General features: G+C 42.3%; 6 protein-coding genes and 3 long non-coding RNA genes across 20 annotated transcripts in view; 4 read left to right on the forward strand and 5 right to left on the reverse strand.

Moving 5' to 3' along the window:
* Nucleotides 1-34,926: 34,926 nt before the first annotated feature.
* Nucleotides 34,927-53,108, reverse strand: CMC2 (C-X9-C motif containing 2). Of its 9 annotated transcripts, none has more exons than XM_040633630.1 (6): nucleotides 52,954-53,108; nucleotides 50,295-50,336; nucleotides 47,918-47,955; nucleotides 46,163-46,275; nucleotides 41,841-41,912; nucleotides 34,927-36,398 (listed from the first exon to the last, which is right to left on the reverse strand). In XM_040633630.1, the coding sequence occupies exons 4-6, from the start codon at nucleotides 46,241-46,243 to the stop codon at nucleotides 36,312-36,314; spliced, it is 240 nt and encodes a 79-aa protein (XP_040489564.1). In that variant the 5' UTR covers nucleotides 46,244-46,275; nucleotides 47,918-47,955; nucleotides 50,295-50,336; nucleotides 52,954-53,108; the 3' UTR covers nucleotides 34,927-36,311. The 9 variants fall into 9 exon arrangements, with proteins under 9 accessions (XP_040489564.1, XP_040489568.1, XP_040489569.1 ...); XM_040633634.1 differs by lacking the exon at nucleotides 52,954-53,108 and adding an exon at nucleotides 52,719-52,831; XM_040633635.1 differs by lacking the exon at nucleotides 52,954-53,108 and adding an exon at nucleotides 52,487-52,698.
* A 195-nt stretch (nucleotides 53,109-53,303) lies between these two features.
* On the forward strand, nucleotides 53,304-75,692 carry CENPN (centromere protein N). The gene is made up of 11 exons (XM_008689732.2): nucleotides 53,304-53,593; nucleotides 57,367-57,547; nucleotides 58,713-58,758; nucleotides 61,151-61,210; nucleotides 61,628-61,704; nucleotides 68,344-68,520; nucleotides 68,864-68,965; nucleotides 70,227-70,290; nucleotides 71,834-71,946; nucleotides 74,685-74,811; nucleotides 75,042-75,692. Exons 2-11 carry the CDS (start codon nucleotides 57,377-57,379, stop codon nucleotides 75,122-75,124), a joined length of 1,020 nt encoding a protein of 339 aa, XP_008687954.1. The 5' UTR covers nucleotides 53,304-53,593; nucleotides 57,367-57,376; the 3' UTR covers nucleotides 75,125-75,692.
* A 3,386-nt stretch (nucleotides 75,693-79,078) lies between these two features.
* ATMIN (ATM interactor) lies at nucleotides 79,079-92,279 on the forward strand. The gene is made up of 4 exons (XM_040633638.1): nucleotides 79,079-79,408; nucleotides 88,488-88,613; nucleotides 89,396-89,595; nucleotides 90,259-92,279. Exons 1-4 carry the CDS (start codon nucleotides 79,079-79,081, stop codon nucleotides 92,069-92,071), a joined length of 2,469 nt encoding a protein of 822 aa, XP_040489572.1. The 3' UTR covers nucleotides 92,072-92,279.
* A 2,479-nt stretch (nucleotides 92,280-94,758) lies between these two features.
* CUNH16orf46 (chromosome unknown C16orf46 homolog) lies at nucleotides 94,759-106,043 on the reverse strand. Of its 2 annotated transcripts, none has more exons than XR_568351.2 (2): nucleotides 105,800-105,929; nucleotides 94,759-95,856 (listed from the first exon to the last, which is right to left on the reverse strand). XR_568351.2 is itself a non-coding variant. In XM_008689736.2 (2 exons), the coding sequence occupies exons 1-2, from the start codon at nucleotides 106,007-106,009 to the stop codon at nucleotides 100,934-100,936; spliced, it is 1,206 nt and encodes a 401-aa protein (XP_008687958.1). In that variant the 5' UTR covers nucleotides 106,010-106,043; the 3' UTR covers nucleotides 99,674-100,933. The 2 variants fall into 2 exon arrangements, 1 of the variants encoding a protein (XP_008687958.1); XM_008689736.2 differs by lacking the exon at nucleotides 94,759-95,856 and adding an exon at nucleotides 99,674-101,929 and having other exon boundaries at nucleotides 105,800-106,043.
* LOC103662081 lies at nucleotides 102,355-107,508 on the forward strand. Of its 2 annotated transcripts, none has more exons than XR_568348.2 (3): nucleotides 102,355-102,512; nucleotides 103,737-103,890; nucleotides 106,946-107,508. It is a non-coding gene; the product is annotated as an uncharacterized LOC103662081 (long non-coding RNA). The 2 variants fall into 2 exon arrangements; XR_005835642.1 differs by lacking the exon at nucleotides 102,355-102,512 and adding an exon at nucleotides 102,612-102,711.
* LOC121103442 lies at nucleotides 107,222-111,926 on the reverse strand. 2 transcript variants are annotated; one of them, XR_005835643.1, is made up of 3 exons: nucleotides 111,762-111,926; nucleotides 107,494-109,024; nucleotides 107,222-107,356 (listed from the first exon to the last, which is right to left on the reverse strand). It is a non-coding gene; the product is annotated as an uncharacterized LOC121103442 (long non-coding RNA). The 2 variants fall into 2 exon arrangements; XR_005835644.1 differs by lacking the exon at nucleotides 111,762-111,926 and adding an exon at nucleotides 110,862-111,693.
* A 94-nt stretch (nucleotides 111,927-112,020) lies between these two features.
* The window catches only part of LOC121103441, a 57,172-nt gene continuing 26,680 nt past the window's right edge, over nucleotides 112,021-142,512 (forward strand). Inside the window, exons 1-2 of the long non-coding RNA XR_005835640.1 lie at nucleotides 112,021-112,184; nucleotides 129,798-130,070. This is a non-coding gene — a long non-coding RNA (uncharacterized LOC121103441). The remainder of the gene's footprint in view (nucleotides 112,185-129,797; nucleotides 130,071-142,512) is intronic.
* GCSH (glycine cleavage system protein H) lies at nucleotides 117,166-130,421 on the reverse strand. Its single transcript, XM_040633645.1, has 5 exons — nucleotides 130,153-130,421; nucleotides 126,415-126,494; nucleotides 125,136-125,199; nucleotides 119,097-119,228; nucleotides 117,166-117,297 (listed from the first exon to the last, which is right to left on the reverse strand). Exons 1-5 carry the CDS (start codon nucleotides 130,298-130,300, stop codon nucleotides 117,200-117,202), a joined length of 522 nt encoding a protein of 173 aa, XP_040489579.1. The 5' UTR covers nucleotides 130,301-130,421; the 3' UTR covers nucleotides 117,166-117,199.
* The window catches only part of PKD1L2 (polycystin 1 like 2), an 88,895-nt gene continuing 80,794 nt past the window's right edge, over nucleotides 134,412-142,512 (reverse strand). Inside the window, exons 39-43 of the mRNA XM_008689744.2 lie at nucleotides 141,966-142,126; nucleotides 138,217-138,427; nucleotides 136,608-136,709; nucleotides 135,922-136,053; nucleotides 134,412-134,775 (exon numbers count right to left, since the gene is read on the reverse strand). Coding sequence (XP_008687966.1) covers nucleotides 134,665-134,775; nucleotides 135,922-136,053; nucleotides 136,608-136,709; nucleotides 138,217-138,427; nucleotides 141,966-142,126 — 717 coding nt within the window. The 3' untranslated portion in view covers nucleotides 134,412-134,664. The remainder of the gene's footprint in view (nucleotides 134,776-135,921; nucleotides 136,054-136,607; nucleotides 136,710-138,216; nucleotides 138,428-141,965; nucleotides 142,127-142,512) is intronic.

Consider the following 142,512-nt stretch of genomic DNA (forward strand, 5'->3'; position numbering starts at 1 on the left):
TCCTGTCCGAGAAATCCCTGGCACCCAGGTGACTGACCTGGGGAAGAACGGTTTCCTCCAGCCAAGGGTCCCCTACCCGCAGGTGGGGTGGGCGGGGCCTCACGGTGAAGGACCCGATAGAATACACAGAACACAGTGCAGTCACCCAGATGGCCTTGCATGGCGCACACGCCAGGGAGTCCTTTCCCTGCTTGCACTCTTGAGCCCATTCAGCTCATTCGTCCAAGGACATGTCCACCTTAATTTTGTTTTTGTAACAATCATGTGTCAAAATTAATTCCCTTTTCCATGATACGTAGCATTTCATCCCTTTAGTGTTTTTGTTTCCTTTTAAATATGGTTTGCTATTTTGCCTATTTTAGCATTTTAAAGACTTTTTAAAAAAGCCATTTCATCCATACACATCTATCTTAATTGGCTGAAAATCCTTGAAATGCTGAAATGTAGCTACATGAGAAAAATGCATCCAGAGTAAAGGGCTGCTGCTGACCTTCGAGGAGCAGCACCCAGGGTTCAGTGCCTCCTCTTTTGATGCAAAATTCAAAATCCAGAACGCAAAATTCATTCTTTGGGGAAATAAAATGGAAGAATCATATTTTCTTATATTACTAGAAAAGAAATACATGTTGACTGTAGAAATTTTAGAAAATGTATAGCCAAAAGGAGGAGGCAGAGAATGGAAAGATAGGGAAGGAATTAGAAATAACCACTATTGTTACTCACGAAGTCATAATTTCTCATTAATACATCCTGGTAACCTATTAGGTCTTTTTTTAAGATTTGTTTATTTTGAAGAGAGAGAAGAGAGCATGGAGGGGAGGGGCAGAGGGAGAGAGAGTCTCAAGCAGACTCTGCACTGAGCGCAGAACCTGACGCAGGGTTTCATCTCACGACCCCGAGATCATGACCTGAGCTGAAACCAAGAGTTGGATGCCCAACTGACTGTGCCACCCTGGCACCCCACCTATTAGATCTTAATATGCTCATTTTGTGCCAAGCCAATCTCTCTCTTGTTTTTGTTCATTCATTCATTGTACAAACATTTATTAAGCACCTACTATGCTCCAGCCTCTGTCGGAGGCAGCAGATCTACAATGATCAACAAGCAACTATGACACAGCCTGACACCTGCCATGGCAGGGGAAATAAAGGGCACTAGAGGGACGCATGGGTAGGCCCCACTAGAGGGACGCACGGGAAGGTCCCCAGCTCTCCCAGGTTGGGGTGCCAGGGAGAGATGTCTAACTTGGCTTAATGGATGGGTAGGAATTAGCCAGGCGGCAGGAATAAGATGTTGGGGGCCAGGTTGGAGGGGAAGTACAGAGAGTGGTCCACATGTTGCAGGAACTGAGACAGGTTTGTATGGCCAGAGCCTGGATTACAAGGAAGGGCATAAAGCCGGGCTACCTCACAATGGTGAGATCATGAAGGATCTTTATCCTAGGAGAAGGCAGAACATCTAGGCCTGTGGTGTGCTCAAATTTGAGGAGAGCTGATAATGAAGGCAGGGAGACTGGTTAGGAGGTTCTTCTCTGAGTAGCCCTGGCTGGAGATGTTAGAGGATGGTGGAGAGGGGAAGGACTACACAGACTAGGGAGACATTTAGCAAGTAGAATCATCAGGACTTGGTGGGTGACTGGATATGGGGGTGAAGGGAAGATGGAAGTCGAAAGTGACTCATGGGTATCCACATTAACAAGTGCATATATTCACAGTATTGTAGCTAAGAGAAGTCACCAGGGGATGGGATGTGTTCACCTTCTGACATATGGAGCTCCAGGTTTCCATGGGATATCCAGCTGGAGCCACACAGTCAGGAGGTGACTGTGGTTTGTGTTTCTGTCATTTGCGGCTGGTTTTCAGGTTCCCTGCACAGCATCTGTCTCTATCAAACTCCTCCACATTGGTAATTAGCAGTGTCTCTACTCAGACACAGGGTTTTGGACTCTGTAACCCTAATAGCTACAAAAAGAAAAAGTCAAACAACTTGTTTTGTTGAGAGAGTATCAACACTGAAAACAAACACACAAACAAACAGAAAGTAAGTAGTAGATTCACACAGGGGTTCGGGTTTGTAGGTTCTCCACCCACAGCACCTGCCAACCCCAGGACATGCCCTGATCCTTATCAAAGGGACCCAAGTCACCAGGACTGCATTCCACGGGGGCTCAATATCACTCTGCTGAGTTAGTGTCACTCGGGTTAGGCTGAAAATAACAATCCACAACCCCTATATTCCACAGCCGCTGAAGACCCATCTCCTGGTGGTGGCTACAAGGTATCTTAGAAGGAAGAAGGGAAGACTAATGATGTGAAAGAGGCTGTCAGGGCTCAAGAAACAGGCTCAGAAAATGTGACAGTATTTTACTCAAATAATAGCCCAGTGTTGGCACCTTCTTGTGCCAAGGAGCTATCTTAGTCCACTCCTCTGAATCTCCCCTCCCCCTGTCCCCTTGAAACTGGCAGAGATCCCCCATCAGGCTGAGCCCTGCCTTTCTAGCCTTGACTGTTAAAGTGAACCACAGGCAGACCATAGACTACTGAGTTAGCTCCTCATGGAGAATCTGGACATTTCTGAGCCCCCAGAGCACAGATTTGGGTTCACTTTCCATCCAGATCTTCAGTCTCAGAGGCTATAGCCAAAAGCCTTTATGTAGCTCCTTTGGCCCCATCTCAAGGTCTGCCTTCCTAACTCATATCCGACTGCACCAGCCGGGGAACACAGGCAGCTTCCTGAATGGATTTATGTGATGCATGCCTTTGTAGCTTCAGGAAATGGACCAAAAAGTTCTCAGTCTGTTAGTTCATCCATTCATCCATCCATCCTTTTAAAAGAAACATTTAGCAAGCACTATGTTCTGAGGATAGAAGAGCAACAAAAAGAGACATGGCCTTGCTCTCATGGAGGTTATAGTCCAGTGGTGGCAACAGGCATTAATCCCAGGGCTCAGAAAGGCTGTCCCTATGTAGCAAGGTCTCCTGCCAAGGGGAAACAGGAGGGTGCTTCATGAATCTCTGGTCATGATGCGAAATCTGGAAAAAAACCAGATTCTTTGTCACATGGACCCCTTCCCGTAGGGTACAAGAATCCTCATGCTAATCAGGTCCCATAAGCTTTCTACTTTTCCCATGTATCTCCAAGGAAGCTACACAAGCTCAAATTCCTAATAATGGCCCAGGTAAGGAACTGGAGACGATCTATCAGCTGCTCTAAGAAGTTGCTAAGGAGAGGGGCACCTGGATGGCTCAGTGAGTCAAGCATCCGCCTCCACTCAGGTCATGATCTCAGAGTCTGGGATGGAGCCCCGCATGGGCTCCCTGCTCAGCGGGGAGTCTGCTTCTCCCTTTCCCTCTATCCCTCCCCACCCCTGCTTGTGCTCACTCTCTCTCTCTCTCAAATGAATAAAATCTAAAAAAAAGAAGCAGCAGCAGCAGCCAAGGAGAATGATTACTTGAGTGTTCAACTGATATAAAAACACAAACCATTTCCTTGAATTTAAAGTAATGTTTACTCTCAGCATGTTTAAGTATCCCAACCAGGTGAGATGCCACCCCACTTCCTCACACTCCTCAGTGCTGCTACTTCCCTGCTGTGCCAGGCATCTACCCTTGCCTCCAGGAGAACACGTTTCATTTTTGGCATTTTCATGTCTGCCACTAACGATTAAAATTCCACTGAAATCAAAAGCTCACAGCAAGGGAGCCTCAGGATGGTGCCACTTTATCCAAGATGAATTTGCCCACGGTAGGAGAAGAGGCATCCACAAATGTGGGCCACTCTGTGAAAGGACAGTGGACAAATGTATGGATTATGCTTCCTAGAATTCTCCTGTTTGCAGAAGAAATTGCTGAAGCACAATCTCAACAGAAGTGATGGCAAAGGGAAAGACTGGCTGACAGATAAGTATTTAAAAGTAAAAAATTTTAGAAAGGGAGATGTCGCAAAACTAAAAACAGAAGGGGAGATGAGCAAGCTGCTCCAGCCACAGAATGGAGTAGGGCTCAGCAAGGAGAAACACAGCCCATTCACGGGAGAGCAGCCAGACTCAAAATGCTGCAGAGTGCATGTTTCCATTTATATGACGTTCTGGAAAAGGCATAACTGTGGGGCGGAAAACAGATCAGTGGTCACCAGGGTCTGGGGAGAGGGGAGAGGTTCGCTACAAAGGGGCAAAAGGGGATTTGGGGGGTTACGGAAATCATCTACACTGTTGTGGTTGTGATACAACGATGTGCATTTACCAAAACACTTTCTAAAAAGGATGGATTTTTCACTATATGCAAATTGTGCCTTAAGTTTTAAAAATTTAAGTGTGAAAAAAAAACAGGAAAATATTTAGAATAACATGTCAAACCCTGAGGTAATTCAGATTTATATGGACACCTCAAGACCCAATAATAGATAGGTAAAGAATATAAACAGGTAATTTGTATGGGCCAGTACAAATCATAAGGAAGCATGCAGAAAAAATATCCGTGCTGTTAAATTTTAATGCAGGCTAAAGCAACCTTGACATATCATTTTAAACATACCCAATTTGGCAAAATTTCACAAAATAAACAATATGTAACATGGGCCAAGTTGGAGCAAAACTAGAACCTCATTCATTACAGGTGCCATTATAAATCAAGATGGCCTCTCTGGAAAGCAGCATTATAAAACATTCCCAATAATTTCATTCCTGGAAACTTAAACTAAAGAAATAATTCAACAAAAGCAAAAAGCTACAGGTCACAAAAATGTTGATTACTTTCTCAGCTATTACAGGAAAATAACAACTAGAAACTAAATGTCCAACAGTAGACTGTTGTGTTGTATATTATGACACAGGCACTAAAAATGACATCTAGAACATTGAGGAGAATTAAAAAATGCTAATGATGGAGTCTTGGATAAAGAAAAATGTACAAAATTGTATGTGTAATGGTTTTTCACCATAAGCAAGTTCTAAATTTTATTCCCTGTAAGCAAAACCATCCCATATATTTCAAGACAGCAGGAGCCAGGATTATCTGGAAAATAAGGACCAGGATTTTGTCAAATTCCATTTCTGTTCTGCTTCTCCCTTACCATTTTTGGAAAATCACACCTTCTAAGCCTTGGTTCCTTCATTTGTAAGTTGAAGTAAATAATGAGTGTTGAGTTAAAAAAAAAAAAAAGGAAAGGAAAATACTTTCTAAGGTATAATGTACCATATAAACAAGATGTTGCAAAAGTATCAGGAAATAGCAAAAACTTAAGGCAACGGTTCAACAGGAAGTTTGAAGACTAATAAATAGAATGGCTGATGACATAAAGTTTTAAACAACTCCAGGGGGTTTTGTTGTTGTTGTTGTTTTGTTTTGTTTTTGGTGCATGTGTCTCTTTATGAGATGGTTCTACAATGAACATTGCCAGGAGATGTTTTAAAATTGAAAGAATGTGTTTAAAAATTAAGCTACTTTTTAATAATTTGAAAAAAGTTTAAATTTTCCTTTTTTCTATTCATTCATTCATTCATTCATTCATTCATTCTTCTCTCCTCCTTTTCCTTCTTCTTTTTTGTAGTTCTTACATGATATGAAAATGTTCTCAACTCAGTTCAGCGGTTTGGATCAATGTGATGTGGGAATGTACAGTATTTGTGATTTGGCAGCAACACTGAAAAAAGTATAATTACTACAGTGTCTTAAACATAAATGAATTTTGAATGAATGATCAATTGAATGAGTATCGACAAGGGCCAGGGAGGATTTCTTTTTTTAAATCAAAGTGTGAGCCTATGGGCAATTGGTGGTCATGTGCAGAACACAACTTCAGAAATTCCAGGTTAAGAGGTTTAATATGGTGATTGAAATTCCATCTCAAAATTCCCCATTCCCAAAACCTAACACAATGAGCAAAACAGCTAAAGTATAAAACCAGAGTCAATAGCAACCGAAGACCAAAAGGGTAAACTCATGAAAAATCAACCAAAGAAAGGAACAAAAATTTTTGGAGCAAAACAGAAAGTACAACATGGCTCGGCTTTCAAACCACCCTCATCCCCCAGAAGTTGTCCCTTTAAATCAACAAAATCCAGAGAAGTTTTACTTAATCTCCCGACCCTTACCCTTTTCTCTTCTGATATAGAAATAGGGGAAAGGGCTTCTGGGAAGAAATAGGGAGAGTGCAGGAACAACAGAGAAAAAAGAACACCTAGAAAAGCTCCAAACCCATACACTGAAGTGGAAAACAAAACACCAGGCCATCCCAACCCCTAGGGAGATGAGTATACACCCCCCAATTGAGTGGAGTGAACCTTGATCCAGGATATTGGGTATGATTTAAAAGAGAGAATAGAGCTCAGCCAATTGTAACAGAAAGTATTTTTGCCCTTGTAGGCTGAAGCAATCTAGCCCTTTTCCCTAGATCTCTCTCCCTCCCTCCAACATTCCCCCAGGTCACAGATAAGTGGATGGAACACAAAATACCTAGCCCTTGAAATATAGCTTGGTGAAGAAACAATTTGGTTTCAGGTAGGGTAGGAAGACAAGAAGTCATCCACAGTATATAATTGCAAATAGAATGTCTGGTCAGAGCTGCCCAAGCATAAGTAAGATGAAAAGAAATGTCACAGAAACTATGCAGATTTACTGAAGGAAAAAAAAGAAGAAGAAAGGAAGAAAGGAGGGAGGGAGGAAGGAACATGCAAATATAAAACAAAGAACTCAAGCAAGAAGAAAACATGACTCAAAAGAGAGGAGGAAATCCCTTATTGCTACTTCATACCAGCAACAAATAAGAACATAAATCTCAATAAAGCAAGAGCTCCAAACAAGAGAATAAAAACAATAGAATGAGATTTTCTGAATGGAGACTGAAGAACTAAGGAAACAAATTGAGAACCAAAACAACAATGTTATGGGACAATAAATAATTTAGGGCAGCAAAGAAAGAATTGATCTTAGGTGGAAAACTGAATTGATGAAATAAAACTCTTGCATTACAATTAAAATGACAAACATCTTAAAACTATTCAAAAGAAGCTAACAGATATGGAAGACAAAAATTATCCAACATACGAATATTTGATTCCTTAAACTGCTAATCCAACAAAGATTTAAGAAGATGTGCTTACAGACATAATAACAAAAAAAATTGTCCTGATATAGAAAGAATAATGACTTTTCGGCTCTAAAAGGGCATAATTCATTGTGGGAAAATTTTATTGAGAATGCTCAATACCGAATATATCCCGGTTAAGCTAGAATTATACAGAATCAAAAAAAAGTCCTCCCATACCCAGGAACAAAAATAAAATTACCTACAAGGAAGAAAAAAACTAGCTATCCTCAGACAGTCCCACAGCAGCACTCAATGACAGAAGACAATAGAATAATGTCTACAAGGTTCTAAATGGAAGAAAGTGTATCTTGAGAATGTTATACCCAGTCCAGGATGCAGCTCAAGTGATGCAGGACCTATAAATCATTCTGGAAACAATGACTTCTATTGAAGTCCAGACAACTGAGAGATGACCTTAAATAAATAATTCAGGGATGCAAAAGATGTGTGAAGAGGGCCCATGATGAGCACTGCATCTATTTCAATATAGAACCAAGAGTAAAGAACTTTGGGAAATACCTTTAAATAACTGAATGTGAATGTTATAAACCTGAAAAATTAAAAATATTGTAACTTTTAAAAATCAAGAAACAAAAGAAGTGATAGGAAACTCATACACGTTAATGCTCTCATCTTTCTTAGCAAGAGTAATTATACTTGCTAAAAACTGAAACATGCAGCTTTTTAAAATCTTCAACCACTTGATTAAAAAAAAAGAATATAAATTAATAAATAGGGGCACCTGGGTGGCTCAGTTGGTTAAGAGTAGGACTCTTGATTTCAACTCTGATCATGATCTTGGGGTGTTGTGATCAAGCCCCATGTCTGGCTCCACTGAGTGAAGAGCCTGCTTAGTATTCTCTCTCTCCCTCCCCGTTCCATGTGCTCTCTCTAAATAAGTAAAATAAAATAAAATAATAAATAAAAGTACATAAAATCTCCAACCACTCAATTCTCATTCTCTCCCCGTCTCACCTCTATCCCTCCCTCACCTCCATTCATACCTCTTAAAGGAATTCTTTATCATATCTGTTGTAGTAAAGACACGTCAAAAAAAAAAAAAATTCAACAATTCTTTCCCTCTCACTATAATTTATTTTCTAGTATTGAATTCAAATAAAAGTATTAAATTGAGACGCGCCTGGGTGGCACAGTCCTTAAGCATCTACCTTTGGCTCAGGGTGTGATCCTAGTGTTCTGGGATCGAGTCCCACATCAGGCTCCTCCGCTGGGAGCCTGCCTCTTCCTCTCCCACTCCCCCTGCTTGTGTTCCCTCTCTAGCTGGCTGTCTCTCTCTGTCAAATAAATAAATAAAATCTTTTAAAAAAAAGTATTAAACTGAATGCTTTTAATAGAAATAGCATCTCCCTTCTACAAAATATTTACATCTATACTCTAACCATACACATACACACATACATAAAAAATGTGCCTGTATCCATGAAAATACATCTAGAGCAGTTGTTCACCTGGTGTCAGCGCCGGGATTTTTCCTTTGCCCCTGTGTTTTAACTTCTGTGCATCTTATGATCTGTTTGGAACAAGCATGTTATCTGTTTAAGAAGACTCTAGATGGGTTGTATTAAGCAGGGACAGCAGAAGTGAACGTGCCAAGGTGGTGCAGGACAGAGGGAGGGGCAGGGTGTCAGGTGGACAGGGTTGAGGGGCCCGGAAAGAGGAGGGGCAGGATGCTGAGCCGCAGGAAGGGAAGCACGCTGGGAGAGGAGCAGCGCGCTCAGGGAGGAGGAGGAGTGCAGCGCGGGAGGCGCCAGAGCCGGCAGGAAGCACCGCCTGGCCCCAAGCTGACCTACTTTCCTCCGGCCCATCTCTGCGGCCAGAGCTCCTGCGGAGACAGTCCAGAGCCTCAGAAACACGCAAAGGCTCAGGAGGAGGCCAACCTGCACCCGCCGCTGCCTCCTCCTCCGCGCCCACAGCTGTCAGGTTCACCCCCGCCGGCGTCCCCGGGAAGGGGGGCATCCCCGCACAGACACTGCGGCCAGGCTTCCTAGAAGAGATCAGCCGGTTTGTCTTTTAAACCCGAGTCGCTCCGTGGGATCTGTGGACAGAGAGCAGGCGCCCTTCTCCCTGGGAGAGGACCCTCGCCTCTCTGACTGATGTCGCCCCCACTCCAGGCCGCCGGGAGGCCCACGTGGTGCCACGCATACGGTTCCTCCTGCTCAAGCTGTCCTCCCAGTACCTGCCCAGAACTTGTAGAATGACAGGCTCAGGATGTCAGCTCAGCTCTGCCACTTTCACCCGGTGTCTTTGGGCAAGTCACTTGATGCCTCCAACTCTCACCTTTCTTGTTTTTAAGATGCAGAAAATGCCATTTACATCCCAGGGCTGGTGAGGAGTAAATAAATAACGAAGGTCACGATGCCTGGACTGACCACGGACACATGCCAAGTGTTCAATATAAAATGTTAGTTTATCTACTCATTAGGAAGCTGCTATGTAGGGGACACGACTGATGGCCTCAGGTGCTGGCCAACTGGTCCACCTGGTCAGGAGTGATTTATGTCATTAGAGTTACTTATACCCTGAGACAGTAAGTAACCAAGTGCGTGAGGAAATGTGTCCTTTCTTAAATATTTCCTATGAAATACTTTGGCCCTGTGCCCACTACCTACAGAACTATGTTTTGGATCATTGGTATAAAAAATAATAAACACTTAAAAAGCAATCGCTATGAGGCAGATGGAGGGTGTGAGAGCTTTAGGTGAAATAACTCCCTTAGACTTTCAGCAGCAACCACCAGGAGAAAACAGGCTGAAATAAGCGGTGGAGTTATAAATGAACATTTGTCATTTTGGGGGTCATCTGGCATCCATTCCCGCCTTTTTATGGTTAATATCATCTTGATTTCTTCTGGGGAAATTACCTCACCTGCACTGTGCCATCTTGAGTAGCTGAAAATCAAAGTGTCCTGCCCTCCTCACACCAAGGAGTAAGCCTGGGACCCAACTTGGCCAACTGGACTCTCCTTCCCCCCAGGACTTCCATGGAAAGATACAGAGACGGAAGAAAACGTTAATAAAAACAGTAAAATTATAACAACAGTGGGGCATTTTCTTTCTGCTGGTGATGCCCTATCCAGATTATCAGTGCTCCCATCACCACCACCACCCACAGTCCACAAGCTTCATGTCTGCCCATCCAGAGCTCTAGATGCAGGAACCCAGCTAACACCCAGAGAGCTGCAACCTGATGTCCCAAGGGCACTAAGGTGTTCAAGAGTGAACTCATCGTCTCCCCTTCACCCCTCAACCTGCTCCTCTCCCATGTTCCCTGTCTCAGCGCAGACCACCACCATCCTTCTAGTTTCCCAATGGAGAGGCCTGGGAATTATCCTAGACCCTTCCTGTCTCATCCCCCATTCATCTGGTCTCCACGTCTGTCAACTCTACCTCCTAAAAGCTTGGAAACCCATTCTTCCTTCATCTGCCTCAGTTCAGGCCTCCATCCTTTGTCTCTTGGAAGATAGCAATAGCTTCTCCAGGAAGATGCCTCCTAAGTCTGGGCCTTCCTCCTCCAACTCATCTTTCACACTGCAGTCAGGGTGATCTTTCTGAAATCTTCCACATGGTTGTATCAGGAGTTTGAAGCTCTTTGACACTCTGCCCTTTGCTCCTCAGTAGAGCCCAGGCTCCTTACCATGGTAAACAAGGTCTTGTATCCTTTGCCACACTGTCCCATTTATTCTCATCTCTCAACACTCCTACCCAAGCACCTTCCTCCACCCACGTGAAGGTTTTCACTGATTCCAGGACATTCTTTGCTTTTTTGCATTTACACTGTTCCCCAGTTCCACTCCTGCCACACGTTTCACTGCATTGCATTTATCCAAGTCCTATCTCAGTCTGGCCCCTCCAACGACCACATCATCTCAAATAGAGTAGGATGAATGAATGAATACATTCTGGTTGGGGGTGGGGAAAGGAGATAGTCTTGCATTTGCTTTCTTCCCCAGGCAGATTGTGGGAAGCTGGTTTACATTTCTGAGAGTGACTAAGACGTAAGTCTGAAACTGCTGGCAGCCCATGCTGCCACTACATGGAAAACACTGCCTGGGAAGGGAGCTGAGACAAAGGGAGACAGTTTGCCCGTGAGACCACATTCCCCTGGTGACACTGAAGCCCCTAGATGCAGCCGTGCCTGAAGTCAGACATGACTCTTGGAACAGCTGTGTAAGCCATTCCCTCTTTCTGCCTAAGCCATTTTAAATGTGGATTTTCCATCAATCACAAGCAGAATAGTCCTAATATCCCTAAAGAACACTGAAATAAGAACACCCCTTGAAAGAAAAACTTTAAAATCCACAAAATAGAAGTACAGGAAGAGAATGAAGAGACAGAATGGACCTGTAGCTGGCAAGACTTGACTGCAACCTAGTTGAACAAAGACTTATTGAGGGCAGATGTTGTGCCTAGACTCTAAGTTACCTGACATTGACAATGTCTCTCAGAGGAGAGCTGGTTAGACATGTATGCCTGGACAGAGGAGGGTTGAGGAGAAAGAGTCGGCAGTGCCCCATCCAAGCGCCATACAGCTTAACAGGTACCAGCGCTCCCTTGGCAAGATTCCCCAACTAGTACAGGGGCTCTGCACCTGGGGGTTCAATGGCTGGGCTTCCTGGAGTTCTGTGAACCTGTTGAAATTGTATGTACAAGTGTACATCTTTCAGAGAAGAATGTCCATAGTTTCAATCGGATTCTCATGAGGAATTATTATTCTCATCACACCAACTAGGTTACGAATTACTAATGTAGTAAGTGAAAGTATTTCAGGCATTCTAAAAGAGAAACTCTTCTTAAAACCACCAAACTCTTTTGTATATTCCAGTCTCATTCTCAGGACACTCTCCGATAATCTGCTATCCCATGTAGTTTCCCTCCAGGATGGGGGGCCCTTGGCTCCACTTGAGAGCTGTGTTTCTCACTGCAAAGTAAGAAATGGGGACATTGGGAAAGGGGAGCTGCATTATCTGAGGGCGCTCAGGAGCAAGTACAGCAAAACTTGGGGAGTAATAACTAGTAGCTGTTGAACTGATGTTCCAGGTACTTTCCTATACATTATCTCACTTAATCATAACAAACGTGAGGCAGAAATTATTATCCCCATTTTTATATGAGATCAAGGTTTATAGAGGTAAAGAAATTTCCACAGGGTCACACAGCTGCCTGACTTCCAAGACCATGTGTTTTCCATGCTGCCAACAACAACCACAAACCACACCCAAGCACTGGTGATCACACACTGGTCTTTGTGGTAACTTTACTTGCGGTGCTACTGTCTTGATTCGCCCACACACACACTCATGACATGCTTCTGGCAGTGAACACCTGCCTTTGCCCCAAGCCACAGGGAATGTGAACTGAGGCACAGAGCTACCTGGGACATTTTCTGGACAGAGAGGCTGATTTAGGGATGGAAACATGACCCGAGTCCGTGCCATCTTCCCGGACTGCGTAAATGGAGACAGCATGGAAGGCCCTTTGCCTCTTGGGTTCTGGAGAAAACTAATCTTCAAGAGAAGAGAATAAAGTCAGTCAGAAACCAGAAGAGATGAGAGGTAGCTGCAGGAGCTCCAGCAGCTAGAGACTCAGTTACAGTTCTAGAAGTTCTTCGCATTCCGTGAATTTCTCTCTTAACAGCCTGGATAGAGTCAGTAAACAGAAGTACAGTAACAACAAACTTCATAGCTATATTTCATTGCATTTATTCTTCACATCAAAACTCTAAAGTAGGTTCTATTCTTTTTACCAAAATAAGCCAAATAAAGGAACAAAGTTGTTAAGCAGATTGGCCAAGGTCACACAGAGGTGGGTGGCAGAGCAGAACAGAGAAGGCAGGGCTCCAACTCAACCACCATGTTGTATCGCTTTTCATCAACACGAAAGTACATGCCAGCATTTGACTCCCACCAGTGAAAGCAGAGTGATGTCATGCCTTAGTCTGGGGAGGGAGCTGGAAGTAGTTAGATGCTTCCAATGAAGAACATTTGCCCTAGGAGATGGACACTTTCTAGCTTACCTAGAGAACCAGTATATTAGTCAGTATTTTGCTGCAGCAAAAGACTCCAAAAATCTCAGTGGCTTCCAACAACCAGGTTTATTTCTTGCACTCTGGTTTGCAGTCAGCTGCATCTCTGCCCCACTCTACTTCACAGCTCTTCTCACTCCAGGGCTCAGGCTGAAGGAGCAGCCACCATCTGGGACATGCTGATCATACCACAGAAGGCAGGAAGGCAAGAGGCCAAGCCAGACTATGCAATATCTTTAAAAGCTTCTGCTCCAACATGGCATAAACGCACGTCCCCTCACATCACACTGGCCAAAGCAAGCCACATGGCCAACCCTGACAATATCTTCCACCTACTGGAATAACTTCTGGAAGAAATATATTCCATTCATTGGAATCACTCCTGGAAGTCATGCGGCAAAGGGTGTGGATATAGAAAACCCTCACAGAGAGGAAGAAGATGGTTGCAAACAATAACATAATCAATTACACCAAGAAACAAGCATGGGCTAGAACAACAGAACATATGACAAATCCACCTTTCGTCAGAGGGAGCCCTCCAGCAGGGCTGCTGGGAAGAGGACACAAAGCGATGAGAATTGTGAACTGAACAAGGACAGAGTCCCAGCTGCAGTCAGGCCAGGCTTCAGTGGCAAAAACAGAAAGTCCTGTGAGCTAAAGCTTTCAACATCTGGAGCCCAAAGACAGAACTCACAAAAGACCAGAGAACAGTGGCCCAACAGAATGCCTGATGAGTGTGTCATAAGAATAATCATTGTCTCAGGGCCTTGGGTTTTGAGTAATTTTCCCGTCTGTTTTCTATTATAGTCATTGTGCTGCTTTCTTAATTATAAAAATAAGCATTTTTTTTTTAAGACATGAGCCCTTCCTAAACCCTAAAAGAGTATGGACAGCAGAGACAACTGCTTTCCAATGCCAAACCTCACGGTGTGGAGGAATGTTCATATGTCGGGTGATGCACCAAGGGTGTGTAATTTCAATCCTCTGGGGCAAATGGTCCTGCCACCTACTGTAATGACTGACAGATGGAAAGGTAGTGGTCAAGAAAAGTTTTTCCTTGGGGTGTGTGTGTGTGTGTGTGTGTGTGTGTGTGTGTGTGTGTATCCCCAACCCAGATGTTCCAGGAATTTTCTGCTCAGATCCCATTTGAGGTTGAAGAAAGAGAAAGGCCACCATGAGTTCAGTATGAGTTGGAAATCCTGGGTTCCCTTCTGGCCCAAGAAAGGAGATTAGGTCACATGGGCTTAAAAATGTCTTAGCTCGCACTAAGTGTGTGAGACAGTCAGCCCTGGGGTTTTATGGAAGTTAACGATGAGTTTGAGCTGATTTGAGCCCAATTTGGTGCAATGTGCACAAAGACTTCAGCGGTGGGCTTCTGAGTTACACAGACTTTTGCCCTGTTGCATGACAGCTCTGTGGCTGTCGGCAATTCATTTAATTTCTCTATGCCTCAGTTTTCCTCCTTGAAAAATGGGACAATAATAGCATTTACCTCATTGGGATGTGTTTTGGGGATTAAATACACACATCTAAAACTCCTAGCGTTGTACTGACAGATAGTAGGCAAATAACAGATTTCAGTTAGAAATAACTAATGTAATAGGGACAAAAATGATAGACGTATATGTATTTGCAGCTTTTCTCCTCCTATTAAAGAAAAGCTGATGCTGCCTGGTCACCATTTCCTCCTTCTGTCCCTTCTCCCAGCTCCCCTCCACTTCAGGTCTTATTGGGGAAATCCAGCTAATTAATGGGAGAAGAATGAAAAATGTGGGGATAGGGATTTGCAGTGGAAAAGGCTAAATAGAACAAAAACAAAAACAAGCAGACAATAAATGAGAGAGAAGTAGAAGAAAAGGCGAGACGTGGGCCTGAACAGTGAGGGTATCTGTGAAAGTTTTGAAGAGAGGAAAATAAGACACAGGACAACTTTGGAGCTGTTTGGATAGCATGAGAGAGCGGGTAACTGAGATGCACCAAGGAGAGGGGATGGAGTAGCTCTCTATTACTGCATAAATTTTCCCAAAATTTAGCAGCTCACTGCAATACAGATGTATTATCTCATGGTTTCTGTGGGTCAAGAACTGGGGAGACTAGAGTTATTCCGGCTCAAGGCCTCTCATGAGGGTGCAGTTACCGCATCAGGCAGGGCTGAAGTCACCTCAAGACAAGACGACTAAAAGCCCCCCTCACACGGCCGTGGGCTGGAGGTCTCAGCTCCTTACCAGAAGGGCCCCCCAGAGGGCTGCTTGGGTGTCTTTGCAACATGGCAGCCGGCTTCCCCAGGGCAAGTGAGCCAGCTGAGGGAACAGGAGGGAGCTGACCTAGCCCCGGAAATCCTCCACTGTCACTTCCACTATATTCTGTCCAGTAAGAATGAGCCACCGAGTCCTGCTCATTCTCAATGGGAAAGGAACTGGCCTCCATCTTTTCAAAGGAGGAATGTAGAAGAATTTGTGGAAGTATTTAGGGGTGTATTGCTGCGGATTGCGATTTTGATTCCCTTGAATATTATTGGGGGATGAAGTTTGGAATATTTTTTGCCTTGATCATGAAATTTTTTGTTGTTGCTTTAACATGACATGGTCCCTGGATTGGTCTTTACATTTCAGTATCATTTGCCTTGTGCCTGAATGGTATCTGGTAGCATTTCTTATAGTGCAGGTCTCCTGCAGGTGACTTCTCTCAGCCTCCTTCTGGTTCTGGGGCTCTAAGGACATATATAAAAGACTATTGGTTGTTGTCCCACAAGTCCCTGAGGTTCAGCTCACTCTTCGACATCATTTCACTCTCTGTTCTTCAGATTGGACCATTATTACTCATCTGCCTTCCAGTTCCTGGATCTTGCCTTCTGTAATCTCAAATCTGCCACTAAGTACCTTCAGGTATTATTCATTTCAGTCCTACTTTCACTGCTAGAACTTCCATTTGTTTTTCTTCGTGGTCTTCAACTCTTTGCTTAGATTGCCTGTTCGCTCCTTTAGTTCTTGGAATGCATTTATAATAGTGGCCCTAGAGTTTTCCTTTTCTAGGCCCAACATCTGGACCATCGTGGGTTTAGTCTTTATTGCCTGCTTTTTTTCCTGACTAAACATTACATTTTTCTGTTTGCTTGTACACTAGTGTCTCTTGACTGAATACTGTGTGTCGTGATTAATCTGTGCATAGGGTACACAAGACTGTCTACGAATCTGGATTTTGTCTTCTCCTCAAAGGCACTGCTTCCACAGATCACTTTGTGGCGGATCATCTTGAACTAGTGTAGGTTTAGTTTTAGGAGCTGTTAGTGCAGATCTGTGGAAAGCCCAGTGTTTCCCAAGCTCCTCCAACTTGGTAGGACTCAACCATGAGACTGGAAAACTCTACCTCTACTGCAAATCTTTTTTTTTTTTTTTTTAGAATTTCGATTTATTTGAGAGAGAACGAGAGAGAGAGCGAGCAAGAGCATGCGCACAAGAGCACGGGGGTGGGGGTGGTCCAGAGGTACAGGGAGAAGCAGGCTCTCTGCTGAGCAGGGAGCCCGATGTGGGGCTCAATCCCAGGACCCTGAGATCATGACCTGAGCCAAAGACAGACGCTTAACCGACTGAGCCGCCCAGACGCCCCTCTGCTGCAAATCTTATCATGACTTTGTTTTGGGAACCTGTTTGTTTTGTTAGGGAAGGTACAAATTAGGTTTTACCCAAGGGCAGGGTTCTCAACTGTGGTGATTCTGCCTCAAGATGACAGCTGACAATGGCTGGAGACATTTTTTGCCTGTCACAAGTCAGTGGTGTGGCACTACTGGTATCTAGTAGATGGAGGCCAGGATGCTAGCTATCCCACAAGGCACAGGACAGTCTCCCCACCCCACCCCCCCAACAAAGAACTCTGTTATCCAAAATGGCAATAGAACCAAGGTTGAGAAACTCTGCTCTGGGACAGTCCTTCCTCCCAAGGCACAGCCCTCCTAGCATCTCAGCCACACGCCACTAATGAGCCATTAACAAACCATTAACCAGCTCTCTCCACTCTGGCAGGGCTGAAAATGCAATGAGCCTCAGACCAGCACGGCTGGTCCTCTAGTACCTACACTCTGCTCTTTGACCTGGAGCAGCTGCTCTCTCTCAGAATGTCTGGTAGTCTTGTTTGCACATGTGTCTCTCAGCCACATACTCAGAGGGGACCACCACACACAGCTCCCCCCGCCCCATGAATTCTAGCTTCTTCAGTTGCCCTGAACTCTGATCTATGCCTCCTGCAGTCAGCGGGACCATTGTGTTCTCCTCAAATGCCAGTTCCAGATGCCACGGTTACAACACTATCCCCAAGCAGGGAGCCGAACGATTACAGGACTCGATTCAAGTTTCCCACGTCTCAGGGATCAGTCTTGCTACACTACTGTGGTTCACTGGCTGACCAAAGTTGACCCACATGGCTTGTCAGGACTACTTGTTTGTGGTGAGAGGGCTAATCTGTACTGTTACTCCATCGTGGCTAGAAACTGAAGTCCAGTGTATTTATCTTGGCCTTTCCATTTCTAATCGAAACCTTACAGGAATTGGTGAATCTGAAGAATTGTGGTAACACACCCACTCTAGGTGGTCCCAACCAGTCACTCACTGAAGACATTTCTAGTTCAGATTCTCATTCAACAGACATGAATCAAGCCCCCTCGTGGACGAGGCTCACTGGATTTATCTGCATAACAACCCTGAGAGGTGTGCATGACCATCCCCATTTTTTATGACATAAACTTGTGTCAGGAAGTGCAATTTTCCTGGGGCGCCTGGGTAGCGCAGTCGTTAAGCGTCTGCCTTCGGCTCAGGGTGTGATCCTGGAGTTCCGGGATTGAGCCCCACATCGGGCTCCTCGGCTGGGAGCCTGCTTCTTCCTCTCCCACTCCCCCTGCTTGTGTTCCCTCTCTCGCTGGCTGTCTCTATCTCTGTCACATAAATAAATAAAATCTTTAAAAAAAAAAAAAAAGGAAGTGCAATTTTCCTAAAATGTAGGGGAGATAAGACAGATTCGGGGATCATATGGAAACACATCAAAAACATGACTGGGTCTCTCCCATTCCAAGTCCAGTGTCCTTTCTTTCCCTTCCAGCGTCTGCAGCTGTCTTCCTGGATCTATCTACCACCTCTCCAAGGAGATTAAATGGCCTCATAACGTGACTGTTTTTTCCCTTCTTACACCCATCTGCTCTCTGCTAATTTCATTCATACTTCCCTTTTCTGGCAAACCCGTATCTGGTGCTGGGCCTCTTTGTCCACATTTGTCCTGGGACATATCTGAGGCCTAACACTCCCTCTCTCCCAGGGATCCAGGAACTTACACTGTCAAGAAAGTGTTTCCAACACTTGTATCACACAACTTTATTTCCTGTTAAAATCTTTTTAGGACTTTTTTTAGTTTTAAGTAATCTCTACACCCAACGTGGGGCTTGAACTCACAACCCCAAGATCAAGAGTCACATGCTTTACCAACTGAGCCAGCCAGGCATGCCTCCTCTCTTAAAATCTTTTTAAAAAATCTCTCAAGTGTTAATTAGGCAGTTATTCAACTTGGGAAAGAGAAGACTGAATGCTTTCTGCAGAACACCAGTGAATACTGATCTATTTATTCCTATTTTTATGAATCAGGAACCACTTTTTAGGTTGAAAACAGAACCACATTATCTGTTTGCACTACAGAACCACAACAAAGAGCAACTACATTACAGTGGGTTGAATGGAAAAATCAAAAATATGTATCTATATGTCTATGTTTTAACCCCCAAAACCTGTGAATGTGACTTAATTTGGGAAATTGGTCTTTGCAGATATAATTAAGGATCTTGAGATGAGATCATTCTGGGCACCCAGGTGGTCCCAAATCCAATGACAAGTGTCCTGATAGGATGCTGAAGAGGAGAGACACAGAAACACAAGGAGGAGACCACATGAAGAAAGAGGTTGAGATTGGAACATTGCCAATGGCCACAAGAAGATAGAAGAGTCAAGGAAGAGAATCCCCTCTGGAGCCTTCGCAGGAAGCGTGGCCCTGCTGACACCCTGATTTCACACCTTCGGAGAATAAATTTTTGTTGTTTTAAGACACCTAGTTTGTAGTAAATTGTTCCAGTGGACACAGGAAACTAATACACATGTTCACAGAAAAAGCCAATTTGACACACTAACCACACTGAACTTTTCAAGATCTCGTCCATTAATATTTGGTTTCCTTCTAGTAGGGCTCCATGCTTCTCTTTTTGGTGGATTTCTTCGATGGCTAACTGTTACTAGTACTGATAGCCAACCATCAGAGTAGACTACAAATGTTTAAGTCAAAATAGGAGAAAAACTTAAAATTGAGAATTTAAGAAACAATTTTCCTGCTGATTAGTGATTCTTGTGTGTTTCCATAGCAACTGAAGTGATGCAGTCAGAATACTTTCAGCTACAAGATGATGGAAAACCCAAACCAAAGTGGCTTAAACCTCAACACTTACTGGCCCACATTCTGGAAGAGCAAAGGTGGGATGGACTTCAAGGCCAGGGTGATAAAGTTGACGGATTTATCATCTCTCCATTCTGCCATTTACAGAAGTTGGTTACTTCTCAAGGCTCTTCCCCTCACTGTGGGTGGAAGGCTGTTCTAAGCAAGTAGGGCTCCATGCTTCTCTTTTAGGTCCAGGAAGAGACTCAGAGAATGAGAGACAGAGACAGAGAGAGATGCTTTCTATAGCTCCCTCCTTAGAGAAGGTACTTTCCAGAAGACTTCAGCAAACCTCTCCAAGTTAATTGGCCAAAATTGGACCACATGCCCTTTTCTTTGAACCAGTTGCTGATAAGAATGATGGGTTATCCTCAAACTAATGAAGCCCTGCACCCTAACCTTGAGGTGGGTCAGGTTCCCCATGGCCTCCCCAGAATGCATTAAATGGGGAGTAGATATTTAAACAAAATGGAGGTCTGTGAGGAAGGACAGGGAACACTGATGGGTAGGTATTGTATATAAAAGACGATGCAACAATACCAATGTGCACACCATCCCATCCACCATAAAAGATAAAATACACCCATCGCTGAAGATTTCTGCATTCCTCTGCACCATTACATCCCTTCTTCCTCCTTAGAGTTAACTGCTGTTATAAATTTAGGGCTTATCATTCCCATGGATTTCATTCTGTTTTTATGTTTGTATGCCTAACAATATGTTTCATCCTTTCGTATGTTTTTAAACTTAATATAAATGGGATGTGTACATACTATTCTGCAACTTGCTTTTACTGTTCATCATCGGATTTGTGAGACACGCCTACAGGAATATGTGAAGTTCCGGTTCTCACATTTTCATGGATGCATTCCAGTGAATGGATTAATTCTCCTGTCCGTGAACATTTAGGTTGATGCTTTTTTCTTTAACTACTACGAAGAAAGCTGCTGTGAACATTCTTAGTACATGACTCTGTATTCCTAGGAGAGTTTCTCTTGGGTATATAATAGAAGTAGCATCACTAAGTTATAAGGTGTGTCTATCTTTAACTTTCACTGTTCTCAATATAGGCTGTACCAAATTATATCCCACCAGCTAGGTATGAGGGTTTTACCCCTCCACACCCTTGCCAATACATGCTGAGCCCTACTTTAAAATTTGTTTGTCTTGCAAATCTTCCTTAAATGGTCATTCTTGCTAGTCTCCAAACTCCACACTGTGCTTACTCCATTCACTCCCAGATCCCAGACAATGCTTAGCACTTGGTAGGTTTCATGACAAGTAGATGGGGCAGATGCCTAGCTTTTTTAGGGCACGTTCCCAGCCTCATTCTTCTTCTCTGCATAAACCCTTTGCTGTACTGCTAACAATAAGAAGGGAGGGAGGGTAGAATCTAGTTACTGGGAAAATCTTGCTATTAGGACTCAGCACACTCATGGGATCTGGAGTGTGGAGAAAAGATGTCTCTACCTCTGCCCTCAAATTGCCTATCAGTCAGGAGTCCTCCTCTCTTCTCTCCTTCTCCCATGGTGCTCTGGGTACCTAAGCCCACACTAAGCCTCCTGGCCAGGGTCTTACTCAGGCTCTGGCTCAGGCGTTCAGGTCTATCCTGTCTACCCTTTCATGGAGATGGGGGTTGGGAAGTGGATGGGTGAGCAGGGAGAAAGGGATGAAAAAAAGAGAAGAAAAGCCGCCTTCCTGGTTCCACCTTGGTGGGGAGCATATCAACACACAAATTTCCGAGTTCATAAATGGATTTGGTTTTCCCTCTGCTTTTTCAAATACTTCCTTCTACTGTCCTAATTTAGTATGGGCCAAATTCCTAGAAAAGCACAAGTGTGCACCACACCCAAGACAGTGGGGACTGCATCCAAACTTTTTGTTTGTTCCAAATCCAGCTTCCCTGCAGTGGTTCTCAACCAGGGGCAGCAGCGCCCTCTGGAGGCATGTGGAAATGTGCGGCGGCATTTTCTGCTATCTCTCTGCTTGGGAATTTAGTGGGTCAGGGCCAAGGATGCCCACAATGAACAGGTCAGAGCTACACAGTAAGGAACTCTGACCTAAAACGCCAGTACTGCCCCCATTGAAAATGCTGTGCGCTCTGGGAAGCTGAAAGCGAGGCGTGTCATGTTCACAAGTGTGTCCCCAGGGGAGCCTGGCACATAGTAAAATCTCCATAAATACATGAAAGAATGGGTGAATGCAGTCTTATACGGACCCAGCTCACAGAAATCAAGTGCCTGCTCCAAGCATACACCGAAAACAAGAGCGTTAACTCATCAGTCAGAAACAGACTAGGAATCCAAAGGGAAAATATCCTCTCTGCCAGGAAGTAAGTGAAACAGTGGGGAAAAGATTTTGTTCTCTATCCCTGGAAAGCTACGCAAGCCTATCTCTTCTCCCACATAGAAATATGAGGAAGTCGAAAAGATACACAGTAAAAAAAAGAAAAGAAAAAGCATAAATGCTCTGACATTACAAAGCAGCCAAAACCTTACATACATCTATTTCCTTCCTGCCCCAGTCCCCTCACCACCGTACGGCAGTGACCATGAATGAACATCATGCAGCAAAATTTGCCAGAGCAGTTACACGGGCTTTCGGGAGAAAGTGAAGGGAGTTCCCAAGCCCGTCTTACTCAAAGAGGGAAGAGCAAGGGACTAAGCGCTGGGCTCTAGATCAGAAGGCAAGGCGTTCAAACTTCAGCTGTGATGTCCAGGAGCTGAGAGACTTTAAGTTGTCAAACTTCTCCAAGCCTGTTTCCTCATCTGTAACGATACTTACCCTATTGGGTATCATGAGGGTTCAATGAGTCAGTAAGGCACCAAGCACAGGGCCTGGCACTTAATAAATTATTATTATTATTACTGTTGTTGTTGTTGTTATTTGAAAAGTAACCCCAAATAGCCAGTAACAAAAAGCCACTGACTGCCTTGCAGAACAAAATAGACACTCGGGGGGCACCTGGGTGGCACAGCGGTTAAGCGTCTGCCTTCGGCTCAGGGCGTGATCCCGGCGTTACGGGATCGAGCCCCACATCAGGCTCCTCCGCTAGGAGCCTGCTTCTTCCTCTCCCACTCCCCCTGCTTGTGTTCCCTCTCTCGCTGGCTGTCTCTATCTCTGTTGAATAAATAAATAAATAAAATCTTTAAAAAAAAACAAAACAAAACAAAAAAAACAAAATAGACACTCGGCCATTTAACCCAAGGACATGAGCAGACCAACAGTACACCCAGTTCTTAAAAGACACAGGTGAAGTAATTTTATTCTGCCTCCAAGTCATTTTGTTCCCTGGTTGAACAACAGTGTTTGTGACTCACATTAAATTATAATTGTGTTTCTATATCCCTCTGGTGATACATATTTCACTTTTAGGCCTATTTGCAAAAAATGAAGGTCTTCCAGCCAGCTTATTCCTCATTCAAACCTCACAAATTCATTTTTCTTCCCCCATCTTCCACCTTCCCCCTTCCCCAGGCCATGGTTGGCATTTTGCTGTATGAAGAAGTAGATCTGTGCTTTATTCCAATAACTTTGAACATTGATAATAATGAAAACACTTGGCATGTTTTCTGTTGAAATGTGAAAGCTTCAGAGTAATATTTACAAAGCCTACTTCCCCAACCATTGCTCTCAGATTTGATTAAGTAACACTAAAACATGACATTCCAAACCAGAGTAACAAGCTGTTCTTGGGCTGTGTCAGGGCCAATCCTTTATATTTTCGAATTTATGAGTATGCTACTAGAGAAACATCACTTACCCAGCTGATCCAACAAATGCTCTCTCCTCTTGTTCGCATGCAATAGGTTTGGATCTTCCTGACTCAAATCCCAGTCAAAGCCCCCTTCCACACGTTTTGGAGACTGGGGGTGCTGTGGGGAATATCTCAATAGTGGCACTGTACGGGTTCAGGCACATTCATAAGTTAACTGATCTTTTAGTGAAGATGCTCTGGCATAAACATATCAAGGTAGGAGGAGGGAAGGCTTTCTTTCTTTTTTCTTTTTAAATCAAACTCAAGTCCCTATTCAGAAAGCTGAGAAAAAATGCTCCCTGGGAGAGCATGTGGGCAGGCAGCAACTTTCACACATCCAATTACACAGATTTAAAGCAAATCCACTATCATTAAATATTACTATGTATAGGAGGCTGAATAATGGCCCCCAAAGAGATCAGGTCCCAATACGTGGGACCCATAAATGTTACATTATTTGGAAAAGGGGTCTTTGCAGAAGTAATTAAATTGAGGGTCTCAAGACAGGGAAATTTTCCTGGATTCTCCGGTGGGCCCTAAATGCCATCACAAGGGTCCCTTATAAGAAGGAGGCAGAGGGAGATCAAACAGAAGAGGCCATGTGGCCACAGAGGCAGAGGTTGGAGGGGTGTAGCCACCAGCCAAAGAATGCCAGCAGCCACCAGAAGCTCAAAGACGTGAGGAATGGATTTTTCCCTGGAGCTTCGGGTGGGAATATAGTCCTGCCAGCACCATGACTTCAGCCCAATGAAACCCAATCTTGGAATCCCGGCCTTTAAAACTGAGAGAATGAATTTTTGTTGTTTTAAGGCACTGTGTCTATGGCATTTTGTTACAGTGGCCACAGGATCCTAACGTACTATAAAAATAAAAGGCAAATCATAACACAGTCAAAATTTAAGACTGGGAAAAATTTAGTCCAATCCTCCCTCTGTTCCCATTTTTACAGACCAGGAAACTAAATCAGAGAAGAGGCCAAGTGCCACAGTAAATCCACACACAGTGGGAGGCAGAGCTACGAGCTGGTCTTGAGTCTCACAGCTCTTTTTAAAGAAGTGAAGTCAAGCCTCTGGCCTGCTTGGGTGCCCTTCTAACCTTCTCAGAATGTTTCCAGCACTGTCCAATATTGTCCAATATGGTAGCCACTAGCCGCCTGTGGCTATCTAAATTTAAATTCATTAAAATTAAATAAAATTTAAAACTCAGTCCCTCAGCTACGCAAGCCACATTTCAAGAGCCCTACACTCACAGATGTTCAGTGGCTACTGAATTATGCAGCACAGGTAAACATTTCCATCATTACAGGAAGTTCTACCGGACAGTGCTAGACCAGACACATGGAACACTCAGCCATCTTCTCACCAAACTTAAAAACTCCATGTCTGTTTGATCGTATTGTATTTCCAACACCTAGTACACTGGCTGGCCTTCCTTAGGAATCCTATAAGGACTTATATGAAGGAGCAGAGTGACACCGGGGATTGTGACCCCCCTGCCACCTTCTCCTTGCTGAGTAGGACTTTCCTGTTGGCTTGGAGGGATACTGCAATATGGGCCAAGGAAGCATACCCCATGCAGCTTCCTGTTTAGGCCCAGGAGCAGCACAGGGAGGCCAAGAATAAGACAAGGGGTCTAGACTATTTCGGACCCTCCCTAGACCCAGCTAAGGTCCCAGAAGAGTCTAGAGAGCATTCAGGGGCTGCTCCTAACTTGTTCTGATGCCTCTTGGGATGCCAAAAGGAGTCTGACACACCCTCTCAAGAAAATATGTGTGGCCCTTCAGAGTTCAAAAGCAATGCCATGGTCTCCTTTGATCCACACACTGGTGAAGCAGAGACCTCCATTTTATGACTGAGAAAACTCAGATTCAAAGAAGTAAAGAGATATGACTTGCCAAAGATAAGATCTTGGCTTGCAGAGAAGCCAAGATTCTAGTGAAAAATTCTGACTCTAAAAACTTGCCGTTCACACCACCACCTTTTTCCTTATTCCCTAAAGACACAGAGATATGTCCTAGGCCTTCTTGAGAACAAAGGCTGAGTCTTGCTCACTGGTGCAGCCCAGGTGATATCTAGCAGTGCCTTCCTTGATCAAATAATGCTTAAGCTTGGTTTTCACATCTGTCTTCCCCAAGGAGAAGTTAAGAAGACAAATCAAGTCCAAAGGGAAATGAGACAAATACTTTGAAATGCACTTCTGAGTAGTCAACTCCAGAAACTGAGGAATGTTGCACAAATTCACTTCAGAGAAGTGAGTTCCTTATACTGACACAGAAAGCTACGTGCCACAATTGAGAAAGGGTTTTTAGGGCAGATAGCAGGCATTTGTGTCCATATGGCCATGTTCGGGAGTTTTTTTCCAACATACACGCACACATGCTAAGATTCTGTGGACACTCACAGTATTCCAAGAACACAATTTAGACCTCACCACTCCTGAAATGCGATCATTCAATCCTCACAACTCTATGCAGCAGGTACTATAATTAGTCCCATTTCACAGCTGAAGGAACCAAGGTTCAGAGAGTTTAGGTAAATTTGTCTTCCATTACTACAGCTCATCGGCGACAGAGTTGGGATCTGAATACAGGTCTGCCTGATTCTAAACTCCTTCCCGCGGCAGTACTCTGGCTCTCAACAAAGTCCAAATAGACATTTTGGATTTATTGGAATTTGTCACAGAAAATAAGGACTGGGGAGAAAAAAAAGCCTTTGAAATAGTTATAAGTAGGGTTGTATAAGGATTGATATACATACACGCCTCATATTTTGAACATATTCCTAATGCCACTCCTAGGGTTTCCATTGTCAACATCTGTTGGTATTTTTTCCCCCAGGCTGCCCTCTGTCTTTAGCAGAAAAACCCAGAACCCATCAGAATCAATAAAAACAAAAATAAATCCTACCTAGGAAAAGAAGAACCAACGGTATTAAGTCCTCTTCTCAGAAAAGTACATATTGATGACACACTGTATTTCTAGATGAAATTGCTTCTTGACTCAAAGAATCTAAGACTCTTCCAAAAAAATTTTTTTTATTATGGAAATTTCAAGCATTCATTAGAGAGAAAAGTATAATAAACCCTTATAACTCCACCTTTTATTTTCGACAGTTATCCACTCATGGCCAATCTTATTTCATCTAATCCCCCCTGCACTCCCTTTGTTTGCTGGTATTTTAAAGTAAATCCCACACATCTATCACCCCCCCCACCCGCGTGAATGCTTCCATAATGCATCTTTAACTGATAAGGACACCTTTTTCAAGGTAATCACAATCCATTATCACACTTAACAAAATTACAGTAATCTTATCTCAAACCAAATCATACTCAAATTTCTCCAACTGTCCCCAAAAATGTCTTTTTTTGCAGTTAGTTTGTTCCCATCAGAATCCAAGCAAGATTAATACATCACATTTGGTTATGTTTCTTGAGTCTCTTAATTGTGCACCACCCTCAAACCTGAACACAAAATGGATTTGAAATTTAAACATAAGACCTGAACACTATAAAACTCCTAGAGAAAAAATGAGGAAAAAGCTCCTTGACAATAGCCTTGGCAACAATTTTCTGCAGAGGACAGCAAAAGCACAAGCAACAAAAGCAAAAATAAACAAGTGGGACAACACCAAACTAGCAAGACTGCACAGCAAAAGAAACAATCAACAAAATAAAAAGGCAATCTACAGAGTGGGGAAAAAAAATATTTGCAAGCCATATATGTGACAAAGGGTTACTATCCAAAACATATAAGGAATTTATACAACTCGAAAGCAAAAAAACCCAAAAATAACTGGATTAAAAAATGAGCTGAAGACCTGAACAGACATTTTTCCAAAGAAGATATACAAATGGTCAACAGGTACATAAAAAGATGCTCAACATCACCAATCATCAGAGATATGCAAATCAAAACCACAATGAGACATCACCTCACACCCATGAGAATGGCCACCATCAAAAAGACAAGAGATAGTAAGTGTTGGGGAGGATGTGGACAAAAGGGGATATTGGCACTTGGGGATTTTAGGAATTACGAATGCTGTGTGTGCAGAGCAAACATTCCAGTTTAACCAGGTCTAAAGCTCTCCACAGAGAATGCTTCAACTTCTCAGTTCTCTAGCCTTAGAGCTGAGTAGAAAGCAAATGCCCTGAAGAGTTTCCTAATGGCTTTGCTCTTGAATTAAGTACAATTTTGCTGCCACGTTCAATATGACAATATGTCATGTTAACACTCCCTCAATATAAGAGATCACCAATAGGAACTGTACGAAAAAACAAAAACTAAAACAAAAAAACTTCAGTACAGGGCACCTGGCTGGCTCAGTCAGCATACAACTCTTGATCTTGGGGTTTTGAGTTTGAGCTGCATGTTGAGTGCAGAGATTACTTAAAAATAAAATATTTTTAAAACATAAAAAATAAAATAAATAATAATTAAAAAAAGAACTTTGGCACAAAAGCCACTTCAGAGAAGTGCTTAAAAATTAACTATAGAAGAGGGTGCGTGGGTGGCACAGTCAGTTGGGCATCCGACTCTTGGTTTCAGCTCAGATTGGGAACTCAGGGTCCTGAAGTTGAGCCCCTTGTCAGGCTCCACGCTCAGCACGGAGTCTGCTTGAGATTCTTTCTCCCTTTCCCTCTGTCCCTCCCACTCACACTCTCTCTCACTCTCTCTCAAATAAATAAATAAATAAATAAATAAATAAATCCTTTGAAAAAAATTAACTGGAGAAAATGAGCTAAGCTAGAGAAGTGCCCAACAAGACTGGAGAAAGGTCTTTAACCTCAAAGAAGTAGTCACTTAAGGGAGGGAAATCAGAGCAGAGATAGTTTAATTTTTTTTTGTCAGAGAGAGAGAGAGCACAAGCAGGGGGAGCTGAGGGACAAGCAGGCTCCCCGCTGAGCAAGGAGCCCAATGCAGGACTCAGAAAAAAATTAACTGGAGAAAATGAGCTAAGCTAGAGAAGTGCCCAACAAGACTGGAGAAAGGTCTTTAACCTCAAAGAAGTAGTCACTTTATGGAGGGTAGTTATATCAGAGATAGTTTAATTTTTTTTTTTTTTTTTTTTTTTTTTCAGAGAGAGAGAGAGCACAAGCAGGGGGAGCTGAGGGACAAGCAGGCTCCCCGCTGAGCAAGGAGCCCAATGCAGGACTCAATCCCAGGACCCTGGGATCATGACCTGAGCTGAAAGCAGACAATTAATTGATGAGCCACCCAGGTGTCCCTTAAATCAAATTTTTAATATACTTCTCGCCTGGGGATTTTATTAAATGCAACTGATGAATTGTTGAACACTACATCTGAAACTAATGATGTACTATGTGTTGGCTAAATGAATTTAAATAAAAAATAAATGATAGATAGATAAATAGATAGATAAATAAATAAATAAATAAATAAATAAATAAATAAGCAAGCCGATTCTCAGTAGGTGTGGAGCAGGGCCTGAGACTCTGCATCTCTAACAAGCTCCCATGTGATGCTGAAATTGCTGGTCCATGGACCACAGTGTGAGCAGCAGAGTCCAGATGTAGATGAAGACATATGAAAAGAGAATGTTCTCTCACAACCCCCCTCTCTGCCATGTCCTTTCCATGTTCCCACATCCTCCCAACTGCTTTCACTCCCCACTTGTCCTCTAGGAATAAAGACTTAGTCCTCTAACTGTTCAAAGTACAACCATTCCTCCCAAGCAGTCATCTCTGCAGCTTAAAATTTTAAGCATGGGACACCTGCTCCTGGAAATGTAGCTGATTCGATTACCTGAAAACTTTCCTAATACAAAGTACTTGAAAATACTAAAGAACATATTTCAAATATTTTCAAGGCACAGCTGGCCACAGAAGAAAGTGCAGAAAATCTTTGGAGGCTGAACACAGAAAACTGCAAACCAAAAAGGTAAAAGCCGTCAGCAGATGCTGTGTATCCTAGACCAGTCCTAGTAAACCTAGAAGCTGAGATCTTCATTCTCGCATGGGACAAAGATGAAAGACATTGGGTCTGCAGGAGGCACGGTATGAGAAATAATTGGTCCTGGACCACCAAAGTGTACCCCCTCTAAGAAAAGGTAACTAGAAAACATCCATCCACTCACCAGCATAGGGAGACCAGAGTCTTCCCACACCTAAACTTGAGCAGTTACTCAAGTGGTCCAGGAATCCCTAAACAACACAATTAGCACGAAAGGTGGCTTTGAGTCATTAACATCTCTGGGGTACCTAGCAGAGGCAAATACAAGAGTTCTCAAGGGTGTACAGATACACCCTCAACTCTGCACAAAGTCCAGTTAAATAAACCCACTAGAGGTATGCTAACAATCAAGCAAAACACATAAGGAAATTATCTGCCGTAAGGAAGAGATAGCAAACACAAGCAGAAGTGTTAGAGATCAAAACTTCAAATAATGGAACTATTAATAGAAACTATATCAATGAATCATGGAACACTGCATCAAAAACTAATGATGTACTGTATGGTGACTAACATAATAATAAAAAAATTTAAATAAAGAAAACTAAAAATAAAACAAAGAATTAAAAATATTTTTAAAATCTTTATGAAAATAGGTCGATTTGAAAATGAACCAAATAAAACAGTCACTGAAATGAAAACCTTGATGGTTGTTGAAACAGCAGAGAAGACACAGCAGAAGAGCTAATAAACCGGAAAACATATTTGAGAAAATCACCAAGAAGGCAGCGCAGAGAGAGAAAGCGATAGAAAGTCAAAGGGGGACGAGTGTAATGCATATAAAGCATGTAATGACAGAAAGATATTTACTACCAGGTATTACATAACCTACCGAAGCACTGGAAGGGGTGAAGAAACTTCATGAACAATCCCCAAAGCCACACTGCAGAGCTCAGTCTAGGTTCCTGACGCAATTAAGAAGCTGCGTGGCAAAAACGGGGAAACCACAGCAAAAATTGCTGTCCCTACCATAGCTGTGCCATGTCCGCCATGACCCACACCAGCAAGACGAACACCAGACAACCTCCCTCTCTTCAGTTCAAGCCCATTTCAAAGTCAAGTCTCAGTGATGAATGGACACTAATTTGTTAAAGCCCAACAGTAAGAGAATCTGAAAAAACGCAGTGCTTGGCTTTCTGGTTTCAGCAGTACTGAGAGGCACACGGGACGGACGTCGAGCAAGTTCACCCACCACACAGAGGAACTTCCTTAACCAGGCACAGGCGTCTTCCAGAAACCTACTGCAAACTCGTCACATATCAGTGAAATGTTAGGATTGTATGTCAGTAACAAAACCAGCCTGATGCTTCCATTGAACACTGTACCAGATGCCTGAACTACGAGCAATTTTTTAAAAACATGTCAGCGTTAGAAGAGGCGACACTGTTAATATATTCACAAGTGACATGACTGTCTACATAGAAATATCTAAAATAATCTATAAACTATTAGAATTAAGAAAATTCAGCAAGCTTTCTGAATATAAGATCAATATAAAGAAATCAACTGCATTATACCAATAATAGCAAAGTAGAACACGCAATTTTTAAAGTACCACTTAAGAGCAAATCTAGCAAAAGATGCCTAAGATTGTCATTTAAAAATCATAAAAATTTACTGAGAAACATAAAAGACCTGAAAAAATGGACAGATATACTACGTTCACAGATTTAAACAACTCAGTGTCAGTAAGATGGATTAATTTTATGTCTGCAACTATTTGCAGTATAATTTAGAAACTTCTAGTACAGTTGAAGGTGTATCCTTACAGCTCCAAGGTTTATACTCAAGCGACACTCTCACAGACTGCACAAGACATGTAAGAATACTAATGAAGGCATTTTAATAAGAGCAAAAATTCTCTATCTAAAATGACCATCAAAAGGAAAATGCATAAACTGTGGTACAGTCATACAATGGAATATTACACAGCAGTTAAAGTGAATAAAGAGCTTCATTTATCAACATAACTGTGAAAAAAGTACAGAAGGCAATACACATGATGACAACTTCAAAGTAAAATATTTGGACATGCAAAATAATACAGTTTATGGATACTTACATATATATTAGAAGTACAAAATCATAACGGGCATGAAATATATCAGAGTGGTAGTTACCTCTGATAAAGGAAGGAGGATAGGATTGGGGTAAGACACACAAGAAGGCTTCACCCACATTTGTAATGTATTATTTATTTAAAAAAATAACCTGAAACAAACACGGCAAAATATCAAAGTTAATAAGGCTGGAGAGTGGGTACGTGGGTGTTCATAGAGTCTGCACACTTCTGCCAATTTGAGACATTTCCTTTACAAAGAGAATGGCAATGTTAGCTAGCTCAGCAAAGGTGACTCACATGCATGTGGCACTCTCGTCCCTCACGCTGTCAGAGTGGTTCACACTGAGCCAGAGTCTTCCATGAGTGAGAGCAGCTCAGCCAGCTTGCTGTCCTACCCCATCTCTCTACCGTCAGTCTCGTTGTCAGTGTCCTGACTAGCCGTACTTGGAGGAAGGAGACTGACCCCCAGGCCTCCATCCTAGGCCACCTGCCCCACCTGGAATATCACTGAGGCAGGAGACTGATGACAACAAGCCTTCCTCTTGCCTCCACTTGCACTCTCCACTGTGGACCATCTCCTTCAGTGACTTCACCGGGGGAGGCAGGCATGACCGTGGATTAAGGCAGGATGTGGCATGTCTGAACCCCCGGGGTATAACATCATTTAAAGGACACCAATTCCCATCTGAGTGTGGTGGCAAAGGCAGCTCCCCTGGGACTTAGGAACTTGTTCTTCTGCTAAGCACAGAAAGCTCTCCGGTGTGTCCACCTGGCAGGCCAATGACATTACCTTTATTAGTTTACCCCAAAGTCTTTCTCAGGAAACAAACTCTGTGCTTTGAGCCAAAAACCCCATGGAGATTAAAGTGATTTTAAACTCCATTTATAAAGGGTCAGAAAAAGTTCAACTTTCTATCCTCACTCTTAAGTAAAATTGTGTCGTATTTCTTGCAGTAACACTTTAATAAATTTGTCATGAACAGAGAATCAGGGCTCACGGTGGTCTACAAAATTAGATTTCTCAGGAAAACCGTGGCCTGAGCTGTTCAAGAGATGGTCCTTTATGACCCAAAGCCACTAGAAACCCACACGAAGTGAAGTACGTCTATCACTTTACTCTGCATCCTGCATAGACCTGACAATGTCTTCCTAGAGCCCTTGAAAGGAAACCCAAATTCCTTACCAGGACTTAGGTTGTCCTTTGTGACACGAGCCCTCACCCGGACTAGGTCCAGCTCGTTCATCACTGTAACACCAGCACTCAATGCAGTGCCAGGTGCCTGATAAAGGCAAGAGGACACAGGACGCCTGCTCCCTCCCACCCCCATCTCCTTCCAGCCTGTTAGGCTCCTACTACTACAAGTGGCAATAAAAAAAATCAAAGATTAAAAAAACAACAACAACAAAAACCCAACCCAGAAATCCCCAGGAAGAAAGTACGCTTGCTCTGCAAAGGAGAAAACTGTGAGGTTTCACACTGACCCACAGAGGGCTGAAAAAAGCAGGCAACTGGTGACATGTCCTAAACCAGAAGGTCATGGTATTGCAACAGAAAGAGATGCAGACAGCCGAGTGCTGGGGCACAAATCCAACCAACAAGGCACAGGCAGGTCCCATTTCCTCCCGAATCCACCTGGCATTTGCTTCCTCTCTTCCACAAAATGACACGCCCTTGCAGACTCCTGGAACTCTAGCAGTCCTGGACTGTAGGCGCAGAAGGCACAGCAGTCTTGCGTTACTGCTCATCTTCGGTGACAGGTGCTTTCAATGGACAAAATGCGACAAGTGGGAGAGGTGGCAATCACCGGGCAATCCGTGATGATCCCTTGCATTCCTTCCACGTGGCAGTGGTGTGCCACAGGGGGCTGGAGGCAGCTGGGACCAGCTCAGGAGAGCCTCCGGAGAGCACGTCTTTCCAGCTCCACTTGGGTGACGTCACCTTGGGAGTCTGAAATCTGCTATGGCAGGAGGGTGTGCACCACAGACAATGGCAAATGCTACAAATTAGTACCTTTTAAGTTTGTTTTTCAGGGCCAGGTATTAAACATTTACCAGCATATAACTGGTTATTGGTAACCCTGTTAGCACGGCTGAGACTTTGGTCCTCAAAGAGCAGACACCGAGTCTGGGAGACAGCGGCACAACCTCTGCAGACAGGTATTTACTGCTCTCTGAAAGGAATACTTTACATTCCCTACAGTGCTTCAAGTTTTCAGCTTCTCATTAGTTTTCTGGAAAAAACAGTAATCCTGTCAGCAAGGGCCCTGAATCTCACTCACTTCTGCTTCCTCAAAGATTTCACTCCACAAATCAACCCCTCCCTCCTTTCGGGCATTCTTTTCAAATACACCCGTTCCCTAGTGTCACTCACCATTTCCTTTTGATTTTGTTAGACTCTCTCTCACCTTAAAATGCCCTTCCCTTCACAGCCAAGCCTTTCCAAATATGCTTGCATCCTCCAGCTCCCCGTAAGCTCCTGGCCACTCCTCACCACGGGAAGCAGCTCTCAGTCAGGGATGACAGAGGAACCAGAGCCTCAACGGGCACCTCAGTCCTTATTGGACCCAGTGACACGACACTCCCTCCTCTGGGACCCTCTTGGAATTCCATGGCACCATTTGCTATGGTTTGCCCTCTCCCTCTATGCCTGCTCCTTCTCCAAATACAGGGTTCCTTTTCTTGTCCCGAAATAGTGATGTAAATGCAGAGAAGACCCACCCAACTGTCAGTTATCAATGCCTCTGGGGAATTGAGGGGTCTTAGAATGTGAAGTCTATAAAAAACTTAGGTTGTCCAAACGTTCCATCAAAATGTGGAATTTTAAAAAATCAAGTGACCCCAAAGTTTCATCCTGCTCTAAAAAACACCTCTGGTGGCCCATTATCAACACTGGCCCACATGGCGCTTCAACACTACTGGAATAGTCAACTCGTCAGTTTACTACAAGCTTCTAAAGGCAAAATGTCTCATTTCTGTACCTGTACTGACTGACATGGAGGAAAGGGCTGAATAAATATTCATAAATCTCAGTCTCAAAGAATTAATTCTACTTTGTCCTCCATCCCTTCATCAAATGCCTGTGATCCTGCGTAACCACCTTGCTAAGTGAATGTCCAGCCTCTTGAACACCTCTGATGATGGGGACATCACTTATTAAACAATGACATCAGCAAGGCCTCATTCTGGATATACCACCAGAATTCACTAGAAGGAGCTCACAGCTCACAGTCTGTTGACACCTCATCTGACAAGAAGATCAATCCTCTGCTGTGGCTGGAAGTTGCTGACTTCCAGATTGTCACTGGTTTCAGAAACACCTGGCAAAAAGGGCACGGGGTGGTTGCCTGCTAGAAATGAGTCTGAGAATGATAAAGTTGGGTCATTTTCATATCGTTAACACAGCCGAGACTTCCCCAAACTCTTTCTGCCCTAGTTTGTGTCTTCAATGTTTAAGCTCCAGAATCACCACATTGTCAAAAAGCAAAGTCTAATGGGACCACTTTGCCCTAATTCCAGGAAAGTCTAAGAGAACAGAGAAAATATAATTAAAGTCAATTATTTTATTGAAGGAGATGAGTTATGCAAATGTGAACTGATTGCTGGCAAAGGGAAGAAACGTGTTGGAAGTCAGGTATGTCGGCAGACGAGAGACAGTACCTAAGGCTCCACCCAACAAATATTCAGAATCAGGCTTTCCGTATTTCCCCATGGGTCACTTTCCATTCAAAGGATTCTGGAGACCAAATGAGGTAAAAGATTCTTTCGGTTATCAACCAAGAGTCTTTAGGTCTTCTCTCAGCCAAGGCATCCAGGGGAAGTATACCTCAGAGATCCTACAGGTTTCGTTCCAGACCACCAAAATAGAGCAAATACCACAACAAAGCAAGTCAAATGAATTTTGTGGTTTCCCAACACGTATAAAAGTTATGTTTATACAATAATGTAGTCTATTAAGTGCATAATAGCATTATGTCTAAAGAACAACATACATGCCTTAATTAAAAAATACCTTATTGCTAAAAACTGCTAACCGTATCATCTGTGCTTTCATTGAGTCATCCTCTCTTTGCTGGTGGAGGGTCTTGCCTCAATGTTGCTGCAGCTTCTACATCAGCACTTGCTGCTTCACCCCTGAACTTTTAGGTTATAGAGACGGCTTCTTTCCTTAAACACCACAAACCAATGTGTGCAAGCTTCAAACTTTTCTTCTGCAGCTTCCTTGCCTCTCATCCCTCACGGAACTGAAGAGAGTTAGGACTCTGCTCTGGATCAAGCTTTGGCTTAAGGGAACGTTTGACCTTCCATCCACCACTGAAACAAGGCTGCTTCACTTTCTTAACATTTGTGTGTTCACCAGAGTAGCACTTCTAATTCCCTTCAAAAACTTTCCCTTCGCACTCACAACTTGGCTAACTGGCGCAAGAGGCCTCACTCCAGCCTATCTCGGCTTTCACTGAGCTTAATCACTTCTAGCTTTTGACTTAGAGTGTGAGATGGGGGACTCTTGAGCACGGAGAGGCCATCGTAGGATTACTAGCTGGCCTAATTTCAATATGTTGATTCTCAGGGGATAGGGAGGCCCAAGGACAGGGAGAGACGAGGGAATGGCTGGTTGGTGAGCAGTCAGAATACACACAACATTGATTAAGTTCACAGTCTTATAGGGGCATGCTTTGTGGCACTCCAAAACAATTACAATAGTAACATCACAGATCACCATAAGAAATATGATAGTAATTTATAAAGTTTGAAAGATTGTGAGAATTACCAAAATGTGATACAGAGACACGAGGTGAGAAATACTGTTGGAAAAATGGCGCCAATAGACTTGCTCGACGCAGGGTTGCCACAAACCTTCAATTTGGAAAAAAATGCATTATCTGCGAAGCTCAATAAAACGAAGCCCAATAAAACGAGGTATGCCTCTAATTTATTTTTCAGATTCCTCTGCGGGATTAAAAAGTCTTTTTCGCATCGCATTGCCATGCTCCCTGCTCTTGGTCCTCTTTTCCATGTACTGGAAAATAAAAGGAAGGGGGGAGAAAAGAGACAGCAGATTATATTACCATTTATATCAGCTGAGTTAAATATTTCAAAATATTTGCAAAATAGTTTTTGCCGATAAAATTCTTATTTGTCTTTTATTTCACTGAATCTGAAATTGCAAACACAGTACGGCATCTACATCCTAATAGATGCACAAATATTTACTGAATTTATTTCTTCCCAAAATATGAATTCAGTAAATATTTAAGATGAGTGAGTTTTGTCCCTGTTCTGCAGGAACTCACAATCTAGTGAAGTCATCTAACCTCTGCTTGAACACTTCTAGCTATGAGCAGCTCACTACCCAAGAGGTAGCCTGTTTAATTGTTGGACACTTCTACTTGTTCCAAAAGTTTTTTTTTAATGTTGAACCAATAAGTGTTCCCCTGTAAATTCTCCTACTGCCCTCTATTTCTTCTTGCAAATATCTGACTACAGAAAACCCACTTACTACGCCTTTTTTAGGCTGAACATTGCTGGTTTCTACAAAGGTTCACAGAACATGGTTTCTGCCTTCTAATAGCTACCAAGTGCCTTTTATAAGGTGCTTTAATATCAATATCCCTTATAAAAAATATCACAACCAGAATTAAATACAGTGTTCTACGCAGTCTGACAGCTGTGGACTACAGAGGATCTACTAGTTCTTATGACCTAGACATTTTATTTCTGTAAATATTATCAAAAGTAATTGGCTCTTGGCAACCATATTATCCTATTAGTTCACATGGAAACCTATATTCAGCTGAACTCCCAGGATTTTTTCATTATGAATAGTCATTAAACCTGATTCTCTCCAAATTCTACATTTCTGTAGTCAGTTGGATCTAAATCCAGTTTTCACCTTGGAGGTTTTCAGCCTAGTATTTGGATCTGGCCAGTAGGTTATATAAGTAACAGGAAATACACAGCCTGGCACTTAGAAAAAGCACTTGTTTAAAGCAGAGACACTTGAATGTAAGTGTTTTTGTATGGATATATGTATAGGCTTATATATACTGATAGACATATTTTATTATTTATTTATTTTTTTAAAAGATTTTATTTATTTATTTGACAGAGAGAGACAGCCAGTGAGAAAGGGAACACAAGCAGGGAGAGTGGGAGAGGAAGAAGCAGGCTTCCAGCGGAGGAGCCTGATGTGGGGCTCGATCCCAGGACTCTGGGATCACACCCTGAGCCAAAAGCAGATGCTTAACGACTGAGTCACCCAGGCGCCCCGATAGACATATTTTAAAGGTGAATGAAGGGTCCCCATGGAAAAAGAAAAAAAAGTAAAAATAAATTCACGCTGAAAAAAACTAATTATATGTGAATAGCTAGACATCAAAACCTTTTAGAGCCAGAGATATGGGAAAAGGCCGCAGAAATGAAAATCAGTGATAGAAAGCTAAGCAGGGACTCAACTTGGTACCCTGCCCCAGACCCCTGAGACAATGCTGGGAAGGTTCATGCTTACTGCATCTTCGGGTGCTGTAACCTCAAATAAGAGGAGCTAACTAGGTCATCTCTAAGAAGTTTTCTAGATCTGAAGTTTTGACTGAAGAGTTCTAACATAGCCTCTGGAATGATAGTTTTCAAACTTTTTTTTCTTCTTCATCAAAGGGCCACTTCAAATTACAGATGAAACACTGGGTCCCTTTAACCAAAATCATTCCTTTTATCTGTCACACATTAATTTTCCTGTTAAGACTGTCGGGGGGAAAGGGCATTTCATCACTTTAAAAACTATTTAAAAAAAAAAAAAAGGCACTGTTCTTGAACATGGAGAGATACCTACTCTGAGAAAAATATTTGGTATCTATCTTTAATCAAATACACTGGACTGCCTCCAGCAATCACGTTGAGAGGAAGGACTTACGGGTAAATCTTCAGAAGATAATACTTTGTAGGCAGCCAAAAAAATAGGTTAAAGAGCAAATTAAAACATAATCTATGTTAAAATGTATGTTAAGATATCCTCAAAGGGAGTCCAGATGGCCTTTGAATTAAAGAAGGAAAAAAAAGGATGAACGTGACATTATTCACAAAACTTCACTGAACAGCACAACCAAACCAAAAGGGATCGAAATATTAAGAGAGACAAAAGAGGATGCTGCAAAAGTAGTATTAGTGACTATTTCGATAGAAAGAACAAAAGCAACCCTTAAATTTGTGTGGAACCAGAAAGGCCCCGAATGGCCAAGGAATTCTTGAAAAGGAAAAACAAAGCTGGGGGCATCACAATGCCGGATTTCGAGCTGTACTACAAAGCTGTGATCACAAAGACAGCGTGGTACTGGCACAAAAACAGACACATAGACCAATGGAACAGAATAGAGAACCCAGAAATGGACCCTCGGCTCTTTGGGCAACTAATCTTTGACAAAGCAGGAAAAAACATCCAGTGGAAAAAAAGACAGTCTCTTCAATAAATGGTGCTGGGAAAATTGGGCAGCTATATGCAAAAGAATGAAACTTGACCACTCTCTCACACCATACACAAAGATAAACTCCAAATGGATGAAAGACCTCGATGTGAGACAGGAATCCATCAAAATTCTAGAGGAGAACATAGGCAACAACCTCTACGACATCGGCCAAAGCAACCTTTTTCATGACACATCTCCAAAGGCAAGAGAAACAAAAGATAAAATGAACTTGTGGGACTTCATCAAGATAAAAAGCTTCTGCACAGCCAAGGAAACAATCAAAAAAACTAAGAGGCAGCCCACGGAATGGGAGAAGATATTTGCAAATGACACTACAGATAAAAGACTGGTATCCAAGATCTACAAAGAACTTCTCAAACTCAATACACAGGAAACAAATAATCAAATCAAAAAATGGGCAGAAGATATGAACAGACACTTTTCCAATGAAGACATACAAATGGCTAACAGACACATGAAAAAATGTTCAAAATCATTAGCCATCAGGGAAATTCAAATCAAAACCACACTGAGATACCACCTTACGCCAGTTAGAATGGCAAAAATAGACAAGGCAAGAAACAACAATTGTTGGAGAGGATGTGGAGAAAGGGGATCCCTCCTACATTGTTGGTGGGAATGCAAGTTGGTACAGCCACTCTGGAAAACAGTGTGGAGGTCCCTTAAAAAGTTAAAAATTGAGCTACCCTATGATCCAGCCATTGCACTACTGGGTATTTACCCCAAAGATACAGACGTAGTGAAGAGAAGGGCCATATGCACCCCAATGTTCATAGCAGCAATGTCCACAATAGCTAAATCGTGGAAGGAGCCGAGATGCCCTTCAACAGATGACTGGATTAAGAAGTTGTGGTCCATATATACAATGGAATATTACTCAGCTATCAGAAAGAACGAGTTCTCAACATTTGCTACAACATGGACGGCACTGGAGGAGATAATGCTAAGTGAAATAAGTCAAGCAGAGAAAGACAACTATCATATGATTTCTCTCATCTATGGAACATAAGAACTAGAATGATCAGTAGGGGAAGAAAGGGATAAAGAAAGGGGGGTAATCAGAAGGGGGAATGAAACATGAGAGACTATGGACTATGAGAAACAAACTGAGGACTTCAGAGGGGAGGAGGGTGGGGGAATGGGATAAGCTGGGGATGGGTAGTAAGGAGGGCACGTATTGCATGGTGCACTGGGTGTTATACACAACTAATAGAGGGGAGGGGGGTGGTGGACTGGGATAGGCCGGTGATGGATATTAAGGAGGGTACGTATTGCATGGTACACTGGGTGTTATATGCAAGTAATGAAGCGTGGAACATTACATCAAAAACTAGGGATGTACTGTATGGTGACTAACATAACAATAAAAAATTTATCATAAAAAAGAAAGAAAGAAAGAAAGAAAGAAAGAAAGAAAGAAAGAAAGAAAGAAAGAAAGAAAGAAAGAAAGAAAGAAAGCGACACAGCAGCAAAGAGAGGCTAATAAGGGAACTGGCCAGACCCTTTTGCGTAGTTGAAAGCATCAAGGAATGAAGTACGCAAATGGCACAGGAAGGAGATGGTTAGAGGAGCGCAAGAGAGGCAGGAAACGGTCAACTAGAAAGCATTAAAGGCAGAGAGGAAATAAATGAGCACAGGTTCAGAGGACTGAAGGAGGAAAGAACAGACAAAAACATCTATAAATCAGGTAATGAAGCGACACAAAAACCACGAAGAGGACTTAGAAAATAAGTCAAGGAGAAAATCCAGAATTTATAAGAAAACAAACTCAAAGTAAGAAAAATATTTACAACATTCTACCAAACAGTCACTGACAGTTCCTGAGCTGTTCACCTGGAAGAAAATTTCGTATAAAGATCTAATCACCAAACTAATGGCAAAAATTACTGAACTGTAAGAAGAAAAAAAAATCTAAACTTAGGGAAAAAACTATCTGACACAACTGAAAGAATGTGAGAAATAAACAGTTGTACTGAATAAAGTAATGTGGGCTTCATTTTCCCACCATCTTAAAACAGAAACAAAGCCCTAGGTTCAGTTTTCATATAAACTGGCTTTACAAGTAAATATGAAGAAAAACTCTTGAAAAATCAATTTAAAACACTTCTGTATGTACACGTTTGTGCAAAGAAAATTATCACCCTGAACTCAGAAGTCCAGAAAGTTCTTGAACAATAAAGACACTGGAAAGGGATTCTGGGAAGGAAAAAAAAAAAAAGAGCTTCAGATTGAAAAATACAAAAACTGAGGATAGATAGATGCTGGACAGCTTCAAATGTTGTAACTAAGACCTTTCAATACAAGGCTAATTGGAAAAAAAATTCAAAAATATAGAAAAGGAAAGAAAACTGGAAGGCAGGTTTTTAGTAGTTATGTATTTTTAAAGCTTTGGGACATAAAACAACTGATGTATGAAACAGAAATGGAGTTAAATTTCTTTTCAAAGATTTCAAAAGCACTCTGCTATATGCCCGAGTCCAAGTCATGGCCTAAAACCGGGTTCAGGAAATAAGTCTTTCCGGCCAAGTCAGACTAGATCCGTGTGGCTCATACATGCCATGGTTACGAAGAAATTCACAATTTCAAACCTGTGAGGAGCCCAAGTCTAGCTCCCGCCATGTTCTATAAAGAAGCGGAGGCCCAGAAAGTGTTAGTTACCTGCTATAGCCAATAGGTGACTGACCAAAGTCTTTCTACTAAACAAATTCAGTTTCCTAGCCCTTACGATTCATCCAGAGTCACAATGATTATAAAAAGGAAGTTGTTTTCATTTCTGTGCATGCAAAACAAAAAACAAAAAAAACCAGCAAAGTACTTTCATTTCTCCTCTTGGTTTTAGGGGAGGACATACATATAAAATGTCAATTCTCTCTGTTATACTAAAATTTGGAATAAAAATTAGTAATGGAGGTATTCTAAATATTAATCAGAAATTTCTATTCTACTGTTCAACCACTTTCATCCCCTAACACTTTTCTTACCTCATTCTTCAAGCATTTTCTCATCTCCCGATCGAGATCATTGCAATGACCAAAAAATTTCAGAATGCTGTGCTAAAAGGAAGAAGAGTGGTAAAATATTTCATCCCATAATATGCTAAGGTCTCTGGCACATAGAATTTAAATACTTATTCCTACAGAAATGGGTTTAATGTGTCACCACCTTGTCAATAAGCAAACAGTTAAATCACAGGTATAAAATATACAAACAAACGGACTTACCCTGGCCTTCCTAAAAGGAGGACTAAATGCTCTATAGGTAGAAATGAAAACTAAAAAGAGTTTTCCTTCATAAAAGGGAAGCCTATTAACCTGCCCAAACCTCACAATGACAGAGTGTAAACAATTCTGTTTTCTAATACCCCTTTCTTTAAGGGCATGTGAAAATCACAGCACAACCATCTATCACAGGGAGCAATGATGTCAAGTGTGGTGTGGCCATATTAACATGACCAGTGAGTTCCTCATTAGCAAACATTCTGTCCCATTGAAGAATTATCTGATAAATGCTGGGGGCCAACACTAATTTTCTCATTTTCCTCCATCCAAAATGTCATCAAAATACATCAGAAACAATAACACTATTATTAAATGGCCTATATGAGCCACATAAGTAAGCCACTAATCCACAATGTAAGAAAACCTGTATCTAAAGTTCAAAGTCTCTTTCTTCGCAAAGCAAAAATAAAAATCTCCTAGTGGTTTCAAGGCCTATGATGATTATCATGGCAAAAAGTATGAATGCTCTAACCAGATTAAGATGAAGACTGAAGTCAAGAACATGAATTTTAGTCGGGCTATAATTAGTGTGTTTGCATATCACGACTTTTAAGGAATGGGTAGGACAGCATGGTGATGTCCTATAATGACATGCCATAAGTGCTGAACTTGTAATAATAAGCACCTTTTCCTTTTCTTTCTAATTAAGGCTTTCATGGAAACCAGACAACACGTAATTAATTAGCTGTGCCTCATGCTAATCCTTTCTTTCCCTGCTTCACCGCCACTGTAAATATCCTTTTCTGGTCCACAGTGAATAAATGGGTCATTTTTTCTGGCAAGCATTTAAGGTAAACTAAGATCTCCTAGTGGTTACCTAAGGACATTTTCAGAATAAGTATTTCCTGTGTATTTTTCCTAAACTATATCCTTGACAACAAATGAACAGGAACCATGCATTTTCACATACCTTCCGGTGAAGCAGAACTAACAGAAAGGATTAGACTTTCAGAACGTAAGGCAGTATTTCATAGTTTGGTTTACATTGACTCATATCATCCCATAAACATACATCTTATTTTTAAATCCAAGACAGAAGCCCTTTTTTTTTTTTTTTAGCTTTCCCAACATTTAAAACCAAAGAAGAATTATACTCTTGTGACATTACATAAAAAACAAACCCAAAGTGCTCCATTGAAATTGGTTAACGAAATGCCCGGGTTCTACAATTCTCTTGTATACACATGGCATAAGCCTCTAGTGTGCAATGTCTGTTTCTAGAGAACCAAACCGACTGAGCAATTGACTGAATAAATGAATCAATCAATTGAGATCTCGAAGACAATGTCCTAAGCACTAGGGATACAGCAGTGAGGAAGGTGGACCTGGGCCCTACTCTCAGTACATGGTCAAAGGGAAGAGCCAGCTCACAAAGTGATTGCTATAAAGCAGTAATTTTCCAAGTATAGTCCAGAGACACCCATGAGTTCCCAAGATCTTTCCAGAGCATGTACACAATAAAAACTATTTTCCTGATAATCAAAGATCTTATTTGTTTTGTTCATTTTCATTCTCTCACAAGGCTACCGTGGATTTTCCAAAGGCTGCACAAAGGGCAGTATCACCAAAGACCGAACATGAAGGCAGATAGGAGGATCTGGCTATATTCTGTTAAGCCAGGCATTAAAGAGAACTGCAAAAATGCAAAAGCAATGTCATTCATTTCACTCTTTTGTTTCGGAAAATAAGATCTTTTTTATGAAAAATTACTACATTAACATATATTGGATTTATTACTGTACTTTTATATAAATTAATATTTTTTAATTTCTCAGTTTTAATTTCTAATTAAGTAAACATTGGTAGCTGTAGCCCACATACACAAAAGTTATCCGGGGTCCTCAATAATTTTTAAGAGCATAAAGGAGTCATGAGACCAAAAAGTGTGAGAACTATCTTAAAAGTAGGAACTGTATTACATGTGGGGTTACAGGAGAACAGAGCGACTACACCAAGAGAATGTAGGCCAGGAACGGAGAAAAGGAAGAGGAAATAACAAATGACGCTGAATAAAACCTGGAGGATGGTGAAACCTGGTCTAGCACACAGGAAGTGGAGATGGTGGGGAGAGCTCTAAGACAAGCAAGGAAAAAGCAAGCACAAAGGCTTGGAAGAGGGAAGCATGTTCCTGCACAATTCCATACAGGAGCACACAGAAGTGAGCAGAAGGGTGGTGAGGCCCAAGGGGTAAGTAGGGGCCAGGTTCATGAAGGCCCTGAAACAACACAAAGCAAGAAATTTAGATTTGATAACTTGCAGGCAAAGGGAGCCATTAGAGGGGAACAATGATTCAACTTACGTTTGAATGATCACTCCAGTGCAACTGAGCAGGGACAGAGGACAAAACGGTCAGGGGACCAGGGTGGCCCCACTAAGATAACACTGGAATTAACTGGGGTTAAGAACAGACACATAAATCAGTGCAACAGACTAGAGAGCCCAGAAATAGACAGTCACATATGGTCAACTGATTTTTGACAAAGACAGCAAGATAATTCAGGAGGGAAAGGATGGTCTCTGCAACAAATGGTGCCGGAACAACAGTATCCAAAGAGAAAGAAACACTGGCGCATGCCTCACACCGTACACAAAAATTAACTTGAAATGAATCACAGCCCTGGATGTAAAAGCTAAAACTCAACAACTTCCACAAGAAAAAAACAGGAGAAAATCTTTGTGTGACCAGGAAACATACAAAGATACTCAGAAGGCAAAAAAAACTAAAAAAAAAACAAAAAAACAAAAAACCCCAACCTCCCACAAACAGTAAGAGGAAAAAAACTGGTTATTAGACCTCATCATTCTTAGAAACTGCTCTTTGAAACACACCCTTAAGAAAGTGAAAAATGATGCCACAGACTAGAGAACATATTCACATTACACTCACCAGACAAAGGACTTGTATGTCGAACGAAAAAAACCAGAGTTCTTAAAATTAAATAATAAAGCAAACAGCCCAATTTTAAAACATGGGCTAAAGAAAAAAATAATAATAAAGAGATAAAATTTAAATTTTTTTAAGAAATAAAATAAAATATGGGCAAAAGACTTTATGTGACTGGCCAATAAGCACATGAAAAGATGCTCAAAAACCAGCCATCAGGAAAATAAATCTAAAACCAAATAAGACACTACTGCACACCCATAAAATGATTAATGTTAAAAAGACAGTATCAATTCTTGATCTAGATGTATGCTGAAAAGAGTCTGCCTAAAGTATACTGTCAAATGACAACATTCTTTGAACCAACAAAAATACCTAACTACACAGGTCACAGGAATTACTTATAGCTTACCATTAGTCTTTAAATTGTACTCATTTAAATGATACTTGCTATTATTATAATTTGATATATCTCAGTTTATGAATATCATGAGGAAAATAACACATCATGCAAAATTAAAGAAAAACAGAAATGCTCCTTATAACCGTCTCACATTTCAAGTATATGAAAAAAGCTAAATATTTGACATCTGTAAAAATATCAGCTTAATTTAATGACCTCCAAAAATGGTCTTCCTTTCTATTTTGGTTTAAAGCATGGAATTTTACTTTCATTCCACTAACAAGTAAGCAAACCTGTCAAATTAGGCCAATCGTAATTTAAATTTAGCTAATATCTATTATAAAAAATGTTTCAATCTCCTTTAAACACGGAATGGTAGACATCAAGGAAAATCTTAGAAAAATCTTAGAATAATTCCATTACGATCAGAAGAGTCAGAATTTAACATAACTGTTCTGGTGCCCTGTAATTTAAAAAAGGAAAGTATCTTATTGTAAGAACGTGGATTCTAACTATTACATATCATTTCAGAAGTTCCCTAACGAACTACCGTGCTTGATTTTTACTAATCAGGAAAGGAGATGGTGTCTGAAACACCACAAACATCAGTCACTAATCTTGAGTAAGCTAAGACCCACTATATTATCATTCCTTTTTGTTAGTGGACGTAACATTTTACATCAGTGTGTTGCACCTAAGTTTCATTTTTGCTTCATGGTCATGTTTCTGAACTCTTACATTTTTGTGACATTCCTTAAGCAAGTTAATCAAGACGTTGCATTCTTCAGTGTGCAAGTGTGGAGATAAGTCAGGATGCATCTTTAGGAGGTGACGGAGCACAGCAGAGCAACCTGTGGATACAAGAGTGTCTTGAATATGTGTGACTGTATTTGTTAATGCGACCTAAAACTATTTCTGTACAAACGTGCAGTGAGCTTTATCAGAAAAGAATGTTGACCTTAGGCAAATTATTAAACCTGAGGCTCAGCTTCTTTATCCAACAATTTAACAGATTCAGCAAATCATGAGGTGTTGTTTGGAGAACCTGCAGGTTCAGAAAAGATCAGAACTCCTCAAGAGACCCAATCCTGGAAATAAGTGCTCCAGCAGAAACAGCTAGCCTATATTAATAAGCCCGATTTCAATTATTTTCCCCACGTTCCTGAAATTGACTACAACTCATTTTGTTCAGATGAAATTCTATACAATTAGAGAACTGGCTTATTAATCCTTTTAAAATGTATATTCCTCTGAGAGGGTTAACACCTCGTTAGCCAGTCTCATGTTAGCGTCAATTCATATGGACTGCTTTCTTATTCCTAACATCGGGCTGAGAAAATCCAACTAAACAATGAAAAGAAACAAAAAGCAGATGAGGAAAAAAGCTTTTCAATTTAGCAGATATATCCATAAAATGCAACTGTTACAATGAAAGCAAGAGGCTGAAATTTCAGAAATTAAATTTAATTGGTTCTTTCACAAAGTAGAAAATTAGCCAACGTCAAAGGAAAAGCATTATTTTGAAGTGTTTGCCACAGTTATGTAGCACTATGTACCTATTCCTTTTTTTAACCTATTCTTTTTAACTTGGAAAACATTACAAAAAAAAAGAATCAATTAATTGTTTTAATCTTTTACAAGTTTCAAGAAAGAAAATCTAGAAGAAAATAACGACCTTAGGTTGGGCAAAGAGTTCTTAGATAGGTCAAAAGCACAATTCATAAAAGAAAAAATTGGTAAAATCTTATAAAACTGGAAAAACTTTCTCACTTCAAAATACACCATGAAGAAAATGAAAAGACAGAGGGATGAAAAGTACAGCATAGGGAACGCAGTCAATAATATTGTGATATATTTATCGTGGTGAGCATTTCATAATGTATACAATAGAAAAAAGAAAAAGACAAACCATACTTTGGGTGATAACGACATGTCAATGCAGGTTCATCAATTGTAAAAACATACGATACTGGTGGGAGATGTTGATAGTGGGGAAGGCCATGCATGCATGGGGCAGGAGGCAAATGGGATCTCTGTACTTTCTGTTCAGTTTTGCTGTGAACCTAAAACTGCTCTAAAAAATAAATATCCTACAAGCTACAGACTAGGAGAAAATATTTGCACATCATACATGAAAAAGGATTTGTTATCTAAAATATATAAACAATGCTTATAAACAATCCAACATTTAAAATGGACCTAAAAAATGGGCAAAAGATTTGAATACTTCATAGAAGATGATACAGGAATGGTTAATTAAGCACATGAAAAAATGCTGAATACCATTAGTCACAGGGAAATGCAAACTAAAACCACAATGAGATGGTAACTACACATCTGCCCCCGACAGCTATAATAAAAAAGTCAGACAATAACAAGCATTAGTTAGGATGCAGAGAAAACAGACCTCATGCATTGCTAGTAGAAACGTAAAATAGTATACTCTTAGGAAAACAATTTGGCAGTGTCTTAAGGAGTTAAACACAAACTTACCAAAGGACCCGGACCACGGAAACTGCACTCCTAAGAATCTACCCAAAAGAAATGAAAACACATGCACACAAAGACATGTATGTGAATGTTCACAGCATTATTCATTACAGCCAATACTGGAAACAATCCAAATATCCAATAACCTGGTCATTGGACACACAAACGTGGTATATCTAGACGATAGAATACTATTTGGCAATGAAAAGGAATGCAGGCACCAACATGGACGAACCTCAAAAGCACCAAGCTAGATGAAAGAAGCCAGATTCAAAAGACTATATGATCCCTTTTATATGCAAAGTCTACAAAAGGCAAAATTGTAGAGAAAAAAAGCTGATGGGTTGCTGGGGCCTGAAAGTGACAGTGAGGATTATTTGCCATTGGGCAAATAATCATTCATTCATTCATTCATTCATGTGAATCATTCATTTACAAAAGGAATATTTTTACGTGATAAAAATGTTTTAAAATAGGATTGTGGTAAAAGGTGCACAATTGCAGTTTACTAAAATCACTGAACTCACTTACAATGAGTGAATTTTATGATCTGTAGATTGTGCCTTAATAGAGCTAATACCAAAAAGTTCAAGAAATTCAAACTATCAACCTTCCACTCACAACAAGTAAAATCCTTAAAAATACATTAACAAATTAATTCCAGAGAATGACAGTATTCCTACCATTGCAGAACTCAATTTATAAAAACATCAGTAGATCACTGTTCCATTGAGTGACTTCCACTGAGTACATGCACACACACGCATACCACAGCTGAAGATCACATATCAGGCTGCTGGGGCCAGCTCAGTGTTTGAAATGGAAATTGGAAGTGCAGCCAAGTTCAAGTTTGGTTTGCCTGCCACCCACTACAAAGTCTTTTTAATGACATAATCTTTTTGCCTCAGAAAATCGAGATCTCATAAAGTCTAGCAATTTAAATCATCTAATATTATACCAATATTATGTATCTACACCTATTAGTAATCTGGTTATCTGATTTCCGCCTCACTTACTTCTTCCTAAGGAAGATGTATACTGGCTTAACCCTCTAGAAAATGTCTTTTTTCCAGTAAATATATATTTTTATAAACATATTTGATATAAAATTTTTGCATATTTCTATCAACCAGCCCTCAAATGCATACTTTTACAGTTCGGAAACAAGCTCACAATATACTGAAATGACCTCGTTAGTTGGCAAATTAAATACTTTAGAAGGCACTTGGCTGCTGAGATAAATACATGCATGTTGTATACAAGTATAAATGCATACATATCACGATGTATATTTTTCCTCCCTCTATTACAAAAGTTTATGCCACTGTGGACCCAGCCAGGGTACCAATAAGATGTCTTCCCTTCTACTTACTTATCCTACATAACTATGTCCAAGAAGAAAATGGTTTCTCATACAGTTTCCTTTTCCTAGTCTTCTTGGTAAAAAGCTAAGCTACTACATAATTTAGAGTTCTAAACACGGACCAAATCCCTTATGTTACAAATTCCCTGCTTTACCAGTCATTCCCCTCTTTCCTCCACCCTATCTTTTTCTTCTTCTTTCCCTCGATCCACCCTGTACCCATACTCCCTTCCGGCACCTGGTGTCGTCTGGTTTCATGTAACCATTGGTGCACACACAGGTGTACTGCCAGACTCTCCTGTGTGATCCACAAAGCACAGCTATAAAACAACGGCATTGTTCTTAGAACATGCTGATGTGACTGCTAGTATCTTCCAGCAGTCATCTTTAAAAGCCTATTCTAATCAGCATTATTATAATTCAAAGTAACTTACGAACTGAAGAAAACTAAATGTATGTTTCATATTCCTACTTTTAAGATTCCTTCAAAGCCATAAGAATATATGTACATTATTAGTGTAGAAAATAATTTGTTGAACATTTACCACATGCTAGGCACAAATCTTATAATCCTTCCAGTAACTATAGCAAGTAGGTACCTTCATAAATTCAGTGGAACCATAAGAAATTGCCTTTTGTAGTTCAAATATGCATTACTGACATTTTCATAGTAAAACTAAGGCCCAGGTCACATACTAAGTGGCAGAGTTACTGACCAATGCAATCTCTCACCAGGACAGATAATTCCCATGTTCAAAATAGTAAAGACATGCCTTCCCAGCAGTTTGTGGAAGAAATAAATAAAGAGAGTAAAAACTATTTCTCAAAGAGCCTCTGGTTGGCTACAAGTTCAACAGACACTAATTCTAGGCCTAGCTTCCAAATAAGTCAGTGTAATATTATCCTGTATTATTAGACATAGAGAGCCTGTCTCCCTCAAGAAAGAGGACAGTATTGTGTTTGTCCTGATCAGTCAAATCCAAACAGGAAGCCATTAATGAAACTGGGAATACTTACCAATTTAGGGAAGCGCACATCAGAGAAGATAAACGAAACAACCTGGTTCAGCAAGACAAACAATGGATTTGCAATCAAAAGCTGTGGATTATCTGTCCATAAATTATAACACTTTGGTTACTTAATCTGAGACCTAGGTCTCTTCTTCCATAAATTGGAATTAGCTCTCGACCTGTATCTCTGGATGGTCATGAAGTTTAAAATAACATATGTGGGAGCATCTGAAATGGTGTGCAGTGAGTGTGACATATGTAAAGTATTATTTGTATATCCGAAATACTCTGTCACATGATGGGAAAGGCTGAACTGATTTTAACCTATTTCCAAAAATAAAATCTACAGTCAATGGATAAAAAACTTGTTACCACTAAGAATACACAAAACAACTTCAAAAGGGTAGTGCCAAAATAATTAAGAGCGTCAGCAGCACTGCTGAACAAAGGTGAAGGGAACATTCATTTGTGATAAGACTTCATGCCTGGGTGTTTATAGTAAGAAAGAGGAATAAATTCCATTCAAACTGTTATCATTTAAACACAAAACTTCAGTCCCACCTTTATTTTGGCATTTAGAAAACATCAGAAGGGCTAACTTGTCACAGTTACAGTGCTTCTCTCCTCACCTCAACTCCACCCACTGCCTCACTGTGCACACATTTATACCAAAACAACCACTGAAACTCTTAAAAATGTTCAGCTGTGACAATCTGATGTTTCGATAACTGGGTGACAGGCCCCTGGAAAACAATTTTAACTTTTACCTGGGGGTAAGCTGGGAGGATAGAAGCAGTATGGTACTCTCACTAAAGACATAAAAATTATAGGCTTATTTTAGTCATTCCTTCATCTTATTCTACCAAGACTGAGGTAAAATCTTCCTAAGGACTATTCCACGATAGACAGACTTCAACCACCAGGTGGCACAATTTTAGCAAATAAACCAAGAGTAACCAATACATTAACTCTACTAAAGAAAAAGGAGTAAGGATTCAAATAACACTTCAGCAAATCTACAGTCACAAGGAGGAAACCCCTTATTTTAATGCCACTTGGGTTTTCGTTCAAAAGATTCTGCTGTTTGGTGGCTGCACCAGAAAGAAATTAATACTACAGCTTCAATTTCTAACGTCATTTTAAAACAAACAAAAAACAAGTCCAGAAAAGTCTCTTGTGCAAAGTTTGAAGAAGCTGTTCTCTAGGAAGAACAGTAAACTTAATACTTAATGCTTTCTAAAACATATCTTTTTTAAAGTCTACTTTTCAGAAAGCACTGGAATTAGTTAAATTAGTATTTCTGCAACTATTTCAAACTATGCACCATATTCAGCAGAGGTAGCAGACCTAGCAGGGTATACTACCTACCCTACCCTTTTCTTTGCAGTTGCAAAGTGACCAAATCCAAACATACGCTATTGAGTGACTAGTGCTCCCAAATACAGACCATGCCCCACTGCTACTGAGAGCAACCCTGAGGACGCCTAGAGAAAAGGACTTTGGGCTCGTAAGTTCCACCACACAGTTTTTAAGGAATGGGCCAAGTTGTAGCTTTCCCTGAACAAACACTTACCACTCAGTAGATGTTGGGCATTCTACCAAATTACTTGAATTTCGGAGGAAAAAAATCAGTCCATACACCCCAAAGAACACACAGGCTAGTGAGGGAATATTCTCGCAAATGCACATAGTAAATGCTCAATAAATGTTTACCAGATGTTGAATTTAGGATTATTATAGATCTGAGAATTGGTTCACACCTCAACATAGTTTAAAAGGGGGGGGGGCGAAAATAAGGCTCATCTGAAATAAATTAAACAATTGCAGAAGCCTGTATGTATAGGAAAGGAGATACAAGGGGCATCACAACACAAGTTTGCCAGTGCAAACTTCTTTTATGCACTTAAGATTTTAAATGAAGGTTTCCAGAACTCGGATTTACTTAAGACTCTTCATAAAGCACCTAATGTGAACCTACAAGCACGGTAATTTTTAAACCCAGTAAAAGGGATCTGAAAGTCTCCTTTCCTTGAAAAGTGTACTGATGAGGATCTCACTGCATTCCCACTTCGCAAGACGGACTGGTGGCAATTTTCACTGCAGCTGAGATGTGCCCCAACAAGGCCCCCACCTTCTACATGCACATTCTAAACTCCTAGGTGATAACAATAATAATCATACAATTCATTGAGCGCTCACCGTGTCAAACACTATGGAAGGGCTTCCCTTCTCACCATCGATGTCATGGGTTATACCCATTTAACAGGCGTGGAAGCCGAGGCTCAAGGAGGGGAGGAGCCCGCCCCAGATCACTAGGCTCGCGAGTGGCGGCATAGACTGCAGCAGAGAGTGAAAGGTCTAGGCCAAAGCATGCTCTAAACTACCAGCGCGTCCTCAGCAAGTGCCTAAGGGCGCAGAGCCCAGGACATACCTCCGGCCGCTCGCGCGGTGGACTGCGCAGTGCACTGCCGGCGAGCCACGGCCACCCCGAAGACCAGCGGCCGGACCGTCCAGATCCCAAACTCCGAGAGCCGCAGGAGGGGACACGGCGGGGCGCGCGCGAGCAGAGAACGAGGTGGGGGGCAAGTGGGTGTCCCGCGGCCTCCCCAGACACCGCGGCCAGGAAGAGAGCGCTCCTCGGAACGGCCGGGACTGCCGAGACTCACCCGACTCGCGGCCACACCAGAAGGGCTGAAGCGACAGTCACCAGCGAAGACTCCCCATTCAAAGGCCGGCAGTCAGGACGCCAGAGCTGGGCCAGCTCCGGGTAGCGAAGCCTCCCACGCCCTCCGCAGCTGACCCTTCAGGGCTTGACCAGGCCCCGCTGCTCCTGGCCTCTGAGGCGCATGCGCCACCCGGTCTGGACGGGCCCATTTCCGGGCGCTGTCGGGGAAGGAGAGCGAGTGCACGGAGGCCCGGCGGAACCTAAAACAGCAAGCCGAGCCAACAAGCCAGATTTAGGGGGCTGAGATTAACTGCATTTAACTAATATTCTCCCTAACAAGAGTGATGCGGGGACTCGGCGAGTTTCACTTCTACCGCTCTCCCATGCGGCCCCCTGTGCCCAGGTGACAGTCCAAAGAGAGAGCTCCGGGGGGCGGGGCTGGAGGGCGGCAGGAACTGCAATTGGTGGCTTTGAAGGCGCAGCGGGCGGGAAGAGCTGCTGAGAAGAGACTGCTGGCGATGACGGACTGTGAGAGACCCTCGCGCGGCGTGGGATCGGGCCCTTGAATGTGGCGGGAGCCTTGAGAAAGCCACATCCCAGGCCTGTGGGGCGACTTTTCCGCGACTGCCACACGTCCCAAGGTACGGGCATGGCGCTTGACCTCGGTTAAGAGGTGGGGGGCTACGGTTGAGTCTGGAATGAGAGAGGGCAGTGATGCTTGGACGTAGCGTCACATCCGCCCGTAGTGGGGCGAGGCCTTACCAGGACGTACGTCAGCTCCGGAGTAGCCACCAGTTGTCACGTGACGGGCTACTGTGCTACCCGAGGCTTGGGTTGAGGCTCTGTGGCGAGTTGGGTGTTTTGATTTTTTTTTTTTTTAATCAGGCTTGGCTTCGTTTTCTTTTCTGTCCATGTGCATCTCGTGTTTTTCCTTATGCTCAAGTGGCAGCTCCTTAATGTAAGAGGAGGAGATCTACAGAAAAGTTAGCTAAAAGTGTTCTTTTTTTGTCCTGCGTTCATTCACCAAATGTCTTGAACACCTGATACATGCCAAGCACTGTACTACTAAGAGCTAGAAGTAAGAAGAAATCAGATACTCACGGGGAATCAAAAGTTTACTCAGGGGTTTACCAATCTTACTGGTGAGATTGAGTGCTCTCTTTCTACAAGAAGTCTGTAGAAAGGCATTTTGCAAACTTTACCCAGAATTAAGTATCTTCTGAGGCATTCTAAGAGTGCAGGCTCTCAAAAAAAAAAAAAAAAAAAAAGGCAATCTCTAATACCCTGCTCGATATATGCCCACCTCCCAGTTCAAACCGATGGGGCCCCAGGAGTCTGCATTTTTACAAGCTTACCCACAAATCCAATGTTTTCGATGGGAGGCGTTGGTTTGATACATCACTGGTGGACCCTGATTTTCTCCCCAGGTTTCTTATCTCCCCAGGCACGCTGGTTACAAAGAGTATCTAATTCATTCCACATGTATTTATCATTTAGGGATATAGTCATGAATAGAGCAAACATAGTTCCTACCCTAGTGGCTCAATATTGTAAAGCAATACAGTAATCAATAAGCAAGATAATTTTAGGGGTGCCTGGGTGGCTCAGTCGTTAAGCGTCTGCCTTTGGCTCAGGGCATGATCCCAGGGTCCTGGGATCGAGCCCCACATCAGGCTCCCTGCTCGGCTGGGAGCCTGCTTCTTCCTCTCCCACTCCCCCTGCTTGTGTTCTCTCTCTGACTGGCTGTCTCTCTCTGTGTGTCAAATAAATAAATAAACTCTTTTAAAAAAATAAGCAAGATAATTTTAGATAGTTCTGTAAAGACAATAGGCAATAGAAGGTGCAGAGATACCTTTAGAATGGGTAGTCAAAATAAGTCTCGGACTAGAAGGCATCTAAGCTAAGCTATCAGTTACGAGAACCACACATGTGAATATGTGCAAGAAGAACCTTCTAGGTGGGGGGTAACTCCTGGTACAGTAGCCCTTCTCTGGAAGGATCCTTTTGTACTGGAGGAACTCAAGGCCAATGTAGCTGGAGCTCAGAAAGCCAGGGAGAGAGCGGTAGGAGATGGGGAGGAAGGCAAGAAGCAAACACAGGGCCTTGTAGACCATGGTAAGGGTTTTAGTTTTGACATTAAGAGAGGTTGGTCCTGTATCTGGATAAGAAAACAAATCAGGCTCAATTTTCATGTTCTTAATTCTGTTCTCATGTTCTTAATTCAGTTGTTTTTCTCCTTCTACACAACTGCTGATAGTTTGCTTTATTTTTATTTTAACTGCTGTTTTCACTACCTTCCTAAGATCCTGTTGACTGTCAGTATCTTTTGTGGAAGTGGGCAATGGTAATAGATTATATGCAGGGTTCAACAAACACTCAAACAGTAGAAATAAGTCGCAGCCTGGATTCTTGTAGGGGGTACTTCTCTCTTTGTCCTTGCAAATCTCATAGGCGTGGTGGAAGCAGATGAGATTGACAGATTGACTTGTGCCTCTTTTCTTAAACATGGACACTAACATCTGTATGCTCTTTCTTGCAAGATAGACAGAGAATTTAAATTTAAATTCTGCAGCTATCCTACTTAATCTTCGCTTAGAAGTCACACTTGCTTGCTTTTTGTGTGCCCTATTTTAAAGGGGGCTGGGGGAAGATGCCCCATCAGGGTCCCCAAATGAGGTCAACTGTCATCCTCAGCCCATAGCTTCTGCCCTGAGGAAAGTCATAAAAGGGTTCAGAAACCCTCTTCCCAGTGCCACAGCTATGAGACAGCCACTAAGCTATGCTCCTGAAGATCATTGCCTTTGTCACTTGCTGAAGGAGCCATACCAGATTTGGGGCTCAGGACCTTTGGACTGTTGAAAAATCTCCCCTTCAGGCACCGGGCAGGAAGAGTGAGGTAGCAGCACTCTTTTAATTGGTGATAACTTAAAGAAGAAAGAGACTACAATCCTCTTCACCTCCATCTCTTACTGTGTCTTCTAGACTAAGACATCCCGCTGTTTATTCAGTGCCTCCACTTGGAGTCCAACAATTAACCTTAAAATGTACATATTCGAAATGGAATATCATAAAAAATATTTTTTCTTGAGCTTTCTTCTGCCTATACCTGTAGTCTCCCCCAACTCAGGTAATAACAACTCCATTCTTCCAGCTGCCTGGTACAAACATTGGTATCACCTCTGAGTCCTCTTTCTCTCGTACCCCACCTCTAGTCCATCAGGATATCCTGTGGGCTCTCCCTTAAGAACATATCCAGAATATGACCTCTTCCCACCACCTGTACCTCGATCCACCGTCATCTCTTACCTGCCTTGCTGCAGCCTCCTGGCTGGCCTCCTGCTTCCACCACTGCCCCCAGGACAGTAACCAGACTGATCCCACCTCTTCTCAAAACCTTCCAGTGGCCAGTTTCTGTCAGAGTAGAAGCTATGATCCTTGCAGTGACCCCTGGGCCTCCATGTTCTCTGACCTTATTCCCTCCTCTGTGCCTTCTAACTCTCTCTCCACTCCGGCTTCACTGGAGGCATCCTTCACCCTGTTCCTTGAAAGCCCCAGGGCTTTTGCACTTGCTGTCCCCCCACCAGCTAGCCATGTGGCTCACTCTGTCCTCCAAGTATTGGTTCACATGTCCCCTTCTCTATGAGGCCTGCTCACTCCACCCCCACCTCATTCCCAACCTGCTCCATTTTAACTACTCTTAGTTTCCTAGCTCTGTTTCATTCTCTTCGCAGCATTTTCCACTTTTAACACATTTTATGTTTTTCCTGTTGCCTTTCTCTCCCCACTAGAATGGATGCTCCACACCAGTAGGGACTTTTGTCTTTATGGTTAAAGATGTAACTCCCCAATGTCCACAAAAATCCCTGGCACACACAGGTGCTCAGATTTTTTACATGAATTGGTGCATGAATGAATGATTTTCTTATCATTACCATCAAAAGATCAAAATACTCTAGCCAGTCAAGGAAAAAGAGCACTAATTCTTAAAACCTCCAAAGCATATTTAAGTATACAGCTTAGGGGCGCCTGGGTGGCTCAGCCGTTAAGCGTCTGCCTTCGGCTCAGGTCATGATCACGGTCCTGGGATCGAGCCCTACGTTGGGCTCCCTGCTCAGTGGGGAGCCTTCTTCTCTCCCTGCCTGCCACTCCGCCTGTGCACGCGCTCTCTCTGTCAAATAAATAAAATCTTTTTTTAAAAAATTTAAAAAATAAAAAATAAAAATAAATATACAGCTTAAGGAGAAAATAACTAAATCCTCCTGTTGAAACACTCTTTGCAGAGTGCCTGAAAAAAGGTAAACATTTGGGTGTTTAACCTACAAATCAAAATCCTGGCTAAAAATATGCTGAAGAATTCAATTAAGTTAAACTTTTGTGTTACTACTTTGTTGTGCTGTTTTTGTTTTTATTAAAGTGCCGAAGAGATGGATGAAACTCTTGTCGAGTTTATCAAGAGGACCATCTTGAAAATCCCAATGACTGAAATGATGACAATCCTCAAAGCCTGGAATTTTTTGTCTGAAAAGCAACTACAGACTGTGAACTTCCGGCAGAGGAAGGAATCTCTTGTGCAGGACTTGGTTCTGCTCTGTGAGGTAACAGTGTTCAAAATGATGAACCTTAAGCATCATACTACCGCCTTGGTTTTTTTCTTTCTTCCCTTTTTTGAATCCAAAAGAGATTTGAAGAACCTAATTCTTGATTGGCTTCTTTAACTTCCAGTAGAAGGCTTACAAATCAGTAAGAAAGTGAACACCATGGGAGGAAGTACAATCTGCACAAGTTAAAATAAGGAGCAGTATTCTTTTTTTTACCTATTAGATTGTCAAAGATGAAAAAATACTATTCAGATGGGTTGGTTAAGTTGTATGGAAAGAGACCCCCTCTTTCACGTGTATTTATTAACTTACTTGCTTTTTAATTTAAAATGATTTCAGATTATCAGAAAAGTTGCAAGTGTAGTACAGAACTTTCATATTTATGTACATTCTTCCTTCATTCACTTTTAAACAAATACCGTTTCATGACCCAGCAAATCCACTGTGGGAAATCTATATGAAAGAAATTAATAAACAAGGAGGTATATATAAGTTTTATAATTGATAAGCATTTATATACTTAGGTATAAACATGTAAATATTTATATATAAATAAGGATGTTAAGTAGCCTTGTTTAAAAAACAAAAAATTGGAAACAGCTGTACATAGGAGAAGAGATAATGACACATCCACATACCAAAATATTCTTCAGCCGTTAAAAAGAGTAAACTAGATCTTTATGTACAACACTGAGAAACACTGTATAATAGACATACATGAAAATGTATGTGTGTAGGGCAGTGGTTCTCAACTACGACAGTTTTGCCTCCCAGAGGACACAATGTCTGGAGACGTTTTTGCTTGTCAGAACTGTGGGAATGCTACTGGCTTCTAGTGGGTAGAGGCCAGAATGTTCCTTAACATCTTAGGACAGCCCTCCACCCACAGAATTATCCGACTAAATGTCAGTCTTGCCCAGTTGGGACACCTTGATGTAGAGGAAGTTTAGAAGGATACAGCTGATTTAAGAACAAAACAGGAGTCTGAAGGAGATGAACGAGCTGTAGACTGTGGGAAGAGAGTGGGGAGTGCCTGAACCGAGACACTTGGCAGGAGAGAACAGGCCGGACTCAGTTGCTTTAAGCAACCCTAAAATGTGCTGTAAATGGAGCAGAACCAAACTATTACCACGTTCACTAAATATGTTATCTTCTCTTTCAGGAGAAGCGTGCAAGTGTCCATGACGCAGCCCTTTTAGACATCATTTGTGAGTGTTGGTGCTTTGCGTTTACACTTCCCAGTCCTGCTTCCCTTTTTTTTTTTAAGATTTTATTTATTTATTTGAGAGAGTGAGCAAGCAAGAGAGCGTGAGCAGAGGGAGAAGCAGAGGGAGAGGAAGAAGCAGACTCCCTGCTGAGCAGGGAGCCCGATGCAGGACTCAGTCCCGGCACTCTGGGATCCTGACCTGAACCAAAGGCAGACGCTTCACCAGCTGAGCCCCCAGGCATCCCTGAAGACCCCAGTCCCGTTTCATCAGAGAGGCTGTTTTGTATGTAAGGGCTCAGATTCTTCAGTCAGGCAGACCTAGTTTCAGTCCCTCCTCTGTCACTTACCACTCTCGTGTCCTTGGTCGAGTCCCATCACCTTGCGAGGCTTAGACTCCTCCTAAGTAAAATGGAGAAAACAGCAGTACCTCCTTCACAGGGTGGCCCAGAGGGTTAAATAAAGTAATGCTTGGAAAGCTCTTAGCGAGGTCACTGGCTACAGGAAGCACATAGTAGATATTTGTTAGGCTTCGTTTTGTTATTAACAGAATTTGAAAATACATTTACAAGAATTTGTTCTTATTACAGTGTAGTTTGTTATCTCCCCTTCCCTTTCTCTGGGTTTTTCCCTTTGTGTCCTAGTTTTCTTCTCTGTATTTTTTTTAAGATGTTTACTCTCCTCGTCAGGAGGCAACATAGTAGAGGGTCTAAGAACACAGGCCCCAAGGCCAGATTTCTTGGGTTCAGTTCATGGCTTTCTCATTGTCTCCCTGCGAGTCCTGGGGGGAGGCCGTTGACATCTCTGTGCCTCAGTATCATCACTTGACAAACCCGTATCGTAATGATGATATCACATAAGGTTATGATGAGGATGAAATAAGAGTCCTTGTCAGTTCTTTGAACAAAGCCTGGTATTTACTAACTAATTGTTATCAATTTCTATTGACTGCTTTCTATGATCTGTCTGGTATGTAACAAAAATCAGCTTTATATTCTGCTCCAACTATGAAATAGTGGAATTCATTTATGCATTTGCCTCTGGTTAAGTTGGTCTAATTTTCAGTGATTGGATTCTATCTAGACCAGAAAAGGTGGATCCATATAGCTCCCATTTCTCACAAGTTTGTTCAAATGTTCACTGAGCGCTACTATGTGGCAGGCTGTATGCTAGGTGCTGGTGGCTCAAATAGGTTGATTCACTCTCTCTTAAGTCACAGTCTTATGGAGGAGACAGGTTACTTAATCACACAAATGCCTTCCTGCAGACTGTAGTAGGTGCCGTGAAGGAGAACATAGAGGGGGGTCTGTGAGAGCAGAGTGGGATCTGCCACACTGAGGGTTTAGGGAAGACTTCCTTGAGGACATGAGCTGAGAGCCAAAGGATGAGTGGCATTAACTAGGCATAGGGGAGAAGGGAGGTTAAGGAGCAGGAGGGCAAAGGACACAGCACTGGAAGTCTTGGAGCAGGCGGGTTAACTAGAGGAGTGGAGAGAAGGCGGGAAATGGGAGCTCAGTGATGCGGAGGGGTCAAACCAAAGGAGGCATAGGTAGGCAGATGATACAGAGACTTAAAGGCCACTCGAAGGATTTCAGTCTTTATTCTAAGAATAATGCAAAGCCTTCTGAAGATTATGAGCAAGAAAGAATCAGGTTCTTGTTTTTTCAAAACTTACTGGTTACAATGCAGAGACAGACCCGGGAGGATGGGAGAGACCTACACTAGTCTGTTGGAACATCCAAGCAAGAGAGGAATGTAGCCCTGGTGAGACGAAAGGGGGAGGGAATGCAGAGAAGTGAGCAGGGCCAGGAAATACAACGATTAAAGTGGACCAGTCTTGCTCGTGGCTTGGTTATGTGGAGGGAGTGGGAAGAGTATGCGTGGCTCCAGTAGTGGTAAGTACTACAAGGGAAAGCAAAGCGTGGTGGAGGGCGGGTGCGTTTGGGCAGGGGCTCGGGTCAGGCCGCTCTGCATAGGTGACCTCTCAGTAGAGACCAGAATGAGGTGCACCACCAGCTAGGAGAAGAGGGCTCCCGCCAAAGGGAACAGCCAGTGCCAAGACCAGTCATGGGGAGCACGGCATCCCTGGCTGGGTGAGTGCCACGTTCTGTGGAGTAGACTCACGTGGAAAGAGAAGAAATGGTCAAAGTATGAGTAAATGCCAAATCTCTACTATATCAAGTAATTCTTCACAATTTTATTTAGTTGTCTGGAGAAAATTTAATCCATATGAAAGTTATATTTTGACTAAAAATGTGTATGATCTAATTTGTAAATTACTATTATTTTCTCTGGTGTCATATTATGTTAAATACATATTTAAAATATGTATTTATAAGCACATTACTTGGGAGTTCTAGGATATAATAGTAATAAGCTCTTCTTCCCTGTCTCAGATACTCAATTTCATCGGCACCAGAAAGTTTGGGATGTTTTTCAGATGAGTAAAGAACCAGGTAATGTTTTCCATTTTAAAAAAAAATTTTTAGTAATCTCTATACCCAACATGGGGCTTGAACTCACAACCACGAGATCAAAAGTCACATGTTTTTCCAACTGAGCCAGCCAGGCACCCCAATGTTTTCCCTTTTAAATTGAACATTTACATGTGATATCTTGGAAATTTTAAAATGAATAGCGATATGTTCCTCTTAAATTTCTCTTCTTTCAAAATGAGTAATTTCAAAATTACTCTTTTGTGGGCATAACAAGAAATATATTTGGTGATGCTGTGTCTGGCGTAGATTGGTATGATTTGATCATTGTAGCTCTTTGAGGTTATGCAAAATGCTTACCTTCAGAGTCTTTGCAGATGTATTTCTTGAACATTGTAGCTCCCTTGATTTGTCTTTTTTTTCTTTTCACTTTGACAGGTGACGACATTGACCTTTTTGATATGGAACAATTCAAAAGTTCATTTGTGAAAATTCTTCAGAGAGCATTAAAAAATGTAAGAACAAAATTTATCTGAATTTCCGTGAAATTCAATTTCAAGGCATCTGTGCAATTAAAACTTGCTCCTACCATGGTTTTTTTTTTATTTGTAAGAATTTTAATTAGTAATATTCCTTACTATTCTAGGCCAGATCACAGACAAATCCTACTTAATTATGAAAACTTTCCTCTCCCCTCACCTGTCAATTCAGGGCCAAATGCTTCTTTCTCAAGAGGAGCGCTGGGCAGTAGAACCCTCCACGGTGACGGAGATGTTCTACATCCACACTGTCTGGTATACTAGCTAACAACCACACGTGGCTGCAGTGCACTTGACATGTGGCCAGTGTGACCGACGAACTAGAATGGTTCTAGAATCGGGCACTAGCCATGGGTGGTGAGTGGCTGTAGGATTGGTCAGCATAGCAATAGAGCAGGCCTAGAATCTTCAGCTGCCGTTTCACTTTCACAAGTACCACCGAGTATCTTTTTTTACCACCGAGTATCTTTTTTTTTTCTTTTGAGAGAGAGCAAGGGGAGGAGGAGAGGGAATCTTAAGCAGCCTCCACGCCCAGCACGGAGCCCGACATAGGGCTCAATCCCACAACCCTGAGACATGACCTGAGCCGACATCAAGAGTCATACACTTAACTGACTGAGCCACCCAGGTGTCCCACCACCAAACATCTTATTGTAGGTTCAGGCAATCTTTTTTTTTTTTTTTTTTTTTTTTAACAGCCTCCCTTACTGCATTCTCTTCCCACCCTGGTCTGCCTTAGTCCTCCTTGCAAAGGAAGACATTCCCAAAAACCTGTCACGGTCACCGTACTCTGGCCGTCCTCTCCAGAATAGTAATGTTCTCTCCCCATACACAAACTCCCTGACCTGGTCTTTCCGTCTCCTCAGCTCACCTCTGTGACTTCTGCCATACTTCTACCCAAGCGTATTCTCTCATCTCCTCTCTCACAGTGCCCCTTCTGTGTGAGGTTGGAATCCGTCCCTTGCATCCTCTTAAGGCCCCTGCTTTGCTGTTCTCTGTTCTATGTCACACTCGTAGTCTCTTCTCTACTGCTTATAAACATGCTCAGGTCTCAGTGGAAGGACGTCCACTCCCCGTGCTCATCCTCAAGCTCTGTTTATTCTACTGCAGCACTTTTGTGGGGAAATATTCTTTTCTTGTTCCTGACGTGTCCATTGGTACAATGACGCTGGCCCCTCTTCACTGTCCCCTTCGCCTTTCCCTGGCAGGAGCACTGACTTCGCGTGAATAAGAGCAGCTGTGCCCACAGGGGCACCTATCCTGGTCTGTTCCTCCAGGGCCGGCTCTGCAAGGGAGGCTACCTGGAGTCATTCTGCCAGTGACCATGTGGGCAACTCTGCCTGACTCTGGATTTTGTTATCTGGAGGGCCACTTGCCTGCAGATAGGAGCCAGTCACCAGTTTCTTGGTAATATGTGTTGGCCTCCGCCTACCAATTCTTTCACCTTATTTCTCAGTTGGTCCAGAAGGACAGGAAAAAGGGGTGGTATTTATTGGCCCCCTCAAAAACCTTTTCAAAAAGGCCCTTTGAAAGGGTAATGCATCTTTGCCAGCTTTGTGGTTAAGCCCCTTGCATTCAGACTACAGCTCTCGCCTCCATATTGAAACTGAATTTTGAAAGGCCGTGGTTCTCATGTGATCCCCAAACCAGCAGCATCAACATCACCTGGGAACATATTAGGCAAATACTTGGGCTCCATCAGACATGGTAGGGGTGGGCCAAAGCCCTCCAGGTGATACTAATGCCCAGTCCAGTGTGAGAGCCTCCCTGTTCAGGGCCACCAGTGATATCACCAATCCCATGGCTGGTTCTCTTTCACCAGAAATGCCAATTGCAAACACCTGTGTGTGCCAGGCCCTGGGCTGAGCCCTTGCCGGTCACTAACTCACTGCCCTGTCCTGATGAAGCAAGGTGGGTCCCACAGTGGCAAGCATCAGAGCCAGGGTTGAAATCCAGGCAGGTGGCTTTGAGCTCGTGCTCTTTACACCTGCACTGAAAGGCTCTCACAGCTCAGCCTCTGCCATGCGCCAGACCTACAACATCCATTTCTCGTGCTCAGGAGGGTCATGCTGTCAGAGAATTGGCAGTCCGACCCTCTTGATCCTGAATCTCTGTCTTCTCCTGGTTGTCTTCTGCCCACCCTAAACTGCTCTTCATCATCTCCATGACTAACTCCTTTCCTTTCCTTCTGCCCTTTGCTAGAGCGTCCCCCAGGGTTCTGCACCCAGCCTTCCCCCGGTGAGTTTCTGGGAATGACTTTAGTGGGAGAGACGAGGGAGATAGAGATAGAGTTGTTCACCACTTCCTTTCAGAAGTGAATGAGTTGTCCCAACACCATTGTTGACTAATTTACCTTTTTCTACTCGTTTATCATCATTGGATTCCTCTGATTCGTTCATGCTTTTAGAGTCTGTGTTCTACTCCTGATCTCTTTCTCCTCATGCACTCCTGGATCCACTGCCTGCCCCTCGGGCATTACCACCTGTACTCCACACTCCAGCTGAACTGAACCAATCCTTAAGTTCTTGAACTTGCCATAGGCTGTTCCCTCTCCTTGGAACAACCTCCAGCAGCTGGCCTTTGCACAGCTCATTCCTCCCTCTCCCTCTGGCCTCTGCTTAACTAGTGCTCCCTCAGGGAGTGTCCCTGACCCACCCCAGATGGCGGTTCCCCCATCACCATACTCCTCCCACTTCCTGCTGTAATTGTCAGTCTTCCTCCAGACCCGTAGTCTCCCTGAGAGGAAACCGACCATCCTGCTCCCCTCTGACACGGGCAAGGGCCGAACAAATGCTGGGGGTGAATGGATTGGGCACGTTCTTTGCAAACTCCTCATTCCTTTAATTGCTGTAGTTTGTAAAATATTTTAATAACCATTAAGGCAAGGCAACCCTGTCCCTACCCCCAATTACTCTTCTTGACCAAAAATGTCCTGACTATTCTTCAAGATGAACCTTAGAATCATTTTATCAGGTTTACAAAACAAAACAAAATCTTCATCATTTTGAGTGGGGGGTCCACTTTAATCTATAAACTAATTCAAGGGTAATTGTGAGCCAAGAGAAGGTATGTCTCTTTTTTTGTTTTTTTTTTTTCTCTTTTGTGAATAAGCACTCTTTGCTACTCTGTTCCTAAGTTGTTATTTTTTATTATATTATTTGAAAAATATTCTTACCATGAAATTTTCAGACATAAAAGGAGAGTCCCATCTGCACTGTGGTATGGCATGTGCACCTGCTATTCTTTAAACAAAGAGCCTCACTGGAACAGAATCCCAAGCCAGCTGTCCATAAATGGGAATATGTGGTCTGGACCCTTCTGGAAGCAGCCTTTTTATGAAGCTGAACATGACTAGCTAACTCCTCTTGAGAAACACTTGCAACAGTATCCCTGCCCTGTTCGCTCCACACTAGAAGCCTAGAGAGAGCTGCCCTCAGCTGCACTTCAGAGCTTGTCTGTGTCCTTCCCTTTCAGTGCCCTCTTCCCCCATGACAGTCTTCCCTGCCCTTCTTTCCAACGCCAGGAACTTCTGATGTCTGAACCCCACGCCTCCTGCCCCAGCCATTCCAGGAGAAGAGTGAAATGCTCCATACTTCAATGGCCACATATTTCAGTTGTGAGATTTCTTCTTTTATCACTGCTGTGTTCCAAAAGCTTTTGCCTCCTGAATGAATTTCAGGCAGACTAGTGGGAAAGGCTGGGAGAACAAAGGAGCTTTTTTATCGGTCACATCTTTCTGCTTGAAAGGCCAGCAAACGCCCTCCACCCTGTGTCTTCTCCGTCCCCCCTGCTCCGAGCTGGTCCACATATGCTAACCCCGTTCCTCAATCGACCAAGGACTCCCAGCTCAACTTCACTTTCCTCCTCATAACTAGCAGCTGACTAACCCCACTTTCCCAAAGGCTGATGATGGTGATGTCATGCCCCATAGAGTCTCCCAGACTGAAAAGTAACTTGCCTGCTGCTGTAGGACAGACGTCTTAAACTTTCTGTGCCAATATCCCTTTTGCTGTTAGTGAAACTTACAGACCACTTCTTAGAAAATTATTTTTAAATGCTATAATAAGATACATAAAACTATAAGGAAAACCAACCATGTTAAAATACCATTATTAAGATATTAAAATAATAAGTTGTGCTACATCATGTGCTTCTTTAGTAACTTGGTAAATCATCTCACAGTAGGTCTAAAAACAACTACTTGCAAAGTAGTGATGGGGGTAAATGATATTTTTGAGGCAGGTGCAAAAATTGTAATGCATTAAGAAAATATTTGGGATTTCTACAGACAGCAAAGTAACAGGTCCTAACATTCTACCATTGCCTGCCTTCACAACTGAAGGAGATGCTCAATTTCAGTTAGTTCGTAGACACCCTGAATTCTAACCAGGGACTTCAGGTTAAGAACTTCCTGCCCTTGAACCAATTGGGTAGAGAAGCTGTTATGACAGGGAACTGAGAGCCTAACTGGGGAGCGATGGGTGGAGCCTGTGCCACAGAGGGTCTGATCCAGAGCCTTTGAGAGTGTGTGTGTCTCTGTATCCAAGAGAGAGAAAGAGAGAGAGAGATGAACTGTATATCTTACCAGGTAAAACTATTCAAAATACAGTGTTCTTGGAAAACTTATAGAGAAAGAAAAGACAAACTAAAAAATATGTTTCAATTGTGAAAAGGTAGCACATTTACTCTCCTTTTTATACCTGCATATCATGTAGTATAATAATGGTCATTTGTACTAAGTATATGAATATAGTTAAATATGTAGCAATTCTATGTGTTGTAAGCTTCATTTGATTCACGCGCTAAACTTGTTTGTGATATGTTCAGTAGCTTGTGGATCATGGCCAGTTATAACCAGTTTATGGCCTGACTACCCTGGCCAGCAGGACAGTCCCAGGTTAGCCAAACCACTTAGGACCCTTGGCTGGACTAGTGTCCCAGTTAAGCTTGAACAATATTTATCTGAGCTATCCTCAATGAAAAACGTTTTCTCCTGGCTACTGAAGGATGATATCTGTTAAGGTAGCTTCTTGGGAAAACAGTAAAGGTCTGCATTTGGGCCCTACCTCTTCGGGTATCTGAATATCATCTTTACTAGAAGAATGTGAGACAAAACATCTGAAAGCCATCTGGGCCAGGATTATACTGATTCTGTGAATATCTTTTTCTCTTAGCCCATTGATTTTTTATTTAACATTTTTGGATCATAGGCCCTTATGAAAATTTTGATAAGTGATAAGAAAGTGTACACTTAGACATGTGTGCCCGAGTCTGCATCCAAGATAAGGACACAGAGCTCTTTAAGCTTCTCCACAAGGCTTTACTTCAGTTATCCTCATTCTGGGCTGGAGAGATTACCTGAATACGTTGAGTGCAACCAATTTTCTCCCTCTGGTAAAAATGTACCCTCCATATACTGCATTCAGTCTCGATTTCACAGGCTTTGCTTTTGTAATGTGACACAAAGAGGCTCTTCAGAATCAGACCTGCCCTCTTCCATTCAAGCTGACAGAGGTCCACTGGGCGCCTGTTGGGGACAAGCGCTGTGCTGCTCACTTGGGAAGGTCAGACAGCTCCGCGCACTCCACACGCTCCGCACAGTCTGCACCCCAGACCGGGGAGGGTTCCTTGTCTCATGCACTAAGGGGATATGAGAAAGCAGCCAGATAAAGAGTGGGCAGAGTCGGAATAACTGGCTGCTTTGCTAATGCCAGCAGCCACATTGCAGCCAGCTTTTTCCAGAGTAGGATACAAGAGGGAGGAAGTAAGATGTGGGGAAGCCAAGTGCACCTCTCTCGGATGCCGCCTGTCTGGGGTCTGACTTCCTAAGGGAAGCGGAATCAAGGGGGAGCTAAGAATCTAGGAACAGGCTATTAAATTCCACTGGCAATCACAATTAGAAGTTGAGAAAGATCTGTGTTTTATCCACGAAATGGAAATGAAATAGAATTTTCTATTTCTTGCCACGTTACTTTAGAGTAATTGTTAGCATCTGAGCTAAATGCATACAAGCATTAGGATTCATATATTTGAGCCCATTACTACATAGAAATCGTACTATCAAACTTTATAGTGCACACTAGGTCTGTGTTTGATGCTGAGAAGTCCTCCTTATTAAACAAGTATGGCATTTGTAAGGCTGCCTTATTTCATAAATTCTTACATGTCAGGGAGCAGTTTTTTAGAGACAAGCCCAAGAAATTGTTGAAAAATTGTGATACCCTAATTGTACGATTTAAAATTTGTTTTCCTTCCCAAAGACTTTGCAAGGTATAAATGTATCTTTCCAAAGCACCATAAAATCTTTCCCCAAAGATCCCCCAAACACTGTCATGAAGAGCAGAGAAGACTGCTGGATCTCAGCTTGTGTGCAAGGTTACAGTGACATCCTTCACCCCTAAGAGCACTTGCTGGTGCCACAGACTTTTTTTTAATGTGACTTTTTTTCTCTTTAAGTAATCTCTACACCCTACGTGGGGCTCAAACTCCCAACCCTGAGATCGAGAGTCACATGCCCTACCGACTGAGCCAGCCAAGCCCCCTGGTGCCACAGATTTTGATTAGGAAACTTAACTCTTTTTGTTGTTGTTGTTGTTGTTGTTGTTGTTGTTGAAGGTGACGGTCAGCTTCAGAGATGCTGAGGAGAATGCAGTATGGATTCGAATTGCCTGGGGAACACAGTACAGAAAGCCAAACCAGTACAAACCTATTTACGTGGTGTACTACTCCCAGACTCCCTACGCCTTCACTTCCTCCTGCCAGCTAAAGAGCAATATACCCCTTCTGGGTCAGGTATGGAACAATTACTATGAGCCACAGTATTTTTACTGCTCTTATCTCAGGGGTCTGCGTGGGGTTAAACTGCTCAATAAGCATTTTATATAAAATGCCCCATGTAATTCTTGATTTCCTAAAATAAGGAGCAGAAGGTGTTCTACAAGTGGGAGCATGGCACAAGCATTGGTTTGGAGCTCTCTGTTACTGTCTTTTCATCTAGAAGTAATGTATGCTTAATGCAAAAATTCAACCAAATATTATATATATTATAAATACCGGGCGATAAACATGGTAATCCTAATAAATACCGGGCGATAAACATGGTAATCCTAATAGTCTTGCGAATTTTCACTTCCAGGCACTGACAGTTGCTAGCAAGCACCATAAGATTGTGAAAATGGACCTCAGAAGCCGGTATCTGGACTCTCTGAAGGCTATTGTTTTTAAACAGTATAATCGGGTGAGCCCCTCAGTGACTCTCTTTCAAGTTACATCTCCATGTTCTCGTTCACACGTGACTCAGAAGCATCTGAGCAGGTGGGAAAGTCCACCTCAAACAGAAGGAGATCATTTCAGATATTACTGAAGTGGAGAAGGCTTTCAGTTGGTTCACATGAAGGGAAAGCACAGTGCCTCACTTTCCTCTTGTTACAATGGCATTGTGTTTCATACTGTTCACTACTCATTAGAGTTTATGTTACAGATCGCAGTTTCCAAATCAGCTATTCCAATTAGAATGTATTTTATCCTTACCGTTACTTGACACTGTCTTTCAGAGCTAATTATATTAATCTATTATTCAAGAGAGAAGTAGAATTCATTTTTGTCCCATCAGTCAGGCAGGTGATGCCGGAGTTAGAAGGAAAGGAGAAAACATTGGTTTATTATTAAGTCCCACAATTTATTTGTTTGTTAGAATTATTTGAATGCATTGTTTCCTTTAATGATAAGAAGAGATCTGGCCTTACTCACAGACTCAGGGTTATTTTTTCCTCTGCATGGCAACAGTGTGCTCTTATGTTTAGACTCCTGTAGGTGGATTGTTAATGATCTGTGTATAACTTTGAGCCCTTAGACATGTTACACTTATGTATTTTCATCTGTTCTAAGTAGAAAGAAGTGATGGCTCTCTGCAAGCCACTCTTTAAGGAAAAAAATCTAACATTGAGTTAGTGGTTTTCTCCCACAGCAACCCGCTCCCCTCTTACCCACCACCCTTCCACCCGTTCTGCTATGATTTGCATTCCTAGCATAATTCACACTGTCAAACACTTAATTATAAAACATTGGCTGCAAAGGGAAAAAGGATTGAGAGATTGACTTCAGTAGGAAAGTGATTTTTCCAAAACAAGCGTCCGCGAGTATTTCACAGTGATGAAGACATAACTATAAAGCGAAGCATCACATTGCAAATCCTGCCTGGGATTCCTCTAGCTTTTGCACTCACCACCCATGCTTCATCCAGATCCATTTCAATGCTAACAAAGTACAGAGCTCATTCAAAACAGACATGTTGCTGGCCCAGCAGTCCCTGCCAGTCTCCTGCTCTGAGAGAAATGCTTACCTCAGTCTGCATGTGGCCTCAAATCTCTTTTTGTTGAAAAAAATAAAGATAAGATTCAACACACTGTTACGTATTAAAACCATTTATTACTTATATTTCAAGATGTTAAAATTAGGAAAAGATTCACTTTTTTTCTTCCTTTCCTTCTTTTTTTTAGACCTTCGAAACTCACAACTCCACTACACCTCTGCAGGAAAGAACTCTGGAGCTGGATATACACAGTATGTGTGTTTTAAGATAAAATCGAAATTTGGAAGCACTTCGTCCCTTTTTAGATTTCTGTCACTCGGTTAAACATTCAATCACCAGGAGCTGGATTCAGAACTATCTACTGCTTTCAGAAAAATTGAAAATTAACTTTCTGTTGAAAAGAGAAACTAAGGGATGCCTGGATGGCTCAGTCAGTTAAGCAGCTGCCTTCGGCTCAGGTCATGATCCCGGGGTCCTGGGATCAAGCCCCACAAGGGCTTCCTGCTACCTCTTCCTCTGCCCCTCCTCCCACTCATGCTCTCTCTCTCTCACAGACTTTATCTCTCTACTAAAATCCTTTTTTTAAAGATTTATTTATTTATTTATTTATTTGTCAGGCTGAGAGAGAGGGGGAGAGAGAGTGTGTGAGCACAAGCAGGGGGAACAGCAGGCAGAGGGAGCAGCAGGCCCCCACTGAGCAAGGAAACTAACCAGGACTCAATCCCAGGGCCCTGGGATCATGACCTGAGCCAAAGGCAGACTCTTAACCGACTGAGCCACCCAGGTGTCCCTCTCTCAAATAAAATCTTAAATTAAAAAAAATATAAATAAATAAATAAATAAATAAATAAATAAATAAATAAATAAATAATTTTTAAGAAAAGGAAAACTAAGCTACCGTAGGTTCCTTTTAGAATTTACTAGAACATCAAGTAATAACGCTTAAAAACAAAAATTAATAGTCAAGCATTTCTGGTGTGCTGAGCATCACACTCAGTTGCTTATAGGTATCACTCTCTTCACGTTCATAGTAGTCCCCTGAACAATCCCTGTTCATCAGGTAGCTGGGTTTCAGAAGGGTTAGTAGCTCGCTAGGCAAACTTACACAGCTAGGAATCACCAAAGCCAGGGGTGGCATCCAAATCCGTGTAGGTCTGGAGCCCTGGCTCCGAACGTGCTGGATACACTGCTTCTTTAATCAGAGTTGTGACTGTTGCTCCTCCCAGATGGCAGGAGTCTGTCCATGGAAAACCCAGGAGAAGAGAGTAAGAAACTACAACAGTGGACCAGAAAGTTGAGAAGAGTGGTGGGGTACAATCTAGATTTCTAGAAATGAACATTTTCCTATCTCTCAGCAGTGATTTGGCAATCAAATGAAATGGTACAGCAATTAGGAATAAACATTTTTGTGACTTTGTGCGCTGGCATAAGAACTGCCATTGATTTCATATTAGGTGAAGAAAGCAGAATACAAATTTGTGTGTATTTTACAATCGCCGTTTAGAAAATACACATCTTTCTATTCATGAAGAAAAAGACTAGACAGAAATATACTAAAATGTTAACAGTGCTTTCCCTTCGTTGGTAGAATTATGGGGGGGGGGGGTATTTTATTTACCAGCCTGCATTTTGCAACTTTCCTATAACAAGGAATTACTGCAGTCAAGAGAAGAAACAGTAAACGTTATTTTTAAATGACGCGAGCAACTTGAAAGGTTAGGAATGAAAGGAGGATACTTAATGGATGAAATATATTTCTAATATCTGTTGTCTTTTGAAATCTTCCGTATATAGTGGATTCACGGATCATTCATGAAAACAGAGTAGAAAAAGAGAGAGTCCAGAGAGTGACTCAAGAAACTTTTGGAGACTATCCCCAACCAAGACTAGAATTCGCACAGTATAAGGTGGGACGTTGCTTTAAACATGAACTATGAGTTATCCATGTGTTTTTAAAAGAACAAAAACTTTAAGTGGAAAACGATGATAAGAAACTTTCTTTTCCTTTATCACTTTTCTTCTTCTTTTAATTCCTCTTCTAATTATTGAGTAGAGCTGACACACGATGTTACAGCAGTTTCAGGCGTCCAGCAAGTCTGTATGTTACTCAGCGCTCACCATGATAAGCGTAGTCAGTATCACTTTGAATTTGTATGATGAATTTACGAGTTAGAATAGACTTCTTCATCGTATTTATTAAGTGCCTCTGTTAGCAAAGGAGACTTTTAGAAATTAGGACTTTGCCTTTTTATTTCATCTTACATACTAATTTAGTTATGCGGAACTAGACACCGTCTGTATTTTTGAGGGGAGAAAATTGTAGGCTGTACCTTTCTAGCCCATCCGTACATAGAGCAACACGTACACATAGTTAGTGCTCATAAATACTCGTTGAATAAAAGAGTGACTGAATAAATAAGTCATGACATAGCCCAGCTGGCATCACAGGAGAAGAACCAGTAGCCTAGTCAATACTGCAAACCTAGCTCATTTCAGAAGTGTGCCACTACCCACCAGGAAGGCCAGCTTGGGGGCAAAGCCCAGTGTCCCCATTAGAAGAATTCAAGGTTTATATCATGATTGCCCTAATCTAATACTTGCGCTCATATTCCTAACACCCTCCCCCACCTAGTTAAATCCTTTCTGCTTAGCACCCCCCACAGCCATGGGCAATGCTTTAAATCCACCATTGATCTGATCACTCAGGCCCAGCACCTGTTTTCTTTGATTTGTTTTTTTTAGTGGGAAAAGCTGACTGATATCTTTCACTTTGGGCTCCCTACATGACAGCTTTAACCCAGTTCCTCTGAACAGCCCATACTCTAAGACACTGGTTCCCGAATGTGGTCTCTGGACCCACCATATCAGCATCACTTGATAATGGGTAAGAAATGCAGATTCTTGGCCCCGCTGTGGTCCTATTGGATCAGGGACCCTGGAGGGGAGACCCAACCCTCTGTTCTTACAAGCCCTCTGGCTGATTCTGCCCACTAAAGAGAACCACTGATTGGGAATAAGTAAGAATCCACAAATCTGCCTGTATATACAGTTTAGAATATCTCTATTCTGTAATCGAGGTACACATTGATTCATACCTTCTATTAATATTCCCTACCTTTTCTATTTTGAAAAATGTCAAACCCTCAGAACACTTGCAAGGATATTACAATGAACGCCCATTTCCCCTTTGCTTCAATTTACCAATTGTTAATATTTTGCCACATTTACATTTGTTGATTTATTCTGAACTGTTTGAGGTAGCCACAGACATTATTCACCCTCTAAATATTCAGCACACTACCTCTAAATTTTAAGAGTCACTTTAAGTAAAAAAAAAAAATTGAAATTAGAATCTAAGACTCAAGTACCTATTGAAGCAGCAGACTTGGATATTTGGTGATATTAAAGGATTGGTAGATTGTTACTGATTTTTTTAGGTATGGTAAGGTTATGGGGGTAAAGTTTTTAAAAAGAGTCCTTAGGGGCGCCTGGGTGGCACAGCGGTTGAACGTCTGCCTTTGGCTCAGGGCGTGATCCCGGCGTTCTGGGATCGAGCCCCACATCGGGCTCCTCCGCTATGAGCCTGCTTCTTCCTCTCGCGCTCCCCCTGCTTGTGTTCCCTCTCTCGCTGGCTGTCTCTCTCTCTGTCAAATAAATAAATAAAATCTTAAAAAAAATAAAAATAAAAATAGTCCTTAGATCTGTTTTAGATACATACTGAAATATTCACAATTGGAATAGCATCATGTCTTGGATTTACTCCAGAATAATCCAGTGACAGTGGTCAGTAAGGAACAGAGAGGGGGGGATCATAGATAAAACAAGACTAGCCGTGAATTGATAATGGTTTCAGCTGGGGGATGTGCACACGGACACTCATTATACTGTGCTCCTTACTTTTGTGTACTTTTGAAATCTTCCATAATAAGGTAAAAAGAAATCACGGTAGTGACTCAAAAGACATGACATTTTTACATCAAAATGACAGATTACAACGGATAGTGCTAATTTGCCATTAAGAATGCAAATGGGATGTGATGAGCACTTGAGTGTTGTGCACAAGTGATAAATTGTTGAACAGTACATCTGAAACTAAGTGTGTAGTATATGTTGGCTAATTGAATTTAATTTAAAAAAAAAAGAATGCAAACTAGGGAGCGCCTGGGTGGCTCAGTCGGTTAGGCGTCTGCCTTTGGCTGAGGTCGTGATCCCAGGGTCCTGAGACCAAGCCCCACATGTGCCTGGCATGTCAGGCTCCCTGCTCAGCGAGGAGTCTGCTTCTCCCTCTCCCTCTGCCCCTCGCCCCTTTCATGCTTGCACTTTCTCTCTCGCAAATAAATGAATAAAATCTTAAAAAAAAAAAAAAAAAAGAGAATGCAAAGTAAATGCTCAGATAAAGGTCACCTGAGGGTTGAACTCACCTCCCAGGTCCCTGTGTGTCAGGCAGCAAGGCGTTTTGTGTGTTACCATTTGACACGCTGGTTGCCCTCTATGTTTGCAGTTAGCAAATTAAATGGCTCACACCCCCCTTAATCCCTGTATTTCTTGATGACAAGAAGTAACGAAATGCATAACCTGGTTTCATTATAGTTTACCATCCCCGCTGACTTATTTAGTAGTTATTTGTAAATGTGTTTGTTGACAGCTTGAAACGAAATTCAAAAGTGACTTCAATGGAGACATCTTGGCGGAGAGAAAAGAGCCCCTCCGGTGCCTAATAAAGTTCTCCAGTCCGCATCTCCTGGAAGCACTGAAAGCCTTAGCACCAGCTGGTAAGTAGTCAGCTTATCTTACAGGCGGGAAGAATTAACGACACACTACATTCGATCCTCTCTTTTTGCTGGCTAATTACCTCTGAGCTTTCTCATGGCTCAGTCTGCTATCCCCTCATACCCTATTTTGCATGTTCTGCTTCTGCACCTCATGGGGGTCCAGGATCCACCCTCGAATCTCGGCCATTGTTAAACTGACTGACTTTCTTTTCTTTTCTTTTTAATTTCAGGTATTGCAGATGCACCACTTTCTCCGTTGCTTACTTGCATACCCAATAAGGGAATGAATTATTTTAAAATTAGAGATAAATGAGATGTATGCGGTTTTGTAAGCACAGCATCTCTTTGACTCTTGCCTATGCATTTCAGTCAACAGCTAGCCAGATAGCTTCTGTTTTGAACTTGTGTTTTTAGAAATTAATTCTGGATATTGATAGTTCAGAAACATTCACTATAATTGTTGGGACTGATTCTTTCCTTCTCCACTGTGTACCTCTCTCCGCCATATCCTGCAAAGCATAGCAATTGTGGGCCTTTCAAAAGTGACAACATGTCCTTTTTCTCACTGCTTTCTCCTCCATCCTGGAGAGACCAGGTTCTAATTGCTTGTTTCCAAGGATTTTGTCTGAAGCCTTGGACCCTGGAAAGTAGCAGCGAGAAACTATCCTCAACTCAAAACTTTCTAGGAAGATCATAAAATCAGTCTAGTCAAAGGGTAGAGTTGGGTCCATGATGTTATTGCAGGAGGTAGCATATCAGATGATTCAGTAATATAAAATAATAGTTTCATTGTAAATATGATACTTTTCATAATCTGTTTTATCATACATTCAGACTCACCACACTATACTGATTTGTGAATAAAGATTGGAAAACTGGCATATCAGTTACTTTTGATGGAAATTGTTCAATGATCATCACTAAATAGCATGTCCTTTTTTAATAACATTTCAAAATATAGTCCCTCTTTTGTTCCACAAAGGATTTGGGGTATAAAAACATATATTACAATGATGATAAAATGAAAAGGTGAGGCCCTCTGGGCAAATAGGAAAGCAAACAAAAAGCAAGGAGGACAGAATAAAGCCAAAGACAAAATAGCCATGTGACAAGATACAGGGGCCTCCAGCTGCTGGAACGTTGGACAATTAGAATGAAGTCAGCCAGTGGTCAAAGCAGAAAAGAAAACACCAATTTGTGAATGAAGATATTTAAAAACTGGTACATTGGTTACTTTTGATGAAAATCAAAAACAGCAGATGACTGGATTAAGAAGTTGTGGTCCATATATACAATGGAATATTACTCAGCAATCAGAAAGAACGAGTTCTCAACATTTGCTACAACATGGACGGCACTGGAGGAGATAATGCTTAGTGAAATAAGTCAAGCAGAGAAAGACAACTATCATATGATTTCTCTCATCTATGGAACATAAGAACTAGAATGATCAGTAGGGGAAGAAAGGGATAAAGAAAGGGGGGGTAATCAGAAGGGGGAATGAAACATGAGAGACTATGGACTATGAGAAACAAACTGAGGGCTACAGAGGGGAGGGGGGTGGGGGAATGGGATAGACCGGTGATGGGTAGTAAGGAGGGCACATATTGCATGGTGCACTGGGTGTTATACACAACTAATGAATCATCGAGCCTTACATCGAAAACCGGGGATGTACTGTATGGTGACTAACATAATATAATAAAAAATCATTATTAAAAAAAAAGAATCAAAAACAGGCTTAATATACAGATATATAAATACAATCAGAGGAGGAGGGCTGAACAATGCTTTATAATGTAATGGTATTGTCTACAGATGACAGATATGTGAAAAATATGTTTTTAAACATAATTAGCAAATGGCATAGACACTTCCATTATCTCAGAGTGAGGCACTGAGTCTGTCTGGGCTCAATTATGCTAATTTCCTTGAAGGCATGCACATGGTATCGAGCATCTGTCCCTATGTGCACACAGGTGGCAGGCACTTTCGCTCGGTGCCTGAATGCCTCTGTTACGCCTGCACAGAGGCCCTGCAGGTTCCCAGATGGATTCTCACAGGCTCACAGCCCTCCTTGGTGCTTGGCAGTGACGTGCAATCGGAGCCTGAACAAGGAAGACACTCATGATATTATCCAGCCTATAGTGGAATCACTTGAGGCCGTACCCTATGGCCCTCCCAGACAGAGGCACCTACTTAAGGAAATGAGAATACTTGGAACTCATTATCTCTTATGTACTTGATGTTCAGTCGGCCCTCAGTTCTTCTTTAGGAGGAATTATTCTTTAAGTAGATATAATTTGGTATATTCCATGGAGGAGGTGAGTTCAATTTCTTCCTACGTCACTGTCTTGCACTGGAACTTCTGTTATGTACTTGATGATCCAGAGACGCGTACTGCATTCCAATGCAGTCTTGGGAACAGATGGATCAGTAGTACAGACCCAAGGACCTCTATGGCCAAAGGAATTTATTGCACATTAGGTAGCGTCTCCAAAAATGAATGGCTAACATTTATGGAGTACTTCCTATGTCGGTGCTAAGTATTTTATGTGCATTATCTTATTTTCACAACAATCCTATAAGGCAGGCAGCATTACTAGTCTTATTCTACTCTGGTGAATACCAGAGCTTCCGCTAGTAACCCCAGGCACTCAGATTCCAGAGCCTACACTCTTAGACACCATGCCGAAAAAAATAGTAGCCTGTAGAGCCTATCCCCCGACACATAATTGTAGGGGTTGGTTGGTTGGTTTTTTTGTCCCACAGTACTTTTTTTTTTTAATTTATTTATTCAATAGAGATAGAGACAGCCAGAGAGAGAGGGAACACAAGCAGGGGGAGTGGGAGAGGAAGAAGCAGGCTCATAGCGGAAGAGCCTGATGTGGGGCTCAATCCCATACACCGGGATCACGCCCTGAGCCGAAGGCAGACGCTTAACCGCTGTGCCACCCAGGCGACCCCCCACAGTACTTTTAAAATCAGAATTAGCTTCTGTGATGGGCAGAATAATGCCCCCTACTCAGATATCCACATCCTAATCCCTGGAATCTGCAAATACATTGCCTTACAAGGCAAAGGAGCTTTTGCAAAGGGAGATTATTGTGGACTTTCTGAATGGAGTCACTGTAATCACAAGGATCTTCACAAGTGCAACAGGAATGGGGAGAGCAGAGGGAGAAGTCTGTGATGTGATGAAGACTCAACTCACCAGTACTGACTGAGAAACTGGAAAAGGCAAGTAAGCAGATTCTTCTGTAGAGCCTCCAGAAGAAATGTAGCCCTGCCCACACTTTGATCTTAGCCTGGTACTTGTGTCAGACCTCTGACACAATCTGTGTTGTTTTAAGCCACTAAGATTGTGGTAATTTGTAACTGCAGCAATAGAAAACTAGTACAGCTGCTGATATACAAGTTCGAAGTTTTCCCATAAAAACCCTGAAAAAGAAATCTAGCGATACCAAAGATAAGTAGCAGCTGCCCCCCTTTAAACAAAGGATGGATTTTTCCATTTCACTGCAGTCCTCACTTCTCCCTTTTGTCTACACCTGGCCTCCTATGCTCATTTACATGGTCTAGCTCGTCCTTGTAAGTACTTAGGTTTTGGAACCCTGCACTGAGTCATACTGTCCGCTAAATAGTAATCGGATTTCAGCAGTTAAGAGGCAAAAACAAAAAAGATATGGCAAGTAAATCCAGCTTCCCTTAAAGTGATTAACTCAAGCATAGCGACTCATTCGTTTGTACAGTGCGACCCAGGGCTTGTGTCTTCTCTGCAAAATGGGGGAAAACTTATAGTACATGTTTTGAGGACAAAATGAGATACAAAATGAAAAGTGCTTTCCCCAATGTCTAGCACATGGTAAGCCCTCAATAAACAATGGATGTAATTAACATACCATTGCCTGTCCTGCCATTGAATATATGGGTTGTTTCTGATCTTTGGGGAAATAAAGTTCCTGAGCGTATTGCTTTTCCTTCTATCCAATTATTGCCCAAGGTTAATTTTTCTGGGAAGATGAAGAATGGATCAGTGGGACCAATACCTTCGACCTGTTCGCAAGAACCCCTGTGAAGTTTCGTAACCCTCCTGCCTCACCCAGCGGCGGCTTCCCGCAGACGCTCCCTCCATGGCCGGCAGGGGGCGCCGCTGCCGTCCGGGCCCCGCCGGATGCTAATGAACCTGCAGGCCCCGCCCCCTGCCGGAAGTGGCCGAGGCGGGAGGCGGGGCCTGCTCTTTCGGTCCTTCTGCCGTGTGGGAGCCATGGCGGCCTCTGAGGCGGCGGCGGCGGGATCCGCGCCTCTGGCCTCGGGCGCCGCGACCGTCCCGACGGCCGCGAGGGGAGCCGCCGCCGCCGCCTCGGGCCCTTGGGGACCCCCCGGACGGCTGAGGGGCAGCCGGCCGCGGCCCGCGGCGGCGAGACAGCAGCCCGCGGGTCCGGAGCCTCCGGCCCGGGAGCTGATCCAGCCGTCGGTGAGCGAGCTGTCCCGAGCCGTGCGGACCAACATCCTGTGCACCGTGCGCGGCTGCGGCAAGATCCTGCCCAACAGCCCGGCGCTCAACATGCACCTGGTCAAGAGCCACCGGCTGCAGGTGAGCCCTCCGCGAAACGGCGCCTCCCCAGGCCTGGCGCTCGGAGGCTCGGGCGCGGGCTCGGGCGCGGGGCGGCGCAGCCCGCGGCCGGGATTGCGCGGTGTGTGTGCAGCCACGCCGGCCGGCGTCCAACCACAAAACGGGCCAAACCGGCCAGGGAGTCCCGGCGGGGCAGAATGGGAGCTAGCACGCAGGGACGCGCAGTAAGAAAACACTGTGTCATGCCCCTCTGCTGTCGGGCTCGGACGAGCCAGGACTGCTGGCCTCTGGCTTCGCGGCCCGGGCATTCGACACATGCACCTCGGTAGTTCCCAGCAACTTCGTGAGGCCCGTCTCTTCCTCATCCTCATGCTACTGATGAGAAGCGGATTGCGCAGCCGGGCTAGAGCTGGGATTTAAACCTGGTCTCTGCTTCTAAAGCCCGAGTGCTTTCCACCACACCCACAATACCTCCTTGAGGCCTTTAGGTTCTGGTCGGTTTTTAAAAGGGAGGTGCAGATTTGCCTCGAAGCACCTTCAGTTACACGTTTTCACAGTATTGGTAGAATCGGGTTTGCTCAGGAATGAGACCTAAGGGAAATTTCTCCCCCAGGTCTTCTTTTAAAAGGGAACCGCTATGTTAACATGACAATAGTGTGCACATCCCTGCCACCCTCTGGAAAATGGGGCGGTGATTTTTAACGTTTAGTGCACGTCTGTGGAAAGCTCACGGAAAATCCAGATGTCCGGCCCCACCCGAGACCTGTTACGTTACAATTTCCCAGTCATTCCAATAGGAAGTTTCCTTCCACCACTTCTTACTCACTTCTCTCTGTGTCAACAGTGACATAATTCCCAAGCATGAGACTCAAAGCAGTTTTGTGAACGTAGCTTTTGATGGTCTGGATTCAGGAATAAGTTTGAATTACCTATCGAGTTGCATGTTCTGTCTACCCTTCAGGTAAATCCTCCTTGGAGACTTCCTTAGAATCAGGTTTCTGATGAGAATTTAACTTACCAGGAGGTTAGAGGTTATAGTCTCTAGTTGCCCATGAGAGGCAGTCCCCATCTGGCACCAGCTGAGCAGATGCAACAACTTTGCCCTGTGAAGATTACAGAGCCCAGTAAGGAAATGTGCTGAGGAGGACCCTGCAGGTGGGGCTGCAATTTTCCTCAGACTAGATTCCTTTTCTTCAGTGACCCAAGAGCAGTAACTTCAATAGTCTGGGAACGGTCTTGGATCTTGTGTTTCCTCTATCATGCTAAATTTTAACGAAATCCTTCCTTTTTTTTATATTTAACTTCAGTGAGTGAACTGTATGTTTGTAGGAATTCTACATCCCTTCATTCTCTCAGCTCATCTACGACAACCATCACCCACCTTTAGTATCATGTCCTCACTGAGAAACAGCCTGGACACTTGACATCTCTGAGCACAAGAGAAGCTGCCAGTCTGACCAGGACTGTATTGGCCCAAACATCACTCTAACAAGCACTTTGTAACAGTTTTATTGTCCTTTTCTCTGGAATTGCTATCTGGAGCCTTCTCACTCTAGACACTTTGTGAAGCATCTGTTAAGCACAAAGATACCATTTACTTTTCAGGACTAGTGTGATAGCATATAATAGGTTTATTTCTTTTTTTTTTTTTTTTTAAAGATTTTTAATTTATTTATTCGACAGAGATAGAGACAGCCAGAGAGAGAGGGAACACAAGCAGGGGGAGAGGAAGAAGCAGGTCCCAGCAGAGGAGCCTGATGTGGGGCTCGATCCCAGGACTCCGGGATCACACCCTGAGCCGAAGGCAGACGCTTAACCGCTGTGCCACCCAGGCGCCCCAATAGGTTTATTTCTAATTATATTTTTGAAATATATTAAGTTTAGGAATATCTGAAGATACCCATACATAAACAAAATATACAAACACATGCAATATACGATGCACATACAAAATATAAAATATAATAGGCTTAAGAAGGAGGAGTATGGGGGCGCCTGGGTAGCGCAGTCGTTAAAGCGTCTGCCTTCGGCTCAGGGCGTGATCCTGGCGTTCCGGGATCGAGTCCCACATCGGGCTCCTCCGCTGGGAGCCTGCTTCTTCCTCTCCCACTCCCCCTGCTGTGTTCCCTCTCTCTCTGGCTGTCTCTGTCAAATAAATAAATAAATAAATCTTTAAAAAAAAAAAAAGAAGGAAGAGTATGTTTGAGGCAAATACAAATTTTGATAGTCAAATCTTTATCTGGATTTTTCAAAGCAGCAGTATCCTCCCTTGCTTAGAAACTGTGTGAAGTCATTCTCCCATTTCTGAGTCGGTTTTCAGATGTCTCTTGTCTGAAGACAGCACAGTGCACTCAAGATCCCTTTCTGAACTATGTTGAAGGGAAAAAGTGGAGTCTCCTCATTTTCCTTCGTAGGTCATTAGGGAGACCTTTTTCAGGAGGAATTAAAGAAATCTCACCCAGAACCATCATTGTTTTTGTTTTTGTTTCTTGTTACAGAGGCTCACTTTTCCTGCCTTGTTCTGCTTTTCTAACCACAGCACCCAGCCACCCCTGACATCTGCTGTGTTGGAGGAAAGGGGTTCGTTTTCTTTTATGAGGGTAACCTATGTGACAAAATAGCTGTACCTGTATGGCGGTGCCCCAGTGTGGTGAATCTCTACTGTCTGCATCCTGAGGAGCAGGCTCTTAAGTTCAAACATTTCTCTTGATACTTGTTGTTTTCAAAGTATTAGAAGGGGGAAGGGAGGAGGAGGAGGCCTAGGGAAGAGAGCTAGCTGGGAGCTCCCTGTGGTTTCGAAAGCCCTTTGGAGAGACTGCAGTACCAATCTCGTGCCTGCCTACTTTCTGCCCTGAAGGTGGTCTGAGTATAGCTGCTTGGCAGATTTGCATAATATTCAGTGGGAATTTTTCCTGCTGCTTCTCTTGGTTACAGCTACTTGCAAAGTTCTAGTTTCTTTCCTAGTTTTTATTTTTTCTAGGTTATGATAATATTTTATCCCCTTCCCCATTAGTTGCTGTATCGTCTTTATTTTATTCTAGACTTTTCTTCACAAGGTACCCTGCCCCCAAACAACTATTCCCTTCTTAACATAACTAATTCATAAACCCTTCTGAAGGATGGTAGGTAAGAATGGGGATTGAATTGTAATGTGTAAGGACATGCTGCCTTTTGGTTTTATGCTAGTTCTTATGATATATGTCTATATTTCATCTCCTGTTAGGAAATTGGAAATACCCTATCTAGCCTTGCCTGCAGGGGGATCCCTGGGAAAATGAAAGCTGAAGATTAAGGGAAAGAAAGAGTAGGAGTAAATGGACATTTCTCAGTTAAAGATTCTTTTATTCCTTGTTTGAAAGCAGTGAAGGGGACAGGAGGGCCCTTAAAGAACCTCTTACCGAGCAGCATTTATATTTTAAAACCTGGCTTGAAGGATTTTATATTATGTTCAGTCCGGGGTTTGCTTTCAATGATTTGCAAGGAATTTTTTTTTTTTTTTAAGAAAAAAAACAAAGGAAAAGAAAGGTTCCAAGTCGTTATATAGGCCATATTGTACAAAGACCTGCAATTTAAAATTTATAATAAGAAGACAAAGCAAACTGATTTTCTTCTTGTATGCTTTCTGTGAAGACAGTCAGGTGCTGGAGTGGTTATAATGCCTTTTTTTTCCTCCCAATTTTTGCCACTATTCTTAGAATCCTTTCCTTTTACCCTTTCTCCTTAAAATGTGTCCTCACTCCTTTTCTCTTCTGTATGTTTCCTTTTTTCCATCTTGTTTTTTTTTTTTATTGTTTCCTCGCATAGATTTTTTTTCCAAATTTTTCTACTTAAAATGTTTAATAAACATTTTTGAAATGTTTGTTTTTTACTTTAAATTGTTTTGTATGTAACAGGGACCCAAACGCATACAAAAGATAAGGTACAAAAAGTCTGGTGAATTTTGTTTTTGAACATATACAGAGAATGCCAGAACAAAACATGACTTTCTTACCACAGTTCATGTGGTATTGTGCCATCCGCATTTCTTACCTCCCCTGTCCTCATCTCAGCCATCCTATCCTTTCACTTTATTGTCTCAGGACAGGAAGGCCCCGGAACTGTGATGGAGAGATGGTGATGGGGAGGGCTGAGGAGTTGGCCCTCAGAAAGCAGGAAAGTTAACACTCTCAGGTTGTTGCCATGCCTGTAATAAAGGCCACAAGGGGATTGTTGATGTCGGTTATGGCTGTCTTTAGTGTTTCATCCTGGTGCATGATACAGTTTTGGCTTAGATGGCCACATGAACATGTTCAGTATAATGTTCCCAGTTTTTGTTGAGCATTTACTCTGTCCAAACATTCCCAAATGCAACAGAAGATACAAATACATTCCTCCCCTTGAAAAGGTTTGGGGGATTTTAAGTGGTTCCATTAGACAAAACAGGTAAATAACAAGAGAAAGCAATTCAAAGCTATATATAGTAAGGGACTTGAATGTCTCAAGCTAGAGAAATTTGGACTTGGGTAGATTTAGGGTGCCACTAAATATGTTTGAGTAGGTAATCACATCAGGGCTATACTTGAGAAAAATGAATTTGGCAAAGTGAATGAAAAACAGATTGAAGTTCTAGAAATGAGTTAAGAGGTTAATGATAAAAGTCCAAACAGAGTCAGGATGACTTGAACTAATGATGTAACAGTGAGAAAGGAAAGGTGAGGGAAGTGGTAGAAGACACGTAAAGAGAAGTGAATAATTGCCAAAACTCGGAAGCAAGCAAGATGTTCACCAGTAGGTGAATGGATAGATGAACCGGGGTATCTCCAGAGAATGGTATATTACTCAGCACTAAAAAGAAATGACTTATCAAGCCATGAAACGACATGGAGGAAATTTAGGTCAGGTGTATATACTCAGTGAAAGAAGCCAATCTGAAAAGGGTACATACTGTATCATTCCAACTATATGACGTTCTGGAAAAGGCAAAAAAGATTAGTGGTTGCCAGTGTGGGTTTAAGGGAAAGAATGTTAGGAATAGGTGTAGCACAGAAGATTTTTAGGGCGGTGAAAATACTGTGTGATAGTGTAACAGTGGATATGTATCATTACATATTTGTCAAAAGCCATAGAATGTACAACAACAGTGACCTCTAATATAAATTGTGGACTTTTGGTGATAATGATGTGCCAGTGTAGGTTCATTGATTGTAACAAATGTACTAATTTGGTGGGGGATGATTGTTCCTAGTGGAACAGGCTGTTCATGTTTGGGGAAGGAAAGATCTATGAGAACTGTCTGTGCTTTCTACTCAATTTTGCTGTGAACCTAAAACATCTCTAAAAAAACAAAGTTCCTTAACTTTTAAAAAGTGAAGTAAACAGGTATTTGAGAACATGATTGGGAATTTAAAAAGGAATAATAAAAAGCATGCTAGGGCGCCTGGGTGGCTCAGTCAGTTAAGTGTCTGCCTTTGGCTCAGGTCGTGATCCCAGGGTCCTGGGATCAAGTCCCGCATCTGGCTCCCTCCTACCTCTCTCTCTCTCAAATAAATAAATAAAAATCTTTAAAAATAAATGAAAATTTTAAAAAAAATAAAAGGCATGCTAAGCAGAGTTGAGAGTCTATTGGAAGTGAGCATGAATTTTGTAGTGACCTTGTAGGCAGTTTTGTGGAACGTTTGAACAGCCTGGAACATAGATAGAAAGGGGCCATCTCCCTGGTATATCACTAAAAGGAATTTTATAATTGTCCGGTGAATGAAAGATTTCTGAGTCTTCCGTAATAATCTCCCCACGTTTCATTTTCTCTTGCTGATAACACTAGATGGAAAAATATAAGTTAACTGAAAATATTTCATTTAAAAAAACAACAGTACTAGATGAGTTGGTGAATAAGAAGAGTTTGGTGATAAGAGACCACGTCAGTTGTCATGAAAGCTAGCAGCTGCCAGTGTTTTTACAGAAGAGCCTTTCAGTCCGACTTTCACAAGGACGGTATTTAATGTAAAGTACTGGTTTAGATTAGATTGTTGGCATTAAGTTGGTTGGCAAAAAGCAAAAGAAGAAACAAAACTCTCCACAGCAAATAACTCAGCAATAATAACTAATTGAGTGATTATGTGATAAGCATTGTTCCAAACCCTATACATTATTGACTAAATCCCCGCAACAACCCTGAAGTAGATCCTGTTTTGCCTCCTTTACAGCTAAGGAAACCAAGGCAGTTCATTTTCTTAAGGTCACAAGAAAGTGGCCAGGTAGAGAATTCAAGCTAGGGCAGTCCACATTCCAGAACCCAGGGGTTTAACCACTATACGAGAGGTTCCAAAGCTAGACTGCACTTTGGGAACATCTGGGGAGATTTAAAAACCAAATACGGATCCCTCATCCCCACCCCAAACTAATGATACCAGAATACCTGGAGTTGGAACAAAGCAGAGATTTTTTTTTAAGTGTCTCGTGATTTTTCATAGGCCCCGAGTTAAAAACCACTACCCTATGCTAGACTGCCTTTCAAAAAATGCTCTGCATTTAGCAGGCAATTGCTCTCTTCTTTAAGCATTAAAACAATACCAAGAGGTGTACAAAATAGTTACTGCCCTTAAGAAATTTAGTTGGCGAGGCAGAAACTCTAGAAAAAAAATGATAGTATTTAAAATAGCTTAAGCTTTATTATCTTGAATTCAAACAGGAAATAGATCTCTACATCTGGGTGGTGGTTAAGCAGAACAAGGGAGTGTTGTTTCATTGAGCATGTGATCTGGGCTCAGCTTTATGCTAATCCAATACAAGATAATCCTGAGAGTTAACTATTGTATCTGTCTCAGAAATGAGTAAACTGGCTCAGAGAGGTTAAGGTCACACCCCTACTTGGTGGTAGAAGTGGTTTATAGGTTTTTTAATGCCAAATGCTTTTTCCGCCATCACAGTCTGCCTGGAGAGAGCCAGGAGAATGTAGGACAATTTGGGCCTTCATAGAAGGTGCAGTTGAAAGTGGGAAGAATGAGAGGCTGGGAAAGGTAGTGTATGAACAGAGAACAGAAAAAGATATGGTTCTGGGGCGCCTGGGTAGCGCAGTGGTTAAGCATCTGCCTTCGGCTCAGGGCGTGATCCCGGCGTTCGGGGATCGAGTCCCACATCGGGCTCCTCCGCTATGAGCCTGCTTCTTCCTCTCCCACTCCCCCTGCTTGTGTTCCCTCTCTCGCTGGCTGGCTGTCACATAAATAAATAAATAAAATCTTCAAAAAAAAAAGAAAAAGATATGGTTAGATACAAATAAGTTTTCAGAATGTCAAATTCGTTATAACATCAGAAGAGGAAGGAAAGTTATTTAAGAAACCATTTAAATAACCCAAATGAATATGACTATCTAGACAGTAATAGTGCAGTAGGATTGTAAAAGGATGGACCAGGGTGGAAGACATGGAGGACTAATTGAATTTTATATGGAAAGATAAATTACGTTGTTTAAAAACAAAACAGGAACAGCTTCTTTTCCCCTCTAAATTAAAGTGGACACAGACTCAACAAGATCAACATGTTCCTCCTGAGATCCACTGGGAAGGCAAAGGGAAGGAGTCTTAGCCACATGATTATTCATTTCTCATTTCTCCCTAGAGAAGGAAGTGGACATGTTCCAACAGTACTGAATCCTTTGTCATCAGAACACTAGATGACTGGAATACCCTGAGTGCTACAGCAGTAGCTAAGGCCTGAGTGAACGGGGATTTCTACTCCCTTCACTTTGACCTCAGTCTGTACTTTCTAATTGATTATATTCTTCTTTCCAGCTTATGTCTTGACTCAGGCAAAAGGCCCAGGGCGCAAAGCATCCCATGATGCAGACCCACAACTATTCCCTCAAGGAACAGGGACTGCCTTTACACCAGCAAGACCCCGCATGGTTGACCCCAGGACAGTGACTGGCCTGACCTTTACTGCCTGTCTGCACGTACCCACCGACCTTTGTCCCACATTTTCCTTACGTAAAACCTGGAAGTATTTTCAGCACTTTGGAGACAGTCTTTGAGATGTTAGTCCACTGTCCTCCCAGTGCTGGTCTCACTGAAATAAATCCCTTTCTGGTTTCCCCGCCACTCATCTCACTGCCTTTGTGTCAATGGTGAGTGGCCAAATTTAGTCTGTTTTGGGACCCCTGGAGCCAGGTGCTCTTGTACTCTTGAGCCCTGGTTAAATGAGTACATGTCCTGTTGTTTCCAGTGACCTGTCGAAAGGTCCATCCCCACCCCCAACCCCCGACACCACCACTACCTTCCTTTAGGGCCAGACAGGAATTACACTGGAGGTCACAGGTATCTCATACCTGCAGTATATGAGCTCATCGAGGGCACCAAGACAGAGCACTTCAAGCTAAATTAAGTCACCAGTTACTTTAAACTCCCAGCCAAAAACTTAATCACGTACTTAATAATAAAGGATAATTAGGATTATATGAGTTACTATATATAAGTGCTGACACAGTAATAAAAGCTATATAAGTATTGGTTACTATAATGATTATTAAATTTCAAACATAACATGGTGACTATATTCAAGCTGCTATATAAAAAGTTGTGTCGACTAGCTTCAGCTACTTTAGGGGTTTAAGGATCAGAGAAAGTCATGATGCTAGGAGGAAGGCCTAGACCATAGTGAAAGGAGGTTTTTTCCAAGGGCTCCCAATAATTAAGGGTGGGATGAAAGGGAAGGGAAGAATGAGGGTGGTACCAAGATCTTGAGCCTGAGAAACTGTGAATATACCACTTAGAAACAGAGAAAGCTGGCTTTAAGGACATTTCAAGTTTAGAAGGAGGAGTTTTAAAGGAATGGATAGAAGATTTTTAAACAACATGGGGGGTTTTTTTTGTTGTTTTGAAAAATTTCTAGAGATTTATTGAGCTACAGTTTATCCACCATAACATTTACCCATTTTAAGTGAATAATTTAATTATTTAGTAGATTCACATAGTTTTAACACCAGCACCACAATCTAATTTTAGAATGTTTTTATCTCCCTTAAAAGATCCCTTGTGCCCATCTTTAATCATTCCCTGTTTCTGGTCCCAGGCAGTTCCATTGTTGTTGTTTTTTTAATAATTATTTAAAGCAATTTTTTCTTTTGCAGGATGGCATAGTAAATCCAACAATAAGAAAAGATTTGAAAACTGTACCGAAATTCTACTGTTGTCCAATTGAAGGATGCCCTAGAGGCCCTGACAGACCATTTTCTCAATTTTCTCTTGTAAAACAGGTATCTTATTTGTCTTAAGTATACTTCTCTGAGGATGAAATGCAGGTGATACAAACCTAACATGCATTCTAATCACTTACCAAACATACCTGGAGAACTCTCAAAGAAAGCTGCTTGTGAGAATAGCCACGCAGGAGTCTCCCTGTTGGGGAAAACGTGAGCGGGGTGTAACGAGAGTGAAGGAGCCCTGGCCTGTTCTGGAGAAGATGTCCAGAAGTGGGTTTGGAGAGAAAGACAAGAAGATCCATTCAGCAGCAAATGAGAAATGTGTGCTCCATATCTCTTGTGTGAATCTGTGTGCCTCCAAGGTCAGAGGAGCAAAGCACAAAGGAAAAGTTACCCTAAGGAAGGATGAAGCTGCAGAAGTCAGGAAGAGTTCCAGAAGCAGCTGCCTTAGGAGGAGGGAGGAGTCCAGTGAGTGGGGAAAGAGGTGATGTAGGACTGGCAGAGAGTGGCAGCTGAAATACTTCCCCGAGGGTTGGCTGCAGGGGTCCTGAGAAAAGTATGGTGGATTTTTTCCTGCCTGCAGCACTAATTTGTAAAACCTAAATGGCAGGTACTATGAATTGCTTCCAAAACAGGGTCCTCACTTTTCACAAAGCAGCAGTGACAGGGAGAAGGGGCGTGTGATAAACTGCAGTTTGCCTGCTTTTCCGTTCTTTCGATTTAGACTGCTCTAGTTTGTCAAGCAAACTCGTTGTTAATGCGGGTACGTGGATGGTTTTTGAAATGTTTTGAGCAGATGCAGTTTTCCACTTTCGTCCCTTCTGTGTTCTTCCTAGCACTTTATGAAAATGCATGCTGAAAAGAAGCATAAGTGCAGTAAGTGCAGCAATTCCTACGGCACGGAGTGGGACTTGAAAAGGCACGCAGAGGACTGTGGCAAGACCTTCCAGTGCACGTGTGGCTGTCCCTACGCCAGTAGAACTGCTTTACAGTCCCACATCTACCGCACTGGCCACGAGATCCCAGCAGAGCACAGGTAAAGGGGAAGAAATGATGGCCCAGGAGTCAGTTGCTGTGGGAAGAATTTCAAATGAAACTTCCGAAAAGCCGTTAGTGCAGAGAGAGAAAGGAGGAATAACAGAGAAAAAACAAGACGTGGAAGAGGGAAACATTTGGAAAAGCGAGCAGTGCTGGCAAAGGATCCACATCTGTCTCACCCAGTTGTCCTTTCTTACTTCCTCCCAATTGAAAATCCCAACTTCCAGCATTTTCCAGCCGAGAGATGTTAGATTGCTGAAGAGTTAAGTTTTACCATGAAATTGTACCTCATCTTAAAGGTCAAATTTATATTTGGAGTAATAGCTTCCTACTTTAGGAACAATAAAAGTTGCATTATATAATCTGTTAGCTTCCTTGTGCTTACAGAGTGAAGCTGAGTTCTAGGGTACTTAGCAGTATGGCACCAAAAAAGATCTGCTTCCTCCTTCCCTACGTGCATGTTCCTGTACTTCTGCCCACCACATAGTAGGCCCAGTTCTCAGAGAGGCACAAAAGGATGGATCTCGCCTCACCTGGAGGAGTCTGACCTCTGCTCTGGGTGTGGGGAACAGCATTCATAAGTAGTTGAAGAGACCACACCAGAGTTGAAGAAAGCTGCAGCCTAAACTGTTTTTCTCTTTTACTCTGTCCTTGGTTTCAGGGATCCACCTAGTAAGAAAAGGAAAATGGAGAGCTGCCTGCACAGCCAGAAGTTGTCCTGTAAGACCACTGAGTCCTTGAGCACCCAACCAGCTCCAAGACCAGACGCTCAAGAACTGGAAACTTCCGATATAAAGCTGGTTGCTTCTTTTGAAGACTCTTGCAACTCTAATGCCGGAAAGCAGACTCTTACAACACCTCCAAGATATCCTCAGAAGTTGCTTTTACCCAAGCCCAAAGTGGCTCTGGTGAAACTTCCTGTTATGCAGTTTTCTCCCATGCCTGTCTTCGTGCCTACAGCCGACTCCTCGGCCCAGCCTGTGGTGTTGGGTGTCGATCATCAGGGTTCTGCCCTGGGCGCTGTACACATACTGCCCTTGTCAATCGGAACCCTGATCCTCGGCCTAGATTCAGAGGCTGGCTGTCTTAAGGAAAGTCTCCCTCTTTCAAAAATTGTAAGTCCTGTTGCTATGGAGCCAATTAGTACAGGTGTTCAAGTGAACTTAGGTAAGAGCCTGTCTAATCCTTTACAAGAACTAGGGAACACATGTCAGAAGAACAGCATTTCTTCAATCAATGTACAGACAGACCTGTCTTACACCACACAACACTTCATACCTTCCACACAGTGGGCTGGGCCTGATTCCTCCGTATCTTCTTGTTCTCAAACAGATTTGACGTTTGGTTCTCAAGTTTCCCTTCCCATTAGTGTTCATACACAAACGTTTTTGCCCAGTTCTAAGGTGACCTCATCCATAGCTGCTCAGACTGATGCTTTTATAGATGGCTGTTACCAGTCAGGTGGGATCTCCAGAGAAACCCAGACCAGTGGAATGCAAAGTCTGACAGATGACCGAGTACAGATGGACCAAGCTGTTATGGGTGGAGACATTTTTGAGAGCGTCCATTCATCCTACGGTGTTTCTACAGACAGTATTATAAGCAGCAGCTTAGTAGCAGAGACCGTCCCTCATGATCTGTTACCTCAGAACCACCCTAAGACTTTAAATCAAGATCTTGAGAAATCTGCACCAATTATAAACTTCAGTGCACAGCACAGTATGCTTCCTTCACAGAACATGACAGATAATCAGACCCAAACTATAGATTTATTAAGTGATTTAGAAAACATCTTGTCAAGTAATCTGCCCAGTCAGACACTGGACAATCGTAGTCTTTTGTCTGACACAAGTACTGGACCTGATCCCCAGCTCCCATCTGGCCCAACCCAGAATCCCGCAATTGATTTTGATATTGAAGAGTTCTTGTCCGCCTCAAATATCCAGACTCAAACTGAAGAGAGTGAGCTTAACACCATGACCACCGAGTCTGTCTTGGAATCGCTGGACATAGAGACCCAAACGGACTTCTTCCTTGCAGACACATCTGCTCAGTCCTATACTTGTAGGGGAAATTCTAACTTCTTAGGCCTTGAAATGTTTGACACGCAGACACAGACAGACTTAAACTTCTTTTTAGACAGTAGCCCCCACCTGCCTCTGGGAAGTACTCTGAAACACTCCAGCTTTTCCATGAGTACTGATTCATCTGACACAGAGACCCAAACTGAAGGGATCTCCGCTGCTAAAAACATACCTGCTGTAGAAAGCAAAGTTCAGTTGAACAGTACAGAAACACAGACCATGCATTCTGGCTTCGAAACCCTGGGGAGCTTGTTCTTCACCAGCAACGAAACTCATACAGCAATGGATGACTTTCTTCTGGCTGATTTGGCCTGGAACACGATGGAATCTCAGTTCAGCTCTGTAGAAACCCAGACGTGTGCGGAACTACACACGGTCTCCAACTTCTGAAAATGAAGTCCGAGCGTGCGAAGGCATTTACACAGTTTCCTTCTGGGTTTGGAAAATGGAGAGTGGGACAACAGTGTTAACACTATTGAATGTAGTTACTGATGCATTTACTTCAATTCTTGAAGGGTCTTTGCCTTTTGTACTTGTAAACATGAAATTTGTGTATAAATGTGAGTGTATTATAAAGTGTAAGATGTTGATCTAAAAATACTGTTTCTGTGTTGCCTACATTTGCCCTTTCACAGTTAGTCTTCCCATCTTAAAAACACAAGTGTATTTCACACCTTTCAAACCCATCTAGCGATTAGCTGAAGCCAAGCTTACCAGGTACTAGGGTACAGACTTTTCAGATCTTCAAAACATTTCAGTGGGAATGTGTCTTGCTTAACTTAAGTTGCACCTAAAATATTTGACAGTGCCTGTTAGAAACTCCTGTTTCCTGATAGTCAATCTAAAGAAACCGGATGCCACACATCATATATAAGCGCCAGCGCTTGGATGGCGTGGGATGCATGCTGCCTGCAGCCTCATCTGCTTTGACATCTCACTTTTTTCTGACTTGAAGACAAAGGAGAACTACAGATGTCTTTACCTTTGGAGACCATCTTCATGTAGTCAATGCCATTCTTCCTCTACATGAACTGTTACCGATACCAACCCAGGTCTACAGTACTTTCCTCACAAGACGTGTTGCTGTAAAATTCCTGCTTCAAGAAGCAGCGGCAAGCACTTAGTGTAAATAGTGATCCTTCTAATCTAAGTAACCGTACGTCATCCCAGCCGTGGAAACTCGTACTGGAGTGTGCCCTGGGAACATCCCTCCTGCTCTCCCCAGTAGGCGAGGGTGGTGCTCCACAGCTGCTTCTCAAAGTGTACCCATAGGCTGGATCTGAGTTTTGTCTCTCTAAATGTTAAAAGTAAGGGAAAGAGAAAAGGACATCCCCCCCTGCTAAATTTCAGTGCAAGTTGATAGGGCAAGGGTGCAATCAACAATTATTCTAAAGTGAATCTGCTCGTCCGCTTCTCATCTTTTCCTTGAATAAGGAAAGACATTGGCCTAGCAGGGATGTTTTTTGTGCCTTGAGGATAGCAAGTATAGAACAGATCCACGTAAGATAAGGTATTCTGCATTTTGTTGCTTTGTTCAGTCTTCAAAGAACAGGCAGTGAACACCACTTCAGTAATAAGAACATCCATATTTTTAGATGGGAACTTGGGCATATATGCTTTGGAGGTTTACTGTGTTCAGGATTGTTGCCCAACTTTCAGTAAAGGAAAAATCAGTGCAGCCTGTACGTTTTCTAAGTTTATTAAGAAAAAGTTCTGTGGCACATGCTTATGCTGCTGAAGGCTAAATCCTCAAAATAAAACCTAAGGAATGGACTAATAACCCCAAGTAAATAGGTGATGTTACTACTAATTCCTATCCCATAGAAGAATAGTTGGTAGTGAATAAATAACACATCCTGGAGAGATGAACCCAACCTGGTAGATAAGAGTTTGCTTTGGTCACAGTGGCATATGACTGGGTTTCAAAACAAACATAAAGCCTTAACTTAGAATTTCATTGTTTTAGAATCGTCACTGCCTTAATGTTCAAACATTGATTTAAGTTCTCCCAGTAAAGGAGAAATGCATGTTTGTTTATGGCTTTTTTGTAAATATAAATGCAGTGATCTTCGGCTTTAAAAATTTTGTTTCTGTGAAAATGTTTGTTAATCCAGCCAATAGAGTTATTTACAGAACGATTGAGCATGTCTTAGTTCTTCATGTACAAGAACTGTTTTCCCTCCCAAAACCTTAGTTACCTGAATTGTCTTAAGATTATTCATAAAAACTGAAATTCAGTGATTAAAGAGAAGTGAGAATTCTACCTTTTTTTGTGAATTCTTTGACATAGTCATAATGTGACCTATTTTGTTGCCTTGACTTTTCACAAACCCATCATCTTCTGATAGTCACAGGATGGAATGTCTGTGCCTAGTTACTTTCATTACTGTTTTACCTCTGTTCATGAAAATACACTAATAATTTTCCTAGCAGAAGAAAATGAAAAGACACTCCATTACTAAACTTTCTATTTTGATGTGAAGTTTTTATTTGGTAAAAGCTATACACCTCATGGTTTTAAGTTTTTGAAGGATTTCAAAGGAAATTACTCCAATTCATGCATTTGCCAAAGGTGACCGTTTTATAACAAGGTCCCCTTTATCTTTGTCAATAATATAATTCTCTTACGAGCAAAAATAAGAGGGTTAGAATATGAGTAGTTCTTTCCTCAGTCACTAATTTGCGAAAAGCCCAATCAATGTGTTTCTGATTCCTTGGTACTTTTAAAGGGGAAATAAAAATATAAAATTTTTGTAGACTTAACCTGAAAGATGCTAAGACTTGAAGCTTCTTTTGATCGGAAGAAAATGTATCCTTGTCAGTCTAGTTGTGAAGTTGTTTTATTAGTAGTGGCAAGTTGACAGGGTGATCAAGTAATCCTTTATGGCCTCGGTTTTACGTTTACCTTAATTCCAGTCCAAACCTCACCAAAACCTGCCATCTAGTATTGACTCTAAGGAGTATTTACTCTGCTTTATTTCAAGCAGTGCTTCTCACTCGGGTCCCGGAAGGTTCTTAGAGGGAAGGAGAAACGTGTACCTTTGGGGATTTAGGGACGGAGGCTTTGAAGTCTCAAGTATTTATGCAGTTTTATTTTCCTGACATTTCACAATAGATGTGAATGTTCCCATCGGAAGTGCGTTCAAAGTGTCGCTGATCAGATTTGGCTCTGGGAAAGAGCATGTCGGTCTTCTGGTTTCATACTCCCAACGTCTAAAAGACTGTTAAATGACATGGATTTTCATCTAGTTTCTTCATCAAGATGTTGGCTAGTATAATGTTCTTACACAAGAAGGTAGTCAAGTAAATACTCTTGTTTTGCAGTGTTTCAATCCAAAGGGTTCTCTCAGTGGTGTCAGCAGTATTGATGTGTTAGCTTACATTTCGGGAGAGGCAGGCTGAAGATGAAGGGGATGCCCAGGTTGCAGTGTTCTCAAACTAACAGATGTGGCACTACGTTTACTAACCTGTGGGTGGGGACGGAGTAAACGCCCAAACTCTGTGAATAAATTCAAGCATTGTCGATAACGCTTGAAGAGTACCAATATTCATTCCTTTCAACAAACTTAAGAAAAAAAACTTCTAAATTTGATATTGCCTTACTAATAACAAAATATACACATTTGTAACTTTGTTCTAAGTCCACAAAGTCAAAATAGTGAAGGTTGACATAGCAGAAACTTATTGCCAAGGCCCTGCCACTGACTTTTGGTACATGACTGGCAAGAAAGTTAGTATTACAGGATAGAATGCTACAAAAAAGAAACAACAAAATAATTGTAAAAAGTGATACTCATTTTTAGTTTATCAGTGAAATGGTCAAATATTTGAGAAAATTACTTTTTTTTTGAAAAAATATATCTCCAATGGTGACTTTGTTATTCTCAAAAGTGTATATGTCATTTCAATGTGAACAAAGTTTTTTTGTTTGTTTTTTTTTTTTTTGTCATAAAGGCATGAGCTTCTTAGCATGGCGTGTGTCAGTGAGACCTTGTTCCTAGCGCGGCATCTTTTACTGCTTTTGCTTGGCAGCAGCTTTTTTACTCTTTGCTTTCTGGTGATCCATCACTTTTTCCATGTCCTTGTTTGGTTAGATGATTGCCTCTCAGACATGTTGCTGTTTAGGACTGAATTTGAACGTCATCCCCCTCCTACTTTATCTTCTCTTTCCTGTGCTATAACGAGAAATTTAATGACTTCAGAAAATGTAGAGTTTGTGCTGTAATAAAAACGTGGCAGAAGTCAAATGCATCTTAGTTAAGTAATCACAAAGGGTATTCAACCTTCCAATGCACCACAATAACATCCCTATTTAAAGTGAGCCTTCAGAAATTAAGATTTTATAGTACACTTCTTTTTTAAAGATTTATTTATTTACTTTAGAGAGAGAGCTAGCATGGGGGGGTGAGGAGGGGAGGGACACAGAGGGAGAGGGAGACAGACTCCGCTGAGCCCTACACAGGGCTTGATTCCGGGACCCCAAAGTCATGACCCCGAGCCGAAATCAAGAGTCAGACATTTAACTGACTGAGCCATCCAGGCACCCCTTAAAGTACACTTTTAAGAAACCATCAAAACTAGCCAACTGTGCTTTCGGGATTATTTATATTGGCTTAGTTTGTGGGAACAATTTCTGTTTAGCTATATTTGAGAGTCTAGTGCTATTAATTGTAAGCTGCTGTCTGTTTGTTCTTTTTTACCTTTTTGGTAAGATGTGTTCTATTTTAAAACCATTTAAATCACTGTTCTCTAACGAGATACGTGCCTAAGTAGTCAGTCTTCAGATTTAGTGTTCTCTAGCTACCATAATAAGGATCTGACACTCCATTTTCCTGAAATTACATGAAAGAAATCAGTCATGAGGATTGAAACTAAGCCTTCATAGAGTCGTGAACAATATCAGAACAGGTGGTATTTAGCCCAAATTAAATGTTTGATTTCTAGTTTTCCTCAGAACACATGCTGACTAAATAAAATTGCTAATGGTCCTGTGGTACTAAAAATACGACTAGTTCATGGTATGTTTTCAAGTTAACAAAGTTTTCATAAGCAGAGAAATTGTTTCATTTTAGAAAATACACGGGGAAGAAAGGTTTGTAGTTTGAGCTAAATCGGGAACAAGGACTATTTTCATATATATGTGCGATGTGTCAATTTGCCAGTGGCTACTGAGGTGTGACGTATGCAGTGTTGGCCACCTCTTAATACTCACGCTGATTTATCATAAGCAGTGAATGTTGAGAGTATTGCTTAAACAGTAGGGAATTCTGAACAATGGCATTACATGTAAATACATCAACTTAACATCATAGAATTTTCTTGAAAACCTTGCCAAAGCAATAATGCACATTCTCAAAAGACAAATATGGGAATATTGACAGCTTTTCTGGGCACTAAGTGGGCCTACTGTCATTACGAGATTGTCTCAGAGAAAAAGCAGGCTTGTGGTCTCTTCCTTCTGAGGGGAACCTGGGCAGGTACCACCAGAGACCTTGAAGGACCAAGACAAAGCTGAGAGCACCAGAGGGCTTTAGATCCAGAGCACCTATGCTTTCCAGGATGCGGTAAGCCAGACATCGCCCACTTTTCCTTTGTCCCTGTGCCAAGGCTTGTGCTCTGTAAGTAAAACTGTCAGAGAAGCTCCTAACACAGGGATTGGATTCCCTAAAGCATTGGTTCTCAACTGGGCTGATTTTGCCGTTGTGGCACTTGGTAATGTCGGGAGGCATTCTTGATTCTCACAACTGAGGGATACTATTGGCAGCTAGTAGATAGAGGCCAGGGATGTTGCTAAATATCCTACAAAACAGTCCCTATGAAGAATTATCCAGCCATGGGAACAAAGGAAGGAGAAAATGATCCTTGACACTCATGCATTTGCTCAGGAAAAAGAGAGTAATACCCAGAAGGGGCTTAAAACTCTTAGAACAGTGCCTTGTAAGTTCAAAGGCATTACTGTATTGTGTGGCTGGTAGTAGAGCTTGGGGCAGAGCTTAGTCTGGACTGAGAGAGCACGGCACTGAGTCTCGTGGCACCAGCGTCCCAGTGAGTTTGGCAGACAGTGGTAGAGTATTCCCTGGGGCACCAACGACTGCCCTGATATGTCCTTGGTCATAGCCACAGGAGCCCCTCTGTTTATTCCCTACCTTGCTTCTCAGTAGCCCCTAAACTGCAGCACCAAGGTTGCACTGGACCCAAACCCAGACACCCCAAAAAGCCCCAGATGTGAGGCCTCCTCCAGTCGTGCAACTTGGTCTTGGCCTGCTGGGGTTACCCAGAGAGATGGGCTAGGCTTCTGTGGTCTTTCTGGGTCCTGAAGCTCTTAAACTTGGAGGGAGGGAGAGTGAAAGCCAATTTGATTCTAGGTTCCAATCATTTTATAGCATGGTCCTTGAAGTACAGGTAAATTTCACAAAAGGGGGCCACTTCCAAAGTAAAAAGAATAAAAATTAGGGACAGTCTCCCTGAGTAGCCAAAGTCCTGCGTACTTGTCCAAATGTAGTCCGGCCTTATTCTGATTTAAAGTCTTCCTCTTTCTCTTCAAAAGTGCCAACCCCTCCTGTCTGTCAGGAAACATTCTGTCTGCCCAGGTTTCCAGCCCCTCCCTTCCGTCACCCAGACACTCAGCAGCAGCCCCAGGCCTCAACCCGGCCTTGCCCAGAAGGTGACCTCAGGCCCTGCAGGAGCCCTGTGTCACGTGCTGCCACAGTTCCACTTGGTGATTTTTAAAGTTTTTTGAGAAAAATAGGAGTTTGGGAAGTTTAATGAGACATCCAAAACTAATAGAATGAGGGATGAAACACAGCCCTCCACGCTTGGTTTAGAGAGGACTAGAGGATCCAAACCCTAACTAAGACCATTACCCTGAGGTAGGAAGAGGGCTGTTGCCATCATTATAACATGCTTAACACACTTACGTGGCAGGATTTCCCCCTGAAAGTGTTGTTGGTGACATAGAACCCTGATGGAGACTGCATTCTGTTACACATTTTTCCTTTAGTTAGACTTGGACATCAGAGACCAGTCTGGACATCCTGATTTAATCTGAATGGAAACAGGCAAAACCTAGAGTGATTTTATCCACAAAAAACAAGCTAAACCCAGGCTAATGCAAATAAGATCCTGGAGGGGCTTAATCAGGTTCATTGAAAAATTACCTAAAGAGATGCCAAATACAGAACACTCATATCTATTCATAGAGAAACCTCTTAGTCAATATTTTGCGGGCCAAACTAATTATTTGCTCAAAAAGAAGGATACTACACATCTTTAAATTTGGGCCCTTCCTTTGTTCAGACCAGCCCTCCTCTTAATTCTAAATCATTATGTTTACTCCAAAATCTATAGAATTTATAACCCTTATCTCAACTAAAGAGTTTTTTTTTACAAAAGAAATATTTTGGGGGCACCTGGGTGGCTCAGTCGGTTAAGTGTCTGCCTTCAGCTCATGTCATGATCCCAGGGTTCTGGGATCGAGCCCCTCATAGGACTCCTTGCTCACTGGGGAGTCTGCTTCTCCCTCTCCGTCTGCCTTCCTCTCCCTTCTTGTGCTATTTCTCTCTCTCTCTGTGTCAAATAAATAAATAAAATCCTTTTAAAAAAGAAAAAGAAAAAATATTTTGTTTTAACTTAGTGTTTTCAGACTGCCTCAAGATCCAAAATGTAAGCACCTCTGGGCTCTGGCCCTCACTCATGCTGGTAGACGCGCTCCCACCCTAATCGACACTCTTGCCTGTTTTACACATTGAGCTTCGTCATGATCTTGCTGTTTCTAAGAGGGGCTTGGTGAACCACTGACTTAGGTGGGCAGGCTGCCAGAGCTGGAGGGTCCTCACACAGCCCTGGATCCAACACCTCATGTTCCAGACACAGTGGGAAATCAGAGCTTCTTCGGGGCAAAATCCAGTTGGTTTCTTCATTCAGAGAAGAAGTGGGCAGAGCCTAAAAACTGCTTCTAGACTATAAAAAAGTGTCCAACCTCAGTAGGCAAAATACACATTTAATGACCATTGTACTATAATCATTTCTGCATTTCTGGTGTTTTGTAAATAGAAATCACAAAACAATAACCTAAACTAAGAGAAAAGACATTACAAAGACCAGTTATGGAAAGCAGATGTTAACAAATACAGTCATATATTCTGTCTACCCATCATTAGGGGACAGGAAGTCCAGAGTTCAAGTACAACCTACCATAAGCAAATGCTAACTATGTAATTACAGAGCGGCTAAATGTTACTCATATTTAAAAACTGGTTTTTCAGAGCATTTCTCTACATAGCATTGTCACTTGGCACTTAAAATATAACTCATTTACAAATGTTTAATGTATATACAACTTCAGGAAATATGCATTGGGGTAAAATGAAGGAAGAAGAGGCACAGAAGGGAGAAATTAACATCCCTATTCCATGAGTGTCTGTCTGGGGTTGTGAGTTCCCAAATATTAGATGCAAGGTAAGGCTGCAGGAAGCATGTAGGATGACAATTATAATCACAATGACTTTTTTTTTTTTTTCAAATAATTACTCTTAACCTGCTTCCCAAGATGGACTTTATAGAGCTGTGGTTAAAAGTTTTGCAGACATGGAGACTAGCATGAGGCTAGAACATAAGTATATGAAACCCTGGGATATGCAGCATGTAGTGGGTATGATACGTCTGTGGATATAAGGATATGACACCTTGGGCACAAGGATATTTGGACACAGGCTGGAACTATCTACTAAAGCAATGTTTCAGATCTTTGTTGCAAGAGAAAATAAAGCAACAGATAGATATTTGCCTGGTTCAAAAGATCAGGAAACAATTTGGTCTAAACAAGCCCTTACACTTAGCTTTAGGCACGGAGGTGGGGTGGAAAGAGCCCCTGCCAGTTGGCTCCGGGCTGACGTGGGCATCACTGGGAGGCCCTTCGGAGCCCCACCGTCCATTGGCTTCTAGGGGGAGTGGAGAGATAAGGCAGGCAGAGGCTGAGACTGGCATTACCACTTTGCATTTTGTAAATGGCTAAGCAACAGAAGCAGGTGACACATAAATATGAGGGTTTTGAGAATAAATCAAAACCCATACAATGAGGTCCATTTTCCTCTGGTTCTGCTGCAAAAAAAGGGCAAGGGAGGGTAGATAGGCAGGAAGAGTATGGCAGAAGAAGAGAAGAAAGGAAAGGGTGGGATGGGGCGGGAGAGAGAGACAGGGAGAGATGAATGAATTCAAACAGTGCTTATTCCCAAGGAATTCTATTGTGGCAACTCAGAGCAGTCTGTGAGTGGAGACAGGAATAACAACTCTGCTCACGGTGAGGGACGGCAAGAGAGTTCTCGGGAACACTTTGGTCTCCAACATTTGGGGCCTGTGTTCCTGCTTGGCCTCTGTGAGAATGCGCTTTTGGGTGTTGATGGGAGGTCTTGGCTCCCTGGCTTTGAATTTGGCCTTGTAGTTTTGCACTCCGTGTTTCTGCAAAAGCTGCACGGTGGCGAGATAGCGCACGTTGCTGGGGTTGGGAGGGCACACCAGGTTTTTCTCAGGCAGGAGGGACCAGTGCAGGCAGCACCGCTCCGGATTGGCCAACAGGGATGTCGGGGCCACCCGGGGAGGGAAAGGCAGTGTGTCATTGACCTTGAGGTGCTTGGCCACCTCAATGGGTCTCTTTTCACCTTTCCCGTCAACTGTTTTCAATCCATATGCACAAGCCACACACTCATCCTTTTCCACACTCAGCACCTTCTCTTCTGGCTGCAAGAAAAAGTTCTTACTCTTCTTACCCAGAACATCCAAGCCGTTTGGGGGTGAAGCCCTCAGGGGAGGTAGAACTAAAAGGGCCCTGGAAGTCAAGGAGTCTGAGATGGAGGGCCCTCTGCTGGGGCTTCTGGGGTCCTTGCCCCTAAGAGCCTCAGGGGTGGCCCAGTCTTCCTTGCACCAAATAAACTCCTTTATTTGCAGACTTTTTTTCTTTCCCTGACTGTAGGGGGGAAAGCAGATCTTGCTAATCTCGCTGGAGGCAGCGGTGGGGCCCAGAGGGGTCCCCTGAGTCTGGGAGGGGCTGCCTTGATCCTTCTCTGGACCCACCTCAGCCGGAGCCCCCGACCCCAACTTCTCCGCCTCTGCCTGAGGCCTGGCCTCAGCGCTCCCTTGGGAGAGACTGCCACAGAGTAAGCAGCTGCTGGCACTTTCTCCCACCCTCGCCTTTTTAAGCTTCTTCCTGGGCCAGATGCAGGCAGTTGGAGAAGTCCTTCCCCAGCCTTGGACCTGCAAATAAAGCAGCATGTTACTCCCGGCAGAGCTGCTCAAACTCTAGCTGCCCCAGCTGTGGCCACATCCCCATTTTGGCCATCCTATCTGAACTGATATTTTTCTTAAAATTGACTCACCCTTTTCTTTTTTAATTTTAATACTATTTTAGTCTCATACTAAGTAATAACATTTGTAACAGTATTTGTTAATCTGAAAAGTAGCCACTGGATTTAATACTAAAATACTAAGCAAAAATATTTGTAAATGGCCATCTTGGTGTGCTGACTCTGTCTGTTTTCAGATGCACATTAAAATAAAGTTAGGACACTTAAAATCAAAACTGTTCGTACTTGTCTCCCTACCAGGCTCTGTTATCAAACCCTGGAAGACTGCTGTGTGGTGGGGCTGGAGCGAGAGACGATGAGCAGAAGCAGGTCCTGGAGTCAGCGTACCCTGGCACCCCTGCACCACCTGCTCCCCCATCTGTCCACGCCCAGAGTGCCCTGGCTGAGCTTGCCACAGATGTCACCATTAAATAGAATTGCCAGATAAAAATACAGAACCACATTTGAGACATACTTAACACTAAACATACTAGGTACTGTTTACTGAAATTCAAATTTAACCGGGTATCCTGTGTCTTCGTTTGCTAAATCTGGCAACCTTATGTGTAAAAAAAAAAAAAAAAAAGAAGCAAACATAGTTCCCATGTTTTTACTATGTTGCAGGCACTGAGCTAAGGATCCATTGGTATTGGCATTCATTCATTTAACCCATGCCACAGCACTATAATTCAGGTATTCTGATGCCCAGTATACATACGTGGAAACCGCCGTTCAAAATGTTATGACAGCCAATGGCAAAGTTCTGGCACATTCAGAAGGTCTGTGCACTCCCACGCAGGCGACAAGGAGAGGCTGTGAGGAGCACAGTGTCTCCTGGGCCTGACCACAGGGCCAGGCTCTGGTCATCTTGCCCAAAAACATCCCTTTACCATCGTTCCCTCCTGACCTCTGTACCCTCTCACTGCATGTGCTCAGCTCCCCAAATTCTGAAGTGTGAAGCATCACTTCTTCAAAAAGTCTAGTAAGTGCCCGACACTGAACCCCTCTGGCCGGAATTTACAGATGAGGAACTTGGAGCTAGGGGACAGGAGCCCTCCCCAATGTTAGCTGCCTGTAAGTGGTGAATCTGAACCTGATCTTTCTTACTCCAAAGTCCTAGTACCCTTACCAAAGCCACACTGATACCTCAAATATATTCCAACCAAAAAAATCCCCATTTTCTTTTGCATAATTGAGTCCTAATTCTTAGATGGCAAGTATATATGGGGGCTGTAAGGTCGCTGCCTTGCGCTACACTCTTGAGACAGCCTAAGGACACCTCTCCCAGCCTACTCTTCTGGCTTCTGTTCTGGAACCCTGTCCCTTTGTGTGCTGCTAAGTTGGTGCTGGGTCTTCAAGAGGACCACATTGCTTGCTTCAGACCTGACTTCCCAGGTGATTTTCCAGCTTTTGCAGAGAAGGGACCTAGCACATTAGCTAACAGATCCTCAGGCTAACTGGCCTCTCTACCAAAGGTGGCTTCAGCTGGAACAAGACAAGTCCCGCACCCCCAAATGCCCCTCCTGCACTCTCCTACCACCCCCAAGCACTCCTCCTGCATCCTCCTCCAGCCAGACAAGGGGTGATTTTTCTGCTGGTTGTGCTTATGTAGCAAGCCACCTTTTACTCACCTGGATACTTACTGAGGGAAACCTAAATTCTGGAAATTTAATCTTTCTACAGATGTTTACAGATGTTCTATTTAATCTATTAAACAGGTGCACCTGATGAGTGAACAAATGTTCTCTACTGGCTTGACCCTAAGACTCATCTGGACTGCTCTTAAAAATCCAGATTCCTGAGCCCCACCACGACCGACTAAGCCAATACTCACAAGATGGACTTGGGCAGGTGGTTTTAAAAACACCCCAGGTGAGCCTTGGGTTGAAGCTGCTACAGAGGATCTATATCTCCAGGGTGTTCTGGTGGCCTGGCAGGGGATCCAAGTCCAGAGAAGGGGGTCAATGATGCCTGGCTCTTTTGATTCTCACAGGTGGGCTGTCCCGGGTAAGCTAAATGTTGGTTGGGTTGGTCTGGGTCAAAAATGTACAGCCCTGAGGCAACCCATCCTGAGAGGTCTCTTGGCTCTGCAAACATAGGAAGTTCTCACTAATTGCTACCAGCAAAGTGTTCTCTGTCCTCATTTAAATGCTGGCCCACGTGTCCCTGGCACCAGCACAGGAAGTATCAAGGGCCCCAAGCCAGGGCAGGAAGCTGGTTTTGGCGGGACAGGCCTCTGACACCCCTTGGGACAAGGTCGCCTGAGAAGCCAGGGAGGGCTGGTAGGCAGAGAGTGAAGAGCAACAGGCAGCAGGCAGGAGGAGATAGCATGGCACGATCATCCTCGACAGACTGTGAGCAGCAAACATACTCCCAGCACGGGGCACATGTGGCATTTCTTCCAATTAATACAAAATTCTTTTCCAACAGCCCTTGGATAGATACATTTCAGTCATTACTTTCCATAGTAAACCGAACCTTCTAAACTTGGAAAGTTTTAAATCCTCAAACAGAACTGTCTATAACCCTGACTTAGTTGGCATGAACCTGTGGGTCCACCAGGCAGGGGTGGGGCGGTGCCACAGAGAGAGAATAAGAGGAGGGTCCTGAAGACCCAACTCCTTCTTCAACTGTCAAGTGGACTTGGGGGAGTTGGTCTGCCATGTCTTGGCCTCAGTTTCCATATTTATAAAATAAACCAATTAGATCAGGTTTCCTCAACCTCAGCACCAGACATTTAGGGCATGTTATAGATTGCATGACTGTGTCCCCCCAAATTCCTCTGTTGAAGCCCAAATCCCCAAAGTGTTGGATTTGGAGGTGGGGGCCTTTGGAGGTTATTAGGGTTAATGAAGTCAAGAGGGTGGGGCCCTCAAAATGGTATCAGTGCCCTTATAAGAGGAGGTGGAGATAAGGGATCTACTTACACCACCGAGGACCATGTGAGCACAAAACAGGAAGAGGTTCCTCCACCAGAACCGAACCATGCTGGCACCCCGATCTTGGATGTCCACCCTCCGGACTGTGAGAATTAAGTGTCTGTTGCATATGCCCCCAATCTGTGGTATTCTGTTATAGCAGGCCTGAACCAAGACAGCACTGGGTCATTCCTTGTGGTGGGGGCTGTCCTGGTCACTGTAGGATGTGGAGCAGCACCTCTGGCCTCTATCCAGTGGATGCCAGTAGCATCCCCTTCCCCTCATTCCCAGTTGTGGGACATTGCCAAGCATCACCTAAGAATCACTGTATTAGACCAAATTTCCTTACAGTTCTAAATTTAGGATTCTATTCTAAGAATAGTTTAAGAATAAACCCATGGGGCTCTGAGTGGTACCACTAGGACAGAAATCCCAGGTCTCTTGGGGAGCTTAGCACAGCAGTTAAGGAGCTTGGGTTCTGGAGTCCAGAAGAGCTGGATTCAAGCCCTGCCTTGGCCACTGGCTGGGTGATCTTTGGCAGACTCTTTCACCTTTTGGGTGCCTCATTATCCTTGTCTGAAAACTGAGGCTGTTCATAATACCTGCCTCATAGGACTGTTGAGAGGTTGAATGAAGTGATGTATGTAAAGCACTTAGTCCTGTGCTTGCCAACACTAACTGGCCACAAATACCCAATAAAAGGTACTGCTCTTACCATTATTTGTATTTTACCTCTATTCCTAAGATTTCTGTATCTCATTGCTTATACATTTTTTAGTAATAACTATTTTTGGCAAAAGTAAAAGGAAAGGCCTACATCAAAAGACAGATGCATGAGACACCTCAGTCAAGGAGATACTCACTGCTTCTTCCCAACCAGTTCCGATGACAAACTCATTGGCTTTTTCATCTTGTTCAAGTGTAATGTCACTGATATTGAGAAGACAATAAACATGATTCTTTTCACTTCTTTCATCTGGGCAAGTATAGGTTAATTCTGTTTCTTCTGGGCTTTGAATTTCATTATTTTCACTATTTTCTATCTCAGTCTCATTTTTCTGACAGAGATCCATTACTGTGATTGTGGCTGAAGGTTTTTAACATCTTCTTCCTGTAGCGTGAAAAGCAGGCTGAACTTAGTTTTTAATATTAATTTCTTAAAAACTGAATTAATAACCCAGGCAAAATAACATCAAGACACATTTCAGAATAGACTGAAAGAAATAATACAAAACCATCCATTGCCAGATATTGATATGATAAAAGACACGACTAATTGGAAAGACTAATAGATTTAATTGAAGACCAAAGTTGGGATTGAAGAAAAGAGGATAGGAGGATGTTAGCAGAGGTTCTATCCCTCGTGACAGGGTAGAGCACAGCAAGGAAGATAGGTTTAAGCACCCCTGCCCTCCATTCCAAAAAAGTCCAGATGCTACTGTGCTAACACCATGGGAACTGTGGTGGGCATGTGTGACCTGGCCACTTTCCCTTCTTTCCCTTCCTGGCAACTCTGGATACCGGCCGAGGCTGGGGAGCATGTGGTCTAGGTTAGGCTGGTCTGCCCATCCTAATCCACCCTGCATGACTGAGTCCTTATGAAAATGGACACAGACACGTAGAGAGGGAGGCCATGTGAAGAGGCCCAGAGAGAAGCCTGAAAGCCACAGAGAGGGGCCTGGAGTAGATCCTTCCCTCATGACCCTCGGAAGAAACCAACCCTGCAGACACCTTGATTTTGGACTTCCAGCTTCCAGAACTGTGAAGCAATACATTTCTGTTCTTTAAGCCGCCCAGTCTGTGGTCCTATGTCAAGGCAGCCCTAGCACACTAGTACCATATTTGGTGGTAATGGTACCAGTGACAGTGAGGATGAGAGTGGTAATTTCTATTCTTAACTGATATTTTTCTAGGTTGAAAAATGGAGCTTGGCATTTATAATCAGTCAAAGAGTTACAAAAGTTGTCATCCTTTCTTTTTTTTTTTTCTTTTTTTTTTTTTTTTTGCAGGGCTTGGACTCACGACCCTGAGATCAAGACCTGAGCTGAAATCGAGGGTCAGATGCTTAACCCACTGAACCACCCATGGAAAGTTATCATCCTGATCAGGGGCACAGACTTGGTTGCCAAACAGCCAGGGCTCCAATCCTATCAGTAGCTATATGACCTTGGGCAAGTTACTTTTCTGGGTCTGTTTGCTCATCTCAAAGATGGGTATGAGTATAGTACCTTCGTACAGACAGAGGCTACTCCTGGTCACCCCATAAGCTGCAGAGATGAATCCCAGGGCGTAGGCAGCGACCTTCAATAGTCCAGCTGCATGCTGATGAACAGCCAGGGCCTTCTTGAGGATTCCTTGCTTGTAATGACACAGAGGTGACTGGGAACCACGCACTTGGCTTTCTCTCACTGTAGTGATCCCTGTCAGAAACCCACTTATTAAATTTTCTGTTGAGGTAGAGATCAATAACTTCTTATAACAATACCTGTTTAATTACCATTTTGGCTTTTTCACATAGGCTTAAGGTGGCATTTTGATGCTAATAAAGTCCATTTACCTATGGAAGGTCAAATATCTTTGGACATCCTAATCTTTTCCAATATGACATCAGAGGAAATTAATGAAATCTGAAAGGAAAAAAATTATATTAGAAGTGGCTAAAAACCAGAAGGGCTATTCTGTTTACAAACAAAAGCATGATTAAGGACCAGATTGTGCAAAGCAGCCTGATCCTTTCATCTTGTGAAATTTCACTTCAGTCACTGCTCAGGCCAAAGAAGCTCCTGACTCAGTCGTGTCTCCTTCTGAATTACAAACACATTGGTACCACAGAAGCCCAAAGACTTAACAAGTGTACAGTTCAAAAGGAGAAAAGTAGAGAATCAAAAGCAAAGCCATTTATTTAAATAAGAAAATAAATGTGCACATGAGGTTAATATAGCAAGGAAATAGATACTCTTTAGGAGAGATTAAGTATAGCCAGAGTATTCAAATGAATAAGAAAAAAGTTCTGTGCTCGAAGTATCTCTGCTGGCAAGGTGCTCACTACTTAGAGAGCCTGTTTCAATGGCTCTAATTTCCTGGTTCTCAAACTTGGCTGCACCTTAGAATCATGATGCCCCACAGCCTACCCACAGAGATTCTGATTCTTATTGGTCTGGGCAAAGTCTGGCCATCACTGCCTTCAAAAGCACCCTACATGATTGTATGATCCAGCAGAGCAGTTACGAAGATCTTCCTTATATTGACCCCAATACAGGTTTTCCTGCCCTCTCAGTATCCTCCATCCTTGTGTCCTCATTTTGCCCTCCAGAGCAAGACTCTGTGATGGGAAGGCTCCCCATTCACGGATGGACTTCAGGAGATCTAGGACACCTTGGAAAATGCTCAGGCATTTTTTCAGGAAAAGGGCTTGCATCAGAGGTACAAAGCTGTCTGTCACAGCAAAGGGTTGAAGAATCATTGATCTGAAGATGGACCGTTGCCTCAGCTCCCCAACGGCCCTATGAAAAGGATGAAAAGGTTCATGTACTCTTCTCTCTGTCAGGGTAACCATCTCCAGCAACTTCAACTATTTCTCACATGTCATGAGAACATGTGAAATCTGAGAGGAAGACAATGTTATCTCTATATCGAGACAGACGAAGAGCAGAGGCCAAAGACGAGGTATTGGCAAAGCCCCTGTTTTGCATCAATAGAAGTTGGACCCAGTGAGGGTACCAGAAGAAGTTCCAGTCATATTATATTCCAAAGGGCCAAAAGAAACCCAGGTAACAATAATATGAAACAATAAAAGAGCTGTGTAACAGCTTTTACTATGCACCAGGCATTGTTATAAGCACTTTACATGTTTTTTTATAAATACTGCATTTTATAAGTACTTTATTCATTTAATGGAGGATCATGGGAACAATATTGACTCCTTATGACCAAACACTAAGAATCAGCTCTGAAGTCAGTAAACATAGTATTCTTAGTCAAATGGCCAGATCATTGCATACCAGATTGCTAGGTGTTCCTCTGGAACACTGGTGTTCAAGCTGCATCAAGATGCTCCACTGCTAAAATAGAATGTTGTTGGTCTTTTCCTAATTAGGAAAAAAAAAAAGAATTCAGTTAGTGGAAAGAACAGTCTTAATTTAAAATTTTTCTCCAATAACCATGCCTTCAAGTTGTATTGTCCCTTCTTGTCTTCCAGTTCATGTAAGAGATGACAAATAGAAGTATACAAGAAGCAATCAAAGATCAACTAAAAGAGTGGATATGTGATTTCTTACAAATTGTATGCATTCTTACTTTTACGTTGAAATGCAGACATCTGTATGGATGTAATAGTCATATTTTCTGATAGTAAAATTATGCCTAGTTTACCGATTTGAAGTAAATCAGTAGGTCATGCTATTCCACTTCTTGACTTCTAGAGAGCTTTACAATCATACAACTGAGAGCTCATTACTTTGCAAGAATCTTGTTTCATTCCACTGATAGCTCTAAAGATTAGAATGACATCTGCAACCCTGAAACTTATGCTCCTCAGTTCCTGGTGTTCCTCCCAAAAGCAACATGATAATACTGAAAATAACTGAAGACAGCTATTATTCTTCAGAAGAGAATCTCAAATTCCCTCATCTTGAGAATGCACAATTGCCTGTCAATGTCTTTAAAATATAGTACCTGGAAATGAGGGTAATATTTCAAATGTGGTCTGGCTATAAATGTTTATTTTGAAATCTGACTCCCTTTGATCTGAAATCTACACCTATTAATTGAACAAAGATTGCTACATGTTTAAAAAGCTATATCCCAATCTTGATTAACACTGAGCTGGAGGTCAACTATAACTTCTACATTTTTTTCCACGTGAATTGTTAATAATCCCTGTCTTCTTCACTTCATATCCATGCTGTTAATTTTCTTTTAAAATTTTGTTCTTCTTTTTTTTTTTTCACTAGATATAGACCTCTGAATGGATCAGATGTTTCTAAAATTTCCTCTTGTTGGTTTTGGACCATCATTCCAACCTGCTTAGATACTTGCCAGTCTGACTCTGACACCCCACAGTTTGGCCATTCCTTCCCACTTTAAGACTTGGATTTGATGGGCATACCTCCTGTAACTTCATCTAAGTCACTGATAAAATGTTGGCGAGGAGAGGGTAAAGGACAATGCCATGTGGATATGCTTTGTACTGGGGCATTTATTAATTACCAACTGGCTGCAAATTCACCTCACTATACAATTATCTGGCCTATGCATATAAATCTCATCTACAGAATTCTTGATCCATTGGTTTAGATAAACTTCATTTTTTTAAAAAAGGACTACCAAGAGTCGTAGAAATTTACATTTACACTGATGTCTGTTAATTTTTTAAAATATTTACTCTCTATGTTAGGGATGAAGAATGTGTTCCACATTGTTGGTTCCAAATAGTCCCAACACAACTAGAGTGTTGTGTTGAGAAGGATGTTAAGACAGCCACTTCAGGAAAGACTTCTGTGGTTGATTAATGATGTCTGCCAGAGAATAAAGAGTGGTAATACACGTGCCACCTATTTGGCATTGCTTATATAAAAAGTCAGATTCCAAATGCCTTACTCTAGATTCCTATACCTGGTTGACACATTCCCAGGTAATTAATAGGCGGCGGGCCGGGAGAGGTGAAAAGCTCAGGATATTTAAGTCAAAAGCAAGCTATGATCCCTTAAAACTCCTTGCCACCTCCCTGGCTCTACGCCATGCCCTATACCCTCCCCCCATCTTCCTGGAAGTTTCAGGTTTAAAGGAATCTTGAATCTATGTCAGAATTTCAGACTGGGAAAGACGGGCTTCTGGCAGCCTCAACTGGAATTCTGAATGGATGGCCCTGTGGATCCTTAAAAACGTGTGCTGAGTGAAGAAATCAATGAATAAAAACACCATTACCTATGGTGGAAGCGAAGTTTCTTAATACAGAGCTAAGCTTCAGTCATATGAAGTGGTTAAATAAATCTTGAAGACTGTCTTGGGCATGCTGATCACTGGTAATATAGTTTCTAAAGGAAAATGATATGAAGACTTCAACCTAATTTACAGTTTTGGAACACAACTCGGCAGGGAGTCGAATCTTTGCCTCCAAGTTAAGCACATGCACCACTCAACTTGCACAGTTTGTTCACATTTTCAGGAGTATAAATCTTATCTCTCCAAGTTAATTATCTGTGCCTTATGCTTATTACGTGCCCAGAGAGCACAGCAGCTTTGATGACCCATAGAAGGAATCCTAAGGGCGTGATTTATACAACCATCCCTCCGGATCAGACCTTTTTTACTGCAGTCCCAGTCTCTGACCCTTCCGCTCTTTCCACTCACACCCATTCACTCGCTAAGTGCCTATTAGGTGCCTAGCTCTGGTAACAAAATAGTAAAGCAACCCGTGTCTTCTTAGCTGTCAACACAGCTTACAAGTCTACATGAAAGCTCAAGTCATCAAACACACACACTCCACCTGTTGCTCCTAAAGCCCAGGCGCTTCACACCTGGCTCTTCGCTTTCCTAGAATAGACCCTCCCCTTCCCCCAGGCTCCTTCCCTTCTTCCAAGATCCTTCTTCCTCCTCTTCATCCAGCAGCTCCTGCCGTGCCAAAGAAGATGCCTATACCCTTCTTTCAAGAGGGGTCCTCTCCAGCAAAATGTCCCCACTCGCTCACGAGCCCCTCCCCTTCCTCCCTTGGCTCCTCCCCCGCAGGGCTCCGCCCTTTCAATAGCTCCTCCCACTGCCCCACCCGTTCCTCGCCGCTCCTCCGCAGGACCCGCCCACTCTTTTTCCAGCCCCGGCCCTCACTACCTCTCGCTTTTGCCTCCCCGCCACGGAGGGCAGCTTCCTTTCGAGCCGGGCTGGTCCTGTCGCTCTGCCGCCTGTGGAGTGGTCTGGAGCCTTGCCCCGGAGGCGGGGAAGCGGCCGCGGCCGCTTACACCCTTCTGTGGGCCCCACGGGATGGAAGGTTCCGGGACAGGTAAGTCCCCGCCGGCAGGCGAGGGCTACAGTTGCCCTGGGTTACGGACGCGCTGGGGGCGGGGCCCGCGGGGGGTTGTCGCGGAAGTGATGCAGAGCCCGCCTGGCGTAACAAAGCTTGAGCGCGGAAGGCGTCGCCGNNNNCCGGCTGATGGCTGTGGGCACGTGCTCCCGAAAGGCTCTGCGCGGCTGCGCACCTTCCACCCGCGCCTGAGGAGACGCGGCCAGCTGTGAGCGCCTGAGGACGCGTTTGAGGTAAGGTGAAAGACCAAGCGCGGGTCAGGGAGATAGACGCAGCGGCCGGATGCCCTGCGGACCGTGGAGTTAGAGAGGGCTCTTGGACCGGCTCCTCTTCAAAGACCCTGGACCTCACGCCCCGCACTGTTGCCGTCGGGCCGGATGGTGCTGGGGGTGGGGGGATTGCCCTGCGCATTGTAGGATGCTCAGCAGCACCCGTGGCCCCCACCCTCTAGATGCCCAGCAACCAAAAAGGTCCCCAACTTTGCCAGCTGTTCGCAAATCGCCCCTCCTCCAGGAGAGCGACTGCGGGTCAAAAACTTCCTAGTGGAATCTACTTCTCTTTAACTTTTGGCCCCCGCTTGCTTGATGGGGCAGTAATAGTTTGAATCCGCTTGGGGCACCAGGTCACGCTCGTTGAATTTGTGTCGTGTTCCTGTACAACCCTGAAGGGAAGTAGCCTCACGCCCTTAAGTCAGACGACGACTGATTGAAGACAATGCAAAGCTACCCACTCTTCCCCTCCTTTGGTCCTCGCACTTTTGAACGCCTAGAGGTGCAGCCAGGGGTGGGACCTCTGGCCAAAGCCGGGTATTCAGTGGTAGAGCCTGGATCCAACTCACATCTGATTCCAAAACCGGTCGCTTTCTAGTTTTTTTTTTCAAGTCTGAATATCTCTGTTGCATAAAAGCATTAGAATGTCTTTTATAACACTATGATGAAGAGGCAGTTGGAAAAATAGCTATGTATTACTTTTTTTCCCCCCAGAACCCACAGTTCTGTAATTAGAAAGTAATTAGAAAGCTTGGAAAGTCTATGGAAAGACAATTGTGTAACATTCTGGGAAGTTAGAACAAAGTACTTTTCTAGACATGACCACTTTTTTAAGTGTCATTTCTTTACCTAAAATATGCATATTTGGATCTTGTATCTCACAACCTGGAAGAAATGGTATGCCTGCATACTTCTAAAAACAGTTGTACAAAACTGCATTACTTCATTGTGCACATTTGTTTTAAAACCTAAAACGTTCATAAACTTAAATGGTAGCAAAGTATCATAAATCTTGGAGTTTAAAAATGTCACACCCCAGGGCACCTGGGTGACTTAGGCAGTTAAGCATAGAACTCTCGGTTTGGCTCAGGTCCTGATTTCATGGGTTGTGAGACTGAGCCCTGCATCCAGCTCTGCGCTCAGCAGGGAGTCTGCTCGGATGTTCACTCCCCCTGCCCCTTCCCAAACTCATGCTCTCCCTCTCCAATAAGTAAAATCTTAAAAATAAAAATATTACAACCCTCTTTGAAAAGTACTGAAAGAAATCTAATGACAGTTTGATACCCATCAACATCTATTTTAAAATATAAACTAATTAAAAGAAATTCTTTTGCTTTTTCTTCTTAAATTCATAATTGTATTCTTATTTTACTTCCTACACAGAACTTCATTCTAACGTACCTATTATGGTCAAATGGTCAAGACTTATTGAGTAGTCTTATCAATTGGATGTGCAAAAAAAAAAAAAATTTTTGAAGTGAAACTTAAAAGACGATAAGGCTAAAACAGTCCATTGTTTTTCCAGATCGAGAATTGTCTTTCTTCCCATTCAGCTGACAAATAGTAGGAATGTATTACATGTGTTGATAAATATTGTTGCTGGAAGTGTATCAGAATGAAATGGGTGGCACTGTTCCTCCCTCCACAATTCTTGTATCTGTGGATAAATATCACATATGGCTAGAATGAGGCATATTCAGTCCCAATTTTATTCATTTTTAAAACATACATAATCTGAGATATCTTGTTCATATGAAGATGCATATGAAAGAGGTTTTGTTATAGCAGTCTCTCAAGTTTTTAAGAGCTCCTTTACACAATTCACAGTTAACAAAAAAAAAAAAATTTAATGATCAGGTGACAGTTTGGCTAGGTCCTCCTTCACTTCTTTTGAAAACAGAAAATTTGAAATCACCTGACTAGTGGAAGGCTTTGTTACCCACTCATTAAAGCTACTTTCTGTTTCTGGGAAGTATACCAAAATTTTTAATGAAGTATTTTACTAAATGACTCTTAATTAAACTTGACTGTAAGATTGTTCTCATTAAGCACATGTGGAAGTTGAAAGATGGTAACTGATTTCCTTCAAAATAACTGTGCCTGCACACTTTGCTTTTAAATGGGCTAGCGGTAATCACTCTTGAAGTTCAGCAGGTAAGAACCTTGATAGCATGACTGAGTATAAATGTTAAGGGACAACTGTTTAGTCATGTTTACAAAAAGCCATTATAGACTGAATCAAGATATCAGAAGCTCTAGTAGAATAAGATCCTAGAGTTGGCCAAGGAATGTTTCTAAAACAGAAAGATGGAGGCAAGAGATATATGAAAGCTGTATTTTCTATTTAATTTTGCTATGAACCTAAATCTGGCCTAGAAAGGGAAAATACTGATGAGGATAGGTAGTGAGTAGTAAAGCCACTTGCAGGGAAAATAGATTTTAATCTCCTTGTAAAGTGAGGGCTCTTTCTGAGGAAGGCATGTGTATGATTGAGTCTGAAATACAGTGATCGTTAAGCAGTAATGAGGACAGTTACAGTTAGCATAATTTTTTAAAAAGATTTATTTATTTTAGAGAGAACACAGAAGCAGGGAGAGGGGCATAAGGAGACTCTCAAGCAGACGCTCTGCTGAGGTCAGAGCCTGATGCAGGCTGATCCCAGAACCCTTAGATGACCCCAGCTGAAACCAAGAATCAGATGCTCAACCGACTGAGCCACCCAGGTGACCCTAGTACTTTCTTTCTTAAAACTTAATGTTGTCAAGTTCTTTAAACTCAGGGAGGTGATAAAATTTTTAAGGTGATAAATTTTTGTAATACCTCTAGGGTAACCTGTTCCATTTCTTGAGTTTTAATTATTAGCAAGCATTATTCAAAACCTTTATTAAACTGCTCTATTAAGACCAAAACCATTCAAAAGGAATATGAGGTCAGAGAAATTAAATTCTCTTTATATACTTTGGGAAGGCCAGTCAATGCCTGTTATTTTTGGCAGCACTACAACAGAAATGAGTGTTGAAATGGTTCTATATTCTAAATAGCAAAAGAGCAAGTTGCCATACCGTTTGGCTCTTTGAAAAAGCTCAGAGGGAGCCTAACAAAGCAAGTGTGTGTCTTTGGGAAAGGATGGGAGAATAAAAAACTGCCCATCTCTTTCATATTATAATCACTGATGTCCTTTCACTCCGAAGTTGCCATTTTTGCTTGCTTCCCCCCTCTTTAGAGTATTCATTCTCCCTCCCCACCACCCCTATTCCAATTTAAGTATTTTTATAGTAACATTAGCTAAGGAACTGATAAAGAATGGACGAGGAAATGTGAAAATCCTAACCATGGATTTTTAAGTGTCCAGCTCTATAAGTGTCTTATCCTTTCCACTATTTTTCTTTTCTGTGAAATGGTGGTATTTATGGATCTGTCCTACCTAACTCTGAATATTGCTTTAATCATCAAAAAAGGTAATGTATGAGAGTACTTCAAAACAAGAGTAAATTTATGTAATTATTACTCATTCTTTTCTATTTCCAAAGCAGAGTAAATTAATTTTTAATAATTAAAAATTGACTAATAATTATTTAAACAAGGAAACAGTCATCCAAAATATTTTGGATACTTTCTTGATAAGGGTGCAAAGATATAGCTCAGCAGGGACATGGCCATTAAAAAATGGTTTCTTTCTCCTGAGCAGGAAAGATTTGTTATTTACCTACCTACTTCCTCTAGGTTTTCACATTTGCAGTTTACTCACAGTCAGAATGTGGTAGTATTTGAATACCCTTTTCCTGCATTAACTGGGAAAAATGATAGAGGTATGTCTGCTCTTGCTGTGTGTGTGTGCATTTGTATATATTTATAGTTATGTGTGTATATATAATATCCCCTTCAAAATATCAGCATATTATACTTGGCTTAGAAAATATGCTGTTTAGCTACTTAAAAACACCCCTAGGCACTGTAAATTGCTTAAGCTGTGAAGAATATTCACTAAGTCAATGTGTGAGCTCATACAAAGTTTCACTATGTCCATTTCTGTCCCATTACTTAAAGCGGAAACCTGAATGTGGTTTATTTTCTTAAGGATGCCATATGTTGTGCTTATCAAACTTATACTTTCCTTGTTTTTGTCTTCTGTCTTCTAACTTAGCAGCATTAAAAAAACAAAACAACACAAAAACCACCAAAGTAAGTGCTTTCTTTTTGATTAAAGATGACCAAAAATGGTACTTAATGCTATCAGGCATTTAGGTCTTTAAGAAAAACCAGATTTGTGACTAAAAGGAAACATTTTCTTAGAACCTTTCACTGTTACAGCTTAAATTTCCTTTAAAAAAAAATAACTTTCCATAAGTTAAAATTAGCATTTTCACAAATACTAGCAGAGTCACTAAATGAAATATTAAGAGCAAACAAAAAAACATGTTAAGGAAGAAGTTGAATGTTTTATTATTAAACTATTTATCTTCCTGCAAGGCTGTTGCTTCACTGTATAAAAATAGCACCAGCAAGTGCAGTATATTGCAAAATTAAGGTAGCATTTGTTCTTTATCTGACACTATACAACTAACAAATCTTTCTCTACTTCCAGTTATTTCCAATGGAAAGATTATTTGAGTATTTTGACCCCCATCCAGGAATAGATGTAAGCAAGTTACAATATTCCCTAAGACTTAAGGTAACAATGTCACCCCTGAATTACATGATTTTTATGACTAATTTTTAACCACAGATAATTTCAGGATTCTGAATATCATAACTGGAGCATAAAAATCAGAGGGTGCTGCAAAACAGATGCATATTATATTTTTTGCAATCATTATAAAGTTAAGGGGTATTTTCTTCTATTAGTATTGTTGCAAGTAGTTTCTTTTTCTACTGGTATTGCTAAGTAGTTGCTATTTGAAATCCTCTGTGCACCACTAATTTAAGACAACTATGCTAGATTAAATTGTTTCATACTAGTTTATTTAGGGGTTCCATTTTCACTCCTCAATAGATTTTATGTATTTCTCGTATGCTTCTTCACTCATTAATTCATCCAGTTCTGAAGGATTACTGAGTGCTATCTTGATCAGCCAACCTGCAACCGAAAAAAAAGTATCATATTTCAAATTATCTTTTTAAAGAGTAAAAGTCAAATTCATTCAAAATGTAAAATCTTTGAGTTCCTCAGAATTGATCTAGCTAGTATTCTTTACATAAACCACTCATTATTTGTTTAAGAAGCTATATATTTTTAAGGAGCCTTAAGAATTCAGTTAATACCCTTGCATAGCACGATTGAAAAGAATTAAAGCCAGAACATATTCTACTATATGGATTAAGAACTCTTAACCTCACACCTGTCAGAATGGCTAAAATAAAAAAACACAAAAAACAAACAAGTGTTGACTAGGATGTGGAGAAGGAACCTTTGTGCACTCTTGGTGGGAATGCAAACTGGGGCAGCCACTGGAAGACATCATGGAGGTGCCTCAAAAAGTTAAAAGTAGACCGACCTTATGATCCAGTAATTGCATTGCTGAGTATTTATCCAAAGAATACAAAAACTAATTCAAAGGCTATATGCATCCCTACGTTCACTGAAGCATTATTTACAATAGCCAAACTATGGAAGTAGCCCAAGTGTCCACTGACAGATGAATGGATGAAGATGTGGTGATTATATATATGTGTGTATGTGTATAAAATGGATTATTACTCAACCATAAAGAAAAATATGAAATCTTGCCATTTGCAACAACATGGATGGAGCTAGACAGTATAATGCTAAGCAAAATAAGTCAGAGAAAGACAAATACCAGAGGATTTCAATCATGTGGAATTTTTTTTTTTAAAGATTTTATTTATTTATTTGACAGAGACAGCCAGCGAGAGAGGGAACACAAGCAGGGAGAGTGGGAGAGGAAGAAGCAGGCTCCTAGCGGAGGAGCCCGATGTGGGGCTCCATCCCAGAACGCCGGGATCACGCCCTGAGCTGAAGGCAGACGCTTAACAACTGAGCCACCCAGGCACCCCTCATATGTGGAATTTATGAAACAAAACAAAGGGGAAAATAAAAAGAGACTCGAGTATAGAGAACAAACTGATGATTATCAGGACAAGGTGGGTAGAGGGATGGGTAAAATATGGCATGGGGATTAAAGAGTACATTTATCATGATAAGCTATGAGTAATGTGTAGGATTGCTGAATCCCTATATTGTAGACCTGAAACTAATATAAACACTATGTTAACAATACTAGAATTAAATTTTTAAAAATTAAAAAAAAAAACACCTTAAGTTGTCATAACCATCAACAACACTGATGGATCCAAATATACAAGACCAGGGATATCTTCCTTTAACAGAAGGAACAATGACACTAACTGATGAGGTGAAGGGGAGCAGGGAGCAGAAAGCACTACTAAGAGAAGGGCTAGGTGACAAGGCAACAGAGAACTACAAGCTAATCTTAATTTTGCAATTCATGTAAAAAAGGTGAAAATTGCTGCTACCATACTTCACTGGGTTATTAAAAAGATGAAAACGTGACAAAACTGATGCAAACAGGTATTATTCTTTTACCACCTACACTACACAGTATGACTGGACACCTTTATGTCTGACGAGGTAAATACTTTGCAAGTATTCATAAAAAGTCTACAACTTTAATACTAAGAACTCTGTAAAATAAGGCAATGCTTTTATTGACAGAGATATTAAACCTAACCCTATATATTCAGCTAATCTGTTTCCCTTTTTTAAAGCAAAACATCCCTACTTAGTATCAAAAAGTACAAAAAGATGAAGTTACAACCTGCTAAGGCTTGCTGCTTTAAACTCTAAATGTTAACTGCAGCAGTAATCCTTTGAAAAAATTTCTAGCAACAACTTACCATCTTCATAACAAGATTTGTTGACAAGTCCTGGATTTTCTGCAAGAGCTTCATTAATTTCAGTTACTTCTCCTGATAGAGGAGAATAGAGTTCACTAGCAGCTTTCACACTTTCCAAAGCACCAAACTCCTCTAAATTGAGAAAATTAAAATATTAGATATCAAAAGTCAATGACCTGAAAATATAAAATACAGAGAAGTAGTCACCTTTAGTACTGGCATGATAAAACATTCTAAGTATCTTTAAAGATTTTACTTATTTGAGAGAGAGGGAGATAGCAAGAGCTCGAGCAGGGAGAAGGAGAAGCAGACTCCCTGCCGAGCGGGGTGCCTGACATGGAGCTTGATCCCAAGACCCTGGGATCATGACCTGAGTCAAAGGCAGACGCTTAACTGACTGAGTCACCCAGGTGCCCCCAAACATTCTAAATGTCTTTAATTAAGAAATAAAACCACAGGTTTCTTCATGCTCTTATCACCTGTGAGAAGGGTATAAATATCCTCAATAAAGTGGACCTATCTGTTTTAGACGGAGTCAACAACAAATGGTGATCTATCTGAATACCAGATGTACTTAAACCCAGTAAACTTAATTTTCTTCCAATTTGCTGTGGCTCCGAAAAAGATATGAAAATTTTAGGAGATTCCAGTAATGGTGAAGTACCTCATCAGACCAGCCTTCTTGCAGACAATAATTATAAACTCTGAACAAAACAAAAACAATTGTTTATGAAGGCTCTGAAGAGTAACCAAAGGAGGAGTCAGTCCTTAAAAAGGGGCCCAAAGTGGGTGAGATCTTCATTTATATAACTTGTACTGACGACATTACCCCATTCAAAGTGCACAGTGTAACTAGAACACAGAGAAACCAGTCTTATTTGCTTGAGAGGTCAGAGGACGGAACGTGGGCCTGCCAAGGTGGCTGGAAATGGAGGGCTGAAATCCTATAAAAGGAGCCATGGTTAAAAGAAAAAGTAGTCAACAGATTCCAAAATGACCCACAGATCCACATATTGGAATAAGCAGAGAACCTAAAAGTAACTATTACAAACATGTTCAGATTTTTAAAAAGATCATGCATGAACACATGGGGGAATACCTGCAAAGAAATGGAAATTTTAAAAATGGACACTCTAGAACTGGAAAATATCATATCTAAAATAAAAATCACTAAATGACAATAAGAGCAGAAGGGTCAGTGAACATGAACAAAGAGTACCTGAAATTAACCATATTTCAGTCTTTTGACTGAAATAAAAGACTGAAAAATTAACAGAGCCTTAGTCACCTGTAGGACAACACTGAGTGATGTGAAATGAATGATACTGAGAATACAATATACCCAAGTTTGTGGATATTGCTAAAATAGTGCTTAGAAGGAAATTATCTTTAGGTCTCGCTTACAAAGAACATCTTAAAAATCAATGACCTGAGTTCTAAAGACACTAGAAAATGAACAAAAGCAGTTAGTTCATGGAAAGGACACAACACTTGAAAGAAGGGACAATAGTGATTTTTTAAAAAAAATGGCTTTTGGCCTGAAGACAGGCATCAATCTATGCCATTTGGGGCAGCCAAAATTCTGAGAGAAATCTGTCTTAATTGGCTAAGGGACCAGAAGACAAGTTGAGGCCACCATAACTACTGGGAAGTGAGGTGGGAAATCCCAAGGAGAGAGACTAAAAGGGAGAGCCCCAAATCCTGTGTATAAACTCTATCCATGTCTCTGAATGATGCCTGAGCTATGCATGCATAGCTGGTGTCCCAGCTAAAGCTAAAAGAATTAAACTTAGATTTTAGCTGCTACCCACCACAAGGGAAATGATGGCATTTTACAGTATGGGTAAAAAAAGTACTTACTAAAACAAAGCCCCAATTTTCTACCGAAAGAAAAATTAGAGCAAATTAAGTCTCAGTTGAAGGAAGAAAACAAAGATATGAGCATGAAATAAATGGACTATTAAAAAATTAACAGTAAAAATTTGCTTCTTTCAAGATTAATATGATTGATAAATACCTAACAATACTGATGAAAAGAGAGAACACACAAATTACCACATTTTTACTACTGAATTTGACAATATAACATGGAAAAATTCCCCCCAAAACATAACAAAACCAAAGATAATGTAGAAAATATGAATAGTCTTATATCTATTAAAGAAATTAAATTTGTATCAAAACCTTCCCAGAAAGAAATGATCTGACTCAAGATTTAACTGGTTAATTCTATCAACATGTAAGGAAGAAATAATACCAATCTTGCACTCTTTCAGAAAAAGAGAGGAGGTGAGAACATTTCCAAACTTAGTCTAAGAGGCCAAGATAGGGACGCCTCGGTGGCTCAGTCGGTTAAATGTCTGCCTTCAACATACAAATGGCTAACAGACATATGAAAAAATGTTCAAAATCATTAGCCATCAGGGAAATGCAAATCAAAACCACACTGAGATACCACCTTACACCAGTGAGAATGACAAAAATGGACAAGGCAGGAAACAACAAATGTTGGAGAGGATATGGAGAAAGGGGATCCCTCTTACACTGTTGGTGGGAATGCAAGTTGGTACAGCCACTTTGGAAAACAGCGTGGAGGCCCCTTAAAAAGTTAAAAATTGAGCTACCCTATGATCCACCCATTGCACTACTGGGTATTTACCCCAAAGATACAGATGTATCTTTGCACCCCAATGTTCATAGCAGCAATGTCCACAATAGCTAAATCGTGGAAGGAGCCGAGATGCCCTTCAACAGATGACTGGATTAAGACGTGGTCCATATATACAATGGAATATTACTCAGCCATCAAAAAGAACGATTTCTCAACATTTGCTGCAACATGGATGGGACTGGAGGAGATAATGCTAAGCGAAATAAGTCAAGCAGAGAAAGACAATTATCATATGGTTTCACTCATTTATGAAACATAAGTAGGAAGATCGGTAGAAGAAAGGGGGGTAAACAGAAGGGGGAATGAACCCTGAGAGACTATGGACTCTGGGAAACAAACTGAGGGCTTCAGAGGGGAGGTGGGTGGGGGAATGGAATAGGCTGGTGATGGGTATTAAGGAGGGCACGTATTGCATGGAGCGCTAGGTGTTATACGCAAATAATGAATCATGGAACTTTACATCAAAAACTAGGGATGTACTGTATGGTGACTAACATAACAAAAAATTATTATTAAAAAAAAAAGTGTCTGCCTTCAGCTCAGGTCATGATCCCAGGGTCCTGGGATCGAGTCCCACATCGGGCTCCTTGCTCAGCAGGGAGCCTGGTTTTCCCTCTGCCTGATGCTCCCCCTGTTGTGCTCTCTCTCGCTCTGACAAATAAATAAAAATCTTAAAAAAAGAGGTCAGTATAACTAATTCCAAAATTTGACAAAGCCATCATAAAAGACTAATATCTTATGAATATTAATACAAAAATGATTAATTAGCAAATCAAATCCCACAATATATTTTTAAAGATAATTTTTACACCGTAACTACCAGGAATGCAAATCTGGCTCAACATTTAAAGATAACCTTATTCATCACATTAGCAGAATAAAGGAGAAAACCCTTATGATCTTATGATCATGTCGATAAGATGGATGAAACAAATGTGACAAAATTCAACATCCATAAATGATAAAAACTGTCAGCAAACAAGATGGAAAAGAACCTCCTCTTCTGATAATGAGCATCCATCAAAACCCCCCTGCTAATTATCATGCCTAAATGATGAAATTTTAGTGTATTCTCAAGAATCAGGAACAAGGCCAGGCAGGGTAATGATGTCTACCTCACTGCTTCTACACAACATTATACTGAGGGCTCAGGGCTGTGCAATAAGGCAAGAAAAAGAAAGAAAATGCATAAAGACTGAAAAGAAAAAAAGCTTTTTATTTACAGATTACATTATTGTTTACATAGAAGATCCAAAGGAATCTACAAAACTGTTAAGAATCAGTGAATTTAACAAGGCCTGAAAATGAAAGCAAAAACTATGTGAAGTTTCAAGAAGAAAACACAGAGAGTATCTTTGCAAACTTGGTACAGGCCAGAGTTGCTCAAACTTTCTCGGTTCATAGTGCCCTAAGTATCTTAGTAACATATTTTTCATTTTTAACTACAACTATTTATTTATAATGTGTGTCTGTTGGATACTATACAATTTCTCCATCAGGGAATCAGACTGAACACCAACCACTGTCTTATTGATGATCCTTGCTTACTTTCACGCAGTATTTGCTTCAAAGACACATTACCCAACATAACAGATCTGATATTGGAACTGTTAACTCTATTGAGCTATCAGTGTGTGGTGTCCAAAAGAGGTTGAAAATTTTAAATATCCCATAGCTCTAGGGTATATAGGATGGGAACCATGGAGACAAAGATTTCTTAGAAAAGATGCAATGTTCTATACATAAATAAAAACATTAATTAACTTGGACTTGTTAAAAATTAAAAGCTTATCAAAACAGTTAAGAAAATGAAAAAACAAAATCACAAACTATGACAAAATTTCACAAAATATAGATCTGAAAAAGGATTTGTACCTAGAATATATAGAATGCCTAAAAATTAATGGTAAAAAGACAGCCCCAATAAATTTGGTAAAGGCTTGACTAGAGACTATAAACAAAAAAAGATGTGAGTGGCAAAAAGCACATGGAAGGGTGCTCAAGAATAATTTATCATCTCACAGTGAGATCTGCAGTGCCTAGAACTCTCTCATATTGCTGGTGAGAATGTAAAATGGTACAATCACTTTGGGAAACTGGCAGTTTCTTATAAAGTTAAACATACAACTACTACACTACAAGCCAGAAATTCCATACACACACACACACACACACACACACACACACTCTCACACACACCCCCAAGAGAAATGAAGACATCTACAAAAAAGTTTATAGTAGCTTTATTTCTAACAGCTAAAGACTAGAAATAACACAGAAATCCATCAACAGGAGAAAAGACTAAAATGTCATATAATGGTACACTATTCAATAAAAAAAAAATAAACTGATCAAAAAGAAAAACTGATCACTCAACATAAATCTCAAAATCATGATATTGGACAAAAGAAGCCAAACAATATAAAAACTGTGTGGTTACTTTTGAATGAAGTTAAATAATAGACAAAACTAACCTATGGTAACAGAAATCAGAGAACAGGTTGTCTTGAGAAGGGTTTTAATTGGCAAGGTTTACACAGTTGTTTGTTTGTCAAAACTCATTGGATTATACACTTCATTCACTGTATGTAAATTTTACATCAATTTTAAAAAAGCCTTTAGCAGAAAAGTTTAAAGACAGTATCCATTAGAGATACTTAGGTTAACATAAGTTTTTTAAGCACAGAAAGCAGGTTCATGCTGCTCACTTGCTGTAAAGAGATGTTCAGAAACAGGATCTCTTGCTTGAGAGCAGCAGAGTGGGTACAAAACATGAGAAACAAGAACTGATGTATAGAACACAGAAAAATGGACAGATAAAGATTATTAATCACAAGGGTCTTATGATTATCAGAAAAAGTTCATACGAAGACCTTCAAAAAGAGGAATATGACCTAATATTATGAGAGCCAGGAAGCAGAAAAAGTTCAAGCAAGATAAATGATGGGAAAAGTTTAAGTAGAAAAAAACCAATATTGTCAAAGATATTTAGAAAAACAGATTCTTTACTCCCTCTAAAGAAAAACAGATTTAACTTTCTCATCCTACTTTTGGATATGGCCATTTGAGAAAGTGATACTTGAAGATTTTGCTGCCATTTTGTGAGCTCCGACACACCAAGGCAGAAAAAGTATGAAAAGAGGTCATGTCCTTGATGACCCTTCACTGTGCCACTAAGCCAATCTCCTGTCTCCACCCAGCTCCAGACTTCTTGAAGGAGATAAAATAAACCCCCTGTTTAATCTTTTAGGCAAGTTCTCTGTTACTTGAGTAAAAAAGCACTCTACCTGGTCCTAGGTACAAACAAGTTATTATTCAAGGTAAAGAAAACATATGGCATGAATAATATACCAAGATGAGAAAAATACCTTGTTTGTTCAGTTTTGTCCCAACGTCAGGCAGACTACAGTAAACAACATCTCCCAAAGCTTCCTAAAACAAACAAAACACAATTCTTTAAGAAATCAAATTAAACCTCCTGGTGAATAGAAACAAGTCAAACACTAACCTTTTATAATTCAGACAGTACATATTTTACACTTGAGGGGCTCCATTCTTTGATTTTTCTTACAACCCTTCAAAAATGCAAAACTATTCTTAGCTCAGGACCGGCAAGAAAACAGGCCACCAGCTAGCCTGGCCCATAAGCAGCAGTGACTCCTGTCACAAACCATATCCCCCTCACTCCCCTATATACTAGGCTTCTCTGAGAACAAACACACCTTGTGCTTTTTCACCTTTGCAGTTTTGCTTAGGCCATTTCCACTGCTGTATTTGCTGAAATACCCACTGATCTATAAATTATAGTCCTCATACCTTGTACTCCCTGAAGACCTTGACTGCAAGTTAAGAAGTGAGCTCTCCAGGTGAATTACAACCCTTGTACTACTCAGGGCATCCATCACATAATGTTTTGTGGGTCATTTTCCATGTAGGTGATTCCCCTCATAGACTGAACTCCAGGAGGTGAAGATAACACTTTTACAGTACTGTACACAGTACCCTGTACTGGGGCTCAGTAGGTACACAGGCCAGTGAAGACAGAATCGTCATTGATCCTCAACACCTGAGAGTCCAACACTTCTGAAGAATAGTATATACTCCTATCAGTTAACAGTTTCCCCTTCCAGCCCCACTCCACACACAGCCTCAGTTGAAAATCACTGACTCATACTTGTTATTTGGCTTCCCATTTTCTTTTGCATAATTTCTCAATATGGGATCAGTGGGAATACCGAAATTAAGAGAAAAAGATTGGCTAAATAAAAGGTTTGCCTTTGTCTAATCTGTGCCAGTCTAGGTTTTCCTTCTTCATGCCCCAGGGTTGTGCATGTATCACAATATCCACAAACACTGTCGACACTCCCATGCCTTTTGCTTGCTCTTATTTTTTTCCTTAATTGCCCCAACATGAAACATATTTCTTTCTTGAATAAGGTATGTTTACTTCTAAGTGTTAACCTTTTAATAATCTCTTAAAACACTACATACTGCCCTAACTAAATTTATATTTTACTTGTTTACTTGACTGGTGTTCCTTAAAGGGCCCAAAATAATGAAGGGCAGAATAAACAATTTTTAAAAGGCAGAGACAATCCAATTTAGGCAAGAGCAGACTGTTTTAAGTATTTCAAGATAATCCAATACCTGTGCAAAATTGCTGATTCCCACTGTTCCAATACCATTTTCTGTTGTTATCCACTCATGTTTGTCTGTGAATTTACGCACTAAAATAGAAGACCAATATTTCAGAAAAGCAGTGGTATTACTTCTTAAAAAGCACTTTTCATATCAATACTGTCAAAAGGCAAGACTTTCCCGGTATTTATTTGACTTACTGACACTGCCTTTCAATCATACACTGCCCAGGAAAAACCAGATCACATGAAAAGACGGAACATCTTCTCAAGAGTAGTATTTAGGCAAAGATGGCTTGAAGTGAATGAACACCTTGTGCATCTTCCAGAGATTTGGTTATTCCAGCATTAGTCTAAATCACACATACAAACTATTTTGGAGCGTGCTTCAAATGTATACTCATCTATTACTGGTCTGTCTTACAGAAGGTAGTCTGTCCCTCTGTAGACTTGGGGTGAGCATAAATGCTCATAATGCTTATAAATGCTCATAAATGATTTAACCTGAAGGAAAAAAAAATGTGCCTCTTTAGGTAGAGTTGACCTAAGAGCGTTTCACTGCAACTTGTTATAAAGTGGAATCTTACATGAATGAAATTGATCGGCAACAATTATAACTTGACTAAGTTCTTAAAATTCCATTTTCCCTGAATTCAAGCCTGCCTTGAAGAAGATGGCTACTATCATTTAAAGAAACAAACTATAAGATCAGAACTCAACAGTCACCTCAGAGCTAAGGCATTAACTGGTGGAAAGTCAAGCTCTGCTCAACATTCAATGGACAGGTTAGCCCTTGCTTGGCTTTATGAGCTGCTTCTCTTCAGAGACATGGCCCAACTACTCAAGGATTCCTGGAAAAAAGACTGACCGAAGTTCAAGACATGTGAAAAAGGCTATTTAGAATTTAATGTTAGAATTACTCTAAAGAATAAATAATTTTTAGGAAATCATATGCTACCTTCTTAAATATATATCACATTCTGAGGCCAAGTATTTTTCCAAAAACAATGCATCAGAGGTTAATAGGACTACGGTTCATCAATTCAAATGCTGTTTTAGAGTAAGACTTTCTAGTTCACTCTTACTCTTACCCAAAAAAATAGCTGTACTTAAAAGAGCATTAAATTGCTTTGATTACACAGCACTGATACACAGCAGAATGTAACTTACTGCTTTCTTTTTCCCCTAACCATTGAAAAACATTAATTTCATATTCTTCACTGGAAGAAGTAAAAGCTGTCACAAAAGAACTTGCTTTGCTTCATTCCACTTCAAATAACTAAATGCTTCAGGTCAATGTGATCTTTCCGTAAAGTTTCTACTTGGTGTTCTGACTGCGGCTCCCCCCCGCCCCACCTTCTCTTGACTACTACAAGTTTAGAAGCTCTTTCCTGCCAGAAGGCTCTGTAGCCCTCCAAGGTTCCTAGGCCATCCAACTGGCTCCGACAGCACTCTGTACCACTCTCCCCGATCCTGACCCCACAACACACAGCACTAAGGAGCTACCCTTTTGTCCATTCTCCCCAGCAAGGAGATGAAGTACAAAGCAAGCAAGAGCACGGTTTATCTCATATTCATCTGTATTCCCACTTCTAACACAGCACTTACCAAACAGTAAACACTCAGAAGGTTAAGGAGTGAAGAAATTCTTTAGTTTTAATTAAGTAAAGGAGATTCTGAGCAAAATATATAGGTATTTGGCTACACTCAATTCTCCCTATCACTCTGTTACAACTCTAGAACTGGCTGATTACAATACAAATTATGAAAACTTTAAATCTAAATATACCTTTTTAAAGTAAGGGCTGGACAACAATAAATATGACTTCTCTGAGACTATTTTCTCAATTTTGGCCTTGGCATCTTGCCTAATTGTAAAGATAATCTTAGGAGTAAGGTTGCTCACACACACTCAGTTTAACAACTGAGGAAACACAATTTTAGAGGAAAGACAGCAACATTAGTAAGGTAAATGCATGTTAAGTCCACTTAATTTCAAAGTCTGGGAGACTTTTTACAAGGCCAAGCTGTTTAGGCTAAAGACAATGATTAGTTTAACTCTCCTTTAACCCTCAGCTCAATAGGAAAAAAGTGGACAGATTAGGTAAATAATTACTTTCTTAGAGCCTTTAAGAACATCGTTTTTGGCCTCAAAATGAGGCGTTTTCAGTAATTTATGAAAAGTCTGCATTTTCCTCTTTTCAAAGTCACTAGTCAAGGGGCACCTGGCTGGCTCAGTAGGTGGAGCATGTGACTCTTGATCTCAGGGTCGTGAGTTCAAGCCACACGTGGAGTATGGAGCCTACTAAAAAAAAAAAAAGTGTTCCAAAGTCACTAGTCAGGTAGCAAATATTGGCCAATTTTTACCTACTTGATTCTATAATATTTAATAACGAGTAACATTTACCAAGTACTTACTATGTGTCAGGCTATATGTATAGCAGTTACATTATTTCATTTCATCCTCCCAACAACTCTGTGTGGTAGAGTTGTTATCATTTCCATTTTTCTGATGAGGGAAACAGACTAAGAAGTTAAGTGACTCTGCCCAAGATCACATAGCTAATAAGAGGTAGATCAAAATTGGAACTTGGGTCTCTCTGTTCTTAAAAACCTTAGTGTTCAACCTGATCGTGGGTATTGATATTTTGGACAATATTTAACTAGCTAACTGGAAACTGCAAAAAGCCAGCAAAAGCATCACACTGAATAACCAAAAAACAAACAAACAAACAAAAAAAAACCACAACAACCCCAGACTTGAAGTTCATTTCTTTTCTGAGGTATGCTTTCCCCTTTGTATTCAAATTGGTAATTACTGGTATGTGTCACCAACAGAACTAAAGGAATATATTAGCAAAGGGAGAGAAGCATCTTTATGTTTCAGACTGTAATAAATAAGTGTTATCAAGTCTTCCATTTCCAAACAGGTTTCTAAAACAGTGAACTTGGTGAGACAACAGCCATCACAGGCCTATGCACCCCTAAGAAAGAAGCCTGAGTTCTTGGAGGTGCAGTTAGCGTCTCAAGCATTTGCGCACGCAGTAAGAAAACTTTTTCTGCTGCGGTAACTATGCTAAAGTATAAAGTAGCACAGATGACCAAGACATTTGTGGACAGGGGCCCCAGTTATTTCAACTGCATGTACGTGTGACGCCTCATTTCTGTCCCAACACATCCATGACTCAATATAGACTTTGGCGGAATGTAAGCGTCCAAAAGATTTTATCTCACTGTTTTTAAGAAATAGCCGATTCTTCAAAGTTATGCTCACTTGCTAGTTAAAATCTAGCTCAGATGCTTTAATTTCACTAACTGCTCTTTAATTTTACTTCAGAGTTCTCAGTGACAATCGACGTAACAAACTAAAGCCTACCATGTCTCCGATTTTAGGGCCCACGATGCACACACACGCGAGATAACCTAAGGTCGCGAAGGAGCTTAGCGACGCTTGCACGGTTCTCCAGCAGCGAGCGGCCAGCGATCCTGCCGGACGGAACGAGCCCGCACTTGGTGGCCTCGCGTGTGCTCCAGGCTTCCTCCTCCTGGGTCCCCAACCCGCAGGACAAAGGCTGCGGTGTCGGCCACGCAACTAGGGATCCCAGCAGTAGAAAGAAGCGTAGGCAAGGGTCGCCTCGCTGGCGGGTGGTTCACTGGGGACTCGAGGTAAGCAGCGGCCCGGGAGGGAGGAGTCCAGCCCCGTCGCCCCAAGCAGCCCGGCTCTCCCCACGTGCCCGCCCGCGCTTACCCGAGAGCAGAGCGGAGCCCGTGCGCAGTGTCCGGACGGGGCCCGCCCTCAGTCCCCAGGGCCGCGGTAGGCAGGGCGCGGCGGGCGCGGCGGCGACGCGCAGGCTGCGAGTCGCAGCCCGCACGCTCCGCACCGCTCGCAGCGCCATGTTCACAGAGGTGCGGGGGTCGCAGTGCAAGCGGCTCGGGAACGGGGCAGGGGCGGGGCAGGGGCGGACCCCCGGACCGGAGCGAGCCGGAGCGAGCCGGCTGGTCCGGGGCGTGGAGGCGGGGCTTGGTAGGGTCGGGGACGGGGACACCAGGCCGGGCGCGGCCTCGGATAGGGCGACGCGCGCGAGAGAGGCGGGGATATGCGCAAGAATTTCGGCCCGGAAGGGGCTGGGGTGGGGGCGGGGCCTAGCGCGGTAGCTGGTTGAAGGGGTCGGCGGGGTGGGGCGGGGCCGGGCCGGGCCCTGTCCCCTGGAGTCGCTTTCCGGCAAGGGAAAGTGCAAGGTCAGCACCTTCAGCTTTGCTGGTTTGGGGGCCGCGCCGGAGCAGTGAGAAGGGTTCCCGGCAGGGATGGCTTCGCGGGCGCGCATTCCTGTGCCAATGGGTCCCTGAGGTCTCCAGGAAGGTAGAGTGTCCCCAGTCCTGTTAAAGGATACCCTCCCCTCCTTCTACAGAGGATCAAGGTCACGCAGAGTAGGGTTCATAGCCAGGTCTAAACTGAGTCATTCCAAACGAAGCCTATTGTTGGGCATGGGCTAAAGGAGCTCTGACACATAGTGTTTCTTTGACATTTCAAAATACCGGAAACAATCCAGGAACCCACTTTATTACTTTACAGATCCCAGGAGGCCTGGGTACCCCAAACGGAGCAGATAGAATCAAGAAGCTCAGAGGTGCCAGGATTTGTCTAAAGGTCGGGAGCGTCTAAAGGTCCTTGGTGGAGACTGGGTGGGAACCTGTCAGCTAATGCAGGAGCCATTATAAAGCAAAGTTGAAACCCAGCATGGTCAGTTCCCTGCTTACGTGGCCAGACCCATGACCAAGGCCTTTCCAGAAAAGTGGAAGACATGTTCCCATTCAAGGGCACAGAAAATAATTAAGTCCTGGGAAAGACCTCACTTTCAATACAAATTTTATGGAGTGGGCAGGAATCAGCAAAGAAACACCAGAGTGAAAAACACCTCAAGCTCCACATCTTCATTAGGGGTTGGGCGCCTTAAAGTGATGTGTGTGCAGGGCTGTTTGGGAGACTCATGTTGCACTGAGCTTCCACCCCGCTCATAAAATGGGCACTGTCAGCACATCTGTGCAGTGGCTTGCAAAGGCTGTCATGCTCCATTTTCCTTTCCTTGATATGTGCTAGGGACTGTGCAAGCATTACCTTTTTAATCTTCTCCAAACTCCTTTCTGGATATTACTTTCATTTCATAGGTGAGGTACTGGAGGCTCAGAAAAGTTAAATGACTTGCCCAAGAGTGGAATGGGGAAAGCATTTATAGCTTAAGCAGCTATTAGGTGGCAGTAGCAGGACTTGACCTCTAGTTGGATTCTGGGTCAACGGCTCTTAAACTCTGTTCTATGTGCCTCCTTTTGGGAAGCTGACTGGCTCACAGTGGTCTTCTCCAGACTCCAGATCTTGGCTAGCTTCTATGTCAATATTCTGTTTTTATTGTTGTTTTGTTATACCCCAACATAGCATGCTGCAAACCATGCCCTAAAATATTTATTCCCAGCTCAACTAACGCATTTGGTGGCAAGAACAAGGTCACATACCAGTCTGTGGACCATATTGCATGCCCTTCCACCAAAACAATAGGAAATGTGTCAGTTTTTAAAAATCTAATAGGCATTAGGGTAATCAGAATTTTTTTTTCATAACTGATCATCTTTGTAACATCCATGGCTTGAGATTTGAAAGGTCATCTCATAGTACATTTGGTACAGACACCTGAAAATTGCTGGTGGTCTTTTCTTTCAAATATCTCAGAAGGGGCCCACTCAACTCTTTAAGCTTTTTTTTTTTTCTCTCATAACAATACAATTGAAGGAGTTGACAGTTTGATATTTACAGTCAGTAAAGGAGTGGAGAGTAGATAGGAAAGATGAGAGAGATGAAGAACTTACAACTTCTCCAGATCTTAGAACTTTCCCTATTTAAAACAGACTGTATGGGGGCACCTGGGTGGCTCAGTTGGTTAAGTGTCTGCCTTCAGCTCAGGTCATGATCCTGGGGTCCTGGATTGAGCCTCACTTCAGGCTCCCTGTTCAGCGAGTAGTCTGCTTCTCCCTCTGCCTCTCCTCCAGCTCATGCTTGCTCTCTCTCTCTTTCCCTCCCTCCCTCCCTCCCTTCCTTCCCCTCTCCCTCATACATAAATAAAATCTTAAAAAACCAGACTGTACATATCTGGGATAGGTGTCTGTACCAGCCTATTGGGACGTGTGCATATACCTTGTTATGGGTTATTTGATGAACATCTCCGCACATATAGCTGATGTTCATACCTGACACAATAAAGAATGGACGATGGGGTTTGGCTGGATAGAAGATGATGAAATCCCCAAGGTTTTGTGTATGTTCCATGTTGTGTGGCTCTTTATAAAGGATCCTGGATTTATTTGTTTTGTTTTTTATTGTCAGGGTGGGATCCTGATTCAACTGTCGTAAAAAGTCATTTAAGCTCTCATCCAGTTAGAAAGCAGTAGTTCAGCTCCAGGGTTGATTAAGTCAGTCATCAAGCATTCATCTTTCTGCTCTGCTATCTTCGGATTGCTCCCTATGGTCTCAAGATAGCTGCCAAAGTTCCAGGAGTCTTGCTCAGACCAGACAATATCTGGCAGCATAAGACCCCATGTCTATGTGTCTCTTTTTATTAGCAAGTAGACCTTTTCAGGAAGTGTCCTGGAGACTTCAATTTTCATTGGCTGGAATTGGGTCATGTGACTACCCTAAATCCCTCACATCAAGGGAAATGGATTATTATTACTAAGACAAATCAGCATTTACCTTAGGTAGCTACAGGGTCACTTTCCCATGAGTCATGTGGGAAAGGGATAGAGGTCTACCTGAACAAAGTTGGGTTTTGATAGCAAGGAGGAAAGCATGAGATGGATTTGGGGCAGGCAGCCTGGAGGATCTGTTACCACAGGTATGTGAGGAGGAGGGACCAGATGGGTGAGCTGGAGAGGATATGTGAGATGTGTCCCCTGCATGGAGGAAGAGAAATGTGCCCTTATCCACACAGACGCCTGAAAGCCTTTTATTATCTAGATCTGTGGTTCTGAGAATTTAGAGCATGTTTATCAAGTCTGACTGCACATTGGAATCATCTGGGGAGGCTTTAAAACTGTTGTTGCCTGGGTCCTAGCCCAGAGGTTCTGATGTTTTGGAATGAAGTCTGGGGATTCTAGCATGCAGCCAAGGTTGTGAGCCACTGGTATAGATCAACAATTCCCAAAGTATCATCTAAGGAACCCTAGTTCTGACTGAGGTGCTGCAATACTGGATGCCTGGGTCAGAAAAGTTTGGGAGTCATTATACACATTATCTCTCCTGCTCATTTCATCCCAGGAGACTCACAGTGCCCGTTTAGTATATTAAAAACTCTGACAATTCCCATACCAAAGAACTTGTATAACCTTTTATACAAGTGTGTTTCTCACATTTGTTTGATTCAGAAAGATTTCTGAGGGAATGACACCTGTTGTGTTGAATTTTGTTCATTAGAGACATGTTGAAGTCCTAACCCCCAATACTCAAAATGTGATCAAAATTGGAAATAGAGTTGTTGCAGATATAATTAGTTAAGATGAGGTCATAATGAAGTAGGATGGGCCCTCAATGCAGTAGGACTAGACAGCTTATAAGAGGAAAAGAAACACAGGGACAGACAAGGAAGAAGGCCATGTGAAGACACAATCAGAGATAAGAATGATGCATCCTCAAGCCAAGGAACACCAAAGGACACAGAAGCTGGAAGAGAAGCCTCTTCTCCGGAGTCTTAGAGAGAACATGTCCACATTGACACCATGATTTTGGGCTTCTATCCTCCAGAACAGAGACCATAAATATTTGTTATTTTAAGTCACCTACTTTTTTCTGGCAACTGTAGCCAACTTACATGACGGCCGTTAACATCTTTCGGACACAGTTTGAGAAACCCTGAACCAGAATCATTCAGAAGCAAATCCCTGACCAACCAAGAAGATGAAATAGTCCAAAGAGATTATTTTTCCCAAACTCCAGACAATATTTATTTTATTTCTAGAAGGAAATACATTTGAACAAACAGTCTATCATAGTAGTGGTAATTGCACATATATGTATATATTTTTTTCTTATTTTTTCACTTGCCAGGCTTGGTGAATTTTCTATGCACACAGAAAAACATACAGAAAGACTGTAGAATCACCAGTAAACATAGGTCTAAGGCTCTGGCCTTCCCCCTCTGTGGATGCTTATGTGTGGACGAAGAGCTTAACCCTTGGGTGCAGCCGGTACAGGTGGAGGGGACTGGGCCTCTGACTGCTATTTGGGCTGCTCACTGCTGTTTCCAGGCTCCTCTCTTTTACATTTAATACCCAGGAAACCGAGTATTTTCATCAGCAACAAATCGGCAATCTCTCCTTCCTCTGACAGCTGAAGAGGGAAAAAGAACCGTGTGACATACATAGAACCATCCTCTTTGGGGGCTTCTCTTTCTTTCTAAGGGTAAACCATGGTTTTATTGTCCAATTTGGTTTCTGCCAAAGTCACTTCAGTATTTAGAGTCAATTTTGTGTTGGGAGTCCCCTTCTGAGAATCCCAAGGGTGTGTGCTCCCACCTTTATCCCCATGAGGTTCCTTCTTACCCAGTGATGAGAATGATAAAATTCCCTCTATCACCCCCAACAGAGGCTCTTAGGAACTTATGTGCAAAGACCCTCATGCCTTGCTGCTGGGAACGTGAAAGTGTGCAGCCTCTTTGGGAAGTAGTTTGCCAGCTTCTCAAAATTTAAACTAGTTACCATATGACTTGTTGAAATAAACTTCTGGGCCCAAGATGGAGCTGCTCCTCCCTGGCCTGCCATGACAGCAAACTGAAGCTTACAGAACTTTTGTGTCCCTGTAAATTCTCCCCTGCCCAGAATGCAGTATATCAGGTCAACCAGTCCCCAAACACCAAGCCACCTCTGGGCTCTATACTTATTTTCTTTTCTGTCTCACCCCAAACAAGGTTGACTGTGTGGCCCCAGCCAATCAGGTTTTTTTTTCTTTTCCTTGTTCTTTATTATTTATCCTGTAAATGCTTCCTGCTTTCCATCCCATTTGTACTTCTCTGAATGGAGACTGTCCACTTCATGAAGTGCTAAAGTTTGTATCGCCAAGTTATCTGCTTCAGTCATTTTTTAACAGGTTCTCAGCCTCGGCTGTATATTAAAACCACATGGGAAGATTTCAAAAATACCAGTGTTTGACTTATTCACGCAGGGACTCTGTGTTTATTGGTCTCAGTGCAGTAGCAGATGTCCCAAAAGCCCCCACGTGATTCTAATGTACAAGCAAGGCTGAGAATCACTGAGGTCATGAACAAAGTGCCATCTTAAGAATTCGGAGACCTGATTCTAGTTTGCCCTTCATTTGCTTGTAATCTCAGGGAAGTAATTTCCTCTTTCTGGACCTGTTTCCCCTCCCATGAAATGAGGGCTTTGGGCTACAGTGGTCTTTCAAATCCCCTTAATGTCTAATGCTGCTCAGTCTCTTCCTAGTTCAAGGTCAGTTGAAAAATAGGCCAAAGGGACTTACCTGATCATATTTTTGCTCCTCATTGAAGGCCACCAGGATGACAGAGATAAATAGATTCAGCACCACAAATGTCATGAAAATGATGCAAGACCCAATCAAGAAGGAGCCAAGCACTGGGCTGTAGTCCAGGACCTGTGGGGGAAGAAAGCCAGAGTCATGCCCAGGAGTCCTGTATCCTAGTGGCCACTTCCCCTAGGCACCCTCAGAGGAAAAACTGGTTCCCAGACTAGGCAGAGCCTGGAATCAGGAAGGTCCCCTTTTGCCTGGCAGCTGAGAGTATGGGCAGGTGCTCTCAAGAGCTGCCAGGAGAGAAAAAGGACAGCACCCCCTACTCCCTACTGCTGCCATTTTCAAATTTAGCTACCATATCTGGCTAGGGCCAGGAGCACTCCCTTCTAGAGACCTCCCAGCACAGCCCTCTCCTGAGTAGTCAGTGCCTGATGTTCTTCTGTAAGCAGGGGTTCCCAGGGCAAACTATGGGCCCTAGTATGGGGCTGTCTGCCTGGAGGAAGGAGAACAATTTTATTTGCCCAAAGTTGCCCTGTGCTTGCCAGGCCATGGACCCAAGGACTAATATCCACCCAGGAGGAAGCATTTGAGGAGGGTGCTTTTTCTAATTTTTATAAAGGCTTGGTATAGACAGCAGTGTCTATGTTCCCCACCCCTACCTCACCACACCCCATTACCTCCTCGTAGTTAAAGATTCCTAGCTGAAGGCTGATCATCGTTTCTGCTGCATCAAAGAGGGTTTTGTAGGAACGGAGTTTCCAACCAAATATTAAGTTTGACTGTTATGGAAAGAGTTCTCATGAACAGAGAAAGAAACCAAGTGACCCTCCCACCCCACCCCCAATGCCTGTTGTTTGACAATAAAGTCAGAGTTCTGGGTCAGCCATATCCTTGACCTGGCTGTACCTACAGCGGCTTGCAAGTGGGTGTATGTACATACCCAGTTCTGTAAGGGATGCGTATGCACTTCAGGGGTTCGCGCATCATCTGCTAGGCCACTATTATGTTCAGTCACATGGCTGACTCAGAGATGAAACTAGGCTCTTTGAGGCCCCCAACCTCTCTGCTCTGGGGCAGTTGAGTTGAATAACAACAGGCTTCTGCCTGGGCAGGGCCTTATGCCCCGCCCCCACCATATTTTCTCCTCACCACTGCACTCTTCCCCCCAAAGATTTCCACTATTGTGTCAGGGAGGCCCAGCAGTCCCTTGGCTCTGAGTTGGTGACTTCTGGTCCCAGAGGACACTGCAGTATCCCTGTAGCTCCTGCACTGCAGATGGAGAACTGAATAAATCCATGTGAATTGAGGGGTCAGGTGAAGTATTTTTGATAAAACCAGACACCAACTTTTTAGCATATACCCTCCATCACTGCATCAACGCACCTCACCCCATTTCTCAGGGTGAGAGAGGAAGATGAAGTAGGGTCAGAGAGTAGGGAGTCAGGGTTGAGGTGATAGGGACAGGAAAAGAATGAGGAATGGGGAGAGAGTTAGAGAGGGAATGGGGACTAGGATAAGAGGGACCCCTGGGTGCTGTGGAAGTCAGGGATGTTGGAAGGTGAGACTGGATGGGGCCAAGGCAAGAACTGGGAGAGGGGTTGGGGTAGAGAGTGGGTCAGGATTGGGTGAAGGGTCACAGAGGAGTGGGAGCCCTGGTATTATGGGGAATGTGGGCTTGGAGAGGATGGGGGCATATTTAGATGGAGATCAAAATGTGGCAGAGGGTCTTTGTTTCCCACATTAATCGATAATAAAAGAGTTGATAGTACAACATTTTTTTTTATTCACAAAAGAGATGTGATTGCCAAGAATCTCTCAGTGTCAATTGGACTGAATGAAATGATTTTTGGCCCTATTAAGTTCATGCCTCATGTGTTAGGCATCAAGCAGTGACATAGTCTGCAGATGTGTCTGTCCTCACTTCCCCATCTCTGCCCAATTCATCCCCCATCCCCCAACACAGAGGGAATGTTCCGTGTATGTCTGAGCAATTGGGATGTCAGGAGAATTGGCACATCCAGGCAGGGTCTAGATACAGAAAGGAATCCTTTATTGGAGGTAGTCGGCCCTTTCGGTCTTAGAGACTATACCTCCTCACTCTTACCCAACTGAGGTCTCCAGCCTTTGTCGTTTGGGGTGGCCGGTTTATGAGCTCCCAGCTAAAAAGCCCTGGACTCAGAAGCTCCACTATCTCCCTCAGGTACCAAAGTCATCTTAACCATAACCCTCAACCCCCCACCACTGAGAAGCCTTTGCTTCTAAGGAGACTAGCCCTGAAGCACTCACCGCAATGGAGTAAGCCAGAAGCATGATAAGGATGACGATGATAAACCCTGAAATGTCCCCCCAAGCATGGCGCAGGGCTGAAGTGATCATGTTCATTTTGGGGTTCAACCTGAGCAGATGCCAAAGCTTCACTGTGGACAGCAGTACCAAGAAGGCAATGATGTAGCCAAGGGCAGCATCAGCCGCTGCTGTCTCACCGAAACTGATCCCCCTGTGGGACCAAAAGAGGAGACTGGGTCTCAGAGACTATGAGAAGCTCAGCCAGAGCTCATTTGGGCTCAGCTCATCCCAGGATGCAGGATTAGATTTATCATGATCTCAGAGGCCATCACTTCCCACAGTAGGTCTGGTAGATAGAACTGGTCCAATTTCCCGAGCTAGGTAATGAAGAGCTGGTGATGATGGTGATGGTGGGGATGATGGTTATGCTATGGATGACAATAGTGATGGTGGAGGTGATAATGATAAGGATGATGGTGGTAGTGAGGATGATGTTGATGGTAGTAAAAAGGATGGTGAGGATGATGCCTATGATAGGGATGATGATGGTAGTCACAGGACCATTACCTAACATTTTTGGTTAATGGCTGCAGAGCTGTGAAAGAATGGCAAAGGAGGAATCCTCCCAGTGCCAAGAAGATGGAAGTGAGGGCATTCTGTGAGCCTCCCCTCCTGTGTCGGGATCCCTGGATGCCATGTCCTCCCTCACACTTGTCCGAGTGTATGTCTGCACTGTCCTTGCACTTGAAGGAAGGATGGAGGTACCATTCAGTTTCTGTGCTAAGTAAGGGCCTAATGAACCTCAACTGCATTATCTCAATTGACTTTCAAGGCCACTGGATAAGGTAAGTATTGCTGTCTGTTTTACAGATAAGGGCAAAGAGTTGGCACAAGGTCACAGAGCTAGTGACATAAGTAGTGGTGGAAGAATGAAAGTTGGAATCCAGGCATGTCTGATTCCAAAGTCTGGGTCCTTCCTGCCCTCCCACCCTGCCCTTCATTCCCTTCTCTTCCTGTATTTGTACTTTTAATTCAGTCTTAATATTGGTGTCTCATTAAAACGACATAGAACTAAGGGTGCCTGAGCAGCTCCGTTGACTAAGAATCCCACTCTTGATCTCAGCTCAGGTCTTGATCTCAGGGTTGTGAGTTCAAGCCCCATGTTGGGCTCCACGCAGAGCATGGAGCCTACTTAAAAAAGTGCAATGTAATAGACCTATATCTGGTGACATGGGTGGAGAACAGGTTATTGTTACAGGATTTGCTTTTCCTTGGGTGCCTATGGTTCTTGGTCACACCACTTCAAAGAATGAAGAGGTAGACCAGACAATGAGTGGTGGGCAGCAAAGCAAAGTTTATTAAGCAATAGTAAAGTGATAATACAAAGCTCCTGAAGAGGGAGGGGACTTGAGAGGCTTGCCACTGGAGTTTCTAAGTCTAGGGGTCTTTATGGGCTTGTTGTCCAGCTGTTTTAATCTGATAAACCCTCCATGCACCTGTCATCCAATCAGGTTTTTGCCATCCATCAGCGGGAAAGGGTGGAGGGCTCCTTCCAGGGTGGTGTAAAATCCTTTTAAGGGTGGTTTCCTCTTAGGGCGGGGCCCCTTGTCCCTGTCTGCCTTTCTTCCAACTATCCTTTGTCATTAGGTAACAAAATCATATGATCTCAAGTTTATAAGAGCATTTACTATACATTTATAATGCCAGAATGAAAGCTACCCTTCTACCTATTCTCCCACCTTCCAGAATCTTCCTTCCCTTTGAGCCAATTAGGGCTACTGGTATGGATGGCTGCTTCCTCCTTTGGCTCCTGCAGCACCTTTTTCCTGCCTCTTTTAAAATACCTAATCCTCTCTTATGCCATTCAGAGCTCAGTGAGGGTTTGTGAGCTAAATGAGCCAGCCTAGGGTATAGGTTAGGAATGCCAAATTCAAATTACAGGCCCTGCATTTTCATTTCCAAATTCTGTGACCTTGGACAGACATCCTTTCTGAGCCTCTAATCTCCTTATCTGTAAAAAAAAAAAAAAAAAAAAAAAAAAGATGTTCATAATTCTATCTTTTAGAAGTTTTGGGAATATTAAAGTAGATGAGATAATGCTTTTAAAGTGGTGTTTTCATAACAGTGTACAACATCCAACAATAAATAAATGTTATCCATATCAATAAAATCAGTGGGTGAGTCAAGAAACACAATGGTTTGAAGTAAGGATTGGGATCCTAGAGACACACAAGCTAGGTTTTGGGGGTTTAAAAAAGTTTTTTTTTATTTTTTAAGTAATCTCTCCACCCAACATAAGGCTCAAACTTATGATCTTGAGATTAAGAGTCACGTGTTCTACTGACTGAGCCAGCCAGGTACCCCTTAAAGATTTTATTTTTAAGTAATCCCTCCACCCAACAGGAGGCTCAAATTTACAACCCCAAGATCAAGAGTTACAGGCTCTACTGACTGAGCCCCTCACATAAGCTAGGTTTAAGTTACTTCTCTACCACCTTTTAGCTCTGTGGCTTGGGGAAGTTAGCTCTGTAAGCTTCAATTTCTTTTCTTTTTTTTTTTTTTTTAAGATTTATTTGTTTGTTTGTTTGTTTATTTATTTATTTATCAGAGAAAGAGAGAACACAAGCAAGGGGAACAGCCTGCAGAGGGAGAAGCAGGCTCCCCACTGAGCAAGGAGCCGGTTGCAGGACCCTGGGATCATGACCTGAGCCAAAGGCAGATGCTTAACTGACTGAATCAACCAGGCATCCCTTCAATTTCTTTATTTGAAAAATGGAGTAGTGTTAATGTAAGCAGAAAGAGTTAGGGTCCCCAGGAACAGAAAGACCTAGCTTTCTTGACAATAGGAAGTCATTTTAGGCCCCCAGTTCTCTTGTGAATGAATATAAGAATAAAACAGCCATTATCAGGCCAGGAGACAGTTTGATCATCAGGGACATTCAGTGCTAAAACAAAGCCAAGATTGGTCTGATGTACATTCTTGAGTTCTCTTTGCAGGATCTAAACTCCCTTGAGTACTCAGATACCAGACCAACTAAAGCCAGGGAATTGATAATGCTGACCCTAGTGACTTTGACCTGGACTCAGTTACCCTAAGATGACTTCTGCCCCGATGCCACGCTGTATTCCCCATTGTGCACACAAGCCCTTTATGAATATGTTTTCACCTTCACCTGAAATCTTCCCCAAATTTGTGGTTTGGGGAGACACTGCTTTGGGAAAGATCCTTAGTGTTCTCCTTTACTTGTTGCAAGTAAGATCCTTCCTTTTCCTACTCTTTTGGCTTGGTCGTGTCTTTTGGCTCGATATCCACCAAGAGGCAAACCCACATTTGGGTAGTAACAACATCTACCTCCGTGGGTTCTCGTGAGCATCTGGTGGACTAGTGCATCCTGCCTAGCAGAGTGGACACTTTGTAAATGGTAGCAGATGTAGGCAGACTGGTGTGCTACTACATCTTTTGGGCAGGGACCTTCACAGGATGTCGCATGATCTTATGTTTTGGTAAGATTTGCTACAGTAAGATATTGTTCTATTTTGTCTTAAAGAGCCCTCTCAACTGCAGATATGTCAGGCCCCAAGCCTGAGTCTAAGTGGTAGCTATAGTTATGTTTTTAAAGAGTGACCCTGATCCTCTGAGGATCAACAAGATTTCAAAAGCCGCACCCCACCCCCGCCGACCCTGGGGCCACAGAGCCCGAGGAAGCAGGTCTAGTGTGGGAGTTGGGGGCAGAGGCAGAGCGACTTACTCTTGCCCATGGTTCCGGTAGTGCTGGATGTCACGTTCTGCAAGGATGGCCCTTTTCGCAAACATCGCCAAGGCACTCCAGCTGGCCAGAATGATGGTTAGCTCCAGAAGATTCCACTTGCTATGGAAATAGGACCACCTCTGTTTCCTCATGAGCTTGCCCTGGGAAAGGAGCTGGAGGTTCTACCAAATGCTGTAGCCAGAACTGTGCCTCCCCACCCATTCCACCATGGCTGTCCAAACCAGCCAAGATGACCCTCCAGCCAGGGCCTACTGTATCCTGGAAAGGCTTTTCTTTTCTTTCTTTCTTTTTTTTTTTTTTTAAGATTTTATTATTTTATTTGACAGAGAGACAGCCAGCAAGAGAGGGAACACAAGCAGGGGGAGTGGGAGAGGAAGAAGCAGGCTCCCAGCAGAGCAGGGAGCCCGATGTGGGGCTCGATCCCGGGACCCTGGGATCATGCCCTGAGCCGAAGGCAGACGCTTAACGACTGAGCCACCCAGGCGCCCCTGGAAAGGCTTTTCAATAGAGAAGCCATAGAGTGCCT

Source organism: Ursus maritimus, unplaced genomic scaffold (genome assembly GCF_017311325.1).
Source record: "Ursus maritimus isolate PB19 unplaced genomic scaffold, ASM1731132v1 scaffold_19, whole genome shotgun sequence".
NCBI lineage: Eukaryota > Metazoa > Chordata > Mammalia > Carnivora > Ursidae > Ursus > Ursus maritimus.

Excerpts from the sequence above, each read along its gene's own strand:
- CMC2 (XM_040633632.1), bottom strand. The coding sequence starts at position 46,243 with ATGCATCCTGACTTATCTCCACACTTGCACACTGAAGAATGCAACGTC. Across the intron at positions 41,913-46,162 it reads TTAAGGAATGTCACAAAAAT|CACAGCATTCTGAAATTTTT; the intron begins GTAAGAGTTCAG and ends TCTTCCTTTTAG. Across the intron at positions 36,399-41,840 it reads GAAAATGCTTGAAGAATGAG|TACATGGAAAAGAGGACCAA; the intron begins GTAAGAAAAGTG and ends TTTATTTTCCAG.
- CENPN (XM_008689732.2), top strand. The coding sequence starts at position 57,377 with ATGGATGAAACTCTTGTCGAGTTTATCAAGAGGACCATCTTGAAAATC. Across the intron at positions 61,211-61,627 it reads TCAGATGAGTAAAGAACCAG|GTGACGACATTGACCTTTTT; the intron begins GTAATGTTTTCC and ends TCACTTTGACAG. Across the intron at positions 68,966-70,226 it reads TTTTTAAACAGTATAATCGG|ACCTTCGAAACTCACAACTC; the intron begins GTGAGCCCCTCA and ends TCTTTTTTTTAG.
- ATMIN (XM_040633638.1), top strand. The coding sequence starts at position 79,079 with ATGGCGGCCTCTGAGGCGGCGGCGGCGGGATCCGCGCCTCTGGCCTCG. Across the intron at positions 79,409-88,487 it reads TCAAGAGCCACCGGCTGCAG|GATGGCATAGTAAATCCAAC; the intron begins GTGAGCCCTCCG and ends TTTCTTTTGCAG. Across the intron at positions 89,596-90,258 it reads GAGATCCCAGCAGAGCACAG|GGATCCACCTAGTAAGAAAA; the intron begins GTAAAGGGGAAG and ends CCTTGGTTTCAG.
- CUNH16orf46 (XM_008689736.2), bottom strand. The coding sequence starts at position 106,009 with ATGGATCTCTGTCAGAAAAATGAGACTGAGATAGAAAATAGTGAAAAT. Across the intron at positions 101,930-105,799 it reads GAACTGGTTGGGAAGAAGCA|GTCCAAGGCTGGGGAAGGAC; the intron begins GTGAGTATCTCC and ends CTTTATTTGCAG.
- GCSH (XM_040633645.1), bottom strand. The coding sequence starts at position 130,300 with ATGGCGCTGCGAGCGGTGCGGAGCGTGCGGGCTGCGACTCGCAGCCTG. Across the intron at positions 126,495-130,152 it reads GGGCTCCGCTCTGCTCTCGG|TGCGTAAATTCACAGACAAA; the intron begins GTAAGCGCGGGC and ends CTTCTATTTTAG. Across the intron at positions 125,200-126,414 it reads GAATCAGCAATTTTGCACAG|GAAGCTTTGGGAGATGTTGT; the intron begins GTATTGGATTAT and ends TGTTTGTTTTAG.